Raw genomic sequence first — 143328 nt, 5'->3', positions numbered from 1 at the left:
AATCCTCTGTGCTGTTGCCACAACCCTTTGTAGTGCATCTCTGTCATGCATGGTAGTATTAGTGTACAGTAGCACACAGTGATGCCACCAGTGAGAACACTTTCTGTGGTACTGCAGTAAACGTTCATGAGGAATTGCTTCCCCATCGGTATTTCTTTAAGCACTGCAGAAAGTGCTGACACTGTTGTGCCTTTTTTAGACTGGCTACAGTGTTGTGAGACCATGCCAAGACGGTGGAGATCTGCAGGCCGAAGAACCTGTAGCAGCTGAGAGTTTCCACTGCTGTGCCATTGATGCTGATTGGTGCGTGACTCCTTCTGGGTCTCCTGGTCCACAATGAGTTATTTTGTCTTGTTGACATTCAGGGCCAGATTGTTGTCAAGGCACCATCTTGTAAGATGCTCCACCTCACTCCTGTATGTGGACTCATCATTGTTGTTGATCAGCCCAATAATAGTGGTGTCATCTGCAAACTTAATAATGTGGTTGCTGCTGTAAGTGGCTGTACAGTCGTAGGTGAACAAGTAGCATAGCCTAGGACTGAGACAGCTGCCTTGGGGAGCTCCAGTGTTTAGGATCACTGTAGAGGAGATATTGTTGCCAATTTTCACCACCTGAGGTCTGTCCGTTAGGAAATCCAGTATCAAGTTGCAGATAGAGTTGTGTAAGCCCAGATTCCTGAGTTTTGGGACCAGCTTGGTGGGAAAAATTGTGTTGAAGGCCAAGCTGTAATCAATAAACAGCATCCTACCATAGGTGCCAGGCCTGTCTAGATGGTCTAGGGCAGTGTGTAGTGCAAGAGATATGGCATCATCAACTCACCTATTTGGGTGGTAAACAAACTGAAGTGGGTTGAGGGAGTCTGGGATAGTGCAGTTTATATATGTCAATACTGGTCTTCCCAGGCACTTCATGACCACTGACGTGAGTGCCACTTGGCAGTAATCATTCAAACAAGTTACCTTTTTCTTCTTGAGTAGTGGGGCACAATTGTGGTTTTCTTAAAGCACTCTGGTACAACTGTCAGGGACAGAGAGAGGTTAGAAATGTCTGTATACACAGGAGATAGCTGGTCTGCACAGGTTTTAAGAACACGAGAGGAGACACCATCTGGGCCGGCTGCATTACGGGATTTCACTCTCTTAAAGGCTCTACACACCTCATGTTTAGAGGACTGTAACACAAAGTCCCCTGGTTCGCTGGGAGCCCTGATAGTGGGCTCAGTGTTCTGAGCCTCAAAAGGGGAGTAAAAGGTAGAGATGCATCAGCAGAGGAAATACCATGAGTGTGTGAGTGTCTGTGTTTGTGTCTGTATGCGCCCTACAATGACAGGTGTGGCATCCTGCCTTCTGCCTGTTGCTTGCCGGGATGAGTTCCAGCTCCCCTGCAACCTTAAATAGGAAGAAACAGTTCGAAACTGGATAGATGGATTGGACATTTAGTTGTAATAAAGTGCCTTAGACACTAGGTGGAGCCACAAGCCAGCTCTTCAACCCTTCCTTTCCCCTTGCTCAGCAGGAGGTTGGGAAGTGCTGTACAGTTCTGTGCATTGTCTTGGTTTCTTTACCGGGACAGCCCTGACTCTGAAGGGCTGGAGCATTCAGGCGTGTAAGGCAATGCTCAATTTCAGGGATGAGAGCAGGAGCTGTGTGCTGCTTCAGACACCTGGGGACAAAAATTGAAATTCGTTCCAGGTCAGCCAACAACTAGAACAACCAGATCGTTAAGATCCCTGCAAGAATTTAACGGCTGCGACAGTGATAAGAGGGTGAGAGTGAGCAATTAAGTTGGCAGTTAGTGTAATGAAGTAATTGAGGTCTAAGGGTGAACACCCAACAGGATCAGTCTTTTGGAAGTCTTGTCGGAACTCCATGGAATTTCTTTTCAGTCTTTTAAGCAGGACTAAGTGTCTGTTTGTCTTCATTCTAACTGAGCCCTAGGCTGCTTAATTAAATCCTTAATTTAACTAATAATTTGATGAATGAGATATTTTAAACTATTTTCCACATCTACCCTTTTTAAGTTACAGAACTTTTACAAGCAAATCAAAATCTCTGCAAGTTCACAAACTGGAAACTGTTTAGACATTCTGATCAGTAAATAGCTAAATTTTCAGTCCCAATTAAATAATCATGAGCTCAGTTGAATTATCAGGCAGCAGAAAGTGGGGTCACTAGGATCTGGGCTGGGGAGCCCCAACTTGAAGGGCAGACATCACACTGAAGTGAGTCAACACTGAAGCATGTTTCAAAACTTGTATAATGACATTTGGCAATACTGTGTTTCACTCATCCACACTCTCTGACAGAACCAGGTACACCACTACCCCTAAAAAAGATGAAAAGTTTTGTGCAAGGATCTGATTAAGCAGCCTCCCAAATACCATGTGAGGACAAATTAAACCCAATCTCCTTCTCATCTAAGAGGGTAGCACAGCCGTTTCAATGATTAGCCAGGGGATTGAAGTTTAACCCAGGGTACTTCCCTTAGCAGGGAGGATTTCTGAGCCAGGTGGTGATACTTCTCATTTTGGGGCACCTTTTGGGGTCCCTGCCCAATACCCACACACTGTGGCAAAGCTTTGGTCTAAGGAGGAGAGTGAAAAATGGAGTAGCAGGGCAACTAGGTAAGAGAGAGACAGGTATGTGGTGAAGCCATAGAAACTGGACACAGACAGGCCTGGATGCCCAGAGAGGACAGGCTGTGCTCCCACTGCCAGCAGGGAGAAGCAGAGACAGAGAACCACTTTCTGCTGCACTGTGAGAAATACTCTGGGATCTGACAAAACATTCAACTCTCAAACAACAAATCTAATCCCAGAATGCCCACTCCTGACAGAATCAGAGCAGCTCCCGATCCTACTGGGAGAGGAATCTCAATAGAGCTGCAGCCCAGTGTGGTCAAGCCAATAATGTTAATTTAATCTGGATTTTAAAGAGTGAGATAGACAGAAGGAGACAGAGAAGGGAAGCTGTGTGGAGGGACGTTAAGAGCCTCATCAAGCTCAGCTCATAGCTTGTTTATCCTTATTTATTTAAGAGATTCAGTGAGATTTGAACAGTTCAATCATTTTGTCTTGTACATAATCGATAACTTGAAAACTGAATTTCGGAGAACATTGCAGAGCTGCACACAGACTGGCCCGCCCCTTGTCCATCTGCAGGTTCTTCTTTTCCAGACGGAACCGTGCAGAGAGCAGCACCAGTTTTCATGGGGTGCCAGCTCCTGCACTGCGTTCTGTTTTGTGGAAATGAGCCCAGGACAGGGCTACGATGCCTTGGTGGGTGTGTGATATCGGAGGGGGGGAGGTGTCCAGACCGAGAGAGAACCACAAGCTGGAGGGAGAAGAGTGTGAAAAACTCCCAAACCAGTTTCTTGGTTTCTCATTAACCACCAGACCGGCAGTTTTCTCTTGCCTTTGCTGTAAACTCGGAGTTTAACTCTTTCTGTGCGCGGCACCAGTAGGGGCACAGCCCATACCCGACCACAGGTGCCATCTGCTTCCTGCCCAGCTGAGCACAACTTTTGGAAAAAGGACAGGAGCACAAATCCTTCACAATCAAGAAAGAAACGTCACTCCACCTGCAGTGTGGCGATTGTGAATTATGGCCCCAGAAGGTTGTCTTTAAGAGGAATTTGAAGGCTTCACTGCTCTACTGTTCTATTCCTAGAGCAAATAAAAACAAGAGCTATCCTTGCATGGTGGGCAGGGCTGCAGGAGTCTGTGTCACCCTCCCTGTTCAGTCTCCCCATAGTTTTCCCCTCCAGTGATCTTGGAATGTAACAGATACTTTAGGTATTTGACATGTTTTACTGACAACTCTGTAAACATCAGACATCCAAGGTAAGAAGCAACAGGAAAATCCAACAGAGCTGCTCCCACTTTGTATCCCAGCTTATGTAGGGATATTCCTTGGAGCCTGGTCTCTCAGCAGTACCTGGAATCAAAACACTTTTCTCAGCTTCTTCATTTTTGCACCCATCAAAATTTGGGCTTTCTAATTGTGTCCTTACACCTTGTTCCTGCAGATGGACAATAGGGAAGAGACAGATATGCTCCTCTGATCCCCCATTCTTCTTCTGAGGTGCAGAGAGCTCCACAGTGCCCGACAGGAGAGTGACAGATGATTGGAGGAGTGGTACTTTCTGCAGTGATGTGACTGCAGACCAGCAGGAGCCTGGGAAGATTTAAGTCTTCTCATCTTTTAGACTTCAGAGATCCCTGCCCTGACTGATTAATCCTAAACCTAAGACATCCTCTGCTAATTGTTCAAGATGTGTCTTTTCAACCTGGTGTTTTATCACAGATTGCCATCCAATTTTCTTTGTCTTGGAGTGGGATTAAAATTCCCCATGGTGTGCCAAGGTGTTGGTCATTAAAAAGGAGGTGTGAAGGCATGATAAGACTGGGGTACTGCATGTATGCTGGAGTAGGGGGGGGGGAACTAATGAAGGGCAGAGTGGTGCTGTTTTATTAAGAATAATCCTTCATATGTCTAAGAAAATCCATCCATCCAATTTCTAACCACTTTATCCAATAAAGGGTTGTGAGGGAGCTGGAACCTATCCCAGCAAGCAAAGACTGCAAGGTGGGATATACTCTGTACGGGTCACCAGTCCATCGCACGGCAAACACAGACACAAACACGCACACAACAGGGGCCAATTTTCCCAAAAGCCAATTAACCTGCCAGCGTGTCTTTGGACTGCCAGAGAAAAACCATGTGAACACACAGAGAAAATACAAAATCCACAGAGACAGCACCCCAGGTTTGGGACTGAACCCAGGGCCCCAGTGCTGCAAGGCAGCAATGCTAACCACTGCAACACTGTGCCAACCCTATTTAAGAAAATAATTAGGTAAATTGTTTAATTGACTACTCAGGTTGGACCAAAAATCAAAAGACACAGGACTCTGCAAGAAGTGAATCTACTGTCCCTGGTCTACATTTCCTCATGACTCACACTCTCTCAGGGTTATTTGGTAACAACAACCAAAATGTTAAAATGAAAATAAAAGACAATAGAAACATTAGTTTATTTCTTAAAAAATTAAATAATTATAATTTTTTTAATTGACACTTTTTTAAACACTAGGTATTACAAATAATGTGAGACCATCATTAAAGTTGAAGAATTACAATAATATGACATACTGTATATATTATCATTCAGAAAGTATAAAAATAAAGCTTTTGGTTGGTACTAGCCCAAATTCCAATATCTTTATGACAACAAAGGTAATACCTGGCTGGCAGTATTTGTACTCCTTCTTAACGTAAAACAGCCTCCGGCTTTTCCAGCCACACACTTTACTGTGAGAAATGGAAATCGTTTTGCAAACCCTGGCATCAGGACCTCTGAACTGGACAGTCTTGCACGGGCGAGTCTGTGGACAAGGGTAAATTGCCAGACTCTGCTCAGACAGTTTAACGCAAGCAGTTCCAGTGTTGCTGTCCAGCTTGTCATATGGAGGTGTTTAGGAGTGAAACTTCTTGGGGTCCAGCAGCATGCGCCCCAGGACGTGGAGCAGCCTGGCATACCAGTGGACCCCCGGATCTGGGTCTGCAGGCAGCAGACTTGGCTGTGCCCTGCTATTCTGAAGAGTCTGGTTTGAGCAGGTTTGATTCCAGCTCTTGTGTGCCTTTATGTCATCTGTGAGCTGGTAAATCCCGAAACCCAGTCCCTGGCTGAGGGAGAGCAGAGTGCCCCGAGCTGCGTATTCCCTGGGGCTGGCCCTGCTCCAGTGTGCCCTCAGGGTGCTCTGGTACGTCACGAGCCCCAGTTCCTGGGCAAAGGCCAGAAGGACTCGTAGGGGTGCAAACACCCAGTGCGCCAGGCTGTGGTCATTCAGTTCTGCATAACAGGACACCAGCACCCCATCAACAAATAGGGTGCCATGTTCTGTCAGTGGAGCATACACCCCAACATCTTCCTCCAGGGAGACAGAGAGAATCTGGGAGGGGTGTAGCTCTCCACCCTCACTCTTCACCAGCATGAACTTTCCTGGCGTGGCCTCACTGGCGAATGAGGCCTGGTACAGACTCAGGTCCAGAGTCCGCTTGGAGGACAGGAAGAGCAGGTGGGAAGGGGTGAGCCGGAGTCGGGTTTCTTCCTTGGTCTCCAAGACGATGAAGCAGGCTTTCCTACCTGCATCCCGGTCCAGAAACAAAAGGACCCGGCTAGGAACCAGTAGGCCTGCCTTGTCAACAGCCAGGACATGCATCCCTGAGGATACGGTTGACAGAGATACCTGTCCACCCCCAGCCAGGCTGACCTGCGCTGAGCCAGGAAAGCAGCCCCCCTTTTCCACAGTTACGGAGTGGTCTGAGGGGGAGAAGTGGGAGAAAGAAAGGCGAGAGAAAGCAATTCTTACTTTAGTTTCAGGAAGAAACACAATCTTCTCAAACTTCTCCCACATACCTGCAGGACCAGAGTACCAAGACTGGACATCCTGCAGACACACCGACCCCCCCAGGACCAGGACTGGACACCCCGCAGACACACTGACCCCCCAGGAGCAGAACTGGACACCCTGCAGACACACTGACCCCCCAGGACCAAGACTGGACACCCTGCAGACACACTGTCCTTGCAGGACTGGACACTCCTGAACTAAACAAAGAAAAATAGCGCAACCAGGACCCCTTAACTTCCAGTTCTGAGGTTTATCTGTCCTCAGTTGTGTTTCTCATTGTACATTGACAGTAGGCGACTCTCTGCAAAGAGGGCTGTTGCTTAAGTCTAGAACACTTTCTGGATTTGAATCATTAGCAATAGCACCGTGTAGGTCCTGATGGAGTAGTAAAAGCAGTAAAGAGATCTTTAATAATACTGTAGTCTCCATCACAACCCTGTTCTTTATAACATATCAGTCAGTAAAAACCTCTGTCTGTTTCCTCCACTCTAAAACCAGTCCCGTCTCCATGGTTACCCCAGGTCGTTACCTGACTTGACGGAGCAGTGGACGTGTGACTTGGACTCATAGTAGACCCAGTCGAAGCCGGCCTCCACCGCCAGCTGAGCCAGCGTGCCATACTTGCGTGGGTCCCGGTCAGAGGTGGTGATGTCTACGGCTCGGCCCTCGTAGTGGAGTGAGTTGGGCGGGTGGTGGCCGTCCTCGTCCCAGCCCTCTGTGACACGCAGCCTCACCCCAGGCCACTGGTTCATCACTGCGATGGCCAAGGCGTTCACACAGTCCTTGCAGCGCTGAGAGAGAGAGGTGGGCAGAGAATCAGTTCCAACAGGTCAGTCACATCACTGTTCATATAAGACTCTCTGGCTGGAGCATGACGCGCTCCGAGCGAATAACCAGTCTGTCCCGTGTGAGCTGCAGGAACAGCTGGAACAGGGCATGGCCTGATAGATTCCTCAGGGATCTGAAGTATCCACAGCCCAATCCCATCCCATTCTTGCAGCAGGACACCCTTCAGCTGGGGTTGTGAGGATGTGGTGGTGTGTGGGGACTGAACTGGACAGGTCCACTGGTTCCACTGGTTTCCAGCAGGAGTGAGATCTACTCTGGCCAGGGAAGGTGTTAAGGACTAGACAGGTTGCAAATGAGAGGAAGCCATTGTCCTTATCTTGATCATTTGGCAGTTATTAAATGAATTTAAACTTTCATGAAATTGCATCTTGAAGGGATGCCAAGTCTGGGCCTCCATCTGTTCTCCATCCTAAATTAATTGTCTTTTTGTTTTAATTGTGTCCCCATGTCCTTGTTTTCCTACTAGGTCTGAAGTACACCTCTGGTTTGACACTCTCTATACTCTATATATTTGGATCAGATTTGCTCTCAGACTGAAGTCTGTTTCATGAGAGCAACTACGCCTTCCTTGCCACAGAGAGAGTGCATGCATTTGACTAAGGAGTTCATAATCATTTGGCCAATGAATGAACACACACACACAATATAGGCTTATGTGTCTGTTTTTTCCGGTAAGGATGTGGCAAAAGACTGTGACTTTCCTCTATTTCCCAGGTAAGCATTTGAGCTGTGTCCCTGTAAAGAATTAACCAGCCTACCAGCCTGGCCTCTCAGTCTCGTCTTGTGTGCAGACAGCAGGCAGTGGCCCCTGTCGCCAACTCCTTCACTCATTAATGGAGATGGGGAGGTGGTGAGGAGCCCCGAGCCTCTACACACCAGCCAGTGAGACAACTGGCTATTTTCTTAGTCTGGGAACTTTTATTTGAGAAAAGCAGAATGTGACCTAGTGGATGTCAGATCAGCAATGGCAGCAGCATGACTTTACAGTGGAAATCAGAAGGGGGATATACGGATGTGACCCCCTGATCCCTGCTCTCATACAACAGTGCAGGTTGCATCTGGTGTTTGGTTCAGTTCAGTTTATTGTCAAATAAGCAATTCATTGCACTTATGCATATGACAATAAACTGAACTGAACTGAATAGCAGATTCAACCCACAGAGATGTCCCGCGCTGTTGATACTTGCAGGAAAGCAGGGTTCAGGGGGCACTGTTAACTAATGCTGCTGCTATTGCTGATCTGCAATCCACAAGGTCACATATAATTTTTCTCAAATAAAAGTTCTCAAACAAAAAACATAAAGCTTATTATGATTTGTGCATTAGGGCTGCACAGTGGTGCAGTGATTAGCATTGCTGCTTTGCGGCCCTGGGGCCCTGGGTTCAATTACGGACCTGGGGTGCTATCTACATGGAGTTTGCACGTTCTCTCCATTTTCACATAGGTTTCCCCCAGATGCTCCAATTTCCTCTCACAGTCCAAAGACAAAGGCCAAGACCAAAGGCTTCCTGGAAAATTGGCCCTGGTGTGAGTGTGTGTCTGTTTGTGTGTGTCCTGTGAAGGACAGGTATCCCATCCAGGGTGTACCCTGCTTTGTGCCCCTTGCTTGCTGGGATAGGCTCCAGCTCCCCCCCACCCTGAATTGTTAGAAGCAGCTAGAAAGTGGATAAATGGATTTGTGCTTTACATTGCACAGATGCCTACCAGCCTGGCCTCTCACCGTCTTCTTGTGTGCAGACAGCAGGCAGAGGCCCCTGTGTTAAATGTCTACTTTGTTAAAGTCTGTGAGGCATTAGATAGAGCAAACAGGGTTTGCATGTCTTATGTGCCTAAATGACCACAACACCCCTTCCATTTAACTTCCACATGTCCTAGATACCCACCTCTTCCCCTCCTTTTCCATCGCAGGTATCCTGTTCTCCAGTTGGTGACTTCATATTTTAACTGGGTGCTCAATGTTAGATATCAGTAACCACACCATCAGAGTGAAAAGGTGTTAAATTGAAATACAATTATACAATGTCTTGTTAATATTATGGTACACAGTAAAATACAAAATATTTTTGTAGTTGGAATTACTCCAATGTCATGAAAAACAATAGATTTTATTGACACCAAATACTTAAAACTCTCACCAAATCACCAGCTCTCTAAACTTAGCTACAAATTCTCTAAGCTGGATACACTGGTTTAAAATGTTAAATACTGGTGCAAAAACTCTAAATTGCTGGAAGAGCACCAGAAATGGCAATTGAATTAAATCTTACTTCTCCTCTTTCCCAAACAGGTGTGTTACTCCCTGACTGCTTTGTACAGTACCCGCTAACTGCACTGAGCAGGCCTGCCTCATTCATAATACTGAGCACTGCACACAGCGGATTTTAAAACACACACTGGGAAAGAACAAAATGCTTAAACACACAGAACCAGCCCAGGGGTGTGTGCCCAGGAGAAAGTAAGAACTAGTGAACTCCTGCAGTCTTCCTTAATATGGACTTGACTTGAGAACCAAAACCCTTTCCTTGATGACCACAGTGCTTTGGTGTGTACTTCCTTATATCCGCTGCTTGTGTTTAATGATGCCTAACATAAGCTTTAGCATCGTATGCTTGATTTCTATAATAACAAGAACTCCTCTTGTTTCTGCTTATCTTATGGATATGAGTTAGTGAGGTCAGGTTGTCAGCTCAATGTGACAACTGCTATGTCACAACTCAATGTGACAAAGGATACTGGTTTCACCTTGCTGCTCTTCTGCTATCTAACTGCAAATTGACTGGAAAACACATGCTGTTTCTGATGTTTTAGATCATTGTCTGCAGCAGCAGAACTCAGTACAACAGCAGCACCGACATATCTCTGTTCCTTGCACGTCAAGTACTTTATACCAACCCTGCTGTGGAGCAGTGAGAGGGGAAATACCTGACTCTAAACCCCTGGACTGAGAGAATAATATCTTTGCCCCAGACAGACAGGCAATATGATAATCCTGTCTAGATGAGGTACAAGCATGCACTACTCTCTCCACAGCAGGCACAAGTATCACAGGATGTTCTTAAAATGGAAGAAAGTAATCTGTGTGATATTCTAAGTGAGTGGCCCAAAGGTTACAGAGGATCAGAAATGACTGCCAAGCTTTTCTTTTGTTAGTTGGCGTAGTTGGGTGTAGCTCATTATTCTTAGTTGGGTGTGGTGGAAGGTTAGACCCTTGCTGACAAACTCTGCTTATAAATGTCATGTTTTCACACTGGACCTAGACATATCCCACGATTCTTTGCAACAACTTTGTGATGTAAAATTACTGGGAGTCTTTTCTCTGGTGTAGATCCAGTCAAAACAATGACCTGTACAGCACAACTGGAACAAAATACAGACAGGCACATTGGCAATTGGTTCCCATATTAGTTACACATGGTTTAAAATAGCAAGGCCATTCACAGTCCATTTTCCACAGGTGTTTTCTCACACTATGTCTTTTCTGGGGTTCTGAGTATCTGTGCAGCCAGGAAAAGTGGAGCAAACCTAAATAAAAATCAGTCCTTGCAGCAGAAAAAATATTTCTGATGTAGCTAGAAGAGGGTTTCATCTTTTCTTCACATTTTAATCTGATTTTTTGGTCTCCAAAACACAATTAAATAAGCTAAATAAAACATCTGAAGACAACAGTAACCACTGTGCAATGTCAGTGAAGAATTACTAAGTATTTCTATGCACTTTGGTGACATCAGCCAGGCATTTTCTTTTTCAGTAGGAAAGAATCCTTTATCTTCAGTTAAATTGTACCACCCCTCCCCCGAAACAATGAGTCAAAGAACAAAGTCATTGTGACTGGCTGATACATTTCCAGTGCTGTTTCGCGTTGGAATTTTGCAGGGAATTTTCAAGGTCGGTCGGAGTTGTTTTTTTAACGTGTTCGCACCCTCTCTAGGCTTCTTAATCAGTGGTTCTTTCCTCTTTTGCACGCTGGTAGCCGGGGGAAGCTCGGCGTGCTAGTGTGCCTGTTGGCAGACAGACCCATGACACCTCTTCAAGCTGTGCAGTGGAGTGAGTGTGGCACTATTTCACACACACAGTTTTTCAAACAGCCCTTAATGTGTCTGCTCAGCAAGGTACATGAGACCCTTTTTTAGCGTGGGTATCATAGAATCATTGGAAATTTAATTTGAAAGATTGACACACTGACACCTGGAGATCTACAGTCTACTGATCACCTCCTCCACACTCCTGTTCACACTGACACCTGGAGATCTACAGTCTACTGATCACCTCCTCCACACTCCTGTTCACACTGACACCTGCAAATCTAGTCTACTGATCACCTCCTCCACACTCCTGTTCACACTGACACCTGGAGATCTACAGTCTACTGATCACCTCCTCCACACTCCTGTTTACACTGACACCTGTAGATATAGGAACAGGGAACACTGTAGCAGGTGCTGTCCTTTGAGCTGGTGAAGCAGTTCTCACACCTATCCCTGATTTGCTGTGCAGTGGGGCAGCTGCTGTTGAATGAGTGCAGTAAAGTCAGTAAAGTACTCTGGGATCCTTCAAGATGAAATATGCATATTAAAGTATTAATATCATTACATCTTCCAAAAATCTCTGTGCACATCTCTCAACATACATCCAAACAGAAAGGGGCTTGAAGTTTGAGGTCTTAAATCAGTAGGAAACAGATGTTAATATGAAGTAAGCAGGACTGATATTGCAATAACGACACAACTTAGAAAACCCAACTGTCCAACTGCTCCGAAAGGCCTTAGCCTTAATGCACCATAGTATTGCCAGCCCACGATGGCTATTTTTTAAGGCTCTGTGGCTAAGGAACTGTGCCTGTGGCTGGTAGGTTGCCAGTTCATATCCCGCAGCTGGCAGAGGAATCCTACTCCGTTGGGCCCCTAAGCAAGTCCCTTAACCCCAAATGCTCCAGGGGTGCTGTATAAATGGCTGACCCTGCGCTCTGACACCCAGCTTCTCTCCATGTCTATGTGTCTCATGGAGAGCAAGTTGGGGTATGTGAAAAGACAAATTATTAATACAAGAAATTGTTTATGGCCAATAAAGTGATCTGACATCTGACAAATAAAGCAGTGCTCCCTAAAAGCACAAATGGGCTGATAGTCCATTCATTCAATGCCAGTTTATCACTGAACAGCAGTGTGCATATGTTCAACAGAGGACAATTTCTTTAAAAAAATCATGCCTTTTGGTCTTAGTTAGGCAGAAGTTGTATCGAGGAAAGAACCAGTTTGCCGTTGCCTACTATTAAAAGTTTAGTTCTGATACAGAAGTGAGTCAGATGGTACAACATCAAACCAATCCTTTGAATACTTGTTACTTTTCTTTAGTGTGTGTGCTTATTCTGCTCAGAAGCCTGCTGAGCCCTTGGCCTTGACTGCGAACAGAGCAGTCATGGCCTGGTTAATGATCCTCACACTGGCCCAGCCTGCTGTTAGCAGGGTTGTCAGTGGAAACACAAACTAAGGTGTGGCAGCTCTCTCCCTGTTCTGTGTATTGTTAACCGTATCCCACCGAAAAAAGCCCTTTTCCTGCAGCCGAGAGCTGACAGCAGAGTAAATAAGAGAGAGGAGATTGCAAGCCTGAAAGAGCGAGCCTGTGAAGCGGGGAGAGAGGGAGGGCGGGCTGGAACTGCAGCAGGGCAGGCAGTGAGAGGCAGATGGAAGGAATGTCAGGCCGGGAAGAAGGGAATGCGACAGATGAGAAAGCGAGCATGAAGGAGAGAAAACAAACAGGGGGGCATTTCTCGCACTCTCGTGGAGAGGCGTTTCATTGTCGGGACAACAATAGGGGCTTTTCCGATCGCAGAATTACTTCAGCGGGTGGGAATTTGGGCAGTCAGACCCCGCAGAGCATCCAGTGGCACAAAGAGCCCCTTTCACTGGGCACTGAGAGGGCACAGAGTCCCAGCCAGGGGCAGTGCTGAGAGCAGCACCTCTCCTGGCACTCAAAGAGCAGGAGAGTAGCACATTGTGGTGTCAAGAAACAGTCAAACTCAAACAAAGCCCACAGAGAGTTCAGGCACAGCGTTTCAGGCCCAGGGCAGCCCACAGAGAAGTTGAGAGATTTGCCCATGGTTGTCCAGTTGGTGGAGACAGAGGTCCTTTCCTTACAGTTTGTCCACCTCAAACTAGGAATGAATCATTATTAAACTATCCCCCGGCTACACAGCACAGAAGCAGGGATATATCCCTGGTTGTCACTGGAATGTTATATGTTCATATGTTATATGAATATTTATAATAGAGAGAGACACCCCCTTCACTACCCATTAAGAACAGAAAATACCCTTTCTGCAAAGTCAGGTATGGGTCTACGCCTTCAGAAGCATATTGGACATATCAGCACTGACAGGCTGAAGGAACTGAGTCTCTTTAGTCTGAAGAGAGTGTCCTGCACTGACAGGCTGGAGGAATTTAACCTTTTTAGTCTTGAACAAATAAGACGATGAGGAGACCTGATCCAAATATTCAAAATCCTCAAAGTCACAGACAACCATGAACTAGAGGACACAAGAGGACACTATGTAGAAGTGGACTTAAAAGTGAGCGCGGGAGGCACGTCTTTACTCCAAGGGTTGTGCGAATCATGGCTTTGAGGCTTGTTCCAATGACTAAAGCTGATACTCTGGCTTCCTTTGAGAAATGACTGGGTGAGATCCTGGGATCAGGTACCTAATAATTACCAAACAGGCTGGACTGGCCGTATGTCCTACTCTTGTTTTTAACACTCATTTGTAAGTGTTATTATGTTCTTATTGAGAACTGTCAGTGTCCTTTCCCATTAGTGACAGAAAAGCATCTGGATTTAACACTTGCCAACAGGCCCCGGGAGTGGGAACTGCTGTCAGACCTGGACTAAGAGAGCAGTAAATGGAGACTTGTGCTTTGATTTGTCTAAATCTTTATGGAGTTTAAAGGTCTCAAGAACGTCTTCAAGCTGACACTGAAACAGCAAGTATGTTTGCAAAGTAAAGCTGTGCCTGTCCTACAGTATCACTACAACAGCCACTTTCATTGTAAAATGGAGACCCGTCACCTCTCAGTGCTGAGGCTGTCATCTTCTCGGCAAGCTGTAACACAGACCTTTATTGGAACCTCAGACAGATTTTTCATCTTTATTGTGTTTCAGCTGTGGCCCTTAAAAAGCTGGGAACAGAATTACCAGAATCTAGAGTGTAACTTGTAGAATTAACCTGGACGGTTTGGTTTTAGAGAAGTAGCTTATTTGCAAGTTTCAAATATTGATGCTGGAGTCTCCCAAGTGGCTTAACCTGTAGAGTGCAGGTTGAGTTCTACAATCACAGGTTTGAGCCTGGCTCAAGCCACCACCCCACACTATGACTGGGATCCCCCAAGGGGGGACACACAACTAGCTCAGCCCCGCTTAGCAGAGGGTGAGACTAGTCAGCCAGGAGTGTTTTGGCTCTTGGAGACAGAGTGTCCTCTGCTCCTGGACGCTGGCAGACACGCAGTATTCTTGTTGAGGGGTGTGCCTCTCCTCCAATCAGCACACTGATCCTCCAGTAGGGGGCGGTGCTGCTTGTGCCATGTGACTCAGAGGTGGACGGGGCAGAGGAGTCTGTCTGCACTTTCTCGTCATGCCCATGTGAGATCTGAGATGTGGAAAAAACACAACTGGCTATTACAAATTGGTCTATAGGAATCTAAATGCATTTATAACCATTGTTATTGTATTTCTGCATTGTGAAACACCTAACTGCCTTCAGAATCACACAGGTTAAAAACGGTCACTGGACATGGTGAAAGATACTGGTGTGGCCCATGTTTGTGTCACTCAGTCAATATCAGAAAACACACGGTGTGTATAACTTCACTTTTCCAGTCTAACTAATTCTAATTTGGACTGTCTCTTACCAGTACAGCCCAGTATAGTTTAGTCCAGCCCATCCTTGCCTATTCTAGAGAAGCCCTGCTGAGTCCAGTTCAGCCTGTGTTTTACTGTGTAAAATTGTGGTTTATTGTTAGTTTTACTGTTCTTCCCATCAAGATAACAGAATAAAATTATACTGATAAGGTACTTCCATACCAAAGTTGAATCTGAGGTACTAACAGTGTTTGAATTGGCAGTACAAAATCCTGACGTGAATCCAGCTGGGGACCTATGGATACCATAAGGGTCCTGAGAATTATAACTGTTGTACAAGACATTCAGTACATAATTCTGCAACAGTACTCTAGTCACTCTCTGGAAAAAGATGGAAAGCAATCAATGATGATGGACATCTTATTTTTGTCATATAATTTACACTGTATATTAAATGAGTGTGTTAAAATAATCATTTTGCATTGTTTTAATGAAAAAGCATTTTTGTTCTAGAAGAGTTATAAGCTAAACAAAATATGCATTCACTGAAATAACTTCAACTGTAGCGCAGTAACTGACATGTGGAAAACCAGCGGTCTCTCGAAGACATTCCAGAACACCCGACACAAACACTCTTCCTCACCTCCTCCGTCAACCTCCTCCTGCCCTGTTTTCACAAGAACACAAGGAAGGTCACAAACAAGAGGTAAAGTCTTCCCAGTTTGTTCCTTACACTTATATACCACTTGTATATAGCACCACCAATGTGCAGCACCCACCTAGATGACGTGCCATTACTCTCAGCACACATCAGCTATCAGTTGGAAGGAGAAATAATGAAGTAATGAAGCCAATTAATAGATGGGGATTATTAGAAAAAAATGTACAAAAAATGTACCCCTGATAATGCTCCCACAAACCCAACACTACTGATGGTTACCAAAATGGTAATCCGCCGTGTAGCAATCATATATGTTGAATCTGTTGAAGTTAGGAATAATATTTAAGATCTGCTGAACTGGTCCCTTCTAACACTGGACTGAGGCGCAGAGAGCACAGAGCTGCAGCCTTCCAGACACAGCTGCACACAGCGCAGCCGAGTGGAACTACAGGAATACCTTGATTGTTTGGCAGTAGAGGTTCCTGTTAAAGATTAAGAAGAAGGCATGTGCAGCAGCTCTTTTTCTTTCCATCACACTTCACCCTGAAAACCTCCAGCAGGAGAGAAAGACCAATCCAGGTTCCTCCTCGTCAGCAAAGGGGAATGGGAAACAATAAAACCGATGCGAACGATCGCCCTGCCCCGCCTTTTGCAAACAGCGAGAAAATATGCCACAATAAAAGACATTCTCTGATTTATGGAAAAGCACCATGGGACAGCACAGTGGTTAACATTTATGCCTTGGGTTCAGTTCCTGGGGTGCTCTTTGCGTGAAGTTTGTATCTTATTCTTGTGTTCGTGTGGGTTTCCTCCTGGTGCTCTGGTTTCCTCCTACAGTCCAAAGACTGGCTTAATTGGCTTGTGGGAAAATTGGCCCTGGTGTGAGTGTGTACCCTGCGATGGACTGGTGTCCCATCCAGGGTGTACTCTACCTTGCGCCTACTGCTTGCTGGGATAGGCTCTAGCTCCCTTGCGACCCTGTACTAGATAATGCAGTTAGAAAATGGATGGATGAAAACACACCCAATAGACTGTTTTCTAATGGAAATCAATTGCAAAGAGACCCAAGACCAAACCCCCATGAGTTCTACAAAGGGAGCGCCCTCTTCAGACAAAATGAGTGCGCATGCTGGCTTACCAGAACCCAGGCACCTGGTGGCATACTGGAAATAGTGATGAGACATGAAGGCACACAGTTTGCAGGGCATATGTTGTGAACAAGGAAGTGTTTGTCTACCTGCCCTGGCTGATTAATAACCCAGCACGCAGGAGGTAAAATATCACATCCGCCGCAACAAGGCAAGAACTGAAAACCAGAGGGGCAGCCGGGAAAAAGATTTGTTCCCAAAAAGTGCAAGACACCTGATCGCCAAGGCATTGGATTTAACGACACAAGGTTTCAAAAACGAAACTTTTCCACAATTCACAGGAATTCTGTTGAAGCCCCCAGCCTGCCTTACTAAGACCGAACACAGAGCTCTCCTGGGAGAGAGTGAACCACACTCCAGGGCCAGCCAGTAGTGTGAAATCATGACTCCATTCCACTGGCTTCTGCTCAGCTGATGATCTCGATGGTGTGGGCTGGTAGCACATGTACAGGACACCTTCTCTGGGCTTTTACAGGTAATAAAGTGACCATCCACACAATGCACAAACTTATAATATGGCAGTCCAGGGAACACCTCAGATTCTAACTGTACAGCTGTACAGCTACAGGCTATACTGGGAATGGCAGGCTTTTTTACAGTCCTTTGAACCGATGAAGGAAAAAGGCAAATATTTAAATCACTTTACTGATTTATTCATGAAAACATTCTCAAAAGAAGGCTTCAAGCACAAGACATCCAGCTCATACAAACTGTAAAATCTGGGATGGATGGCACTGCTGTAAAACTGGAGTCTTATTGGTTGCCCTGTGTTTATTCCAATGGGAACTGAAGACTGGATAAGGAGAGTTAGGAGAGGTGCTTTTTCTGAGCTTAGTGGAGGATTACTGTGCTGCAATCCCTTGACAACTCATCAAACACAGGAATGACTGAAACTAAAGGTATCTGGTCTCTTCGCTCTCACTCCCTGTCTCTTGGCGTGTCAGCTGAGCGTCAGGGTGGGGGTCAAGTGGTGAAGACTGCCAGTGAAATTGGAGTGTGCTCTTCTTCTTCACTCTCTCGAAGTGACCAGCCCCTGAGAAAGCCTCCTCCTGTCCCCCTTCGCTTTCTGAAAGGACAGGGGACTACAGCAAAACCTTTGAGGTGTGCTGTTTTTGTCTCCTTTATGGGCAGTGTGTGTGTGTGTGTGTGTGTGTGTGAGGGGGGTATAACAAATCCATAATCCTTCCAAGCCTTTGTCAACTCAAAGAACTTGTTAAACAAATACATTCTTCTCCGTTCAGTGCAGATTTCTCTGCTTGATCTGGCCTGCATAAATCTGCTTTGAGAGGAGATTGAAATGCACTGACACAAACGTACTTAAATTGTCTTGGGGACCTCCCTTCCCTATACTTTCTGAAGAGACCCTGAGCCTTCAGACACCAGTTTGGCAATCAATATCCTACACCATCTCAGACACCTCTATGTAAGAGCTTGATAACCATCACACTCACAAAAACATCCATGCAATAGGCAGGCACCAGACAATGTTTTTCACGTCAGGGTGAAAAGAAACACACAAGGCTTTTTTTTTCTAGCGCAATATTTTAAAACCGGCCTTTGTTAACAAAAAACCCACCTGTCGATAATATTGACTTAACGCAGCCCTAATCAGAGCGTGTAACGCGCATTCATCAGAACATTACTCAAGGTGCGGTCCCTGAGCGCCTCCGGTATGGACCTGAGCCTACTGGAGCGGGCTCCTCGGACTCTCACCTTGGTCATGAGCCGGTCGGCGGACGTGTTCTCCTCGTCCTTGAAGATGATGTCGGGGTTGTAGTTGGCGACCAGGTCCTTGAAGCGCTCCGAGCTGCGCGTTATCTTGCCCTCGGCTCTCCCGCTGGCGCCCAGGTTGTTCTCGGAGAAGTTGGGGACCGAGTGCTTGTAGGGGATGGGGGTCAGCTTGCGCATCTTCGGGCGCCGGCCGTGACCGGGGCCCGGCCCGCAGCCCTGGGCCAGCAGCCAGCCGCAGAGCGAGAGCAGGCCGAGCCGGACCAGTCCGGGACCAACCGTCAGCGGCATTGGCGCGAGCTCCGGTGACGGGGCTGGCGGCGCGGGGACCCAGTCGCGGAGCGTCTTAGCCCACCGCACGAGCTCCCTCTCGAGCTCCCGCTGCCATTTGAATCGGAGGATCCGCCAACGGCCACTCCGAGTTACCGTCAGCGCCTCGTCCACATCAGCTCTGCACCTTGCCGTCTAATATCACCGGCGCTTTGATCAAATTCTCTGGTTAATGCCTAAAATAACGTATCTGACATCCCACCTCTGATGTTAACCAAGGTTTTAAACTCCCTGTCAGTATAAAAGAAATCCAAGCCTTGCTATAAAGCTACCTGTTTCAGTCTAGCAGTAAGTTCTTTCAAATTCCAGTTTCTTCCCTTAACGTTTACTAAACTGCATTCAGTTTTGTATCATTCATTTATTTCCGAATATGTAAGATTTTTTTAATTCATTAAATAAAATTAAGTTTATCTTAATTGGTTGATTCCTTTACAAATTTTAATCAGACCTCCGCACAAACCACTTAATAAATAGCAATCTCACCACCCTTCTCTTTCACCTGGTTCCTGATTTATTCTGCGATGAAGACATTCCCGAAACTTGAAAGACATTTTATTTCAGAGTAGCCACTCTGCCCTTTCCGCCAGCTCTGAGTCTGAAAAGCGCTAAACCCGTATAAATAAATAACGCATTATGGTCAAGCTGCCCTTCAAATAAATATAAGTCACACCCTGGCAGGAAAACTTTGTTCTGTCACTTAGTTGTTATTTTGTTAATGAAATCGGCAGGTTTCGCTTAAGCGCCCAGGATGGGTCAGACTCCGCCAGAAGAAACAGGTGTTTCAGCCTCTCGTCCAATAGTCGCTCCTCTTCTCTTACAAACGGCTACCTTTTTAACTCCCTTCCCGGTACAACAACCCAGTCCTTTCGGTCGCTTTATTTAACTGCTTTTATCTGAGGCATACTTGAAATTAAATTTTTCGTCGCGTTAATTTTATTGCCCTGCCCCATCCCACCCTTCTCTGCTCTGTGGTTAGTTCCCCATCTCTCGCTCAGCCGCGCAGATGAGGACTCTCTGCTGTCCTGGTCCCGGACCCCCGGCGCTGCTAGCTGAGCTGTCCCGGCCATTGGGTCTCAAATACTGTCCGCCGGCTGAACCTCCCTCCTGCGCGCTCCCGCGCCCGTTTACACGCCCCCTCCGCTCCATTCCGTCGCGCGTTCTCGCTTCGAGCGCGTCCACACATTCTGCGCCAGTTTAATCGCCCAGATTATCCCCAATTAACCGTATTTTTATTCTGGCTTTTCTTTTTCTTGAATTAATAATTAAACATATAATAATTATGCTTATATTATTTTAATGTAAATATATATTATTCATTATTTTAAAAACAATATTAGAAATGCTTATCTTAATTTTTTTTTTTGCTTAGAATTGTGAGTTAAATTTACTTATCGATGAATATTGATCTGATATTTTTAAGCTGTGCACAAAGTCAGGATCATTCGGGCTGCGGCAGAAACACTGTTGTGTGTTTTTTAGGATATAAACAACACGTGTGAGATAGAGTCATAGAGTGAACAGTAGTAATCCGGGGAAGGTGTTCTGCAGTATCATGAATGCCTGAACACTGGCCTTCCTTACCAAGCACAGTGACCTCAGTAAGAGTCAGATCGCCTTCCTACCCAACTGACGCACATCTGATCACATTTACACCCTACGCACACTTATAAACACACACGTCCACTAGGGAAAAGAGGACAAATATTTGCCTGCTTCAAAAAGCAATTGATTAAATTTGGCATGAAGGATTGTTTTACCAACTTCCTCAAAGTGGCTTAAGTGGTGTACAAAGTCCATGACGTAATTAAGTCAATTTACTCGGAGAACAGGTGTGCAGTGAGAATTAGAAACAAAAGGACAGAATTCTTCACTCAGGGTCGTGGGGTGAGACAGGGCTGCAGTCTGAATCCAGCTGTTCGATATCTCTATCAATCAGTTAGCAGAGGTGTGGCAACAGTCTGAGCTCTTGGCCAACACTGTTCAATATCTCTATCAATGAGTTAACAATAGTGTTGGAACAGTCTGAGCTCCTGGCCAACACTACACAACACTTCCTGTTCTACACTGATGTCCTAGTCCTGCTCTCACCCACAGACAGGCCTGGCTGCCCAGAGAGGACAGGCTGAGTGTCCACAGCCTGGCCATAGAAACTGGACACAGACAGACCTGGCTGTCCAGAGAGGACAGGCTCAGTGACCACAGCCTGGCCATAGAAACTGTACACAGACAGGCCTGGCTGCCCAGAGAGGAGAAACAGAGACAGAGACGCACTTTCTGCTGCACTGTGACAAATACTCTGGGATCTGACAAACATTCTTCCCTAAAATTCCCTATTGGACAACATAAATTAAAAGGCCAATCCCAGTTTTCCCACTCCTGCCAGAATCCAATCATCTTCCTATCCTACTGGAGGATCAAGCTCAAAAGAGCTACAACACAGTATGAGATCTCCTGTCACAGCCTGAGGGACAGAGAGTGAGCTTCTCTGTCATAATGTCATAGTCATGAATGTAAATGTTTTGCTGTTATTGCTTTGGCATGACTGTAATTTGAATTAAACAGTATCCTGAATACAAGAATACTGGCCTTCCTTACTGAACACAATGTCCTGAGTAAGAGTCAGATTGGCTTCTTACCAGATCACCGCACATCTGATCACATTTACATCCTACACACACTGATAGACAAACACTGTGCTGTGATGTGGTTGATTGTAAATTGGGGTGCTCTAGCAGTGCTGTCCTGAGGCTGGCTGGTGTCAGCGTGGCTCGGGCCAGTGAGCCTCAGGACCAGCTGGCTCTTGGCTCTGCAGGGCCTTGTGGTGGTAGGAGTTTTGGTCGCTGCTTTTTAGATGTAGCCAACACTTTTTTTTTCTCTTTTGTATATTGATTAGTAATGTGTATTGGCCTAATTCGGCCCTGCACCCGTTGTTAGGTGTTTTTCTCTGCACATGGAGGATGTTTCTACAGAACTCTGAGTGGAGAGTTTCTATGAGGTTTTTGTCCTGTTTAGTGTACCCCTGGTCTGTGAGGGGACCCCACACTTCACTGCCGTACAGGGCAATGGGCTGGATTACACTTTCAGATATTTGGAGCCAGATTCTTGTTGGTGGGTTGCGGTTGAAAAGCCCCATTTTTGTTGTGTAGAAAGCCCTGAGTGCCTTCTCCCTCAGTGCCTTCCCTGCCCCTGGAGACGATGCTGGGGGAATGGACGTCTGGTGGACCCTGCTCAGGGTGTTAGCACTGCGACCCTCACCGGGAGGAAGAGGTTGGAAAACGAGGTGAGATGTTTTTCGCTGCTGCATAGTGATCTTAAGCCATATCACTGCAGGAACGAAGGGATTTGCTGTCGCCCATTATTATGAATGCAATACAGGTGAAAAGGAAGCAATCTGCTCCAGAAATCAGCTGTGCTGACATCAGAGTTTGAAGGGGTTAAGGGTGATATATATACTTGTGCTAGAGATGCCTTTCAAATAGTAGATTTCATTGGAAACTCCTCCCTCAGTTTGGTGTTCCGGATGTCCACCATCGAAAGCCACAGCCCAGAGCAGTAAGGATTATTCCTCACAGATGAGGTCATTCTGCAAAGCACACGTCTCTGTAGTCTTGAGCAGAGCATACGTAAGGAGGTCATCTGGTACAAATGTTCAAAATCCTGCAAGGCTGCCGCACAGCCTAATCCTATATGTCTGGGCACTAAAGAAAACTAGGAGGGAGTGCGCTTTGGACTCAGAACCGAGTCTGTCCTGTACACAAGGAGAGGCGGAGGTGTGGAACAATCTCTGCAGGCATGTTGCTGATGCTGAACCCCTTGTATATCCACCTTCTCAAGGTCCAGTGAGTGGGCTGGGTCACTACACTGCATGCAGGAGAGAGCAGGGAGGCCTGAGGCTTCCTGCTGGATTAGGCTGTGAACTTTCCTAAGAAGGCAAACAGGAAAGCCACTGTCTGTCTGTCCCCACCCTGACCGACAGACAGACACCCCCAGAGATTAGTGCAGAGTAAGGGGTTGTATTGGGGCTGGCGGGTGTTTCCAGGAAGGCGCAGTAACGAGTGACCTCTGAACACTTCCTGAACTCTGACCCGTTCCTCTGATTTATAGGCCACTCCATTTTTGAAAGTTGTCAAGATTTTGGAAGCAAATTGGGAGGAAATGGCTTCTGTCCTTTTTCTATTTTGTGATTCTGTTGTCCTTCTCCTTCAGAACTGCCCTGTGTCTGGAATCTATTTCTGTTGTGTGTGTGTATTGGGGGGGGTCATCTGTTTCACCCACGGTGGTGAAGAAACAGAGACTGTATCTATGCAACTACACAACCCATATCTACACAACTACACTAGTGAGGGGCAGGAGGAGAGAGAGAGACAGTTAGGGGCAGAAGGAGAGAGAGAGAGAGACAGTGAGGGGCAGGAAGAGAGAGAGAGAGACAGTGAGGGGCAGGAGGAGAGAGAGACAGTGAGGGGCAGGATGAGAGAGAGAGAGAGAGAGAGAGAGACAGTGAGGGGCAGGAGGAGAGAGAGAGACAGTGGATGGAGATGGAGGCCAAGATGGAGTCAACAACGAGATGCTGAGACACAACAGCTCGAAGTTGCAACAAGCTCTGCTCAAACTCTTCAATCTCTTCATGACAGCCGGATGTTTCCCCGAGGCCTGGAACCAAGGACTGAGCACACCCATCTATAAGAGTGGAGATAGACTCGATCCCAACAACTACCGGGGCATCTGTGTGAACAGTAACCTGGAGAAGGTATTCTGCAGTATTCTCCAGTAATACTGGCCTTCCTTACCGAACACAATGTCCTGAGCAAGAGTCAGATTGGCTTCTTACCAGATCACCGCACATCTGATCACATTTACACCCTGCACACACTGATAGACAAACACGTCCACCAAAAAGACAAAGGAAAATTTTTTGCCTGCTTTGTTGATTTCAAAAAAGCTTTTGGCATGAAAGTTTGTTTTATAAAATACTCCAAAGTGGCATAGGGGGCAAAGTGTATGACATAATTAAATCAGTGTATTCAGAGAGCAAATGTGCAGTGAAAATTGGAAACAAAAGGACCAAATTCTTCACCCAAGGCCATGGGGTGAGACAGGGTTGCAGCCTGAGTCCAACACTGTTCAATATCTATATCAACGAATTAGCAGGAATGTTGGAACAGTCTGCAGCTCTTGGTCTCACACTACACGACACAGAAATCAAGTTCCTGCTCTATGCAGATGACCTGGTCCTGCTGTTGCCCACAGAACAGGGGCTGCAGCAGAACCTGGCACTGCTGGAGCAGTACTGTCAGACCTGGGCGCTGACAGTCAATCTGGACAAGACCAGAGTTATGGTTTTCCAGAAGAAAGCCAGACCTCTGGGAAACAGGTACATATTTACCCTCAACAACAACACACTGTAGCACACATCCAGCTACACATATCTCGGTCTCACCATCAGCTCTTCTGGGAGTTTTGACCTGGCAGTGAAGGCACTCAGGGCTTTCTAAGCAATAAGAAGGAGAATGACCATCAGAGTGTCACCCTGGTCAATACGGTTTGTACCTGGGCCAGACCATCAGAGTGTCACCCTGGTCAATACGGTTCGAACCTGAGCCTGACCATCAGAGTGTCACCCTGGTCAATACGGTTCGAACCTGAGCCGGACCATCAGAGTGTCACCCTGGTCAATACGGTTCGTACCTGAGCCGGACCATCAGAGTGTCAGGAGACATCAGTCTGTCAGTGAAGAAACCGAGAGACATGACATGCAGGGCATCAAGATGAGACTCTCAAAGATAAATCTGCCCAAATACTGGCTGTGTAATCCAAGCGACAGGCTATGTAAGAACACTAATTGGTAAAATTCAGCAGTACGCCCTGACGTCTCACACTAGCAGTGCAGGAGAGCGGAGCAGGCAGGCTGTGTCCTGGTCACCTGCCCTGACTGGCAGTGTTGTCACTCCCATTCCAGGAACACCAGTGTGGAGCAGGCCGTTGGGCCTGGGGGGGGGCTCTATCACTCGGTTCCATTCCTGAATCTTTAATTTGATTATTTATATATTTCCCCTCCCCCTCAGGATGGGAGTGCAGAGCTCTGAATAGCTCGACTTCCTGCTCAATCAGAGGTGACTCCCGCTGTGCAAACGAGACCTTTCCTGTCATGGCTCCCTCAGAGGGCTGTCAGCTGTGCAACCTGGAGCTGCGGCTGTGCCCACCCCACACACCTCATATACTGCACACCCCACACACCTCTTACTACCCACCCCACACACCTCATATACTGCACACCCCACACACCTCATACTGCACACCCCACACACCTCATATACTGCACACCCCACACACCTCATACTGCACACCCCACACACCTCATATACTGCACACCCCACACACCTCATACTGCACACCCCACACACCTCATACTGCACACCCCACACACCTCATATACTGCCCACCCCACACACCTCATATACTGCACACCCCACACACCTCATATACTGCACACCCCACACACCTCATACTGCCCACCCCACACACCTCATACTGCACACCCCACACACCTCATATACTGCCCACCCCACACACCTCATACTGCACACCCCACACACCTCATATACTGCACACCCCACACACCTCATATACTGCACACCCCACACACCTCATAATGCCTCATACTGCACACCCCACACACCTCATACTGCACACCCCACACACCTCATATACTGCACACCCCACACACCTCATACTGCACACCCCACACACCTCATACTGCCTCATACTGCACACCCCACACACCTCATACTGCACACCCCACACACCTCATATACTGCCCACCCCACACACCTCATACTGCACACCCCACACACCTCATATACTGCACACCCCACACACCTCATACTGCCTCATACTGCACACCCCACACACCTCATACTGCACACCCCACACACCTCATATACTGCACACCCCACACACCTCATACTGCACACCCCACACACCTCATACTGCCTCATACTGCACACCCCACACACCTCATACTGCACACCCCACACACCTCATATACTGCCCACCCCACACACCTCATACTGCACACCCCACACACCTCATACTGCACACCCCACACACCTCATATACTGCACACCCCACACACCTCATACTGCACACCCCACACACCTCATACTGCACACCCCACACACCTCATATACTGCACACCCCACACACCTCATACTGCACACCCCACACACCTCATACTGCACACCCCACACACCTCATATACTGCACACCCCACACACCTCATACTGCACACCCCACACACCTCATATACTGCACACCCCACACACCTCATACTGCCCACCCCACACACCTCATATACTGCACACCCCACACACCTCATACTGCCTCATACTGCACACCCCACACACCTCATATACTGCCCACCCCACACACCTCATACTGCCTCATACTGCACACCCCACACACCTCATATACTGCACACCCCACACACCTCATACTGCCCACCCCACACACCTCATACTGCCCACCCCACACACCTCATATACTGCCCACCCCACACACCTCATATACTGCACACCCCACACACCTCATACTGCACACCCCACACACCTCATATACTGCCCACCCCACACACCTCATACTGCCCACCCCACACACCTCATATACTGCACACCCCACACACCTCATACTGCACACCCCACACACCTCATATACTGCCCACCCCACACACCTCATATACTGCACACCCCACACACCTCATATACTGCACACCCCACACACCTCATACTGCCCACCCCACACACCTCATACTGCCCACCCCACACACCTCATATACTGCCCACCCCACACACCTCATATACTGCACACCCCACACACCTCATACTGCCTCATACTGCACACCCCACACACCTCATATACTGCCCACCCCACACACCTCATATACTGCACACCCCACACACCTCATACTGCCCACCCCACACACCTCATATACTGCCCACCCCACACACCTCATATACTGCACACCCCACACACCTCATACTGCACACCCCACACACCTCATATACTGCCCACCCCACACACCTCATATACTGCACACCCCACACACCTCATACTGCCCACCCCACACACCTCATATACTGCACACCCCACACACCTCATACTGCCCACCCCACACACCTCATATACTGCACACCCCACACACCTCATACTGCACACCCCACACACCTCATATACTGCACACCCCACACACCTCATACTGCACACCCCACACACCTCATATACTGCACACCCCACACACCTCATATACTGCACACCCCACACACCTCATATACTGCCCACCCCACACACCTCATACTGCACACCCCACACACCTCATACTGCCTCATACTGCACACCCCACACACCTCATATACTGCACACCCCACACACCTCATACTGCACACCCCACACACCTCATATACTGCACACCCCACACACCTCATACTGCACACCCCACACACCTCATATACTGCACACCCCACACACCTCATACTGTCTCATACTGCACACCCCACACACCTCATACTGCACACCCCACACACCTCATATACTGCACACCCCACACACCTCATACTGCACACCCCACACACCTCATACTGCACACCCCACACACCTCATATACTGCCCACCCCACACACCTCATATACTGCACACCCCACACACCTCATACTGCCCACCCCACACACCTCATATACTGCACACCCCACACACCTCATACTGCCCACCCCACACACCTCATACTGCACACCCCACACACCTCATATACTGCCCACCCCACACACCTCATACTGCACACCCCACACACCTCATATACTGCACACCCCACACACCTCATATACTGCACACCCCACACACCTCATAATGCCTCATACTGCACACCCCACACACCTCATACTGCACACCCCACACACCTCATATACTGCACACCCCACACACCTCATACTGCACACCCCACACACCTCATACTGCCTCATACTGCACACCCCACACACCTCATACTGCACACCCCACACACCTCATATACTGCCCACCCCACACACCTCATACTGCACACCCCACACACCTCATACTGCACACCCCACACACCTCATATACTGCCCACCCCACACACCTCATACTGCACACCCCACACACCTCATATACTGCACACCCCACACACCTCATACTGCCTCATACTGCACACCCCACACACCTCATACTGCACACCCCACACACCTCATATACTGCACACCCCACACACCTCATACTGCCTCATACTGCACACCCCACACACCTCATACTGCACACCCCACACACCTCATATACTGCCCACCCCACACACCTCATACTGCACACCCCACACACCTCATATACTGCACACCCCACACACCTCATACTGCACACCCCACACACCTCATACTGCACACCCCACACACCTCATACTGCACACCCCACACACCTCATATACTGCACACCCCACACACCTCATACTGCCCACCCCACACACCTCATACTGCCCACCCCACACACCTCATATACTGCCCACCCCACACACCTCATACTGCCTCATACTGCACACCCCACACACCTCATATACTGCCCACCCCACACACCTCATATACTGCACACCCCACACACCTCATACTGCCCACCCCACACACCTCATATACTGCCCACCCCACACACCTCATATACTGCACACCCCACACACCTCATACTGCACACCCCACACACCTCATATACTGCCCACCCCACACACCTCATATACTGCACACCCCACACACCTCATACTGCCCACCCCACACACCTCATACTGCACACCCCACACACCTCATATACTGCACACCCCACACACCTCATACTGCCCACCCCACACACCTCATATACTGCACACCCCACACACCTCATACTGCACACCCCACACACCTCATATACTGCACACCCCACACACCTCATACTGTCTCATACTGCACACCCCACACACCTCATACTGCACACCCCACACACCTCATATACTGCACACCCCACACACCTCATATACTGCCTACCCCACACACCTCATATACTGCACACCCCACACACCTCATACTGCACACCCCACACACCTCATATACTGCCCACCCCACACACCTCATACTGCCCACCCCACACACCTCATACTGCACACCCCACACACCTCATATACTGCACACCCCACACACCTCATACTGCCCACCCCACACACCTCATATACTGCACACCCCACACACCTCATACTGCACACCCCACACACCTCATATACTGCACACCCCACACACCTCATATACTGCCCACCCCACACACCTCATACTGCCTCATACTGCACACCCCACACACCTCATACTGCACACCCCACACACCTCATACTGCACACCCCACACACCTCATATACTGCCCACCCCACACACCTCATATACTGCCCACCCCACACACCTCATACTGTCTCATACTGCACACCCCACACACCTCATACTGCACACCCCACACACCTCATACTGCACACCCCACACACCTCATATACTGCACACCCCACACACCTCATACTGCACACCCCACACACCTCATATACTGCACACCCCACACACCTCATATACTGCACACCCCACACACCTCATACTGCACACCCCACACACCTCATACTGCACACCCCACACACCTCATACTGCCTCATACTGCACACCCCACACACCTCATATACTGCACACCCCACACACCTCATACTGCACACCCCACACACCTCATATGCTGTACACCCCACACACCTCATACTGTCTCATACTGCACACCCCACACACCTTATACTGTCTCATACTGCACACTTCATGTCTCATACTGCACACACCACACACCTCATTTTGTCTCATACTGCACACACCACACTGCACACCGCACACTACTCAACCTACACTGCACACTCACTGCTCAACACACACAACACTGCACACTCCTCACTGCACACCCCACATTGCACACTCCAGACTGCACAACTCACACTGCACAACCCACACCACACTCCGCACACAACACTGCACACCCCACATTGCAAAACCCACACCACACTACACACATCACATTGCACAACCCACAAAACACTGCACACTCCACACTGCACACACACCTCACTGAACAACCCACACCTCATACTGCACATGAAGGGGAATGACAGGGGCACCCTCTCCCTCTGCCACTAGGGGGTGCTATTGGTGAACTGAGCTGAAGTAAGGTGCTGATCCAGTCTCTCGGACCCACGGGCAGACTGGCTGTCAGCCAGAGGGGCAGGTGGTTGGCTGTAGACACTGAGTGAGGCAGACATGGGGGGTGACAGGGGGAGGGGAGGGGAGGGGATGGCTTTGAAGAGCAGAAAATGGAAGCTGCTCAGTCTCCTCTCAGTCTCCCTGTCTCTCCCCTCTCCTATCAGCTGGGTTAGGAAGCAGGCTGCTGAGCGTGGGTGTGCCTGTGTCAGCGAGGTGCACCCCCTCTCACCCCCCTCCCTCCTTCCCCCGGCGCTCCTGCCTCCTGTCCTCTGACTCCCGTGGGCGTCAGTGTCACCCTGACTCCTGCACAGCTGGCAGTCCAGCCGGGTGCCTCGCTCCACTGCGCTGCCCACGCACCGCTCGCTCTTCTGCAGCACACCAGTGATGGCATCGCCATCACCAGTGGGGGCACCCGTGTGGCCAAGCTGGGCCCCAAACCTCAAGGCCGCCTCAGGCAGGGACAGCCTGTCTGGACTGGGCAGGTCTCTGGTGTGAGAAACCACTGCCGCAAAGTGGCCACCCCTCAAGGACAGGTCCCTTTCTGAGGCTTTAATCCCCTGTGTTCCTCCAGAGAGGCTCTTTGGTGTGAAAGCCCAGAGTGCTGTCTGTGTGGAGTTTGCATGTTCGCCCTGTGTTTGCGCTGGTTTTCTTCCGGGTGCCTGGTTTTCCCCCACAGTCCAAAGATGTGCTGGCAGGTGAACTGGCTTCTGGTAAAAACTGGCCCTGGTGTGAGGAAGTGGGTTTGTGTGCCTGTGTGCCCTGATAGACTGGCGCCCCGTCCAAGGTGTTACACCCTGCTCCTGTTGCTTGCTGGGATAGACCCCAGCTCCTGCGCGACCCTGAATTGGAAGCAGCAGCTGGAAACGAACTATTGCGGAATGAGCGCATGGCGCTGGGACACCTGCCCGGCCGTCAGTGTTGCCATCGTGCCGACCGCAGCTCCCAGAGCAGACCCGACGCGCCCCTCGGCCACAGCGCTGCAAGCCCGCAAAGCCGCAGGGGGAGCTGCTCTCCCAGCAGGCCTCCCCAGCCAGGGCGACCGGCACCGCGGCAGGGTTCGGCGGGTCCGGACCCAGTAGTGATGATATCTAGGCTGTTGGGCCTCACGGGGCCCCCCACTGGCTGAACAGCGCAGGAATGGTGCAGGCCAGGCTCCTGGGCTGTGACTCATGCTGAGGAAGAGGGCACTTCTGCCTCCTGCTTTGTCTCTGTAAGTGTGGCAGCGAGTGTGCGAGAGGGGTGGAGTGCGCGTGTGTGTGTGTGTGTGTGCGCGCGCGCGCGCGACCCATTATCAGTTGATTTGACAGAGTGTCTCGCCTTTCCTGTGGGCTCGTTAACTATTTGCCAACAGTTAACAACAGGAATCATACGTCCTAATGCACTTGGCACGCGGTTCAAACGCAGAACTCTCCGGAAAAGAAATCTTTTTTCTGTCTACATTGACAATAAAGATACTGTATCTCATCCTGCTCCAGACTGAAGGCCCCTCTGAATGTCCGCTGGCCAGCTTAAAAAAAAAAAAACAACAGCCCGTCTCTTCGCAACCCTCTGCACAAGCTCAGGGCTCTTCTGCTCAATAAAAATGGGCAGAACCTGGGTCTGATACGTGGTTCTGTCCAGACGGGCCCAGCAGGCCACTCTGTTCTTCCTGGCTCTGCGAACAAGCTGAGCCTAAAATTCAGAAAATTGATCAGATCAATGAATCCAAAGGGCACCAGAAACATCCATCCGTCTGTCCATCCATTGATTTTCTAACCCCAGCAGGGAGTCTTTCCTGGTTAGCGATGGGCACAAGGCAGGATACTCCCTGGATGGGACACCAGTCCATCACAAACACACACACACTCACACTAGGGCCAGTTTTCCCAGAAGCCAATTAACCTGCCAGCATGTCTCTGGACTGAGGGAGGAAACCCACAGGGAGAACATGCAAACTCCACCCAGACAGCACCCCTGGAATTGAACCTGGGGCCCCAGCACTGCGAGGCAGCAATGCTGACCACTGGGCCACCATGCTGTCCATATAGGATGAAGTTCACTTTAAATAAAATTATTTTTTTACCTGCTGAGCAATTACTGTACTTTGCTACCTTTTTCCTTGTCCTCACAGGAATAAAGTAGAGAAACGATGAGGGGAGCTCAGTTGGTCAGCATCCCAGATTCCCCATCAGCCAAATCCTCTTTTAAAAAAGTTACTATCACATTTTAAAAACAATTCACAAGCCCACCCCTGTTTTCTTCTTTCTTCATGGAACAGGTCATTCAAACACAGATGCACAACGAACCACAGGGAAGACTCTACAGTGGGCAGACCCCCTCCATCATGTCAGAACCACATTTTATAGGTGACAGGGCCTTCTCCGGCTGTGCCCCAGAGCTCTTGAGTTGTATCCCCAGTGACATCAGGGAGTCTCCTACCCTGAGCTCATTCAGATCCAGACTCAAGACTTTCTTGCACAGAAAGTCTTTTACTCAACTGGAGTCTCTCTCTGTCTGCTCCTTGCGTCTTCGACAGCATTTCTAATCCCTTGTGTTTATTGTGCTAATTTTGTCATCTTCTATCTGTGTTAACTGTTTTTTTAACTTCACTTTTAAAGACGCTATATAAGACCTGCTCAGTGCCAAACCCCTCTCCCTGCCTTCAGCAAGCAAACCCTGTGCTCCTGCAAGCCCACTGACAGCCATGATGACTGGGGGAGCAGCAGACCAGTCACTGGGCCAGTTGTGCCCTAGGGGGACACAGCCTTGAAACCTGCCGCTCCACACTGCTCGGCCCAAGGAACGTTCCAGATCCCAGTGGGCTGCTGGGCCGGGTCCTGTCCCCCGGGCTGTGCTGGCTGGGGGGTTGCCTGTGTCTGGGCTGGCGAGCGAGTGTGCGTGCGTGCGTGTGTGTGTGTGTGTGATAGCGAGTGTGCCAGTGGGCAGGCGTGTGTCACAGGCCGCAGGAAGCCTAAACGCCCTTCGTGTTGCGGGAACACTGCTCTCACTCCCAGCACGAGTCAAAACAAAACGACGGGCCCGAGAAAACAGGGGCGAGGAATTCAGCTAATGAAATCAGAACAAACAGGAGAGAAAGAAATCCAGATCAAAACAACGTTAGAAGTGAATCGGCCCCCAGGATTCCTCGGGCCGAGACTTCAAACGAGGAGGACAGGAAATGGACTGCGAGGAGAGGAAACGGCACTGAGGAAGGGCAGAGAGAGGGGTCTCCATCACTCTCCGTGTCAGGCCGGCGGCCGGACAGCTGCGCGAGCGGGCCGGCCGGCCCGAGTTTAGTCTACTCCCGCCGTCCCGCGCCGCCGCTGACAGACGCGCGCGCTGCCGCCGCTTCCCGCCCCGCGCGAGCCGCTTTAATCAAAGGCGAGCGGCGCAAACAAACACGTCTCTCGGCTGCGCCGCCATTCCCACTTTTCCAAAACAAGAAACTAATTACAGCGCCGGCAGGAGATCGAGACACCACGCCAAAAGATTAAAAAAAACAAACAACAAAACTTCCCAGAATCACGATAACAGAAAAAAAAAACACATTTCCATTTCAGTTTCTGCCCGTTTAAAAAAAAAAGAATAACGGAGTACAGTCTCGTCGCAAACAATAGGAGCCATTCGACGCGTCTGGCCCGTTAGGTAGTTGGCGGTTAACGGATCCGGGTATCGCATCCCAACGCTCCTTGAAGGATATCAGGGCATAAGCGTCTACCAATTATTCCACACTCCCACCACTTTTTGTGTAAAGAAGCACCTCAGTTCTCAGTTGTCCTCCCTTGATTTTCTCCTTGTGTGTTCAGGACTGTGTTTCTCTCTCTCTCTTCTGGAGCCTCCACTGTCCCCTCACTCTTCCCCATCCTAACACCCCCACATCCAGCCCCAACCCCCCTCCCCCCGCACCCCAACCCGCCCTGCTGAGCCCGAGTCTCCCCCCGCCTTGTGAGTGCAACCTTCGCCTGTACCTCCATACACCCTCCCCTCGCGCCCTGGTGCACAGTGATGCCTCAGGGAGCAGGGCTGAAACCTGAAACTCACTCCCGACCCTTCTGCATGACAGCTGCTAAACTGAATTGAAAACTAGTTACAAAAATAATGGGGAATCTTGGCCTACATCAGCTGCGACGCCCGGTTCTGTCTCATCAGCGGGCTTGACCAGTCAGGCGTCTTGGACCCCGTACTCTTCCAGGAAGGACTTCTCAAGCTCACACCCCTCCGCGACAGTGAGGAGGGAGAAAATCATTTCATGAAAAACACCGGCAATCATATTTATAAAAAAACACATTAAAAAGACAATTCTAGGAAGAGAACATCCCTTTATTTTCATAAAAAACAACATTTTCGAAGTAGACTTCAATCTTTCACTTGTTATCTCACTTTTGTACTTAAAATGGTTTTCCTTTGTTTTATCTCTCCACACTCCTCCTGTTAGGCAGGCTTTTGTTAAAATAGAAATTAAAAAATGATTCCAAAACAGCATGGGTCAATCACACAGCCCCCAGTGAGTCCCTGAGCTCTAAATTTAGAAATACTGAGCATATCAAGAAACGTCACCCTTGTGATCTGGAAAAACACGGACATGGATTTTGGATATTGGTTAAATGTTTCTTGGAGGCACAGTGGTGGAGTAATGAGCATTGCTGCCTCACAGTACTGAGGCCCTGGGTTTAATTCCTGGGGTGCTGTCTGTGTGGAGTTTGTATGTTCTCTCTGTGTTCACTTGGGTTTCCTCCAGGTGCTCCTGTTTCCTCCCCCAGTCCGAAGACAGGTTAGCTGGCTTCTGGGAAAGCTGGCCCTGGTGTTAGTGTGTGTGTTTGTGTCTGTGTGTGTCCAGTGATGGACTGGTGTCATGCCCAGGGTGTACTCTGCCTTGTGCCTGCTGCTGGCCGATATAGGGTCCGGCTCTCCTGTAACCCTGAATGTGATAAGTGGTTAATGAAGGTGGTGTGATGTGAATAGAATGGCAGTGTCCCTGCTACCAAAGCATTGTCATTTTCCAAATAATAATCTGAAAGATTCTCTGCAGTGGTGAGTTCCTTGTGATGCTCAGTATAAAAGCAACTGGCTAAATCTGACCAATTTAAAACCCCTCTCCGGCTCCGTGTAGCTGGTGGCAAGAGACATGAAAGCCCAGTGCAGTGTGGAGTGACAGGAGGGGCAGGCAATAGCGACCCCTGCTGGTCAGCTCAGGAAACACAAGCTTCAGGAACCTACTTTTCTTTTTACTGCTAACACTTCAGTTTAGTGATCGAAAAACTTGGAAACACAGAACACAACTGATTCTACACAGATCGCTATCAACTGACCTCAGATAATGATTAATTTGATATTACAGAGCACAAAGAAAGAGGCAGATTGTTCTCTTTGTGTAGAGGTTCCCTGAACATGTAACTCAGTGTTACCTGCTCGCTGATCATGGATTTGTGAAGTACACAAAAATGGACTTTTTAAATATTAGGGGGAGAGGTCTGGTGATCCTCTCCGGGTTTCACTGTGCTGTCGGCCAGACTCCTTACAGCACCGCTGGTCCTGTCCAGGTTTTTCTAATCTCAGCACAGTTGGGTAAACTACATTTCTGAAGCATGGGAAGTGAAAGAAAAAACAGGAGTCGTGCTGGAGTCCATGCAGCGTAAAATCCCGGCGTGGATCAGACCGCACTGCAACAGGAGCCGGACCAGTCCCTCCAGTTGTTCCTCTGCAGGAATGGAGGGGGAGGTCACAGTTTCTAAAGATTTTTCTTCTAAAGAGACTGTAAAGGAGAAGGCTGACCTGTCGTGCGAGGGGCTGTTGCTTTTTTCATTTTGCCTTTTCCCACCCCGCAAGGCCAGAGGTATTTCCAGATCACTCTTCCCACAGACCGACAGGGAGATGGGCCCAGTTCCGATAGGCTCCAGAAAGTCTAACTGACTTGACTAGAGCCCCAGGACTGCAGCAGGTGAAAACAGCTGACAGCACAACCCCCACACTCCCCCGGCTCCGCTGTCCCACACCACACACTGCAGCCCCCGAAAATCACTTGGCAGAAGAATGGACAGAAATGGACAAAAACAGGTCACAGGGTCACAGGGTCAGAGGGTCATCAGGCGGCACTCTGTCCCTCCCACCCCAATATTGCACTTGAACTGTAATCCTACTAATGTAAACATCCAGATATCCCATAATAATCCCTCACAGTAACCAAGGGGAGTCCCACGCAGCGCTATGGCAATAATGTTACCATGCCTAAGGTGCATGACAGCCCTGGACACACCCACTATCTTCTTACAGGTTACATATACATCAACCCAAAAGTCATAATGAACACAACACATACAACTCCTTACAAATCAACACTAACAACTCATTACCTCAACATTCACATTCGCACTCAAATCTGGAAACAGACTCCATCTGCAGCTCATCTTATATAAAAATATATATAACGCATAAATACACACATAGACAGAGAGAATAATAAATATTCCAGTTCAAATTATTTTCCAAACACTGTTCACTTAGTTTTTTCTTCATTGATGCAGCCTGATCTAGAATCTTGTGTTTTTGTGGCTTGGTCCCCTATGGGCAGCATAGGAAGAGGGAGTGACAGCTCCTCGGACACACCCACCTGCCAGAGCCATCCCTCTGCTGACTCACAGTGAGCTCCATGGAGCCCAGCAGGAGAGTGACAGCTGACAGGAGTAGAGGCATGTCCCTCAGTGATGTCACTGCAAGCCTGCAGGCATCCTGCAGCTACTGATTCCCCTAGAACTGGGAGTAATCTCAGCCCTGCTCACCTGAGAAACAGGTGCCCCACGGCCCCACCCCCTGGGAAACTCCGGCCAGCTGGTGCCACGCCCTGTACAGAGCCACTCAGCAGAATCGGTTAGTAAGGTTCCAGTTGCCCCAATTACTCTAGATCTGATCCACATCAACTCCATCACACTCACCTGTTTGGAAGCCTCTCAGCCAGCTTGAAACTGTTACTCACTGGACTGAGCAGATCGTGTGCTACACTGAGCTGAATATCTGGCTAGTGACGGGAGGGGAACTAGCAGACCAGGCCTCAACAAACAGAACCAAATAAGTCTTCAAGGTGAGTGAACAGTGCTTGAAAAAATGTTTGAACCCAAGACTGCGATCACATTTCACATGGTGCCCCCACGGCCGTCATGGGGCCCCCACTAGCTCCATTGGTAGAGCATGAGACTCATAATCTCAGGGTAGAGGGTTCGTGTCCCACGTCGGGCGCCAGGTCCTCCATGTTGGAGGTTGGGCACAAGGCTAACAACCCTGTCCTGTAAAAAACGAATGTAATGGAAACAGCAACACGATGTTGCTGCCCTTACATGCCGTAAGGCATCATGGGCAAACATCCATCATCCCCACAGCCGTCTCCACTGCTATACCCCCGAAGTATCAACCCAAGTCTTCTGAATAAGCTTCTGCGTCAGGCCCTGCAGCACACATGCAGGGCCCAGGCTGCATCACACGCTGTGGTGTTTGAGCATCCCCCATTTCATGCTCAGTGTTTTAGGGATTGATTCTTCGTCTCTCTTCACAAAGAGAACAGGGGGCTCAAACAAGCCCAGTCCCCATATCCCCCAAATATCATTCCTGTTCCTTCGTCCTCTCCCTCCTTTCTCCTCCCGCCTCACTGTTCTGTTCCTTTCCGCTGAATTAAGGGCTCCGACGCAAAGATTCGAAAGCACCATTAAAAAAAAACACACACACACAAAGGTTAAAAAAATACTTCCAACAACAAAAATAGTTTTGTATGGAGAAGGTGTGGAGGGGAGTACTGCAGGACAGGAAGTGCGCGGCAGTGAACTTCCTGCCCCAGCAAGAATAGACTCCGGCGAGGCACAGGAAAGGAGGAAGTGATGTCATAGCAATGATGTCATAGTTCACAAGACCCCCACTGACCGTGTCTGGCAGCTCAGCATGAAGATCTGTCCATTTTGATATTGAAGTTCTTCCTCACACAGTGAGAGAGAGCAGGAAAGGGCAGATGAGTGTTAGGGAAGCCAGGAGTGACTCTGTGATTGTATGTTCACCTGGACACATTGAGACAGGTGAAGGTTTTAACTGCCCCTTAAACTATAAGAAATAGATGTAGAGATACAAACCACAAATCACTGCTAAGATACTGGACTGTTGCTTTGTTTACCCGGTAGAGAAAAAATATAAAACATATTTTTAGTAGAAAAGAAACAAGAAAATATTACTTATCTGACAAGTAATAAGGAGAAATAAATAGGTGAAATAACTACCTAAAAATAACATCTCGTTAACGTTACACTGAACATAAAATGAAGTTCACAGCAACACTCCGGTGCAGATCAGAAACATTGATCACTGGGAGGAGAATTAAAAGCTCATTTCTTGCACATGTGCAACAACACTCATCTCGGCAAAGGTCTTATACCTAATTAGCACACTCATTTCTTTTAGTTGAAGGGGCAGGTTCAAATCTCATCCTTCCTCTGAATACAAAGTTGTAGGGTCACTCAGGAGTGAGGTACGTCTTAGCCCCTCTCTTTCCAAGTATAAAATTCAAGTCGTTTTCCAGAGTTAGCAGCTGATGTCCCCTTTATACAAGCCTGAGAGGTAGAAGGCCACAGGTTCACAAAGTGTGATTGGTCCCAGGCAGAAGCTTCCTTGTACGTGATTGGTCAAACTTGGCAGCCTTTCAAATGCCATTGGTTGCCACTTTCTCCTGGCTCCTCCTGCTTATAGATTCATGGCAACACAGTTTCCCTTCTCTCCACTGTGGTCCCGTAGGCAGCTTCTGAATTAGAATTACATACATCCCAGGAGATCCCAAGGGTCTTTTGCACTAGGTCACCGAGGCCGCAGGAGTGATGATGTCACTGGCTGAGGCCCAGGTGAGAAGTGATGGCGTCACCATCTGAGGTTGCAGGTGAGAAGGGATGATGTCACTGGACATTTGAAAGCAGGCTAGTGGAGGCGAGCTGGGAGGAGGCAGCCCTGGCTCGTGACACAGGAAGCCGGAACCTGTGGAGACCTGGGGGTGGGAGAGGGGCCAAAGAGAGTTTAATTAGCACGAGTGAATGAGACGGTGCTCACATGACACATACTACCGCGCTAATTAGTGGTACAGGGAAACGAGGAGGGGAGAACGACTGAGGCAGGATGAGATGGAGAGATGGAGAGGGGAGGCTACAGAGTGGCTCAACTAGCAAGGCAAGGAGCTCATCTGGCGTGTTGGGTGATATCGTCAGCCAACTGTGAACTCAAGGGGGCGCTTTCAGGTTCGGGGTCATGTCACCAGTTGATTCAACACCCTACAGACACACTGAACCCCCCAGGACCAGGAGTGGACACCCTGCAGACACACTGACCCCCCAGGACCAGGACTGCACACCCTGCAGACACTCTAGTCCAAAACATGATTGTGATTGTAATCAATTTTATCCTGATTTAGGGGTGACTTCAAACAGCTTGCCTGCCCCAGGATGCAGCTGGATGGAGACCGTGGTCTGCTTTCTCGGGGGTCCCCAGTAGGGCCGGGCTGACCTCAGCGAAAGAGGAACCCCAGAGAACTTGTTGTGTGGGTAGCACACCCCTCTCTCCTGAAGGGTACAGGGGTACAGGGCCGCAGGGAGAAGCCGAGAGGGCAGTCCTGCCCGTGTTGTTTGTACTGGGTGGAGGGGAAGGTGGGAGCGGGAGCTACAGACCCCCCCAGCGGGACCACAGCTTCCCCACCCATCACTCCCGTCCACACACACACAGAGCCCTTTCCTGAAGGATTGTGCTGTTTCTATCTGAGGAAAGACCAGCCCTCTGGGAAACAGCCACAGCGCAGTCCGGTCTCCGCACACCGGACACACCGAACACACCAGACACACACAGTCAGCGCACTGCACACCGGACGCACAGACACACACAGTCCGCGCACCGCACACCGGACACACCGAACACACCAGACACACACAGTCCGGTCTCCGCACACCAGACACACAGACACACACAGTCCGGTCTCCGCACACCGGACACACACAGACACACACAGTCCGGTCTCCGCACACCGGACACACCGGACACACACAGTCCGGTCTCCGCACACCGGACACACCGAACACACACAGTCCGGTCTCCGCACACCGGACACACCGGACACACACAGTCCGGTCTCCGCACACCGGACACACCGGACACACACAGTCCGGTCTCCGCACACCGGACACACCGGACACACACAGTCCGGTCTCCACACACCAGACACACACAGTCCGGTCTCCGCACACCGGACACACCGAACACACACAGTCCGGTCTCCGCACACCGGACACACCGGACACACACAGTCCAGTCTCCGCACACCGGACACACCGAACACACCAGACACACACAGTCCGGTCTCCGCACACTGGACACACACAGTCCGGTCCCGCACACCGGACACACACAGTCCGGTCTCCGCACACCGGACACACAGACACACACAGACACACACAGTCCGGTCTCCTCACACCGGACACACACAGACACACACAGACACACACAGTCTGGTCTCCTCACACCGGACACACACAGACACACACAGTCCAGTCTCCGCACACCGGACACACAGACACAGCCTGGTCTCCTCACACTGGACACACACAGACACACACAGTCCGGTCTCCGCACACTGGACACACCAAACACACCAGACACACACAGTCCGGTCTCCGCACACCGGACACACCGAACACACCAGACACACACAGTCCGGTCTCCGCACACCGGACACACAAACACAGTCCAGTCTCCGCACACCGGACACACAGACACACACAGTCCGGTCTCCGCACACCGGACACACAGACCCACACAGACTGGTCTCCGCACACCGGACACACAGACACACACAGTCCGGTCTCCGCACACCGGACACACAGACACAGCCTGGTCTCCTCACACAGAGCAGCCTGGGACACACAGACACACACAGTCCGGTCTCCACACACCGGACACACAGACACAGCCTGGTCTCCTCACACAGAGCAGCCTGGGACACACAGACACACACAGTCCGGTCTCCACACACCGGACACACAGACACAGCCTGGTCTCCTCACACAGAGCAGCCTGGGACACACAGACACACACAGTCCGGTCTCCTCACACAGAGCAGCCTGGGACACGCAGACGCACACAGAGCATCCCAGCAGACTGACCGAAGGCACGGAGCAGCTCGTTCCGCACAGCCAGGGACACCTTGTTCATGAGGCAGGCAGAGGTGAGGCCGGCGAAGGCCATGTTGTACAGGAACACGATGTGGAAGTTCCCCAGCCAGTTATAGCGGCCGAAGTCACCCAGCAGGTCAAACCGCGTTATTCCTGAGAAAGAGAGAGAGAAAAACAGTTAGGAGGGGAGAGGAAGAGTAATAATCAGAGGCACAGCGATGTGACCGACATGAAAGATGAAAAAAGGGGAAAAGAGGCAGTTAAGTATGGAGAGAGGTGATCCATTTTAGCTCCACAAAGCAGAGAAGAAGCAGGAGCACTCTCTGCAGGCACCCAGCTCATAGAAAAAACAAAATGAAAGCTGTTACACATCTTACTGATAAGACATGTCAATGCAGAAAAACAGTCTTGAAACTCGGACTTCCCAGTGTTTTTAGCTCTGGGCAAGGTGTGTGGTGGGCCAGACATTTCATTTTTTAGAGGCTCTACATACAGCAAATCCACAAAAGGTGATTGCTGGTGCCACCTGGTGGTCGACACGAGTTTCTGCAACTTCTCCACTCAGATTCTTAGTTAGCCTGTCCCAGTCTACCACCTTGTGGCCAAAGCAGAGAATACATGCTAGTTGAGCAGAAATCTCAAAATCAGGTTCTTAGTGAAGATGAGCCCATTGCTCTGTGCAAGTTTACTCAGTCCAGCAAGCTTGACTCACACGTCAGAATGTAGCAAAAATAAACAATAAATTGAAAATGGGCAAAAACTTGGAAAGGCTATTTATGAAAAGGAATTAGGTGTTAATGATGACGCATCATTAACATCTCTTAAACACCATGGAGAAGCAGTAAAACAAGCAAACAAAACACTAGGATATATAGTTAAAAGTGTAGAATTCAAACCAATGGGTTTCATGTTAAATTTTATAAGGCATAATTTAGGCCTGATTTAGAACATTGTGAACATTTTCAGTTACCACATTATAGAAAAGATATTTCTGCTCTGAAATCAATCCAGAGAAAAGCAACCAAGTACATTTTATGGCCGAAGGGGGTGTCCTGCACTAACAAGCTGAAGGAACTGAGCCTCTTTAGTCTGAAGGGAGTGTCCTGCACTAACAAGCTAAAAGAATTGAGTCTCTTTAGTCTGAAGGGAGTGTCCTACACTGACAGGCTGAAGGAACTGAGTCTTTTTAGTCTTAAGGGAGTGTCCTGCACTGACAGGCTGAAGGAACTGGACCTTTTTTATCTTGAACAGAGAAAACTACAAGGAGACCTGACATACTGTAAGTATCCAAAATTGTCAATGAGACTGACATAGTCAACACAGCAGACTTCTGGGTCCTCAGAATCGAGTGTATAACACAGATGGCACAAGTGGAAACTAAGGGGAGATGCATGTAAAACAGAGAACAGAAGGCGCTTCTTTACGCAGAGTTTTGGAAGTGTGGAACAAGCTACTCAGAAATACAGATGAAGTTAATACCCCGATTTACTTCAAGAAACAAACCTCACCTGGGACAAGCTGGAGTAAATCTGGGCAGTGGTGTTTAAAAGGAGTTCGGATCCATAGTGCCCTACTGTCCTAAACTCATACTTATACGAAAATAACAGCCAGTAAAGACTTCAACTCTGTAACAGCTATGCAGGCAGAGTTAAGTGTGCTGCCTGCTGACCTCATTGCTGAAGCAAGGAAGACAAAGTTACACCAGGCAGACAAACACAGAGACTTTCACAGAGTTACGTGGGACAAGTGTAACTTACCCAGAGTTCTGGAGAAGACTGGCAGTGCAGAGCTTAGGACCAGCAAAGCGACACAATTGCCAATAATCTGAAGACAAAAACAGAGGGTCAACCTACAGCCCCACTGTTCCACTCCATTCATGGAGTGGTTGGGTTTTCATTCCAACCACGTTTCACAGCCCCACCGTGGGTTTATTTACTTAATTAACTGTACACTTATAACACTTCTAAACAGGCAATTTAAAGTGACTTAGAGGTAAATTGACTTTTAATGAAGTGAATGTCTTGTGTAATCAACTGTAAAAGATCTTAAGAAAAACCCTTGATATGTCTATCAGGTTAACTGTTAAATTGACTACTCAGGTTGGAACAAAAACCAGGAAAGGAAGTCCTAGAGGAATGGAGTTTGACACCCTGTGTTCTACTTCTTCATGAAAAGGAACAGACCAGCAGTGGACCATTTCCTCTGGACTCCAACACCTTGGCCATCATTTACAGGAGAGGCAGCTGGGATGGTTTAGTTTCAGGACTGCTGAACTGTTTCTCTGTGGTTATCTGCCATTGTTGGTTGCTATTACTGTATAATTAGGGCAAATGTTGCTCTCACAACCAAAGTCCCAATACAAGGATGTACAATAAAAATAACAATAATCATCTTTATCTGAATACTGGTAAGATTTCAGTTCAGGCTGGACGTGGGTTGTCATCTCGTACCTGCGTCAGTGTTGTGTCCTGAGTGCGGGGCAGCAGCCCAGTGAAGAGGGGAGAGCTGTAAAAGCCCACAACTGAGGACACCATTAGGTACCTGGCACCCCAGGGTCAAGGGTCAACACACTGACAGACACATTGACAGACAACGAGAACTTGAACACAATGAGAAACAGCGATAAACACAGGAACCTACACCCACAGAGACACACACACAGCGAGACACCCGCAGAGACACACACACGCAGCGAGACACCCACACAGACACACACACAGCGAGACACCCGCAGAGACACACACACACAGCGAGACACCCACAGAGACACACACACACAGCAAGACACCCACAGAGACACACACACAGCGAGACACCCGCAGAGACACACACACACAGCAAGACACACACACAGCGAGACACCCGCAGGGACACACACACACAGCAAGACACCCACAGAGACACACACACAGCGAGACACCCGCAGAGACACACACACACACAGCGAGACACCCGCAGAGACACACACACACAGCGAGACACCCACACAGCGAGACACCCACAGAGACACACACACACAGCAAGACACCCACAGAGACACACACACAGCGAGACACCCGCAGAGACACACACACAGCGAGACACCCGCAGAGACACACACACACAGCAAGACACCCACAGAGACACACACACAGCGAGACACCCGCAGAGACACACACACACAGCGAGACACACACACAGCGAGACACCCGCAGGGACACACACACACAGCAAGACACCCACAGAGACACACACACAGCGAGACACCCGCAGAGACACACACACACACAGCGAGACACCCGCAGAGACACACACACACAGCGAGACACCCACACAGCGAGACACCCACAGAGACACACACACACAGCAAGACACCCACAGAGACACACACACAGCGAGACACCCGCAGAGACACTCACACACACAGCGAGACACACACACAGCGAGACACCCGCAGGGACACACACACACAGCAAGACACCCACAGAGACACACACACAGCGAGACACCCGCAGAGACACACACACAGCGAGACACCCGCAGAGACACACACACACACAGCGAGACACCCGCAAAGACACACACACACACAGCGAGACACCCGCAGAGACACACACACACAGCGAGACACCCGCAGAGACAGACACACACACACACACACACACACACACACACACACAGCGAGACACCCACAGAGACACACACGCGCAGTCCGGAGGGAGAGACCTGTGTGGAAAGGGAGGGAGTGAAGGATACAGGATGAGGACGACCTGCACTGTCGCTCCAAACGAGCCGAACATGGAGAAGGAGGCGGCACCGAGCCGAGGGTCCTGAGAGAGAGAGACTCGTTAGTACGGCTGGTGCCAGTGCTGACCCTGTCCACCTGCGGTCAGTGTGTCTCACCTCCATCCCCCGGGGCATGGCCGTCTCATCGAACAGCAGCTCCAGCACATGGAAGCACACTATCAGGACACAGGCCCCCTGAAACACAGCACACAATCAGGACACAGGCCTCCTGAAACACAGCACACAATCAGGACACAGGCCCCCTGAAACACATGCTAGGCTGATTTGCCCTGTGACGCCAGCTGGACAGTGTGTACAGGGGCCTCTCACTCACCGTCAGAGCGAGCAGCAGCAGCATGGCCAGGGGGTAGCCCAGGTTCCGCTGCCATGGAGACGCTCGCCTCCGCATCTCTGGGGGTAAGAGAGGACGAGACAATTTACTTGAGTATCATCTGGTCTGTCTACAAATGCCTGTCAGTCAGGAGATCGGCCATTGATTAGCCATGTCTGTTCATCCCTTACCCAGTGCGATGCGTTTGGCCTGGATGGTGAGGAACTCCTCCTTCAGAACCTCGATGTTCAGACTGATCCAGCAGGAGGTTTTGCCTGAGAGACGGAGAGATAAAGTGACAGCAGATGATGTGAGCAGCACACACTGATGGAGGTAACAACAAAACTCAGACTGTGTCTGCCTGTCATCCCCACATCCCCTTCCCTGGACTCACGGGTCAGTTTCAGGGACAGAGACGCCTCTTCAAACACAGCACAGCTCATGGTGTCCTCCACATCCTCCAGGAGCTGGGCAGAGTGGGGAGAGAGAGGGGGGGAAAGGGGAGAGAAGGAGGTTAAGTACAAAGAAAGTCCAGAAATCAAGGACAGAGAGACGGGGACTTGTGGACGAACTCACCCGGGGCTTCACCAGCAGGCTCCCTGTGACACTGAACATGCGCGAGAGTCCGATGGGTGTGCACACTGCAGGGACACAGAGACACAGGGTTCAGACACTCCCAGCACAGCCCCTACACTGTGCACACTGCAGGGACACAGAGACACAGGGTTCAGACACTCCCAGCACAGCCCCTACACTGTGCACACTGCAGGGACACAGAGACACAGAGCCCAGACACTCCCAGCACAGCCCCTACACTGTGCACACTGCAGGGACACAGAGACACAGGGCTCAGACACTCCCAGCACAGCCCCTACACTGTGCCACTGCAGGGACACAGAGACACAGGGCTCAGACACTCCCAGCACAGCCCCTACACTGTGCCACTGCAGGGACACAGAGACACAGGGTTCAGACACTCCCAGCACAGCCCCTACACTGTGCACACTGCAGGGACACAGAGACACAGGGCTCAGACACTCCCAGCACAGCCCCTACACTGTCCACACTGCAGGAACAGAGAGACACAGGGTTCAGACACTCCCAGCACAGCCCCTACACTGTGCACACTACAGGGACACAGAGACACAGGGCTCAGACACTCCCAGCACAGCCCCTACACTGTGCACACTACAGGGACACAGAGACGCAGAGCCCAGACACTCCCAGCACAGCCCCTACACTGTGCCACTGCAGGGACACAGAGACACAGGGTTCAGATACTCCCAGCACAGCCCCTACACTGTGCCACTGCAGGGACACAGAGACACAGGGCTCAGACACTCCCAGCACAGCCCCTACACTGTGCACACTACAAGGACACAGAGCCACAGAGCCCAGACACTCCCAGCACAGCCCCTACACTGTCCACACTGCAGGGACACAGAGACACAGGGTTCAGACACTCCCAGCACAGCCCCTACACTGTGCACACTGCAGGGACACAGAGACACAGAGCCCAGACACTCCCAGCACAGCCCCTACACTGTCCACACTGCAGGGACACAGAGACACAGGGCTCAGACACTCCCAGCACAGCCCCTACACTGTGCCACTGCAGGGACACAGAGACACAGGGTTCAGACACTCCCAGCACAGCCCCTACACTGTGCCACTGCAGGGACACAGAGACACAGGGCTCAGACACTCCCAGCACAGCCCCTACACTGTGCCACTGCAGGGACACAGAGACACAGGGTTCAGACACTCCCAGCACAGCCCCTACACTGTGCCACTGCAGGGACACAGAGACACAGGGTTCAGACACTCCCAGCACAGCCCCTACACTGTGCCACTGCAGGGACACAGAGACACAGGGTTCAGACACTCCCAGCACAGCCCCTACACTGTGCACACTGCAGGGACACAGAGACACAGGGTTCAGACACTCCCAGCACAGCCCCTACACTGTCCACACTGCAGGGACACAGAGACACAGGGCTCAGACACTCCCAGCACAGCCCCTACACTGTGCCACTGCAGGGACACAGAGACACAGGGTTCAGACACTCCCAGCACAGCCCCTACACTGTGCCACTGCAGGGACACAGAGACACAGGGCTCAGACACTCCCAGCACAGCCCCTACACTGTGCCACTGCAGGGACACAGAGACACAGGGTTCAGACACTCCCAGCACAGCCCCTACACTGTGCCACTGCAGGGACACAGAGACACAGGGTTCAGACACTCCCAGCACAGCCCCTACACTGTGCCACTGCAGGGACACAGAGACACAGGGTTCAGACACTCCCAGCACAGCCCCTACACTGTGCACACTGCAGGGACACAGAGACACAGGGTTCAGACACTCCCAGCACAGCCCCTACACTGTCCACACTACAGGGACACAGAGACACAGGGCTCAGACACTCCCAGCACAGCCCCTACACTGTGCCACTGCAGGGACACAGAGACACAGGGCTCAGACACTCCCAGCACAGCCCCTACACTGTGCCACTGCAGGGACACAGAGACACAGGGCTCAGACACTCCCAGCACAGCCCCTACACTGTGCACACTGCAGGGACACAGAGACACAGGGCTCAGACACTCCCAGCACAGCCCCTACACTGTCCACACTGCAGGGACACAGAGACACAGGGTTCAGACACTCCCGGCACAGCCCCTACACTGTGCACACTACAGGGACACAGAGACACAGGGCTCAGACACTCCCAGCACAGCCCCTACACTGTGCACACTACAGGGACACAGAGACACAGAGCCCAGACACTCCCAGCACAGCCCCTACACTGTGCCACTGCAGGGACACAGAGACACAGGGTTCAGACACTCCCAGCACAGCCCCTACACTGTCCACACTACAGGGACACAGAGACACAGGGCTCAGACACTCCCAGCACAGCCCCTACACTGTGCCACTGCAGGGACACAGAGACACAGGGTTCAGACACTCCCAGCACAGCCCCTACACTGTGCCACTGCAGGGACACAGAGACACAGGGCTCAGACACTCCCAGCACAGCCCCTACACTGTGCCACTGCAGGGACACAGAGACACAGGGTTCAGACACTCCCAGCACAGCCCCTACACTGTGCCACTGCAGGGACACAGAGACACAGGGTTCAGACACTCCCAGCACAGCCCCTACACTGTGCACACTGCAGGGACACAGAGACACAGGGTTCAGACACTCCCAGCACAGCCCCTACACTGTCCACACTACAGGGACACAGAGACACAGGGCTCAGACACTCCCAGCACAGCCCCTACACTGTGCCACTGCAGGGACACAGAGACACAGGGCTCAGACACTCCCAGCACAGCCCCTACACTGTGCCACTGCAGGGACACAGAGACACAGGGCTCAGACACTCCCAGCACAGCCCCTACACTGTGCACACTGCAGGGACACAGAGACACAGGGCTCAGACACTCCCAGCACAGCCCCTACACTGTCCACACTGCAGGAACACAGAGACACAGGGTTCAGACACTCCCAGCACAGCCCCTACACTGTGCACACTACAGGGACACAGAGACACAGGGCTCAGACACTCCCAGCACAGCCCCTACACTGTGCACACTACAGGGACACAGAGACACAGAGCCCAGACACTCCCAGCACAGCCCCTACACTGTGCCACTGCAGGGACACAGAGACACAGGGTTCAGACACTCCCAGCACAGCCCCTACACTGTCCACACTACAGGGACACAGAGACACAGGGCTCAGACACTCCCAGCACAGCCCCTACACTGTGCCACTGCAGGGACACAGAGACACAGGGCTCAGACACTCCCAGCACAGCCCCTACACTGTGCCACTGCAGGGACACAGAGACACAGGGTTCAGACACTCCCAGCACAGCCCCTACACTGTGCACACTGCAGGGACACAGAGACACAGGGCTCAGACACTCCCAGCACAGCCCCTACACTGTGCACACTACAGGGACACAGAGACACAGGGCTCAGGCACTCCCAGCACAGCCCCTACACTGTGCACACTACAGGGACACAGAGACACAGAGCCCAGACACTCCCAGCACAGCCCCTACACTGTGCCACTGCAGGGACACAGAGACGCAGAGTTCAGACACTCCCAGCACAGCCCCTACACTGTCCACACTGCAGGGACACAGAGACACAGGGCTCAGACACTCCCAGCACAGCCCCTACACTGTCCACACTGCAGGGACACAGAGACACAGGGCTCAGACACTCCCAGCACAGCCCCTACACTGTGCCACTGCAGGGACACAGAGACACAGGGTTCAGACACTCCCAGCACAGCCCCTACACTGTGCACACTACAGGGACACAGAGACACAGGGCTCAGACACTCCCAGCACAGCCCCTACACTGTGCACACTGCAGGGACACAGAGACACAGGGCTCAGACACTCCCAGCACAGCCCCTACACTGTCCACACTGCAGGGACACAGAGACACAGGGTTCAGACACTTCCAGCACAGCCCCTACACTGTGCACACTACAGGGACACAGAGACACAGGGCTCATACACTCCCAGCACAGCCCCTGCACTGTCCACACTGCAGGGACACAGAGACACAGGGTTCAGACACTCCCAGCACAGCCCCTACACTGTGCACACTACAGGGACACAGAGACACAGGGCTCATACACTCCCAGCACAGCCCCTGCACTGTCCACACTGCAGGGACACAGAGACACAGGGTTCAGACACTCCCAGCACAGCCCCTACACTGTGCACACTACAGGGACACAGAGACACAGGGCTCAGACACTCCCAGCACAGCCCCTACACTGTCCACACTGCAGGGACACAGAGACACAGGGTTCAGACACTCCCAGCACAGCCCCTACACTGTGCCACTGCAGGGACACAGAGACACAGGGTTCAGACACTCCCAGCACAGCCCCTACACTGTGCACACTGCAGGGACACAGAGACACAGAGCCCAGACACTCCCAGCACAGCCCCTACACTGTGCACACTGCAGGGACACAGAGACACAGGGCTCAGACACTCCCAGCACAGCCCCTACACTGTCCACACTGCAGGGACACAGAGACACAGGGCTCAGACACTCCCAGCACAGCCCCTACACTGTGCACACTACAGGGACACAGAGACACAGGGCTCAGGCACTCCCAGCACAGCCCCTACACTGTGCACACTACAGGGACACAGAGACACAGAGCCCAGACACTCCCAGCACAGCCCCTACACTGTGCCACTGCAGGGACACAGAGACGCAGAGTTCAGACACTCCCAGCACAGCCCCTACACTGTCCACACTGCAGGGACACAGAGACACAGGGCTCAGACACTCCCAGCACAGCCCCTACACTGTCCACACTGCAGGGACACAGAGACACAGGGCTCAGACACTCCCAGCACAGCCCCTACACTGTGCACACTACAGGGACACAGAGACACAGGGCTCAGACACTCCCAGCACAGCCCCTACACTGTCCACACTGCAGGGACACAGAGACACAGGGCTCAGACACTCCCAGCACAGCCCCTACACTGTCCACACTGCAGGGACACAGAGACACAGGGTTCAGACACTTCCAGCACAGCCCCTACACTGTCCACACTGCAGGGACACAGAGACACAGGGTTCAGACACTCCCAGCACAGCCCCTACACTGTGCACACTACAGGGACACAGAGACACAGGGCTCATACACTCCCAGCACAGCCCCTGCACTGTCCACACTGCAGGGACACAGAGACACAGGGTTCAGACACTCCCAGCACAGCCCCTACACTGTGCACACTACAGGGACACAGAGACACAGGGCTCATACACTCCCAGCACAGCCCCTGCACTGTCCACACTGCAGGGACACAGAGACACAGGGTTCAGACACTCCCAGCACAGCCCCTACACTGTGCACACTACAGGGACACAGAGACACAGGGCTCAGACACTCCCAGCACAGCCCCTACACTGTCCACACTGCAGGGACACAGAGAAACAGGGTTCAGACACTCCCAGCACAGCCCCTACACTGTGCCACTGCAGGGACACAGAGACACAGGGTTCAGACACTCCCAGCACAGCCCCTACACTGTGCACACTGCAGGGACACAGAGACACAGAGCCCAGACACTCCCAGCACAGCCCCTACACTGTGCACACTGCAGGGACACAGCGACACAGGGCTCAGACACTCCCAGCACAGCCCCTACACTGTCCACACTGCAGGGACACAGAGACACAGGGCTCAGACACTCCCAGCACAGCCCCTACACTGTGCACACTACAGGGACACAGAGACACAGGGCTCAGGCACTCCCAGCACAGCCCCTACACTGTGCACACTACAGGGACACAGAGACACAGAGCCCAGACACTCCCAGCACAGCCCCTACACTGTGCCACTGCAGGGACACAGAGACGCAGAGTTCAGACACTCCCAGCACAGCCCCTACACTGTCCACACTGCAGGGACACAGAGACACAGGGCTCAGACACTCCCAGCACAGCCCCTACACTGTCCACACTGCAGGGACACAGAGACACAGGGCTCAGACACTCCCAGCACAGCCCCTACACTGTGCCACTGCAGGGACACAGAGACACAGGGTTCAGACACTCCCAGCACAGCCCCTACACTGTGCACACTACAGGGACACAGAGACACAGGGCTCAGACACTCCCAGCACAGCCCCTACACTGTGCACACTGCAGGGACACAGAGACACAGGGCTCAGACACTCCCAGCACAGCCCCTACACTGTCCACACTGCAGGGACACAGAGACACAGGGTTCAGACACTTCCAGCACAGCCCCTACACTGTGCACACTACAGGGACACAGAGACACAGGGCTCATACACTCCCAGCACAGCCCCTGCACTGTCCACACTGCAGGGACACAGAGACACAGGGTTCAGACACTCCCAGCACAGCCCCTACACTGTGCACACGACAGGGACACAGAGACACAGGGCTCATACACTCCCAGCACAGCCCCTGCACTGTCCACACTGCAGGGACACAGAGACACAGGGTTCAGACACTCCCAGCACAGCCCCTACACTGTGCACACTACAGGGACACAGAGACACAGGGCTCAGACACTCCCAGCACAGCCCCTACACTGTCCACACTGCAGGGACACAGAGACACAGGGTTCAGACACTCCCAGCACAGCCCCTACACTGTGCCACTGCAGGGACACAGAGGCACAGGGTTCAGACACTCCCAGCACAGCCCCTACACTGTGCACACTGCAGGGACACAGAGACACAGAGCCCAGACACTCCCAGCACAGCTCCTACACTGTGCACACTGCAGGGACACAGAGACACAGGGCTCAGACACTCCCAGCACAGCCCCTACACTGTCCACACTGCAGGGACACGGAGACACAGGGCTCAGACACTCCCAGCACAGCCCCTACACTGTGCCACTGCAGGGACACAGAGACACAGGGTTCAGACACTCCCAGCACAGCCCCTACACTGTGCACACTACAGGGACACAGAGACACAGAGCCCAGACACTCCCAGCACAGCCCCTACACTGTGCCACTGCAGGGACACAGAGACGCAGAGTTCAGACACTCCCAGCACAGCCCCTACACTGTCCACACTGCAGGGACACAGAGACACAGGGTTCAGACACTCCCAGCACAGCCCCTACACTGTGCACACTACAGGGACACAGAGACACAGGGCTCAGACACTCCCAGCACAGCCCCTACACTGTGCCACTGCAGGGACACAGAGACACAGGGTTCAGACACTCCCAGCACAGCCCCTACACTGTGCACACTACAGGGACACAGAGACACAGGGCTCAGACACTCCCAGCACAGCCCCTACACTGTCCACACTGCAGGAACACAGAGACACAGGGTTCAGACACTCCCAGCACAGCCCCTACACTGTGCCACTGCAGGGACACAGAGACACAGGGTTCAGACACTCCCAGCACAGCCCCTACACTGTGCACACTACAGGGACACAGAGACACAGAGCCCAGACACTCCCAGCACAGCCCCTACACTGTGCCACTGCAGGGACACAGAGACGCAGAGTTCAGACACTCCCAGCACAGCTCCTACACTGTGCACACTGCAGGGACACAGAGACACAGGGCTCAGACACTCCCAGCACAGCCCCTACACTGTGCCACTGCAGGGACACAGAGACGCAGAGTTCAGACACTCCCAGCACAGCTCCTACACTGTGCACACTGCAGGGACACAGAGACACAGGGCTCAGACACTCCCAGCACAGCCCCTACACTGTCCACACTGCAGGGACACAGAGTCACAGGGCTCAGACACTCCCAGCACAGCCCCTACACTGTGCCACTGCAGGGACACAGAGACGCAGAGTTCAGACACTCCCAGCACAGCCCCTACACTGTCCACACTGCAGGGACACAGAGACACAGGGTTCAGACACTCCCAGCACAGCCCCTACACTGTGCACACTACAGGGACACAGAGACACAGGGCTCAGACACTCCCAGCACAGCCCCTACACTGTGCCACTGCAGGGACACAGAGACACAGGGTTCAGACACTCCCAGCACAGCCCCTACACTGTGCACACTACAGGGACACAGAGACACAGGGCTCAGACACTCCCAGCACAGCCCCTACACTGTCCACACTGCAGGGACACAGAGACACAGGGTTCAGACACTCCCAGCACAGCCCCTACACTGTGCACACTACAGGGACACAGAGACACAGAGCCCAGACACTCCCAGCACAGCCCCTACACTGTGCCACTGCAGGGACACAGAGACGCAGAGTTCAGACACTCCCAGCACAGCTCCTACACTGTGCACACTGCAGGGACACAGAGACACAGGGCTCAGACACTCCCAGCACAGCCCCTACACTGTCCACACTGCAGGGACACAGAGACACAGGGCTCAGACACTCCCAGCACAGCCCCTACACTGTGCCACTGCAGGGACACAGAGACACAGGGTTCAGACACTCCCAGCACAGCCCCTACACTGTGCACACTACAGGGACACAGAGACACAGAGCCCAGACACTCCCAGCACAGCCCCTACACTGTGCCACTGCAGGGACACAGAGACGCAGAGTTCAGACACTCCCAGCACAGCCCCTACACTGTCCACACTGCAGGGACACAGAGACACAGGGTTCAGACACTCCCAGCACAGCCCCTACACTGTGCACACTACAGGGACACAGAGACACAGGGCTCAGACACTCCCAGCACAGCCCCTACACTGTGCCACTGCAGGGACACAGAGACACAGGGTTCAGACACTCCCAGCACAGCCCCTACACTGTGCACACTACAGGGACACAGAGACACAGGGCTCAGACACTCCCAGCACAGCCCCTACACTGTCCACACTGCAGGAACACAGAGACACAGGGTTCAGACACTCCCAGCACAGCCCCTACACTGTGCCACTGCAGGGACACAGAGACACAGGGTTCAGACACTCCCAGCACAGCCCCTACACTGTGCACACTACAGGGACACAGAGACACAGAGCCCAGACACTCCCAGCACAGCCCCTACACTGTGCCACTGCAGGGACACAGAGACGCAGAGTTCAGACACTCCCAGCACAGCTCCTACACTGTGCACACTGCAGGGACACAGAGACACAGGGCTCAGACACTCCCAGCACAGCCCCTACACTGTCCACACTGCAGGGACACAGAGACACAGGGCTCAGACACTCCCAGCACAGCCCCTACACTGTGCCACTGCAGGGACACAGAGACGCAGAGTTCAGACACTCCCAGCACAGCCCCTACACTGTCCACACTGCAGGGACACAGAGACACAGGGTTCAGACACTCCCAGCACAGCCCCTACACTGTGCACACTACAGGGACACAGAGACACAGGGCTCAGACACTCCCAGCACAGCCCCTACACTGTGCCACTGCAGGGACACAGAGACACAGGGTTCAGACACTCCCAGCACAGCCCCTACACTGTGCACACTACAGGGACACAGAGACACAGGGCTCAGACACTCCCAGCACAGCCCCTACACTGTCCACAGTGCAGGAACACAGAGACACAGGGTTCAGACACTCCCAGCACAGCCCCTACACTGTGCACACTACAGGGACACAGAGACACAGGGCTCAGACACTCCCAGCACAGCCCCTACACTGTCCACACAGCAGGGACACAGAGACACAGGGCTCAGACACTCCCAGCACAGCCCCTACACTGTCCACACTGCAGGAACACAGAGACACAGGGCTCAGACACTCCCAGCACAGCCCCTACACTGTCCACACTGCAGGAACACAGAGACACAGGGTTCAGACTCTCCCAGCACAGCCCCTACACTGTCCACACTACAGGGACACAGAGACACAGGGTTCAGACACTCCCAGCACAGCCCCTACACTGTGCACACTGCAGGGACACAGAGACACAGGGCTCAGACACTCCCAGCACAGCCCCTACACTGTGCCACTGCAGGGACACAGAGACACAGAGCCCAGACACTCCCAGCACAGCCCCTACACTGTGCCACTGCAGGGACACAGAGACACAGGGTTCAGACACTCCCAGCACAGCCCCTACACTGTGCACACTGCAGGGACACAGAGACACAGGGCTCAGACACTCCCAGCACAGCCCCTACACTGTGCCACTGCAGGGACACAGAGACACAGGGTTCAGACACTCCCAGCACAGCCCCTACACTGTGCACACTGCAGGGACACAGAGACACAGGGTTCAGACACTCCCAGCACAACCCCTACACTGTCCACACTACAGGGACACAGAGACACAGGGCTCAGACACTCCCAGCACAGCCCCTACACTGTGCCACTGCAGGGACACAGAGACACAGGGCTCAGACACTCCCAGCACAGCCCCTACACTGTGCCACTGCAGGGACACAGAGACACAGGGCTCAGACACTCCCAGCACAGCCCCTACACTGTGCACACTGCAGGGACACAGAGACACAGGGCTCAGACACTCCCAGCACAGCCCCTACACTGTCCACACTGCAGGAACACAGAGACACAGGGTTCAGACACTCCCAGCACAGCCCCTACACTGTGCACACTACAGGGACACAGAGACACAGGGCTCAGACACTCCCAGCACAGCCCCTACACTGTGCACACTACAGGGACACAGAGACACAGAGCCCAGACACTCCCAGCACAGCCCCTACACTGTGCCACTGCAGGGACACAGAGACACAGGGTTCAGACACTCCCAGCACAGCCCCTACACTGTCCACACTACAGGGACACAGAGACACAGGGCTCAGACACTCCCAGCACAGCCCCTACACTGTGCCACTGCAGGGACACAGAGACACAGGGCTCAGACACTCCCAGCACAGCCCCTACACTGTGCCACTGCAGGGACACAGAGACACAGGGTTCAGACACTCCCAGCACAGCCCCTACACTGTGCACACTGCAGGGACACAGAGACACAGGGCTCAGACACTCCCAGCACAGCCCCTACACTGTGCACACTACAGGGACACAGAGACACAGGGCTCAGGCACTCCCAGCACAGCCCCTACACTGTGCACACTACAGGGACACAGAGACACAGAGCCCAGACACTCCCAGCACAGCCCCTACACTGTGCCACTGCAGGGACACAGAGACGCAGAGTTCAGACACTCCCAGCACAGCCCCTACACTGTGCCACTGCAGGGACACAGAGACACAGGGCTCAGACACTCCCAGCACAGCCCCTACACTGTGCACACTACAGGGACACAGAGACACAGGGCTCAGACACTCCCAGCACAGCCCCTACACTGTCCACACTGCAGGGACACAGAGACACAGGGTTCAGACACTTCCAGCACAGCCCCTACACTGTGCACACTACAGGGACACAGAGACACAGGGCTCATACACTCCCAGCACAGCCCCTGCACTGTCCACACTGCAGGGACACAGAGACACAGGGTTCAGACACTCCCAGCACAGCCCCTACACTGTGCACACTACAGGGACACAGAGACACAGGGCTCATACACTCCCAGCACAGCCCCTGCACTGTCCACACTGCAGGGACACAGAGACACAGGGTTCAGACACTCCCAGCACAGCCCCTACACTGTGCACACTACAGGGACACAGAGACACAGGGCTCAGACACTCCCAGCACAGCCCCTACACTGTGCACACTACAGGGACACAGAGACACAGGGCTCAGACACTCCCAGCACAGCCCCTACACTGTCCACACTGCAGGGACACAGAGACACAGGGTTCAGACACTTCCAGCACAGCCCCTACACTGTGCACACTACAGGGACACAGAGACACAGGGCTCATACACTCCCAGCACAGCCCCTGCACTGTCCACACTGCAGGGACACAGAGACACAGGGTTCAGACACTCCCAGCACAGCCCCTACACTGTGCACACTACAGGGACACAGAGACACAGGGCTCATACACTCCCAGCACAGCCCCTGCACTGTCCACACTGCAGGGACACAGAGACACAGGGTTCAGACACTCCCAGCACAGCCCCTACACTGTGCACACTACAGGGACACAGAGACACAGGGCTCAGACACTCCCAGCACAGCCCCTACACTGTGCACACTACAGGGACACAGAGACACAGGGCTCAGACACTCCCAGCACAGCCCCTACACTGTCCACACTGCAGGGACACAGAGACACAGGGTTCAGACACTCCCAGCACAGCCCCTACACTGTGCCACTGCAGGGACACAGAGACACAGGGTTCAGACACTCCCAGCACAGCCCCTACACTGTGCACACTGCAGGGACACAGAGACACAGAGCCCAGACACTCCCAGCACAGCCCCTACACTGTGCACACTGCAGGGACACAGAGACACAGGGCTCAGACACTCCCAGCACAGCCCCTACACTGTCCACACTGCAGGGACACAGAGACACAGGGCTCAGACACTCCCAGCACAGCCCCTACACTGTCCACACTACAGGGACACAGAGACACAGGGTTCAGACACTCCCAGCACAGCCCCTACACTGTGCCACTGCAGGGACACAGAGACACAGGGCTCAGACACTCCCAGCACAGCCCCTACACTGTGCCACTGCAGGGACACAGAGACACAGGGTTCAGACACTCCCAGCACAGCCCCTACACTGTGCACACTGCAGGGACACAGAGACACAGGGCTCAGACACTCCCAGCACAGCCCCTACACTGTCCACACTACAGGGACACAGAGACACAGGGCTCAGACACTCCCAGCACAGCCCCTACACTGTGCCACTGCAGGGACACAGAGACACAGGGTTCAGACACTCCCAGCACAGCCCCTACACTGTGCACACTGCAGGGACACAGAGACACAGGGCTCAGACACTCCCAGCACAGCCCCTACACTGTGCACACTGCAGGGACACAGAGACACAGGGCTCAGACACTCCCAGCACAGCCCCTACACTGTGCCACTGCAGGGACACAGAGACACAGGGTTCAGACACTCCCAGCACAGCCCCTACACTGTGCCACTGCAGGGACACAGAGACACAGGGCTCAGACACTCCCAGCACAGCCCCTACACTGTGCACCCCGACACTCACAGCCCGCAGGAAGCATGATGGCACAGACACACAGTGCTTGAGGAGGTACTTACACAGCAGCAGCAGGACCCCGAGCAGAGAGATGCAGGAGTACAGGTAGGGCAGGTAGCACTCCCACAGGTCTGAGAGAGAGACAGGCAGGTCATCAGGCCGGAGGAACAGAGGTGCAGGCAGAGACTGAGGGCAGGGCCACGGGGCCACAGCTCACCGTATAGACTGTCGCGGGCCGCGCTATCGTGATCGATGAGTGCCGATGCCACCCAGAGGATCCCCAGGACCAGCAGAGTGAGGAGCAGGAGCACCACCGCCGTCTCGTACACACGCGCCATCACGCCCTGTCGTGCCAAAAACATGCCAATTACAGACGTAACACTCAAGACACCTGCTGCTTTCCACAACACGCCTGCTGCACACAGGGGTGCCAAAATGTACTCATCAGGTGTCCAACACGCAGCAACAACACTCCATCTACATGCTACTCACACGCCAACATCAGAATTATCATACACAGCGCATGTGGCTCAGACATACTAGTTACATGTTACTCAGAAAGCTACAAAAGCACAACACTTGATCATCAACACTGCAAACACTCAGGTTACAATTCATGTGTGGCCCAGTAGGGGGCGGCGTGGAGAGCACAGCGCACGAGACGGGCGAGGAAGACAGCGGTACCTTCTTGGAACCGACAAAGCCCTCGGACTCGGTGAAGAAGTAGGCGAAGGGCATGAGGAAGATCAGGGAGAGGTTGGAGAAGAGGTAGACTAGGTTCCACAGCCCTGGGATTAATAAAGAGCAAACATTAGTCAGATGAAAGTTTAAAGCTCTGCCCTAGTGATGGGAATGTATTGACTCCCCCACAGTAAAGAAACTAAGGACTAGGAAAACAGCTGGAGGTTGATGCTTAATGTAGATGTAGGCAAGTGCATTTTATTGTATGTTGGTAACAAAAACAAACTAGAGATTTAAGATGAAAATCACTGATCTTAAAGAAGCTACTTTTCTCAAAGGTTTAGGATTGACTTTACATACATCTTAGACACTCCGAGGAAGCAATAAAAAGATTATCAGAATGTCAGGAAATATAGTTAAAGGCGTAGAAGTTGAATCCAGAGATGTTATGTTAAAATTGTACAGTGCCATAAAAGACTTAATTTAGACTATTGTGTGCAATTTGGGTCACTGTGTTACAAAAAAGATATTTCAGCTCTGGGATCAGTCCAGAGAAGAACCACCAACTACACCCTGGAGCTTAAGGGAGTGTCCTACACTGACAGGCTTGAGGAACTGAGCCTCTTTAGTCTGAAGGGAGTGTCCCACACTGACAGGCTTGAGGAACTGAGCCTCTTTAGTCTGAAGGGAGTGTCCCACACTGACAGGCTGGAGGAACTAAGTCTCTTTAGTCTGAAGGAAGTGTCCTGCACTGACAGGCTGAAGGAACTGAGTCTCTTTAGTCTGAAGGGTGTGTCCTACACTGACAGATTGAAGGAACTGAAGACAAGTATCAGGTCCCCTTAAAGTATTCAAAATTCTCAAAGTCACTGACAAAGTCAATCAACAGTGAAACATGAACAGTGGTCACAAGTGGAAGTTACAAGGAAGAGCATTTAATACTTGGACACTTCAGACAATGGATTGTGGGAGAAGGGAACAAGTGACCCTATGTATGGGCTAACTTATCCGTAGCCAGATCCCATCTTAGTAACAGGGCTCAGCGCCCCTGTCTGTGGGGTGATATTTCTGCAGCTAGATCCCAGCTCAACGATAGTAACTCAAAGCCCTCTGTTTATGGCTCACTTCTTCTTAGTAACTATAAGAGTTTTAATCCTCGTGTGGATGATTAGTGCAGAGATCCCCTCTGCAGAAAAGTACATTTGGATTTCTGGATGTTTTGTTTGCCTGCCTATGCAAATAAACATGTAAAACCTTAACGGATTCGCTCTGGGCCAGACTGTGAAACTAAGAGCTGAATGGTCAGCTTGTGCCTTGTTTCTTATTCAACAGCGATAGTGGTTTTAACTGGCCAAAGCTGGGAGGATTGGGACTTCAAATGACAAAAATTAAACACCAAAAACTACATGTTGTGTTTGGATGCTTGGCTTGTTGTGCAAATTTATAGCTGCTGCTTTGTGTACAGTGGCTTATGCTTTGCATGTTGCGTAAGTGTGTAGCTGATGTGCTTGGCAGTGCAGTGTAAGTAGGAAAGTATGGAGTTGATGCACTGCAGTCCCACTGCACAGCAGCTCAGGGCAGGAGAGAGACACTGCTGCTCCAGGGGGTGAAGGGAGGACAGACTGTACAGGGGCAGAGTGGGGTTTATCCAGGACACTGGGGTGACACCCCCACTCTTACAAGCAGGGTCCTGGGATCTTCAGAGAGCAGGGAGTCAGGACCTCAGGTTAATGTGTCATCTGAAGGACAGCGCCTCCTACAGCACAGAGTCCCCCATCACCACACTGGTCACTGGTTTGGAAATTCTGGACCAGAGGGAAGTGCAACTCCTACTGGTCCAGTAGCACCACTTACAGCACAGACCTGATTTACCTGCAAAGTCTCCAGTCCCAGCCTCAACTAGCTCCCGACAGCTGACGAAATCCAACTACAAGGTGGAATTGCTGCTGCTCCCAAGAGTGGAAAAGGCGTGTGCTTGGCTTGCAGTGAGGAGAAGGCGTGTGCTTGGCGTGCGGTGTGGAGAAGGCGTGTGCTTGTCGTGTGGTGTTTCTTGAAGGTATGCAGTGTGTGTAGATGGCATGTAGTTGGTGTGTTATGTGTTTAGAAAGCACGTGTTTAGTGTCCGGTATACGTGTGTAGAATGCGGGTGGCGTGTCATGCAGTAATCTGCTCACCGTGGATGAGGGAGCCGTTGAGCCACTGCATGTAGTAGCTGTGTGGGAAGGACAGCAGAATCTCGTTGGACAGGATGGAGAGTGGGAGGAGGAGTACAGCACACACGGAGACTGCCAGGGTGAAGGTGCACAGCCACAGCCTGGGAGAGAGGGAGGAGAGGAGCGTGGAGGTACAGGAGAGAGGGAAGCGTGAGGAAAGAGTGAAAAGACAAAGGTCAGTCTCAGCTGAATGTAAACTTTGCTCTAGTAAGACACCCTAAATGACAGGCCTGTGCATGCTGTAAGAGCCTGCCTATGCAAGCTGTCACCCAGCACACGCATGTAACTTCACTTCTCGTTCACAGAGTCACACCAGACACAGCACACATGTGTAATTTCACTTCTCATTCACAGAGTCACACCTGACACAGCACACGCGTGTAATGTTACTTCTTGTTCACAGAGTCACAGCACACGTGTGTAACTTCACTTCTCGTTCACAGAGTCACACCAGACACAGCACAAGTGTGTAATGTTACTTCTTGTTCACAGAGTCACACCTGACACAGCACACGCGTGTAATGTTACTTCTTGTTCACAGAGTCACAGCACACGCGTGTAACTTCACTTCTCGTTCACAGAGTCTCTGGGCTCAGAGCTCAACACACACAGACACAGCACATACATGCAACTTCAGCTCTTGTTCACCAAGTCTCTGGGCTCAGTGACAACAGGACTTACGCAATTGTGTTGACGGTGGCATCCTCACTGTCATCTGAAACAAGCAGAGGAGAACAGAATGTTAACATGGTAAGTAAAGTCTAGGGCTTTAGCGAAAGGTTACTGATGGGGTCAGCCTGGTTGCTATAGTAGTTAACTGAAGCTGATTCTAGATTGATTGATGGCTGGACCACCATCAGGTCCACTTTGTGTTTTTCTATAACTCACAGAACATCAGAATCTAGAACAAAACAACAGAAAAATACAGCAGCAACAACACAACATCAGTGCACCTGTGCAACAGCGTCACCCGCAGGAAGGGAGATGGACAGAGTGAAGGAGAGAAACAAGCAGGTCCTAGACAGACAGTACACACTGACCAGGGAGAGAGCAAGGAGAAACTGACCCTGACAGAGTACAGGCTCAGTGCCCACAGCCTGGCCATAGAAACTGGACACAGACAGACCTGGCTGTCCAGAGAGGACAGGCTCTGTGACCACAGACTGGACATAGAAACTGGACACAGACAGACCTGGCTGTCCAGAGAGGACAGGCTCAGTGACCACAGCCTGGACATAGAAACTGGACACAGACAGACCTGGCTGCCCAGAGAGGACAGGCTCAGTGACCACAGCCTGGACATAGAAACTGGACACAGACAGACCTGGCTGCCCAGAGAGGACAAGCTCAGTGACCACAACCTGGACATAGAAACTGGACACAGACAGACCTGGCTGTCCAGAGAGGACAGGCTCAGTGGCCACAGCCTGGACAAAGGCAGACCCTGTTGTTTACAGGGGGGCCGTTCCAGTGTGTTTCACTCAGGGGGAGGGAGGAAGAGGAGCGAGGGAGGAAAGGGGTGAAAGGTTGTGCTCTGCGGTTTCCACGGCGGCGCAGGAAGCCCAGCTCTTCCTGACAGGCCCGCGCTCTCTGTCTTGGGAAGAGCTCGGAAAATCCCAGCAATGACAGGGAAGCGGCATAGGAAAAACAATAGGAAATAATAAGCTACACTGAGCTGGTTTCCAAAATCCGAGAGGATTAAAAACAGCCGCATGCCCGCTGCGGCGCGGGAGCTCGGGATTGCGGAGGAGCCGGGAACACGGACCGGGAACACGGCTCCCCGTCAGCTGCGCAGTCCTTCTGGACAGCACCCGCTCCGCACTCCTTCCTCCTGGGACGGAGATTGCGAAGCTGGCAGTGCCTTGCTTCGGAAACAGGGGGCTGAGCCGACTGCCTGCAGCCGTCAACACCCGTGTGCGTCAGACAGAGACAGGGCTGTTTCCACACTCCGTCCCAAAATACCAGCGCTGCGCTTACATAACCGCCAGCGCCAGGAATGTCCCTGTGTGATAATAATACCCTGCACTAATACACAGTGTCCCGGACTCTGATTCCTCTGGCCTCTGCACTGTTCACAGTCCAGAGTTACAAAAATAATGTTACACAGTCACTGCGCTGTGCCACACTGTTGTTCTGCTGTGCTGTGTTACACTGTCACTGCACTGTGCTACACTGTTGTTCTGCTGTGCTGTGTTGCACTGTCACTGCGCTGTGCTACACTGTCACTGTGCTGTGTTACACTGTTGTTTTGCTGTGCTGTGCTGTGCTACACTGTCACTGCGCTGTGCTACACTGTTGTTCTGCTGTGCTGTGTTGTGTTACACTGTCACTGCGCTGTGCTACACTGTCGCTGTGCTGTGTTGTGAAACACTGTCGCTGTGCTGCGTCACACTATCATTCTGCTGTGTTGGGAAACTGTCCAGGTGTCTGTTGGTTTTGATTGCTTTAAAAATGCTTTCCGGAGGGAAGCTTTTGAAATAAATGATGACCAGGGTGGGAGGGATCTGCAGCAACCCTGGTGGCCCGATTCAGCACTGTAGATTTGTACAGCACGGCGAGGGATGGAAGACTGCAGCCAGTCACTTTCTCAGCACACTTGAAAATGCGCTGCAATCGGTTTTTGGACTGTGCACAGTAGCAGAGCCAAACCAGACGATGAGAGGAGAAGTAATCACACTCTCAGTAACGGCTCTGTAGAACTGTATGAGAATAGGCTGTGCAATGCCAGGCTTCTTGAGGTGTCTCAAAAAGTACATGCGCTGCTGTGCTCTCTTTGTATTGGAAGCGATGTTGTCATCCCAGTGGAGAGTGTTTGAGATGATGGTGTCCAGGAATTTGCAGAATTTGCAGAATTCCACCACATTGACATTGACAATGACTGCACTCCCAGCCACTTGATTACCGGGGTGGGGGGTTGCTGGGGGATGCTTTCTGAAATCGATGATCATTTCTCCAGTTTTAGTGGTGTTGAGATCCAAGTTGTTGGTGGTACACCACACTGTAAGTCGATCCACTTCCTTTCTGGACCGCCGTTTGTGATGAGGCCTGTAACAGTGGGATCGTCTGCAAACCTGAGTCATCTAACCGAGGAGTGGCTGGGAGTGCAGTCATTGGTGTACAAGGAATGGAGTAGAGGAGAGAGCACACAGCCTTGGGGTGCGCCTGTGCTGATAGTTCGGCAGGCTGAAAGATCGGGGCCCACTCAAACATACTGCTTCTGATTAGTCCGGAAATCGAGAATCCATTTGCAAATGGACTGATTAACATTTGAGAGTTTGCTCAGTAGTAAATCAGGAATTATTGTGTTAAATGCTGAGCTAAAAGCCACAAACAGGATTCTAGCGTACGTGCCTCTAAGGTCCAGATGTTGCAGGACAAAGTGTAGGCCTATATTCACAGCGTCGTCCACTGACCTACTGGCCTTGTATGCAAACTGCAGGGGATCAAGGTGGGTAGCAGTAAGTCTTCAGGTAGTTGAGAATCAGACGTTCAAATGTTTTCATTATCACCGACGTTAGTGCGACGGGGTCTATAGTCATTAAGGCAGGTTATTTTGTCCTTTGTTGGAACAGGAACAATAACAGAAGATTTGAAGCAGTCTGGCACTGTGCACAGGGACAATGATTGACTGAAAATATCTGTAAAGATGGGAGCAAGTTGGCCAGCACAGTGTTTTAGTGTGGCTGGAGATACACAGTCAGGTCCTGCTGCCTTTTTACTGTTTTGCTTTTTGAATAGCCTTAACACATCCTGTTCTTTGATTTAAAGGGCATTCTCAAGACTCGTGAATGGTGTCAAGTCTTCCTGAGAGATTGAGTGAGAGTGGGTGTGGAACTGCTGTTGACTGGGGGACAATAGCTCATCTTGGAGGCGTGAAATATCTGGAAGAGTCGTGAGATGGCCATGGACACGGTCGTTGGAGATCCTTTGTGTTTCAGATCTACTGTAAAATGTGTTATCTGGTACAAACTGATCAATCTGAGGGGATTTCCTTTTGTAATTGGTAACTGGAGACCTTTCCCTTGTTGTTCCAGTTTGTGCTTGTAATTCCTTTCAGCAGATCTTATTGCAGAATCGAGCTGGTTCCTGGCCTGTTTGTCGTGGTCCCTGTCGCCACTTTTGTGAGCTGCTTGCTGTGCTTTTCGAAGGCCTTTGTGAACCATGGCTTTGCATTGTTGTATTGAGCAATAATTTCTGTGGGAATACAAACCTCTTCAAAGAATCTAATATGAATGATGTTTCAGGGGAACAAGTAATAGGTTTATTCCATGCTGAAAAAGAGAAGAAAGAAAACACAACGTTTCAGCTGTGGAGCCTTCTTCACCCGAAACGTTGTGTTCTCTTTCTTCTCTTCAGCCTGGAATAAACCTATTACTTGTTCCTTTGCAGCCTACGCGTGCTGACGCAGCTCCCCGCCTGAACTACTTCAGCCTATGATGCTATAGTGTCTGTAAGATCACCAATGTTGCCACAAGCACTGTTAAATACATCCCAGTCTGTGAAGTCCAAACAGTCTCTGAGCTCCTCAACTGCAGCAGTAGTCCAAGTGCGCACAGATTTCTTGCTGGGTTTTGTTGTTTTAACTTCCTGTTTGTATGTAGGGAGCGGCTGTCCCGTCGCGTGCTCCGAGTTCCCCAGGGGTGCTCGAGCTATAACACGGCACGCATCTTTTATTGCGCAATAACAATGATGCAATGCTTTCTCATCTCTAGTTGGACAGGTAATTAACCGTTTATATTTTCGTAGCTCCTTGGTCAGGTTAATATGGTTAAAATCACCCAATATAACAATGGGAGAGTTGGGATGGTTGTTTTCCAGCTGTGCGATTTGACCAGACAACAGCTGCTGTACATCCAAAGCATTTGCCTGAGGGGGGATACTGTGTATACACCAACCAGAATTATGGAAGAGAACTCTCTAGGAGAGTAAAATGGTTTGCAATTAATACTCAATAGTTCCAGATTAGCAGAGCAGTACTTTGACAACACAGTAATATCATTGCACCAGTTGCTATTCACATAAAATGTCTCTGTGCTGTGTCACACTGTTGCTGTGTTGTGCTCTGAAACACTGTCGCTGTGCTGTGTCACACTGTCGCTGTGCTGTGCTGTGTCACACTGCCGCTGTGCTGTGCTGTGTCACACTGCCACTGTGCTGTGTCACACTGCTGCTGTGCTGTGTCACACTGCCGCTGTGCTGTGCTGTGTCACACTGTCGCTGTGCTGTGCTGTGTCACACTGCTGCTGTGCTGTGTCACACTGTCGCTGTGCTGTGCTGTGTCACACTGCCGCTGTGCTGTGTCACACTGCCGCTGTGCTGTGCTGTGTCACACTGCCACTGTGCTGTGCTGTGTCACACTGCCACTGTGCTGTGTCACACTGCCGCTGTGCTGTGCTGTGTCACACTGTCGCTGTGCTGTGTCATACTGCTGCTGTGCTGTGCTGTGCCACACTGTCGCTGTGCTGTGCTGTGTCACACTGCCGCTGTGCTGTGCTGTGTCACACTGCCGCTGTGCTGTGTCACACTGCCGCTGTGCTGTGCTGTGTCACACTGTCGCTGTGCTGTGTTGTGTCACACTGCTGCTGTGCTGTGTCACACTGCTGCTGTGCTGTGTCACACTGTCGCTGTGCTGTGCTGTGTCACACTGTCGCTGTGCTGTGTCACACTGCTGCTGTGCTGTGCTGTGTCACACTGCTGCTGTGCTGTGTCACACTGTCGCTGTGCTGTGCTGTGTCACACTGCCGCTGTGCTGTGTCACACTGCCGCTGTGCTGTGCTGTGTCACACTGTCGCTGTGCTGTGCTGTGTCACACTGCTGCTGTGCTGTGTCACACTGTCGCTGTGCTGTGCTGTGTCACACTGTCGCTGTGCTGTGCTGTGTCACACTGTCGCTGTGCTGTGTCACACTGCCGCTGTGCTGTGCTGTGTCACACTGTCGCTGTGCTGTGTCACGCTGTCGCTGTGCTGTGTCACACTGCCGCTGTGCTGTGCTGTGTCACACTGCCGCTGTGCTGTGTCACACTGTCGCTGTGCTGTGCTGTGTCACACTGCCGCTGTGCTGTGTCACACTGTCGCTGTGCTGTGTCACACTGTCGCTGTGTTGTGCTGTGTCACACTGCCGCTGTGCTGTGTCACACTGTCGCTGTTTTGTGCTGTGTCACACTGCTGCTGTGCTGTGCTGTGCTGTGTCACACTGCCGCTCTGCTGTGTTACACTGTTGCTGTGCTGTGCTGTGTTGTGCTGTGTCACACTGCCGCTGTGCTGTGCTGTGTCACACTGCTGCTGTGCTGTGCTGTGCTGTGCTGTGTTGTGCTGTGTCACACTGCCGCTCTGCTGTGTCACACTGCCGCTGTGCTGTGCTGTGTCACACTGCCGCTGTGCTGTGCTGTGTCACACTGCCGCTGTGCTGTGCTGTGCTGTGTCACACTGCCGCTGTGCTGTGTTACACTGTTGTTGTGCTGTGTCACACTGCCGCTGTGCTGTGCTGTGTTGTGCCGTGTCACACTGTCTCTGTGCTGTGTTACACTGTTGCTGTGCTGTGGCCCCCAGGTGTTTTCACTCAGCACTTTCCCATGTGAATGTGACTGTGAGAACAGACTTGTCCCTGCAGGCCTGGCCCAGCAGAGCAAAACACTATAAATCACTGGGGTACAGCGAGAGAGGTATGTTTGTTTGGGGTTGAGGGTAAACATGTCATTGAATTCATATAAGAATTAAGGTTCGGATGTTTTTAGCCTTCATTTGTCAGTGTCGCCTGACTGGCTTTGACACTGTGCCATCAACCTGCCCAGAAGACAAGCGACTGCACATCGAGCTTGTCTGCGCAGAGACAACAGCGCCTTCACATTCCCCTGCCAGTAGGAATGCAGGCTCTACACCACTTCACCCACTGGCCTGCTGCAGGACCCAAAACAAACAGCACACACTAGCCGAGTATCTGACCAGGGTGAGAGACAGCACAAAGAGAACCAGACCCTGATGAAGTACAGGCTCAGTGACCACAGCCTGGACATAGAAACTGGACACAGACAGACCTGGCTGTCCAGAGAGGACAGGCTCGGTGACCACAGCCTGGACATAGAAACTGGACACAGACAGACCTGGCTGGAACATAAAGTGAGCCTCTCAGTTAATAACAACAATGATATCTTGCTTTTTATTTTTGCATTGTTACTAGTCATGTCATGTCAAGTAAGCAATATTTGAATTTCATTTGGAAAAAAACGAGACCCTCCCAACACCCAGCCCCGCAGTGGCCACCTGTGATGAAGTCGGCGCTCTTCTTGAAGCGAGTGATGACCAGGTAGGACAGGAAGTAGAGGCTGGAGAAGAGCAGGACGCAGATCTGCAGGCAGACAGAGGGAGAGACAGTCGGGTCAGTACAGCCTGGCCTGGGAACAGCCTGCCTAGGTCCAACCAGCTGGGAGCACAGGAGAGACACAGACAGGCCTGGCTGCTCAGAGAGGACAGGCTCAGTGACCACAGCCTGGACGTAGAAACTGGACACAGACAGACCTGGCTGCCCAGAGAGGACAGGCTCAGTGACCACAGCCTGGCCATAGAAACTGGACACAGACAGACCTGGCTGTCCAGAGAGGACAGGCTGTGCTCCCACTGCCAGCAGGGAGAAGCAGAGACTAAGATACACTTTCTGCTGCAGTGTGACAAATACTCTGGGATCTGACAAACATTCCCTATTGTGAGTTGAACCCTCTAGTAGGGGGGTGGATCTGAACATGCCATCTTGCAGGTCAATAGATCAATAGATCAATAGCCAGAGCAGGGAAACTGCAGTCTTACAGCCTCTAGGTCACCAGAGAAGAGACTGCTTCAATCATTTAGAGATCCTCGGTGATCAAGGAGTCATTGAAATTTCAATAAAAAAACCTTCAGGACGAATTGCCTTTGCAGAGTGAGCTGGAGACAGAAATGCACACAGAAAGCATTGCAGTGCAGAATCAAAGCCGGAAACCCAAGTCCTGTGGGCCATATGTGCTAACCTTCTGTGCTACTAAAACCAAAGCAACTGAACAAAACCTTGTGTTAAATATCCCAGGTGGACTTTGGTTGATGTAGCTTTCGGAAAGGCGAGTCTCTGTTAAGGAAGCAGCAGAGACCACTGGCTAACAGTATTCCAGGAAGAAGGAACTGGCTCTCTCCACAGGCTTTCCGCATATTTTCCTGCTTTTCCAAGCAAACGTCTACAGAGGCAATAGTCAGGGGCTGCAGAACAGTCATCACTGGCCTTTTCCTGTCCACACTGTGTGCCATAGGGAGCCTTGTGCATGCTGCGTCCTTGGTATATACAGATCTGCCCCCGGGCAAGCTGGCACACTAACTGAGCTGGCACAGACAGAGCGAGTGTGAGCGGCCCAATGCACTAACTGCCCATGGGCAAGGTGGCACACTGACCGAGATGGCACAAACAGAGCCACACAGAGAAACTGTGAGCATCCTGTACAACAATATCTTAGCGGCGCGAGTCTGGGCCTGGCAGGGGGCCCAGTGAGGTCTGAGAGGAGCAGAAGAGGATTAGAGTCTAGAGTACTGCCTGGGGTATTAACTGACTCAACAAAGGGTCCTCTGTCCTGGCTGGACTGCTTGTCCCAACCCTGCGCCCTAGTCCAGGTCACCAGCAGGAGAGTGGCCTACAGGAGCCTACACCACACCAGTGCAGGAAGCAGCCACTCTTTAATCTGCTGTCCACTACAGGACAGTACTGTCCACTACAGGACAGCAGATTAAAGAGCAGACACAGTACCGTCCACTACAGGACAGTGGATTAAAGAGCAGGTACAGTACTGTCCACTACAGGACAGTGGATTAAAGAGCAGGTACAGTACTGTCCACTACAGGACAGCGGATTAAAGAGCAGGCACAGTACCGTCCACTACAGGACAGTGGATTAAAGAGCAGGTACAGTACTGTCCACTACAGGACAGTGGATTAAAGAGCAGGTACAGTACTGTCCACTACAGGACAGCGGATTGAAGAGCAGGTACAGTATTGTCCACTACAGGACAGCAGATTAATGAGCAGGTACAGTACTGTCCACTACAGGACAGCGGATTGAAGAGCAGGTACAGTGCCATCCATTACAGGACAGCAGAAGTAAGGCCTAGAGTCACAGCATCAAGAACAACCAGCCCAGCAGGTTCCTCACTGCACACACAGGCTCCTCCTTGGTCTAAGATCACACACAACATATTAACATCTTTTACTGTGTCTCTCCCAGAACCACCCCGATCTCAGACCCCCGGTCTTCGTCCTGATGTCGGGCTTTTTTAAACCACGCCTTGACATGATGTACCTTGAAAGGTGTTACGTAAAATAAAGGAGATTATCATTAATAGCACCGAGCACAGCCACGTGAGCTGTCCAGGTGCAACAGAAAATCGTCTGCATACGCAAATATTCCAACACACATTAAAATAACCTCTCGGAGGCTGGGCCACCAGCAAACTGTTCACTGTGTCCAATTACAGTATTGATCTCCCTCCTGTGCCAAGAGAAGACGGAGGCTGTGTTTTAATTATCGTCTTTGTGAATACACAGCACCCTGCCCTCCAGGCACCCTGCACCCTCGAAGACTGACAAGCCCAGAGAGGAACAGACTCTGCGCCCCACTGCACCCCACCCGTTTCACACAGAGAGGGCGATGGAGAGAGAGGGAGGCAGGTGCACACAAACAGAAAACTCACTGAACCGGTCCATAAACCCAGAACCGCTCCGCTCCTGGGAAAAGAAGAAAACAGGAAAAATTCCAAACTGACAAAAACTGTCCGTCCAAATTCCAGTCATGCTATAGAAGCTGTGAAAACATTCTCCGTGTGCAGCGAAAAACACAGAATAATGTGTGCAGGGCTGAATTAGGCCAGTACCCACTGCTAAGAAATATACAGAAGAGAGCAATACAATATCAGTTACAACTAAAAAGCAGTGACCCAAACTCTTACCTGTGCTGATAGGCATTTAGCAGTAATGGACTAATTTCCCCATTATGGGTTATCCAGCGTTTCAATATTTTCACAAGACCACATAGAGTGCAGTTCGTGCTTGGGGAAAGTCCAGGAATAGCATTTGTAGATTTAAAACCCAGCTGAGCCAAGAGCTGAGGACAAAGAAGATTCCCCAGCTGGTCCTGAAGCTCACTGACACCAACCAGCACCAGGACAGCTCAGCCAAACAACACGAGTCAGAGTCAACCACGGTACAGACACAGACAGACCTGGCCGTCCACACAGCACAGGCTCAGTGACCACAGCCTGGACATAGAGAGACAATGGCTATCCAGAGAGGACAGGCTCAGTGCCCACAGCCTGGACATAGAAACTGGACACAGACAGACCTGGCTGTCCACACAGCACAGGCTCAGTGCCCACAGCCTGGACATAGAAACTGGACACAGACAGACCTGGCTGCCCAGAGAGGACAGGCTCAGTGCCCACAGCCTGGACATAGAAACTGGACACAGACAGACCTGGCTGCACAGAGAGGACAGGCTCAGTGACCACAGCCTGGACATAGAAACTGGACACAGACAGACCTGGCTGTCCACACAGCACAGGCTCAGTGACCACAGCCTGGACATAGAAACTGGACACAGACAGACCTGGCTGCACAGAGAGGACAGGCTCAGTGACCACAGCCTGGACATAGAAACTGGACACAGACAGACCTGGCTGTCCAGAGAGGACAGGCTGTGCTCCTACTTCCAGGAGGGAGAAGCAGAGACAGAGATGCACTTTCTGCTGCACTGTGACAAATACTCTGGGATTAGAGAAACATTCTTCTCTAAATAACAAATCTAATCTCAGAATTCCCACTCCTGGCAGAATCAGAACTGTTTCTAATCCTGCTGGGGGAGAAAACTCAACTGAGCTGCAGCCCAGGATGAGATCTCCTGTCACAGCCTGAGGGACAGAGACTAAGTCTCTCAAATAAATAATATTTTTTGGTGGTAAATGTCTTTATTGTAATTAATAAGCCATGTCAATAAAGCCCTTTGGTTTTAAATTCAAATGTCATTGGAAGAGGAAGGAAGAGACGGGCAGGAAGAGAGAGACAGTCTGTGTTACACATGGTTACTACACCAGGCTGCGTTCATGTCCATTTAGGTGTCACACGCGATTGCAGAAGTGCTTTGGTAATAACAGTCAAGTCAGGAAAGAGACTTGGACTCAATTTGTCCCAGATAGTGAGAGGGAGTGAGAAAGAGTGAAGTACTAGTGTGCAGCAGGTCCAAAGGTCTGAGCTCAGTGCTGCGTTGTACAGTAGTGCTGTGCTGAAGTCCACAGACGACTGAGCATCTCCACGTCACTCACTGCCACTGCACTGTCAGCACAGTCCAGACCAGTATAACACACCACAGACCACACCAGTATAACACACTACAGATCAGCATAACACACTACACAACACAGACCAGATCAGTATAACACACTACAGACCACACCACTATAAACCACTACAGATCAGTATACCACACTACAGACCACAGACCAGACCAGTATAACACACTACAGATCAGTATAACACACTACACACCACAAACCAGACCAGTAAAACACACTACAGACCAGACCAGTATAACACACAACACACCACAGACCAGATCAGTGTAACACACTACAGACCAGTATAACACACTACAGACCACACCACTATAAACCACTACAGATCAGTATACCACACTACAGACCACAGATCAGACCAGTATAACACACTACAGATCCATATAACACACTACACACCACAGACCAGATCAGTATTACACACTACAGACCACAGACCAGACCAGTATAACACACTACAGATCAGTATAACACACTACACACCACAGACCAGACCAGTATAACACACTACAGACCAGACCAGTATAACACACTACAGACCAGAATAACACACAACACACCACAGACCAGATCAGTATAACACACTACAGACCAGATCAGTATAACACACTACAGACCAGTATAACACACTACACACCACAGACCAGTATAACCCACTACAGGTTAGTGGAACATGCGATAGACCAGACCAGTATAACTCACTACAGACCAGACCAGCATAACCCACTACAGATTAGTGGAACACACTACAGACCAGTACAACACAGCCATGAACAAAATGACACAACAGAGACTGGTGCAACACACTACAGGCCAGTTCAGTGCAACACAGCTCAAACCATCATAACTCACTACAGACAGGGGCTCTTACCACTCCCCCAAGGCTGAGCACGACCTCTTTATTGGCTGTGGGGGAGGGGGGCTACTGCAAGCTGTTTGCCCCTGTTAAGTAAAAAAGCCTGGCTCGGCCACATATAGACCAGAGCAGTACAGCCCAGTCCAGAACAGCACCATCCGGACCAGAACAGTACAGAAGAATACTGTACAAAACAGCACAGTACAGCCCAGTCTAGAAGAGCTCAGTACAGCCCAGTCCAGTACAGCCCAGATCAGACCAGTACAGTACAGAAGAATACTCTACAAAACAGCACAGTACAGCCCAGTCTAGAAGAGCTCAGTACAGACCAGTCCAGAACAGCACCATCCGGACCAGTACAGTACAGCAGAATACTGTACAAAACAGCACAGTACAGCCCAGTCTAGAAGAGTTCAGTACAGCCCAGTCCAGTACAGCCCAGATCAGACCAGTACAGTACAGAAGAATACTCTACAAAACAGCACAGTACAGCCCAGTCCAGAAGACCTCAGTACAGCCCAGTCCAGAACAGCACCATCCGGACCAGTACAGTACAGAAGAATACTCTACAAAACAGCACAGTACAGCCCAGTCCAGAAGACCTCAGTACAGCCCAGTCCAGAACAGCACCATCCGGACCAGTACAGTACAGAAGAATACTCTACAAAACAGCACAGTACAGCCCAGTCTAGAAGAGCTCAGTACAGCCCAGTCCAGAACAGCACCATCCGGACCAGTACAGTACAGAAGAATACTCTACAAAACAGCACAGTACAGCCCAGTCTAGAAGAGCTCAGTACAGACCAGTCCAGAACAGCACCATCCGGACCAGTACAGTACAGCAGAATACTGCACAAAACAGCACAGTACAGCCCAGTCTAGAAGAGCTCAGTACAGACCAGTCCAGAACAGCACCATCCGGACCAGTACAGTACAGCAGAATACTGCACAAAACAGCACAGTACAGCCCAGTCCAGAAGAGCTCAGTACAGCCCAGTCCAGAACAGCACCATCCGGACCAGTACAGTACAGAAGAATACTCTACAAAACAGCACAGTACAGCCCAGTCTAGAAGAGCTCAGTACAGCCCAGTCCAGAACAGCACCATCCGGACCAGTACAGTACAGAAGAATACTCTACAAAACAGCACAGTACAGCCCAGTCTAGAAGAGCTCAGTACAGACCAGTCCAGAACAGCACCATCCGGACCAGTACAGTACAGCAGAATACTGTACAAAACAGCACAGTACAGCCCAGTCCAGAAGAGCTCAGTACAGCCCAGTCCAGTACAGCCCAGATCAGACCAGTACAGTACAGAAGAATACTCTACAAAACAGCACAGTACAGCCCAGTCCAGAACAGCACTATCCGGACCAGTACAGTACAGAAGAATACTCTACAAAACAGCACAGTACAGCCCAGTCTAGAAGACCTCAGTACAGCCCAGTCCAGTACAGCCCAGATCAGACCAGTACATTTTATGCCTCTCAGTCCCTCCATTCTCTCACGCTCCCCACCTTTATTCACACAGTCATGCAAACAACTACCTCAGCTGTAATCAGCAGAAATAGCCCCAATGCGCGCTGTGCACGCCGGCAGAACACGGAGTCTTCGCTCTGCTCGGTCCGACGAGGGGCTCCAGGGACAGACCTGGACTGTCACCTACAGATTCACCCGGCCGCCCTGCGCGCTTCGCGACACCTCCGAACGTCCTGCTCTCTCCCAGTTCGGACCCGCAGCTGTCAGAACCGCAGAACCGCTGTCGGAACCGTGCCCGTGTCTCCCCTGGCGGAGTTTACTCCCCAGCCGCGATCGTGGTGTACAGGGGCGTTTTCTTTTCACAAAACGACACCCTGACCTTAAAAACAGGACGGAGCGTTGTCCTCTGCGGTCTGCACCCCGCTGACCCCGTTTCAACCGGACGCCCGTCGCCCCCAAACTGAGACCACGTCACTCTCGCGCTCCGCTCACCCCATCTCAGCGCAGCGCCAGGGATACCGCACTTCGCTGCGGCTGTGCGGATTCCCCAAACATGCCATTTCCCTGTGCTGGAACAGCAAGATGAAAAGGTTGCTAGCACTCACGGTGATTTCTCGGACTCGGTTGTGGAACAGCTGCTCTCTAACAGTCACGTCGTCAGCTTCCATTCTCCGCAATAACCATGTCGTGAGAGTCGCTCAGCACACTGGAAAAAAAAACACGCGGCGGTTTTTTCGTCTTCGGCTTCTCCTACGAGGCTTGCATTTCTCTAAATACATCCGCAGAGACTCCCAGCGGCGCAGCCAGCCCCCGCGTACCCTAACAACCAGCTCCGACTCCGAGCGCACACGCTCTTGGGGAAATAGGGAGTCCGAGTCAGAGCACGATCCTGCTGCCGGCGGGCCGCCCATTGGGGGCGTGGCTCCGCCTCGAGTGGGAGGTGTCATCTGGGCGAAGGCGGGGCTTCACTGTGTCGGGAAACATCAGAGAGTAGGTGGATCTGCTTCCATACAGGGACGCCTCCAGGGTGATATGGGCGGTGACGAGAACGCTGGAACTCCCATTAAGGGGAGGGGCGAAGTGTCTTCCTTTGATAAATTGAATTTATCAAATTGTAGTCCCGCAGCGGATTGGCCGAGAACAGCCCAGGCTACAAGTCATTGGCCCGCCGAGGCGGAAGGCACCTCCAGGAAGAACGTGATTGGTTTAATGATAACTGTCATCATAGCAGTACGGAGTCGACGTGGTGGTTACAGAAAGCGCTGCGAACGAGACGAGTCAATTTTGTTTAAAATGTTAGGTTTTACCATTTTTTATGTCCAAAAATTATATAGCGCCAAAGCAACAAAGAACGCTGTGAAAAAAACTGCATATAAATCAGATTTACAAAAAGTATTATTAAACAAAATACAAAACAATAACATGGACTAAAACAATGCAAATGATAATAATAATAAATAATATCGATATATTAATCCCCGTCATGGCTTACCCCACAGCACTAAACAATATCTTGGTGTTGTGGTACAGGTATTCTGACACAGGTGATACAGGTGTTGTGGTACAGCTGTCTTGGTACAGTATTCTGATACAGGTGTTGTGGTACAGGTATTCTGACACGTGTTCTGGTACAGGTGTTCTGGTACAGGTGTTGTGGTAAAGGTGTTGTGGTACAGGTATTCTGACACGTGTTCTGGTACAGGTGTTGTGGTAAAGGTGTTGTGGTACAGGTATTCTGACACGTGTTCTGGTACAGGTGTTGTGGTAAAGGTGTTGTGGTACAGGTATTCTGACACAAGTGTTCTGGTACAGGTGTCGTGGTACAGGTGTCGTGGTACAGCTGTCTTGTACAGTATTCTGACACAGGTGTTGTGATGCAGGTATTCTGATACCTGTACCAGAGACCGAATAGTTATGTCGGAAAACCAGTACAGGTATTCTGATATAGTTATTAAGGTCAGGATATTCAGGTACAGGACACCCCCTCCGGTAAAGGGGTTCTACAATGTGGTGTATTTACTTCACAGATTTACATCTATTTACTGTAATTTTTGATCGGCAGTCACCAGTCAGGGCATTGTCCAGGTTATAGGAAATGTGAACCCTAGTTGTTAGAATCACACAGCGCTCTTACATGCGTTTTGCGTCAGCTAAACACATCGATAATTCCGCACATCGTGATTCAAGGCTCCAAATGTCAGGCGACAAGCAGCACGCTAGGAGAGTTTGTGTCCGAGCCGCAATTACTACAACGAGCTGGTGTCAAAGTCCACTGAATGCGATACACGGAGTAAGGGAGAGACGGAAGAGCTGTCAGGTGAGGATAAATGGTCAATTTACTTCGTCGCGTTGAATAAAAAACGACAATCGACAAAGCTCCTTCGTGGCGGTGGTCCGGACTGCTCAGGAACACGGGTTTAATCGCGGGGGCGCAGATCTCGCAGTCTTTCCACTCGGACCGCGGCGCGGGTTTCAGCCTTGAGCCTGAAGTACTCACGAAATACACGCTTCATTCAGGCTGTGCTAGGGCATGGGTCTAAACGTGATCGCGATCCCCGAGTGTTGATAGAAACCCTCAGACAATCCCCGACCCCCGGTTCCAAAGCGCGGGGCTCGTCGTGTCCGTTCGCTACCCGTCTGTACAGAACCGCTCTTGAACAGAAGTTCAAAAGCCAAGTTCCCTTAAAGAGGTAAACACACTTCGCGTCACCTCAGCTCACACAATCAACACGGTTGCTCGGGACCAAATGTGATATTTCTAATTCGTTTTTAAGTCACTGATCAGGAAGACGTAAGTGTCTGGCGGGGGCGTTAAGGTCAGAGGTGAGTCGTCCGTCGTTAGAGGAACCAGTGCCTGGTCTGCCTCTAGAGCGTCAGCGCGTTTCGTAGAGGGCTGAGATTTGAGCATTATCACACTGCTCCTCCGCCCTGCACAGATCCCAAAGAAACTCTCAGTCTCTGACAATCACCTCACAGATGGGCTATAGGAGCTGAATATTGTCAGTCGTGACCGGGTGCTCTTGCCAGGAAAATTTGATTTTATGATTCAAAATCCTCACATGTAAGTTAATATTTTCTTCCCAACATACATTACATGACCTCTTCTTCCATTATGGAACCAAATTTCATTAGTATAGAATACTGGGTATTAGTATAGAATACTATGAGGGCACTTGATGCATTAATTAAATGTCCCCACAGGTTACTTATAAAAGTCAGCTTAGATGACTACAAGGAAACAAGGAACTGTGGACCTAATTGGAAATCTAGGACTGGGAACAGCTGGCAGTGCTTTACACAAAGGGTGGTGGGAGCGTGGAACAAGCTGCCCATCCATGTTATTGAAGGCAATATCCTGGACAGGATCAAGCCGTGGCCAGATGAGATCCTCACATTAATAAGATCATGGGAAACGAATGAGCTGGAGGGCGTCCTCTTGTTAGTAACCTTTCTCCTGTTCTTTTGTTAGCTTTGAATTCCGAGAATAAACCATCAGAATGAAAGAAACGAGGGAAACCTGAGATCGCATTATTGCTGCCAGTGACCAGGTATAACTGCACAGCCCTGTAGCCTCTGCTCCTGGGCGCCCCCATGGGTAAGGGAGTGGCAGTGACATACGCACTTTGGGCTGTGGGCGGGCCCCTTGGACTGCACCACCTCTACCTGAGGCGGGACAGCCACGCCCTCCTCTGGCTGCTCACCTGCGGGGGATTTGGAGTGGGCTGGGCTCGGGAGATCTTCAGAATCCCCGCCTACGTGGAGGAGGCCAATCAGGGATCTGCGGGGGGGAGGGGGCAGAGGCGCAGAGCCCCGCCCCCTCCAGTGAGCCCCACCCGCTTTGCCGGGCAGGTGTGCGTGGGGATTTACTTTGGCGTGGTGGCTCTGATCGGGCTCAGCTCTCTCAGCTTCTTCTACCTGCTGGTGCTGCCGCTCTGCGTGGGCGCCGGGGTGCACCTGGTGTCCTGCGCGGGACACGAGACCTCCGACCTGCGCAAGACCCTGACGGCCTGCCTCCTCACCTCGCCCATCTTCTACGGCCGCGCCATCTCCACCCTTCCCATCAGCCTGGCGGCCAGTGTCACCGCTGCACAGAACCGGCGCTACAAGCAGCCCACGCCCCCCAAGCCGCTAGGTGAGACCAGTATGAGCTCCCTCTCCCTGTGTGAGTCTTCTGTCCCTCCCAGTTTGCCTCTCCAGCTCTCTCTTGGTCCCTGTGTGACTGTGTGTTGTAGATCAGCATGGTGCTGTCTCTGGATTTCTCTTTTATCAGTCCATCTTTCTCTGGGTAAGACATTTCCAACACAACTGCTACTGCAACTACTAATAGAAAAAACTGGTACTGCGGTGCAGAACTGAGGGCCGTCCCTGGGGTAGGGGGTAGCACTGCCAGTGCAGTGTAGCAGGAAGTGCACCTCTGTCTCCTATCTCCAGCGCTTTGATCCTAGAGTCACCCAGTTTCTATGTCCAGGCTGTGGTCACTGAGCCTGTCCTCTCTGGGCAGCCAGGTCTGCCTGTGTCCAGTTTCTATGTCCAGGCTGTGGTCACTGAGCCTGTCCTCTCTGGGCAGCCAGGTCTGTCTGTGTCCAGTTTCTATGTCCAGGCTGTGGTCACTGAGCCTGTCCTCTCTGGGCAGCCAGGTCTGTCTGTGTCCAGTTTCTATGTCCAGGCTGTGGTCAGTGAGCCTGTCCTCTCTGGGCAGCCAGGTCTGTCTGTGTCCAGTTTCTATGTCCAAGCTGTGGTCACTGAGCCTGTCCTCTCTGGACAGCCAGGTCTGCCTGTGTCCAGTTTCTATGTCCAGGTTGTGGTCATTGAGCCCGTCCTCTCTGGGCAGCCAGGCCTGTCTGTGTCCAGGCTGTGATCACTGCACATTGTCAGGATTTGATTCTCCTTACTGTCTCTCACCCTGGTCAGATACTTGGTCAGTGTGTATTGTTTACAGTCCCTGTGTCTCCCTTTCTCTCTGTTGGTTTAATCCAGGTCTTTTTCAGTTCTGTTCAGGTCAAAGATGCTCTGCTGCCCTGACTCACAGTAACAGTATTGCCAGAGCAGATATAGAGAAAATGAACAATATCCATAATTTCAGACACATGAACTGTCCTGCAAATCGAAAAAGAGAAAAAAAGAACATTATTCCACATGTACAGATTAGTATGCTGGTGAGGAAGAAGAGGGCTCTTTCTTTCTCTGTCCTCCCCCTGCAGGTGTCCGACTGTATCACTTAGGCCTGGCCTGGCTGGCCTTCACTGCTCCCCTGGGCTACTGCGTCTTCTACAACACCACTGCCACCCTCTCCTACCTGGTGGAGTGTGTCGCTGCCCTGCTGGACTGGCTGTGGTTCTTCCCCCAGCTGCAGAGGCTGCTGGGATTTTTCCTGCTGCTGCCCTACAGGGTGCTGTGCCTCCTGACTGGGGGCGGGGAGTTGGGAGGGCTGGGTGAGGACTGGGAGATCGTGCTGGAGAAGATGCTCTGGCAGCACTGGGAGAGAGAGCGCAAGTCCCGAGAGGTGAGTGTGCACGTGTGTGTGTATGAGTGTGTGTTTGTGTGCATGCGTGTGTGCATGTGTTCACCTGTGCATGTTTTTGCATATGTGTGTGCATGCGTGTGCATTTGTGTGCGTGCATGTGTTCACGTATGCATGTTTTTGCATATGTGTGTGCATACATGCATGTTTCTGCAGATGTGTGCACGTGTTTGTGCATGTGCATGTGTATGAGCATGAGAGTGCATATGTGTGTGCATGTGCACATGTGTTCAGTCCTTACTTCCGTCAACGCAGATCGCAGTGTCTCTGTGCCTCGGGGTGTGCTTATCTGTTTCTGTCTGTCCATGAAGAGGCATGGTATTTTCAGTTTACTCCCACTCTCCGTCAGTTTTACTGTGATTTCCCCATGACATCACTGTCAAAAGAGCCCAGGAAAGCTTAAAAACGAGAGGAGGCTGTTTGGCCCATCTTGCTCGTTTGTTTATTGTTTCAAAGGCCTATTGATCCAAGGACCAGATGTTCCACAGCTTGAAGAATTCCTGGGAATTGTCTTCAACTACATGGCTGGGCAGCTTGTTCCACACTCCCGCCTAGCTTTGTGTACAGAAGCTGCTCCTGTTCTCAGTTTTGCATGCTCTTCCATGGTCAGCTACTACACTTTTCTGTGCTTTACTCGTTCCTCTGCTTTTGCCACTATCTCACAGGGAATGATCCGGTTTTAAGCAGTCCAGACCCCAGTAAATGTTGCATCCCTGTACGTGTCAGGTGCTGTCGGTGAGCAGCGACGCGTCTCTAGATGAGATCACCCAGAGCTACAGGGAGCTGGTGAAACTCTGGCACCCTGACCACAACCCACAGAGACCTGAAGAGGCGGCCGAAAGGTTCCTGCAGATCCAAGAGGCGTACAAGACACTGCTGAGCCTGCACAAGACACAGCGTGGTGAATAACTAACCAGGAGGACACCCGAAACACAGCAGCACCGGGACACAGACATGACACACGCCTGTCTAGTGTTCACACCCTCCTGAACCCGAGTGGCTGCCACAGTACGAAATTCTCAGTTGTTGCTGCCATCTTGTGGCAGGCAGTAACATTACAAAGAATAAATTGAGGCAAAGTGAAAAGAGAGAAATGAATAAGCAGCATAGTAGAATATGATTTAATTATATTTTACTTAGGGCAACCGCTTCTACCCCTTCTGTGTTTCCTGCATTTAGTTATTCCCAATGCACCCTTCCTTGAAAAGAAATATAGACCTACTATGTTAAAATAGTACACAGCCAATCCAGTGCAAGTGTCCTGTCTTCTCCAACTGCTTCCCAATATTGTAAATTTCAGGTGCCTACCAAAGCATCTTTGTGAGGCCCTGCATGATGCAAAAGTCCCAGCTATGCCAGATCCTGTTGTGCCTTGTGTTGTGTTGGGTCTCACACTTGGCCTCTCCAGTCCAGGTCCCTATTTTCACACAGGGTGTCTCTGTAAGGCCTAGCTGCATATTAGAGTTATTTTTAAAAAGGACAAGAAGAACTAATAATGAAAAAAATATTTGTAGAAAGGAATTTGGTTAAAGTGACCTATGCAGCATGTACTGTATATTGCTACTATGTAAAATAACACATAGCAATCTCTCCCAACGTGTATTCCCTTACACAGATAATCTGAAACTGTAATGGATTAATTTTAACACTAGCTATAACACTAAAAGACACATGTTACTGTTCACCTGTAACTTGACTGCTCTACTGTACAGAGACTGTAGCTCCCATTGTAACAGGACTGTTCTACTGTACTGAGACTGTAGCTCCCATTGTAATGGGACTGTTCTACTGTACTAGAACTGTAGCTCTTATTTTAATAAGACTTACAAAGGTGCTCTCTTTGACCTTTTGAATTTATTGCTGTTGTAATTCTTTTTAAAGTGCTTTGAGATGGACTTTACTGTGGAAAGTGTCCATTTTAATAAAATCAATTAATAAACATTTGCATTTCCCATATTAATATGAAATCAATTTATAGTCACAGGGCAGATCCTGTTGTGATGTGACAAATGCACTGGAAAGCCTACAGTGTAGCTGAAGAATAGGAGCTGTATGTGGAGATGGGCTCTTGGCTGTCAGCTGCCCTTGTCTTTCAGGCTGGTTCTCCTCATTCAGCGTGTTGTGCTCTGCGTTTCGGGCTCCTGTGTGCTTTGCAAAGGAAACTAAGAAAAGAGACGAGAAGCAGCTTTCCTGGAAGCGCCTGGCCAACCCAAGGGCTGACATTTCACTGAGCACTTCCTGATCGAAACCGAGAGGTCGGCTCAGCACGGTGAGGATACGAGAGAGCGACCGGAGCTCTGGTTTCCTAGAAGAGCAATCGAGATTGCTAGAGATCTCGGTTTACTACCGTGTAATCTCTCAATGGACCGAGGGGGGACTTTGTTTTTTTGGTTCTGTTTTTGGAGTGTTGTTTCACTTGTCAAGAAACAGATCACCCGCTTCCTGGCGTCACTGCACAGGCTGCCTGCAGGGTTTTGATTCGCACTCAAGACTGTTTTTCAGCGGCAGCTCATCTGGCGCAGATTGGGCCCCCCATGTTGCTGTATGTGTGTCCCAGTGTGTGTGAGCGATAGTCTGTTTCACCTTCATTTCGCACTTAAAACAACAGACTGCTTCATGACGTTCTCTCCGAGAAATGTCTTCCTGTGTGAGTCTTGGCTTGAAGAAAATCGCACTGTCTCTTATACAGACACATACATGTGTTTGCCTGTGTCATGTTCTATATCAGAAGAAATGACTTGCAATTTGTTTCTATTAAGAGGAATGTACAAGATACATTTATATTTGTCAATCCATATTTATCTGTATTACAAGAAGCGTCTTTCGGTGTTATGGTATCTTTCCAAGTGCATGCAACATTTACTGACAGTTCCTACAAAGGTACCACAGCAGGAGTGCCAGACTGATGAAGTCTAATGAGGGTGGCCCAGCTGTCTCTGGCTGCGAACTTTGTCTTTGTATATGCAGAAGGCAGGGTTAAAAGTTTCCTTAGAGGGGTTGACACACCCATCATTGTGAAATGAAAGATATTAATTAATATTCACTCATATTATCTACTTCTGTATGTGTCTTATTAGTTCATCTGCTTTTTTAGCGGTTCAGTGGTGAGCGGTTTTGCACTGCTGCCTCACAGCTCTTGTGTCCCAGGTTCGGTTCTGGGCTGTTGCACCCTCCGTATGGAGTTTGCATGTGTTTCCCTGTGTTTTTTTGGTTTTCTCCCAAGGATATCCTGGTTGGGCTTTGTGGTGGTGCAGCACAGCACTGGGGCCCTGGATTCCATTCCTAGGGTATTATCTGTGTGGAGGTTGTATATTCTCACTTGTTTATGTGGGTTTCCTCCCACAAAAACAACATGCTGCTGGGTTAATTGGCTTCTGGGAAAACTGGCCCTGGAGTGAGAGTGTGTCTGTTTCTGTGTGTCCTGTGATGGACTGGCGTCCTGCCCCGAGTGTACCCTGCCTTGCACCTGTTGTTTGCTGGGATAGGCTCCGGCTCCCACGTGACGCTGATTTGGATACAGAGGTGCAAAAATGAAAGGATAGATGGATATTCTGGTTAAATCACCAGTATTACAAAGAAAGCACATCAGAAAACATACCTTCTGTCCCAGCTAAAAAAATGTGCTGTCTCTCAGCCAGTTCTCATGCAGTTTTACAGCGCTGTTATTGAGCGCATTCTGACTGCTTCTGTAACTGTCAATGCTCCTGCCTGCTCGGAAGGTCAACATCAAACATGACAAACATGCTCTTCCGAGGCGAACATTGGCTGTCATCTGCCCTGTATTGGAGATTTGCACAATTCCAGAGCAAAGTAATGGGCAGGAAAGATTGCTGATGACCCCTCCTACCCTGGTTACCACATATTTCATAATCTCCTCTCAAGAAAATGCTCACAGTCTATTAAAAACAGAACCACCCAGTATTTGAACAGCTTATTTTTGCTTCCCCTGATTTCCTACTTATATGTGCACTGTCTTAATGATGTTTGTGTATGGTTTATGTAGAATATTTTTCTAGCACCAAGTACATGAGAGTAAGGTCCTTGCACATACTTGGAGAATAAAGGGGATTGTCATCTGATCTGAACTGGTGCCTCTATGCTCTGTGCTTGTGTTTACTGTTTGATGCAGTGGTGTATCATCTGGGATGAAGTCTCGCCCCCGCTTTATTGGACTTATTGGACCCTTAACATAATGTAATCGCCTTTTGGTAATGGGTTTTTTAATTTAGATTCTCGATGTGCTCGGTGTTCCCTCGATCGACTCGCTCCGCGCTCGATGGCTCGTGCCTGTATCCCGGTGTCGGACCGGAAGTTGTTCGGGATTCCAGGTAAAAGCTACCGGAGATGCTGCCGTCGCCAGAGAAAACAAGCGGAAAGGCTGAGGTATAAATCCAAGTATCGGGGCCGATCGCCTGTCGCGACAGGTAAAGCAGTCGACAAGGGCTCAGGAAGAGGGAGCGAGGTGTGGGAGGAGGGGACAGTGGGGTTCCCAGGGCTGTCATCACAGGGCTGTCGCATCGGTCGGGGCGGTGGGTGCCATAGCAACGGCGCATAAGAAACATTATTTGTCTTCAGACAGACCTCGAGAATTGGTGCCCTGCCACTGTCGGCACGCCACAGATACGATAGCGGCCCCCCGAGATCGCTTGTAGTACTTTGTCGGTCGTGTGTCTGGCTGGCGGGGTGTAGGGGCTCCTCCGGGCGCCTGGCTGTCTCTGAAGTGTGTGTTGTCGCCGGGCGCTGGGCAGACTGCTCGCCCGGGCTGCAGGAGCTGAGCCGGGCAGCTCGACCAGTGTGCGGTCTGCAGTGTGCTTGTGTCTGCAGATCAAATGGTGTCTGGTCTCAGCGGAGCTTTTTTTTTGGCGTTGTGTTCAAGGTAGCAAGTTGGGTCGTTGAATTCCGAGACGGGTCAGGATGAATAAATTAGCGACACAGGAGTAGCTGCTGAGGGTCTGGTTCTGAGTGTCAGGAGGCGAGGTTCAGCCGGTCAGTGGCGTTCAGACTGGCGGTGCTGGAGAGCGCTCCGTGAGCCCTGTTCATTTCTGTTTGGATGACGTAAAATACCCTCCTCCCACTCCACACACACACACTTTCGCAGAGTTCCTGGAGAATGAGGTCCGTACAGGGGTCATGGCGTGACAGTGCCTGTCAGGGGAGCAGGTCAGTCCTCGGGTCACTGTGTGTGTCTGTGTGTCTGTGTGTCTGTGTGTCTGTGTGTGTGGAACTGTCCGTGGGCTGGACAGTCGATCCGTGCGTCACTTTGTGAGTTGAGTGTCAGAGTGTGGAGACAGTCATTGTGTCACCTGGCGAATCAGTCCTTGTGCATATCTCTTGGAGAGATGATAAATTGACAGTTATTGGTCACTGATGGAGTGATATGTCTCCCAAGCATGAATCCAGTGTTTATAGGATCTTTGGATAATGTACAAGATGCAGGATTTACCCCCTCTATTACCACATCCCATGCAGCGCCCCAGAATATGACTTGGACAGGGGGAACTCTGATCAGTGTGGGTTTTGTGTCTGGAGATGACATAGTTTTGCCGCTGGTGTGAAGAGCAGGTTTCTCACTGCTGAGCTCCTCACGGGGGGTGCAAAGACTGTGAAGTGTACATGAAGGTGGGTTGGAAATGAATTCACCGGCGAGCTGTGAGTGTGAGTGGCTGTGGTTTTTCGGTTGAATTTTCCACGCTGGCGGCTGTAAGGGCTGGATTGCAGTGCTCCTTGCTGTGAGTCTCAGGGCTTTTTAAAGAGAATTTCTACAAAGTTTCCATGAGCTAGCAGAGCTGTCTGAATGGAGACTGACTCATTAGAGGGACAGGAGTTTCCCTGATTGGATTAATCAGTCTGTCTCTCCTTCTGCTCTACCTCTTTTTCTATCTCTTTATGTAACATACACCTGTGTTTCTCTTTATTATTGTTCACACCAGTCTCTCATGTCTTGACTTTTACATACCTGTCTCCCCCTCTCCCCCTCGCTGTGATCGCCTGTCTCCCCCTCTCCCCCTCGCTGTGATTGCCTGTCTCTCTCTGTCCCTCTCTCTGTGATCGCCTGTCTCCCCCTCGCTGTGATTGCCTGTCTCTCTCTGTCCCTCTCTCTGTGATCGCCTGTCTCTCTCTCTGTCCCTCTCTCTTAATCGCCTGTCTCCCTCTCACCCCCTCGCTGTGATCGCCTGTTTCCCTCTCTCCTCTCACTGTGTGCGCCTGTCTCCCTCTTGCTGTGCTCCCCTGTCTCCCTCTGTCCCTCTCGCTGTGTGCGCCTGTCTCTCTCTCTGTCCCTCTCTCTGTGATTGCCTGTCTCCCTCTGTCCCTCTCGCTGTGTGCGCCTGTCTCTCCCTCTGTCCCTCTCTCTGTGATCGCCTGTCTCTCTCTCTCTCTCTCCCTCTCGCTGTGATCGCCTGTCTCTCTCTCTCTCCCTCTCGCTGTGATCGCCTGTCTCTCTCTCTCTCTGGCTGTGATCGCCTGTCTCTCTCTCTCTCTCTCTCTCTCTCTCCCTCTCACTGTGATCGCCTGTCTCTCTCTCTCTCCCTCTCGCTGTGATCGCCTGTCTCTCTCTCCCTCTCGCTGTGATCGCCTGTCTCTCTCTCTGTCCCTCTCTCTGTGATCGCCTGTCTCTCTCTCTGTCCCTCTCTCTGTGATTGCCTGTCTCTCTCTCTCTCCCTCTCGCTGTGATTGCCTGTCTCTCTCTCTCTCCCTCTCGCTGTGATCGCCTGTCTCTCTCTCTCTCCCTCTCGCTGTGATCGCCTGTCTCTCTCTCCCTCTCGCTGTGATCGCCTGTCTCTCTCTCTCTGTCCCTCTCGCTGTGATCGCCTGTCTCTCTCTCTCTCTCTGTCCCTCTCGCTGTGATCGCCTGTCTCTCTCTCCCTCTCGCTGTGTGCACCTGTCTCTCTCCTGCAGTGGAAACAGCTTCTCACTCACTCTTTCTCTGGGCCTTTTGCACTCTTCCTCCTCCTCCTCCTCCTCCTCCTCTCTCTGTCCTACTTTACTCATTTGCCCTCCCATCTCTCTGTTTTTTACTCAGCCTCTCTCTGTCCTGCCCTCAGCTTGAGGTATTTCTCACCCACTCACACCTGTTGTGTCGTTTCCTGGGTGTGTGTTAGAGGAGGGTGGGAGTGCGGAGGGGGGTAGGCAGCAGGGCAGGAGCCCTATAAGTGCGGGCGCAGAGGTGATGTGAGAGTACTGGGGATTGGAGCCCTCTCGGAGAGTGAAGATTCTGTCCTGCCGGTCACAGGCTCGCCCGCTGTCCGTGATTGACCAGGTCAGTACTCAGGCTGTGAGCAGTGTTACTCGGTTGGACACCCTGCTTGTCTTGGGACAGTTTCATTCTGTGTTTCGCTGTGGAATCTTGGAACCTTTTGGGGGGGACAGGGACCAGTTAGTCTGTGGCTGGGACAGCACCCTTCCCTTGTTAGCGCCGGGGATGTGAGGGGGTGCAGTTAGGCGAGAGAGTGGGGAGATCCCGTACGATGATGGTTTGGAACTCTGCAAAAACAAAGCACGAGCATTGAATCTCCAAATCCAGCCGCGGGATTTCTGGGAAATCAGGATGTGCCTGCCTCCTGTTGATTTAAAACCAGGAGGGCAGCGTGACGGGCACCGCGGACAGGGGCGCTGGTCTGGCGCTGGCACACGCGGTTGGGATGGTTGACTCGCGTCCTCGCTGGACAGGTTTGCACCTGGGGCCAGATCTGCTCCGTGGTGTCCAGGACCAGTGGGTCAGCTAGCCCAGTCCCCACAGGGGACGTCCAGCCTAGGCGGGGGCTCAGGCAGATCTCGGCTCAGGACCACCGAGAGGGATTCTGTCCGGAGCACAGCTGGGCTTCTCCCAGCGAGCTCTTTGTCTCGTGTCGATACATTAGGAGCTATGCAGGCATGACGATGTGAGGGGCTTGACATTTGTTTTCAGCTTTTTAGGTGCTTTTTTTCATTTCTGACCATCCATGTGGCACATCAGAATCACCAACTCGAAACGACAAATTTAGCTAAAGCTTGGCCGCCGGCCACCGGCTCTGCGGTGTGTGCGGCGAGTTTGGTCAGGCCGTGCGGAGCGAGCCCCGGTCTGTGTCCGAGGAGGGGGAGAGAGGAGCGCAGTCTGGGACCCCCTCCCTGTCTCTGACGCTGTGTCTCTGTCCCCAGCCCGCCTGAGTGAGGATGGAGTCTGAGGACTGTAACGGCCGCTCCTATGTGTCAGGTAAACCCTCTCTTTCTCCGGCTCCCTCTCTCTCTCTTCCCTTCTCTTTCCTCAGCGTCTTGTCTCTCGCCACTCGCTCCCCTGTCTCTTCCATCTCTTCCTTTCTTTCTCACTCTTTCCTCCCACTGTATTATGCACAGCATCATTCCTGGGAGACGGGCTCACTCCTGTTCAAATTCAAAGAGCTTTAGTGGTGTGACCGACAAATTACAGTGTTGCCAAAGCAGATACAAGCAAGACCACATTTACACACATTTCATATGACATACGAGACATAAACCCTTATTGAGAGACAGGTTCACTGTCTGTGTGATTTGTGTGGTGGTGTGATTTGTGTTGTTCATGTAATGCCGTCCGGGGGTTGGTGGGTGCCCGCTGGGTGATGGGACTCTTCTTTGGCTTTATCCGTGGCTCAGTAGGGCCTTTTCACAGTTATTTAATTGATCTCTTCTGTATGTTGATTAGCAATTGATATTGGCCTAATTCATCTGGGCTGCATACATAGTTTGGTGTTTCTCTGTGCACATGGAGGATATTTTTACAGAACTCTGTGTGCACGGCTTCCATGGAGTGTTTGTGCAATGTAGTGTCGATACTCCACGATGAGCTGATCTTCAGACCAAAACATGGCTAATTGTGGGTTCCAGTGTGTTGTTAAGTGTGATGTGGTACCTGTTTCCATGAGATCAGTTCAATTCAAGATGCTTTATTGGCATGACCAGAGAATAAATCAGTGTTGCCAAAGTCATACAAATACAATTAACATGAAATCTACAGACTTTTACAATATAGGCGCATCACAATAAATTTTCATACAAAAATATGGAGCATTATTGGGAGACAGACTCACTGTTCCTCAGGCTGTGACAGGAGATCACTTACTGGGCTGCCAGTTTAACTGAGATCTCTCTGTCTTCTGGATGACCATGACTCTGGTCTTGTCCAGATAGGCTGTCAGTGCCCAGGTGTGACAGTACTGCTCCAGCAGTGCCAGGCTCTGCTGCAGCCCCTGTTCTGGGTCCAGATGGGCTGTCAGTGCCCAGGTGTGACAGTGCTGCTCCAGCAGTGCCAGGCTCTGCTGCAGCCCCTGTTCTGGGTCCAGATGGGCTGTCAGTGCCCAGGTGTGACAGTACTGCTCCAGCAGTGCCAGGCTCTGCTGCAGCCCCTGTTCTGGGTCCAGATGGGCTGTCAGTGTCAGGGTGTGACAGTACTGCTCCAGCAGTGCCAGGCTCTGCTGCAGCCCCTGTTCTGGGTCCAGATGGGCTGTCAGTGCCCAGGTGTGACAGTACTGCTCCAGCAGTGCCAGGCTCTGCTGCAGCCCCTGTTCTGGGTCCAGATGGGTTGTCAGTGCCCAGGTGTGACAGTACTGCTCCAGCAGTGCCAGGCTCTGCTGCAGCCCCTGTTCTGGGTCCAGATGGGTTGTCAGTGCCCAGGTGTGACAGTACTGCTCCAGCAGTGCCAGGCTCTGCTGCAGCCCCTGTTATGGTAGTGACAGTGTAGAGCAGGAGGTTTATCTCTATGTCATGTAGTATGTGAACAGGTGTCACTGTGCACTTGTTTTTTGATTGAATTACATTTTAGCCTTCATGTCTGCAGCACTTTGTATAGCAGTCCTTCATTCCAAATAGAGTCTAGTGCTTTTCTTAAATAAAACAGGCAAATATTTTTCTTTTTTGGTGGTCATTTTGTTTATAAACATTGCTAAGGCAATAAGAAGCACCAGTACATTTACAAACATTTACAACAATAATACAGTCTTTTTATTTGGTTGTCTCACTGTCTTTTCCTCAGGCCATTTCAGGAGATCACATACTCTGTTGAGGAGTAGGAATTATTCTGCCAGGAGTAGGAATTCTGAGATTAGATTTGTTATTTTAGAGAAGAATGTTTCTCTAATCCCTGAGTATTTGTCACAGTGCAGCAGAAGGTGCATCTCTGTCTCTGCATCTCCCTGCTGGAAGTGGGAGCACAGCCTGTCCTCTCTGGGCAGCCAGGTCTGTCTGTGTCCAGTTTCTATGTCCAGGCTGTGGTCACTGAGCCTGTCCTCTCTGTGCAGCCAGGTCTGTCTGTGTCCAGTTTCTATGTCCAGGCTGTGGTCAATGAGCCTGTCCTCTCTGTGCAGCCAGGTCTGTCTGTGTCCAGTTTCTATGTCCAGGCTGTGGTCACTCAGCCTGTGCTCTCTGGACAGACAGGTCTGATGGTGTCGCCCAGTTTCTGTGTCCAACAGTAATGTTGTTCTGTTCACCACCAGTTTTCATGGTGTTTCCTGTAATCGGGTGCATGAGAGCTCTGATGTCTGTGTGCGGTGACAAACTCTGTGTCCTCACAAAGGGAAATGAGGAAATGTGGGCAATGTGTGTGTTTTCAAGCCCGCTGTGGAGTGTGAGTGTGTGTTCACAGGGCTCTAGCAATGTGTGTGTTGTAGACTGTGCGCTCACAGGGCTGTAGCAGTGCGTGTATGTGTATTCACAGTGCTGTAGCACTGTGTGTTGTAGGGTGTGTGTGTATTCACAGGGCTCTTGCTGTGTTCCAGGCAGTGGAGACTCGTCGCTGGAGAGGGAGTTCACGGGGAGTCTTGGAGGGCCGACTGTTAGCACCCCCAACAGCCAGCACTCCTCCCCCAGCCGCTCACTGAGCGGTGAGTACACACTGGCCTGCTGTTACACACCACTGCACACCCACACTCTGTCACACACTGTCATGCTGTAACACTCTGACTGTTATACACTACACCCACACTCTGTCACACACTGTCATGCTGTAACACTCTGACTGTTATACACTACACCCACACTCTGTCACACACTGTGACGCTGTAGCACCCTGACTGTTATACACTACACCCACAGTCTGTCTCACACTGTCACACTGTAACACCCTGACGGTTCTACACTACACCCACACACTGTCACGCTGTAGCACCCTGACTGTTATACACTACACCTACACTCTGTCTCCTCACACTGTCACACACTGTAGCACCCTGACAGTTCTACACTACACCCACACACTGTCACGCTGTAGCACCCTGACTGTTATACACTACACCTACACTCTGTCTCCTCACACTGTCACACACTGTAGCACCCTGACAGTTCTACACTACACCCACACACTGTCACGCTGTAGCACCCTGACTGTTAAACACTACACACTGTTACGCTGTAGCACCCTGGCTGTTATACACTACACCTACACTCTGTCTCCTCACACTGTCACACACTGTAGCACCCTGACAGTTCTACACTACACCCACACACTGTCACGCTGTAGCACCCTGACTGTTATACACTACACCTACACTGTCTCACACTGTCACGCTGTAGCACCCTGACTGGTATACACTACACCCACACTCTGTCTCACACTATCACACTGTAGCACCCTGACTTTTATACACTAAACCAACACTGTCTCACATTGTCACACTGTACCACCCTGAAAATTACATACAGACATATTGTCACACTGACACACTGGCACACACTAACATTACACATTGGTGCACTGTTACTGACACACAATTGCACACTTCTCATCTCACTCACTGAATATTACACACTGTTAACACATAGACTATCAGACTGTTGCACTATAGCACACTATTTTAATAATGGTAGATTGTTGGACAATATTACATAATAACCATTATGCATTGACTGTATAATGCACACTTCTATACTCTAGAGGACTGTTCCACACTGGGTGTTACACTCTGATGCACTCTTGCACAGCGACTTTTTCACACTGGTGGCGCATTACACCATATTAGATTCTGAAGCACTATTACGTGCTGACAGTTACCATTGCACTCCGACATGCACAAGAAACACCCTGTCACTTTCACTGTATATTCTGTTCACTGTTACCTACTACTATAGCCTAAATATCTGCACAGATACTGACACGGACATGATGCAGTCACTGTTACTTTCATAGTGCAACACACTGATGCCTGGACTAATGTACACTGTTACTGATACACACATTGACATGTTGACATGGTGCTACACACTTACTCACACATTGTCATCCCTGGCATTGCCACACACACTGCTACACCCACGGACACAAACTGGCACACACTCTCAGTTGGCCTGCCTGTAGTGCTGTACAGTACCACTGCACTGCCAGCCTGCCTCCTGATTAGCAGGAAAATTAAAAAATCTCTCTCTCCCTCCCTCCCTCTCTCTCTCCGTGGCTCCAGCGAACTCCATCAAGGTGGAGCTGTACAGCGATGAGGAAGTGGGGCGGCTGCGGGCTGGAGAGGACAGGGGCGGCGACCGGGAGGAGGCAGGGGCGGACAGGCTGGAGGAGGGGGGTGGCGGTGGAGGGGGCAGTGGTGGGGGTGGGGGTGGGGGCAGCTACTGTGATCTGGCCAGCCCCGAGCCCGTCTCCCCAGGGGGCATCCGACTACCCAACGGCAAACTGAAGTGCGACGTCTGTGGGATGATCTGCATCGGCCCCAACGTCCTGATGGTGCACAAGCGCAGCCACACGGGTGAGAGGTGGGAGTGGGGTGTAGAGACAGGGCAGAGGGGGAGGGTGGGGCGTAGAGATAGGGTGTATGTGGAGGGGGGCAGAGAGGTAGGGTTGGGCATAGAGACCGGGCGTATGGGACAGAGGGGTAGGTTTGGGCGTATGGGGATGGAGGGGCACGGTGGAGGGTGGCAGAGGGGTAGGGTGGGGTGTATGGGGACAGAGGGGCACAGTGGAGGGGGCCAGAGGGGTAGGGTGGGACGTAGAGATGGGGCGTATGGGACAGAGGGGTAGGGTGGGGTGTATGGGGATGGAGGGGCACGGTGGAGAGAGGCAGAGGGGTAGGCTGGGGCACAGAGACATGGGGGAGGGGGCAGAGGGGTAGGGTGGAACACAGAGACAGGGCGGAGGGGGCAGAGGGGTAGGGTGGGTCCCAGAGACAGGGCAGTGGGGGACAGGGGGGCAGGGCGGGGCCCAGAGACAGGGCAGAGGGGGACAGGGGGGCAGGGTGTGGCCCAGAGACAGGGCAGTGGGGGACAGGGGGGTAGGGTGGAACACAGAGACAGGGCGGAGGGGGCAGAGGGGTGGAAAGGCATGACAGAGGGGCAAGGGCATGGGATGGGGTTGGATCAGGGGGTGGAGGGGTGTGGCAGCAGTGGAGGCAGAGTGGTGGGGGCGAGGTGGATGGGCAGAGCAGTGAGTAACATTGTCTGTTGTGTGTGTGCGTCAGTGTGTAACTGTGTGTGTGCATGTTGCCAGGTGAGAGGCCGTTCCAGTGTAACCAGTGTGGCGCCTCCTTCACCCAGAAAGGGAACCTGTTAAGACACATCAAGCTGCACTCTGGGGAGAAGCCTTTCAAGTGCCCCTTCTGCAGCTACGCCTGCCGCCGCAGAGACGCGCTCACCGGACACCTCCGCACCCACGCTGGTGAGAGGGGTGGATCAGAGGAGAGGGGGTACCAGAAGGACAGGAGAGGAGCAGGACAGAGGGCTAGAGAGGGAGAGATTCGGGACACAGGCAGAGGATCAGAGAGGGAGGTAGGGATGGAGAGAATGAGGGTGGTGGAGGAGAGAGGGCTGTTTGCAGCCAATGGGAGCAAGGCAAGATAGCGAGCCAGAGACAGGTCTGTGGCTAGGAGGGGCCGTGTCAAGAGTACAGTACATGGAGTACAGAACACACCGCACGCTACACAATGACATTTAAAAAGGCAGAATAACAGGAAATCCTGTTGATGTTTTGAAGTCGTGAAGATGTCTTCATTAGACATTAATATACATGTGTGAGACGTTCGCGCCGGTTTACGGAGGGAGGGCTGGCCGTTCTGCCATGCAGTGGAGTTCCGAAGAATCTGGTTTTTCTGAAATGGCGTTTTCCGGTTATGAAATCACCGCGTTTTCCTCTCCTTTTTTGGCGTGTTTTTCCCCGCTGCGCGGTACTGATGAATGTTGGGGCGCAGTGCGTGGGCCCAGGGCTGATGGCCGTGCGTCACAGATGAATGAACGTGGCAGAGTTTTCGGGAAATCGCTGTGTCACGCTGTGAGCGGAGGTGACCGTTTTCTTTGAATTCCATCATTTTTACAAAAGTGTGGTGCAGAACTGGAAATCCCTGCTAATGGGGAAGCCACACATTCAGTTTTGCAAGCCTTCCTTGAGCCAGACTCTTGGGATTATAGGCAGTCCTGGTCCTGGGGGGTCAGTGTGTCTGCAGGGTGTCCATTCCTGGTCCTGGGGGGTCAATGTGTCTGCAGGGTGTCCAGTCCTGGTCCTGGAGGGGTCAGTGTGTCTGCAGGGTGTCCAGGCCTGGTCCTGGGGGGTCAGTGTGTCTGTGGGGTGTCCAGTCCTGGTCCTGGTCCTGGTCCTGGTCCTGGTCCTGGTCCTGGTCCTGGTCCTGGGGGGGTCAGTGTGTCTGTAGGGTGTCCTGTCCTGGTCCTGGTTCTGGGGGGGTCAGTGTGTCTGTAGGGTGTCCAGTCCTGGTCCTGCACTGCAGGGTCAGGCTCCCAAGGATCAGGATTCATGTTTTGGGGATTTTTTTTATTCAGGTGTTTGTCTTTCCTTCTTGAAAGAGAGGTCTAGTCTCACCCCTTGGGTCAGTGCAGCACGAACAAGAAGCTCAGACCTCTGCTGTCCAACCCGTGTCCCCTGGAGCACCCAGTGGACACCTCCCACCTGAGCTGCCAGACTTCAAAAGGACTGGAATCTTGTGGTGCTGTCAAGTCTCAGGCTGTTATTCTTTTAAGAATAGTTTGTGCAACCTTGGGCTGAGTTAAGGGTATCAGACTCCTCCCAGTCAGGGAAGAGGGCATGTCTGCTGTTCAGTCAACTCTACCCCACCATCTTCTCACACTCCATCTCCCTTTGTCCCTCCCTCTCTCTCTCTCAGTGTCCTCTCCCACAGTGGGGAAGCCCTTTAAGTGCAGTTACTGTGGTCGGAGCTACAAGCAGCAGAGCACACTGGAAGAGCACAGGGAGCGCTGCCACAGCTACCTGCAGAGCCTGGAGACGCACCCTGCACAGAGCGGCCAGGGTAACACACTGACACACCAACCCTTCACGCACAGAGCGGCCAGGGTAACACACTGGCACAGCACACTCCCTGAACAGAGCGGCCAGGGTAACACACTGACACAACACACTCCCTGCACAGAGCGGCCAGGGTAACACACTGACACAACAGCCCCCCTGCACAGAGCGGCCAGGGTAACACACTGACACAGCACACTCCCTGCACAGAGCGACCAGGGTAACACACTGACACAACAGCCCCCCTGCACAGAGCGGCCAGGGTAACACACTGACACACCAACCCTTCCTGCACAGAGCGGCCAGGGTAACACACTGACACAGCACACTCCCTGCACAGAGCGACCAGGGTAACACACTGACACATCACCCCCCCTGCACAGAGCGGCCAGGGTAACACACTGACACACCAACCCTTCCTGCACAGAGCGGCCAGGGTAACACACTGACACAACAGCCCCCCTGCACAGAGCGGCCAGGGTAGCACACTGACACAACACCCCCCCTGCACAGAGCGGCCAGGGTAACACACTGACACACCAACCCTTCCTGCACAGAGCGGCCAGGGTAACACACTGACACAACACACCCCTTGGACAGAGCGACCAGGGTAACACACTGACACACCAACCCTTCCTGCACAAAGTGGCCAGGGTAACACACTGACACAACACACTCCCTGCACAGAGCGACCAGGGTAACACACTGACACAACACACTCCCTGCACAGAGCGACCAGGGTAACACACTGACACAACACACTCCCTGCACAGAGCGGCCAGGGTAACACACTGACACACCAACCCTTCCTGCACAGAGCGGCCAGGGTAACACACTGACACACCAACCCTTCCTGCACAGAGCGACCGGGGTAACACACTGACACACCAACCCTTCCTGCACAGAGCGGCCAGGGTAACACACTGACACAACACCCCCCCTGCAAAGAGCGACCGGGGTAACACACTGACACAACACACCCCCTGCACAGAGCAGCCAGGGTAACACACTGACACAACACACTCCCTGCACAGAGTGGCCAGGGTAACACACTGACACAACACACTCCCTGCACAGAGCGACCGGGGTAACACACTGACACAACACACTCCCTGCACAGAGCGGCCAGGGTAACACACTGACACAACACACCCCCTGCACAGAGCGGCCAGGGTAACACACTGACACAGCACACTCCCTGCACAGAGCGGCCAGGGTAACACACTGACACATCACCCCCCCTGCACAGAGCGGCCAGGGTAACACACTGACACACCAACCCTTCCTGCACAGAGCGGCCAGGGTAACACACTGACACAACACACCCCTTGCACAGAGCGACCAGGGTAACACACTGACACACCAACCCTTCCTGCACAAAGTGGCCAGGGTAACACACTGACACAACACACTCCCTGCACAGAGCGACCAGGGTAACACACTGACACAACACACTCCCTGCACAGAGCGGCCAGGGTAACACACTGACACACCAACCCTTCCTGCACAGAGCGGCCAGGGTAACACACTGACACACCAACCCTTCCTGCACAGAGCGACCGGGGTAACACACTGACACACCAACCCTTCCTGCACAGAGCGGCCAGGGTAACACACTGACACAACACCCCCCCTGCAAAGAGCGACCGGGGTAACACACTGACACAACACACCCCCTGCACAGAGCAGCCAGGGTAACACACTGACACAACACACTCCCTGCACAGAGTGGCCAGGGTAACACACTGACACAACACACTCCCTGCACAGAGCGACCGGGGTAACACACTGACACAACACACTCCCTGCACAGAGCGGCCAGGGTAACACACTGACACAACACACCCCCTGCACAGAGCGGCCAGGGTAACACACTGACACAACACACTCCCTGCACAGAGCAGCCAGGGTAACACACTGACACAACACACTCCCTGCACTATGAGCTGTGAGTGCACAGTTGCCAGCGTGCGCGCACTGACCGGTGTGTCTGCGCCGTGCAGGGGAGGAGTTGCGGGACCTGGAGCTGATGCCGGACTCTCTCCTGCACCCCTCCACCGAGCGGCTGACCTTCATTGACCGCCTGACCAACAGCATCGCCAAGCGCAAGAGGTCGACACCACAGAAATTTGTGGGTGAGATGTGCTTTCCCTCTCTTCTGTCCTCTCCCTCCCTCCTTCTGCTGTCTCCTCCATTTAAGCTCCAGTGTTAAAACCCACACGAACACAGAGGGCACATACAAACTCCACGCAGAATTGAACCCAGGGCCCCAGCGCTGCAAGGCAGCAATGCTGACCACCGCACACACCCGCAGCCCAGCGTCGTGCAGCTAGAATGCACAATGGAAAAGGCACACAATGCTGGACTATACAGGGTATTGAAGTGAGGCATGTTGAAATGCTCTAGTAAGCCCTCTTTTAGAATACTGAGTGCAGTTGTAGTCTCCACGTTACAGAAAATATACCGCTGCTCTGGAATCTATCCAGAGAAGAGCAACCAGAGACATTTTTGGGACTTAGGGGCATGCCCTTCTTCCTATTGTGGAAGCACATTTTACACCCAGAAGAGGAGGTACTTCCTTAACCAAAGAGTGGCGGGAGTGTGGAACAAGCTACCCAGTCATAGTGTTGAAGCCAATACTTTGGCTTCTTCCAAGAGACAGTGGGAGATCCTGGGTGAGATCCTGAGTGATCAACTTTTTTTATCAATTAGCTATCCATTGATCAATTAGCTGCGGGCTACGAAACGGGCTGGTCAGATCTCAGGAGGAAGGTGATGAGGGTCTGTCTGTGCTCCGCAGGAGAGAAGCACATGCGGCTCAGCGTCTCCGACATGCCCTTTGACCTCAACGCCAGCTTTGAGAAGGAGGGGGACCTGCTGGGCTCGCAGCACATGGGGACGGATGGCTTCGTGGGGGGAGGTGGGGGATACCTGGGGGTGGGGGGCCAGGAGCCCCTGAGACCTCTGCGGCTGCCCCCCCCCCACCCCACCTGCCTGTCGGAGCTGACCCCCGTCATCAGCTCCGTCTACACCCAGCTGGCGCCGCTCGGGCCGCGCCTGGACTGCACGGGCAGTGTGGCGCTGGCGCCGGCGGGGCGGGAGGCCGGCGAGGGGCACGAAGACCTGCCCCTGGCCCGCAGCCACGGGGCGTCGCCTAGCAACGGCTGCCACGACTCCACGGACACGGAGAGCACGCCGGAGGAGCAGTACCCCACCACGACGGCTGCCGCCATCGCCAACAGCGTGGGCGGCCACCAGCCGCCGCTGCCCACGCTCCTGCGCGCCCGGCCTGACAGGCACAGCCCCAGCCACGCCAAAGAGAGGGAGCGAGAGAGCGAGAGGGAGAGGGAGGAGGGCGCCGCGCTCCCCCAGGCCCCGGCCCCCGCCTCAGGCCCCGGCAGCCCCCCAGCGCGGGAGGCGGTGCGCGTGGTGGACGCGGAGGGCCGGCCGGTGCGCTGCTTCCGCTGCGAGCACTGCCGCATCCTCTTCCTGGACCACGTCATGTTCACCATCCACATGGGCTGCCACGGCTTCCGGCAGCCCTTCGAGTGCAACATCTGCGGCCACCGCAGCCAGGACCGCTACGAGTTCTCCTCCCACATCGTCCGCGGCGAGCACAAGGTGGGCTGAATGGGGCGGGGCTGGTGGGCGGGGCAGGTGGGTGGAGCATGGCTGGTGGGCGGGGCGCGTGGGTGTGGCGCGGCTGGTGGGCGGGGCGCATGGGTGGGGCGCGGCTGGTGGGCGGGGCTCCAGGCGGTTTTTGGAAAAGGCTGAAGTCTGTTGAACACGGTGGGGGGGAGGGGGCCTCAACTTCTTTTCTCGAAGGCCACAAGCAGGTCCTCCACATGAGGTCTTAATTACTTAACTGAATGTGTTAATTGCTTATTCCAACCAATTAACCCATTTCCCCAGGTCTTAAGCTGTTGATAGACCCCCCCCTCCCCCCCGTGCTGTGTGGCCTGTCACACTGGAGTTGGGGGACCCCTGGTTTTCGAGCAGGGATCAGGGGGGGCGCCTGGACTGGGTCTGGGTTTGGTCTGCACCAGGGGACACAACCTGACCACACCAGCGGTTCGTTCTGATTTTCTCCTTGAAGAAGACACAGGCGGTACAGACTTTGCGAGCAGCGCAGCTCTGGCACTGATTTAAGAAGAAGGGGCTTTTGTGGTGTTGTGCTTACCATCAACATTTCACTCTTATCGCAGTTTCTGATCCCTGGGGGTCTGCGTGATTCTTCAGCTGTACGAGCTGAGGTTTGATCAGGGCAGAGGGATCAGTTCACTGGGGGAGCAAATTAGTCACAAGCATGGTTGTGACTGCAGAGGGTGCAGCACTGGTATTCCTCCCCACGTGGCTTCAGTCAGCTGAGAGATGTCTTGACTGGAACTGGAAGAGGGAAACCTGCTGCAACCCAGGCAGGACACAGGAATGCTGAGCCCTGTGAGCTGCCTGCTTGATTGGCTGCTTTGTTGTTAAACCACACACTGCCAGAGGTGGCTGTAAAATGACATCACAGCTGGTCATGTGAGGCAGCATGGCAGACCTGGAATTAGGCACAGGGGTCCGTCTGGAGGACGTGCTGTCCAGTGTAGGACTTAGGGGTCCGTCTGGTGTAGGATTCAGGGGTCAGTCTGGAGGACGTGCTGTCCGGTGTAGGACTCGGGGGTCTGTCTGGTGTAGGATTCAGGGGTCAGTCTGCAGGACGTGCTGTCCGGTGTAGGATTCAGGGGTCCGTCTGGAGGATGTGCCGTCCGGTGTAGGATTCAGGGGTCCGTCTGGAGGACGTGCCGTCCGGTGTAGGATTCAGGGGTCCGTCTGGAGGACGTGCCGTCCGGTGTAGGATTCAGGGGTCCGTCTGGAGGACGTGCCGTCCGGTGTAGGACTCAGGGGTCAGTCTGGAGGACGTGCCGTCCGGTGTAGGACTCAGGGGTCAGTCTGCAGGATGTGCCGTCCGGTGTAGGACTCAGGGGTCAGTCTGCAGGACGTGCTGTCCGGTGTAGGATTCTGGGGTCAGTCTGGAGGACGTGCTGTCCGGTTTAGGATTCAGGGGTCAGTCTGCAGGACGTGCTGTCCGGTTTAGGATTCAGGGGTCAGTCTGCAGGACGTGCTGTCCGGTTTAGGATTCAGGGGTCAGTCTGCAGGACGTGCCGTCTGGTGTAGGATTCAGGGGTCAGTCTGCAGGACGTGCCGTCTGGTGTAGGATTCAGGGGTCAGTCTGCAGGGCGTGTTGTCTGGTGTAGGATTCAGGGGTCCGTCTGGAAGAGGTGCTGTCCGGTGGTTTTTGGGTCATCATTATGACTAAAGCCAAGATGACCCTGTCACAGTAGGGGTTCTCTCTGTACCTGCAGCTTTACTGATGTTCCCCCTAGGAGCCTCCTCCCTGTAAGTTGAGTCTGTGATCCGTCTGCCCCTCTCTGTAAAGCACGCACATACAGGCAATTGCATGTGCACGCGCACATATGAGCACACAAAACACATTTATACAAACACAAATGTATACTGTGACTCACAATCCCACACACACAGCAGCTCCAGGAAAAATCGCTTCCAAACAGCTCAACACCTGTGTCCTGGCACCGTCACTATGGACCACAAGCCGATGACCAGCTGTGATATCATTGTACAGCCACCTCTGCCAGTATCGAAGAGCAGCAGAGTGCTGCTCTGGCACACAAGTGCAGAAGAGCACCAGCAGCACTGTCAAATCAGATTGTATTGAAACAGCAAGAAGATACACTCCAGGTGACAGGTGACAAGCAGGCCTGTGGCTTTATTCGTCAGTAGTCCAGTAGTGCAGGCCTGATCAGGAGTACAGTAGTCCAGACCCTGATCAGTATGCAGGCCGAGTTCAGAAATACAGTAGCTGAGACCCCTATCAGTGCAGGCACCGATCTCGAGTACAGCAGTGCGGGCCCCGATCTCGAGTCCAGCAGTGCGGGCCCATCTCTAAGATATTTTCAAAGGAGAAGTTCAGGCTTTTTACTTTTGGGGGTGCTTCTGTACAGCCATGCGTGTGTTTTGGGAGAAAGGGAGGGTCAGGAGCTGTGTTGGTATTTCTCATCTTCTTGTTGCACTGACTTCTGAAAAACAAGGGGAGGAATCTGGCCCATACAGGTGCAGGCAGTTCCCCAGTTCCCCTCTGACCCACCTTCTCCCTTGTTCTGACCGTGGGGTGGCGTCTCCTGGCCTCAGATGGTGCAGGCCCTGGAGCTCCACCCGAGAGGTAGCGCCATACTGATTCCAGTAATGGGATTGTGTCTGTGAAAGCATCCTTGTTTTGGTTAGTGTTCTTTTTCATTGACACCTCAGCAAACCTCGGTTCCAAGCTCCCCCCCCCCCCAAGTCTCAGTCTCTGGGGATCGACAGGATAAGAGCGGCGCAGCTCTTAAACCGAGAATAAAGACGCTTCTTTTATTTTTAGATTCCAGGTCAGAGGTCACCCTCCCTTGCCTGCTGCCATTTTGTTTTCTGTTTTTTTTCTACCCGTAAGATTTCTGCTTGGGGTTATCTGCAAAATTTGACCACGTGTTGGATGGGGCATGAAATGAGATAACTTAAAATTATTGGCAGGAAGTGTTGCAAGGAGGAAGCATTTCACTGACGCGCCACAATTAGGTTACATCCCCAAGCAAATCCCCCAGTACTTTACTCGTCCAGATGGCCAGCTGTGCCACTCTCCCTGCCACAGGAGTGCCCCCAGAGAGGAAGAGCTGGAGACGGGCTTGCTGTACTGATATTCTGACCGAACCCCATGGTGAAACGGGAATGTGTCCTTCGCTGGTGCAGGCCTAAGAGGGGAATAGGAGTGAAGAAGCAGGAGAGTCCTGAATGACAACAGATGACCAAAAACTCCATGCAGCCTTCCCTTGCAGTTTTATTTAATTAAAAAACTGTTTTTATTTAATTATGAAACGGGACGAAAGGGTGACGTGTAGTTCCCACTTTTTAAGAATTGCTCTCGGTAGCGTTTTAATGCGGAGTCAAGTGGTGAGGGGGGCGACGGAGTCCCTGACGGTATCGAGGTCGTGTTGTGTCGGTAGCCTGGTGTACGTGAGGGTGCGTGTGGGGGTGTTGGTGATTCTGGGTGGGAGGGCCAGGAGGTGGAAAACCCCCTTTTGGCTTTTGTCCAAATCAGAAGGAGGGTATGTGGTGTGGGGTTGGGCTACAATGTGTTTGTGCGGTTTAAAGCTCAATTTCCGCGTCTGCTTCAATTACAATGAAGATGGAAATGCACTATGGTGAACGGAGATCTGGAGAGACGCGTCACGGGAGCCCGGACTAAGAGTGTTCGTTTGTGTACTGGGGGCGCAGGGTTAAGGGGATATTGGGGCTCAGCTTTCATTTTAGCAGTGGGCACCCCTTTACACCCTGCCCCCCAGTCCCCACCCTGGACTCCACTTTGTCTACGCAAGGCGGAATTTTATACAAATGCAAAAACCCTTAAAGACACAGAAGGGGGGAATGTGGGCTGAAATCATGGGGGAAGCTGACTTTTAACTCCAGCTTTTCATATTTTGTAAAAACTGAAATACTCTTTACCTCAGAATTTTGTATATATATATATTACATGTATGTTTGGATACCAACAGTATACAGAGTGAACAAGCTTATTTTGTGGGTCCCTGAGGCCGTGCCCTCCCAGCAGTGGGTGACCAGACGGCTGTGTGTTCTCCCAGACGGGACAGTTTGATCAGAGTGACATTAAGCTGCGTCTTAGGCCATTCCACCTGTGTGAACTGCTCACTACTCCTGTTCCAGTGACCACCAGTCAGTGTTGCAGGAGAGTCAGGCTGCCAATTTACTTTCATACACCATTTCTTCCTCGGATGTCACCCTGTTATGCCTGCAGCAAACGAACCAAAATGCACAAATAACGTCCAGTGAAAGTGGACTGGATGACCTTTTTCTTTACTGCTGCTTGATTGCAGGGTAATTAAGCTAGAGTTCTTGATTGAGCAGAGGTGCAGCAGCTTCTTTGTTAAGGTCGATGTTGAAACCAGGGTCCCAGCGAACCCAGAGCCATGTGGTCCCCCTAGTGCAGGCCTGCTGTCACTGCAGGCGGCGTCATTCATGTGGGGGGAAAGCTCACTGCCTCTTGCCTTGCCATGAAGTTTGAGGAAGACCCAGTGACAGAAGCGCTTCTGAAAGTGCCCTTTTCTGTGATGCAGCAGTTTCTGCCCCCGGCCTGCCTGCCTGTCCTGGGTAGGCGGCCTGAGTCTGGGGGCTGCTGGCAGTTCTCTCTGGGCCCCCCAGCCTCCCCCACCTCTCTCTTTTCTCAAGCTACTGAACCAAAACCTCCAAACTGAATCTTGGCCTGGAAGTGCACTCCTGTCCCAAAGGCTCAACCCGGAAACTGCCTCACGTTCAGAGCCAGTTCTGGCTTTCTGTGTGAAGGGGTTGGGGTGGGTTTCTAGAGAGAAATATTTATTTTTGTCTTGGGGTCTGGGATTTTGAAGAGAGGACTGGGAGTCGACTGTAAGATCCCCCCCAACCCTTGTTTGTTTTTGGTTTTTTTAAAACAAAGTTTTAAAGTCAGACTAAAGAAATAAAGAGACATTTGTTGTATAAAGCAGTTTCTTTCCACTGTGTCAGAGCGATCATGTCCCCTGGGAGTTGGAACCCAGTGCTGTCTGAGATCCCAAGATCCTTTATTTGAAGAATTATTTTAGTCATTTTTCAGATTTAACCCAATTTAGAGACACTGAAGAATCTGCAGGAGTCTGGTCTCACAGAGTGGGACATTGGGGTATACACACCTATTGAGACAAACACTGGCACACACACACAAACAGAGACAAACAGGCACACTGACACAGACTGGCACACGTACACAAACAGTGAGACAAACAGGCACACTGACACAGACTGGCACACACATACAAACAGGCACACTGACACAGACTGGCACACACACACAGTGAGACAAACAGGCACACTGACACAGACTGGCACACACATACAAACAGGCACACTGACACAGACTGGCACACGTACACAAACAGTGAGGCAAACAGGCACACTGACACAGACTGGCACACACATACAAACAGGCACACTGACACAGACTGGCACACGTACACACACAGTGAGACAAACAGGCACACTGACACAGACTGGCACACACATACAAACAGGCACACTGACACAGACTGGCACACGTACACAAACAGTGAGGCAAACAGGCACACTGACACAGACTGGCACACACATACAAACAGGCACACTGACACAGACTGGCACACACACACAGTGAGACAAACAGGCACACTGACACAGACTGGCACACACACACAGTGAGACAAACAGACAGACTGACACAGGCTGGCACACACCCAAACGGCACTGAGGAGACAGGAACCCGAGACTTTTCCATTCTCAGCTGGGTTTTGAACACTGGTGCTGGAGAGGTCCAGGCTTCCTCCCATTCTGGCTCCGAGTTGCTTGAGCCAGCCACCTCAAACCCTGGTCCTGCAGGGCCCTGGTGCAGCAGGCTCAATCGGTGTCATTGGATCTTCTGCATCGAAAAACTTGCAGTCAGTTAAGCAGGTGATTAAATCCAGAAGCTCAGAAATCTTCAGCCCCAAAGATCCGAGTTCCTGCATCCGAACAAATCACTTGCTCAGCTGAGCGGTGACTGACACGAGTGTGTGATCTTGAGAGTCTGAGATGTAGGGTGATCTGTAAGACCGCCTGGATCGGGGCACTCCGGGACCAGGCTGGAGCACCCAGCTTGATTTGACCAAATTGGTGAGCTTTGGTCCGTGGTTAAGAAGTGCCCACAAACCCTCTACAAAGAGGCCCAGAGTTCCCCAGGGCAACAGGAGAGCCCTCGTTAAAATGGTACCAGCACTGGGCAGCACCTGAGCCCAATTTGTATTTTTTCTTTTCTTGCAAAGCGGCTCTTCAAAGAGTCGCGAACAAAGTGTCTCTTGTCTCCTGCTGTCCCGGACGACCCCTTGTACAGAAGATGCTCTACTTTATTTTGTTACTAATGTATAAAAACTCCAGAAGTGCAATATGTCTTTCCTCCTGGCTTTCCTTTCTCTGTCTTCGGTTGCTTCCACCCTGTTTGAAGAATCTTTCTGTTTTTATCAGTTTGTATCTCATTGTGGATCGCTAAGTGTCTTCCCTTTCAGAACTTTTATTGGTTTTTATTTTTTTTTGTTTCCTGTGAATGGTATGGATCGCTTTAAATAATAAAAATGAAAAAAAAATATTAAAAACTACTGCAGAGCCTTTGTATATGTATCATACTGTAATTAGATATATTTGTGTAATGGAGATAAACTACTGTAAGTTTTGTACTGTATTGGCGGAAGGTCTATTATAAATAAATACAAGGAACTTTAATTCTAGCCGTCTGCTGCTTTTATGTCGAAACACTTCAGAGGGTTCGAGGTAAATATTATCTGTTATCCAATCACCTGACTTCTGTGATTGGCTGGATGCTTGCGGGGTTGCGATGATGTTTTTGAGAAACACTGGTCTTCCAATCGGCTGTGACTCTCCTGTCGGGCGCTGGGGTGCTCTGTGTGTGTTGAACAGGAGTCACTCTAACAGGTGTGCGTGTCAGAGGAACCTGCCTATGTGTCTCAGTCTGTCCTGAGTAGGTGCAGGTGTGACCACTTGAGAGCCTAGTCTTGAAATTCAGTGGGGATTTTCCCAGCTCTGGGAGCTGGGAGACACATCACTGTGTCTGCTGCTTTTCATTCCAGCTGAGCTCTACCTTTCCAGTGCTAACTGATTACTGAGCTGCTCTGCTTGCATGTTTAGATTTGTATTTAGCTTATTTCTTCAGCCACTCATTAAGTGTGGGAAATACCCCAAGGACCATTTCTACGACTGCAGGGCATAGAACTTGACACAGCCTCTCCTCAACATGGTGGCTGGTCATTTCTGGCTAAACAGCTTTTACTAGTTGATGAGCAGCAGATCCAGGTGGTGCACTGCCTCAGACAAAACTGTGGGAGTGACACTTGATCAGACACACCCACATTGAGAGTGTCAGTTTAACCGTTACGTGCAAATGAGTGCTCTTTCCTTCTGCGAAGGTCTGGTTGGCTGCATTTCAGGCAGCACAACTGGATGGGAGCAATCACAAATCTCATCCGACGTTTTAAGAGCTGAAAGCAAAGGTACTAATATGCCCTCAAATAAAAACTGAAATCGCTTAGCCTGCAGGTAAAGAACCAACTGGAACAAAAAAACAGAAGACACGATGTCCATCCGGGACCAGGGCTATAAACCGGAATCTGTCCTTCTATCACTCACAGCCTGATGTCCTAGAGGTCTGATCTTCAGTCCTGGTGCAGGAGGGATACCTTGTCTTGTAGTGTTTATTAACCCCTGGTCTCCTAATCCATCATTGGAATTATACTAGAGCAAGGGTAGAAAAGGCTAAATTCAAAAGAGATGGAAGACCAAGACCAAACTGGCACCACACGGGCGAGGACGTTAAAAGCACGATTTGAGAATCCACTGTCACACTCACCCCTCCGAGGCAGTAAGGCCTCTCCTCTGGTACTCTGGCTGTACCTTCCGCAGGATCAGGGCTGGCTACCTTCACTGCCACAGCCAGGCCCACCGCGGCTGACTGAAGCCAAGAGCACCAGCAGCGGCTGTTCTGAAGACCCCTTGCTGGGCCAAACCCAGACAGGAACAGTGCGGTCCAGTCCAGGCAGGCCTCTGAGGCTGTGTAGAAGGATGGTGCTCGCTGGAGGGGCACGACTGTGGGGTTGTAGCGAGGGGGACACCGTACCTCCAACCTTCCTGTGACTGTGATCTCCGCCATGCTCCCGCCACCTGAGGCTGGCAGTCCTCTTACCCAAGCACACTGCACGTGGACACGCATCCTTGTGGCATGTTGTTTGCAGTTGTGAAAATCCAAATTTAAACCTGGGCAATCCAGCCCCAGTCCTTCAAGGATGCCGTCTACATGATTACCAGCACCCTATAGAGCAGCCCTGGGGTGTCCCCCTGATTCTTGCTTCTAGCTGAGCTTTAGAACTCAAGCTTTCAGGCTTTTGGCGGCTTGTGTCAGGCCTGAGTTTCCAAAATGCCCAACTTCAGAGGTGGCACTTTTGACAATTTCAGCCCATAGGTAGGAAAGACTAAAACATGGGTTTATTTTACTTTTATGGATCCAGGTGGTCAGACTTCAGATAACTTCTGAATCATAAATCACTTCAAGGTTGACAAAAGCAAATTTAGGTCAGCGTCTAATGAGTTTAGAGAATTTAGACATAGGCCACAGATAGAACAATGAAATTAGCCTGCAATTAAGAGCTCTGCTGCAGCAAAACCTAGAAAACATGGGGATCTCCAGGAGCAGGGAAGGGATCCACTGCTGCATAGCAAAAGCACCCAAAGAGCTGGGAGAAGCAGATCAATTGGCCAAGTTAAGCCAAGAAGCTAATTTATGTAATTAAAAGTCAACTTGGAATGAAAAAGCCCTCCATTGGACAAACTCCGATTGGACAGCTTTGACAAGGACTGCCCCCTACAGACTGACAACACTTTTTCAACACAAAAGACCTCAGAACAGCACTCAATTCAGTATCACATAGAACTCTTCTCCCTTTAACAGGGGTCTAGACTCTAGTGTGTTCTGCTGGTCTATGCAATGAATGTTGCTGAACTGCAGGAGAACTAGACCTCAAGCCCACTTGGGAGTGCGGAACCACAGTCGACAGCAGCAGCAGCTCCTATTAAACCCATCATGACCTGGTTAGAAAAAAAGCACCAGAGGCAGTTCAGACTTTTGGAGTCTTTATTTTAATGTAGAAATTTACAGGATCTTCATGCTCATCCACATCACATGGGCTTGGGAGGAGCTCTCGGGGCACCACCCTGTAGAGGGAAAATAAATCCCATTAAGACGTACCAGACCACAGTTTCCATTCTCATTTTTAACATACCAACTTTTCATACATTTCCCTAAACCTCCTAAGCAACCCACATGTGTACCCACTGATACAGCAGAGTATTTCCCTGAGGCTGCATGTGGACACTACCTCACTCACAGGTCCAGCTGCAGAGCCCAACTAGGATACAACCCACACCTCCCAGGCAGGAGATCACCCCACAGGGGCGCATGAGCTTGCAGGTGACAGGCCAGTACGCAGGCGTGTCAGCAGGTGGCGTCTCTGGAGATCGCCCCTCAGTGACAGGCCAGTACGCAGGCGTGTCAGCGGGTGGCATTTCTCTGGAGATCGCCCCTCAGTGACAGGCCAGTACGCAGGCGTGTCAGCAGGTGGCATCTCTGGAGATCGCCCCTCAGTGACAGGCCAGTACGCAGGCTTGTCGGCGGGTGGTGTCTCTGGAGATCGCCCCTCAGTGACAGGCCAGTACGCAGGCGTGTCAGCGGGTGGCATTTCTCTGGAGATCACCCCTCAGTGACAGGCCAGTACGCAGGGGTGTCAGCGGGTGGCGTTTCTCTGGAGATCGCCCCTCAGTGACAGGCCAGTATGCAGGCGTGTCAGCGGGTGGCGTTTCTCTGGAGATCGCCCCTCAGTGACAGGCCAGTACGCAGGCGTGTCAGCGGGTGGCATCTCTGGAGATCGCCCCTCAGTGACAGGCCAGTATGCAGGCGTGTCAGCGGGTGGCATTTCTCTGGAGATCGCCCCTCAGTGACAGGCCAGTACGCAGGCGTGTCAGCGGGTGGCGTTTCTCTGGAGATCGCCCCTCAGTGACAGGCCAGTACGCAGGCGTGTCAGCGGGTGGCGTTTCTCTGGAGATCGCCCCTCAGTGACAGGCCAGTACGCAGGCGTGTCAGCGGGTGGCGTTTCTCTGGAGATCGCCCCTCAGTGACAGGCCAGTACGCAGGCGTGTCAGCGGGTGGCGTTTCTCTGGAGATCGCCCCTCAGTGACAGGCCAGTACGCAGGCGTGTCACCGGGTGGCGTTTCTCTGGAGATCGCCCCTCAGTGACAGGCCAGTACGCAGGCGTGTCAGCGGGTGGCGTTTCTCTGGAGATCGCCCCTCAGTGACAGGCCAGTACGCAGGCGTGTCACCGGGTGGCATTTCTCTGGAGATCGCCCCTCAGTGACAGGCCAGTACGCAGGCGTGTCAGCGGGTGGCGTTTCTCTGGAGATCGCCCCTCAGTGACAGGCCAGTACGCAGGGGTGTCAGCGGGTGGCGTTTCTCTGGAGATCGCCCCTCAGTGGCAGGCGTGTCAGCGGGTGGTGTTTCCCTGGCGGCGGGACACTCACGCCGGGCCTGAAGCGGGGCGGCGGGGTGCGGTCCTTCCTGGCCTCTCGGGAGCGGTTCCTCACCACCTTGCTGTGGATGGCGCAGCTCACGCAGTAATGCAGCTTGACGTACAGCTTGGGCAGGACGTAGGCTGCGAGAGAGAGGAGAGGGCAGCGGTTACACAGCTCCGCTGCTGGCACTAAGCGGGCAGAAGGCTGCCCTTTTATTAGACTTAAGATTCAACTGCTATGTGTGGGAGCTGTGGCGACAATAACACGGCCTTGCTCTACAGAGCTGCTGCCTCAAGCAGGTTTTATTTCAAATGGAGTCCGAGCACACCAGACCAAGACTTGCATAAAGCCAAACCTCCCCAATAATCTCCCATAGTGAAAAATCAGAGACCAGGAAACATTACTTTCCTCACTTTATCCTTAGATCAGTACAACCCCAAGGAAATCAGTGTGAACTCGGGGAGTCTCTCCCCCACCGGAGTTATTTAGATTTAACTTCGAGCAACCAGGCGACCAGCTTATTTTAGGGATCCAGGCACATCACTGCAGAGCTCTTACAATCAATTCTGAAAACCATCACCTGCCCCCAAGCGCCTCCTGCACTGCAGAGGACACCACTGGAAAAGGATTAGCCTATTCCGGCCTCAGAGGAGCGAGCGAAGGCCAGGACACAGACCGTTTCAAGGCTCAACTGCCCCCTACTCCTCTACAGCATGAGGAACAGGCCTCTTGTTACACTCTTCAAGCAGACTACAGGGAGTCCTTTAAGGATCTGCTCGTCTGGATTTCTGGATCAATAAGCTACTGACAAGCTAATGAGTGAGGCAGGCTGAATACTCTCCTGATTCTACATAACCCTTTCAGCTAAACAGATCAAGAACAACAATGTGACCTGTCTTTCCTGACCTTCACTGTATAACATGCTAGTCTGGAGTTCTCAGCCCCTGCCAAGCGCACTCAGCCCTGTAGAGAGGCACTGCAATCTTAAGAACTGAATTAAAAAGCACCCTCGTAGAAAAACCAAGAGCACTGCATAAAGCCTAAAACCCATAAGACCTACAAGGAAAAAGCCACATTAATTTACCACTTCATGCAATTCAGGGTTTGGGGGAAGCCAGAGCCTTTCCCGGCAAGCAACAGGTGAAAGGTAGTGTACACCCTGGATGGGATGCCAGTGCATCACAGGGCAGGCACACTCACTCACACCAGGAACAAGACAATTAATCTTCCAGCCTGTCTTTGGACTGTGGGAGGAAACCAGAGCACCTGGAAAAAACCCACACAAACCTGGGGAGAACATACAGACTCCACACAGATAGCAGTAAAAAGCCAAACTGAAACATCCAAGCTCCAACGTCAACATGTTGGATGAGGACACCCATCTCGGGGCAGAACAAGTCTGCTTACCTCACACCGATTGGACTGCAGAAGCCTTATATACCACTCACAGAGCCCTGGAACCCTGCCACGTGAGCACATCCCCTCGGACCCCTCCCGTTATGACTCCCGATGCCATTCCAGCATTTTATCTGCCGTCGTCTTCCCAGGAAAAACTGTCCTCATGCAGAATCAAATGCTACAGATTCCAAACTGGGCGACAGACCTGAAATGCTCAGAGTGTCCGGGAGGACTGAGCAGCCTGCTAAACCCGCACCAGACCCCAACGGCCGACCACGGTACTCCCGGCTCCCCCGCTGCCCACGCCACAGGGCCCGCGGGGCCAGCTGCCGGACCCCAGCCCAGGCACTCACAGTCGAAGACGCTGGCCTCGGAGATGTCCCTGACGGCCGCCGCCTCCACGATGTTCCTGATGACGAACTTCTTGATGGCCTTGTCCTTGGGCACGCAGCGGGCGCAGTTGGTGCAGCGGATGGGCTGGACGTGCCCGCGGCCCTTCTTGGCACGGCCGTTGTTCCTTCGCTTCTTGGTCTGCCGGGGAAAGAAGAGGAGGCTCATCTCACTCGGGGCAGAGGAATGCTCCAACACGAGCCCCTGATGCAGCCAGCTCACCAATCAACTCGATTCCTATATAGTGCCTTTCAGTACAGAGCACTCTCTAGGGAACTTGACACAAATTGCACAATAGTTCAAGCAGGTAGCCGCGCCAGCAGGCGCAGGCTGCCAAGGAACAGGTAGGGGTTTATTCAGGGCTGAAAAGAGAAGAAAGACAACGGGACACCCGAAGAAGGCTCCACAGTCGAAACGTTGTTTTTCTGTTCTTTTCACCATGGAATAAACCTCTACTTTGTTCCTTTGTTAATTACTGAAAAATTAAAAAAACGGGTAAGGAATGAAAGTCCACGGAAAACAGGGTTTTCAAGTCTCGTCTTAAACATCAACAGAGGCTACACCTTCCTACAGGGGGCCTCACAGACCGGCCGAGGACAGCTGGAGAAGGATCTCGGGCCCTGCCAGGCGACCTCCTCTTCAGTGCGCCCGAATACACTACGCTGGCTCTCCCACAGAGCGGCAGGCAAAGGCACAATGAGTAGCATTTCCACTTCGCGGCGGCTTAATGAACAAAGATCGGACTCGCTAAGCCGAGGTCATATTTAACACCGCAAAGACGGGCTAACGCTGGAAGTCGTAGTCAAGCGACTACAATCTGCCCAGATCTTCCTGCCCGATTTTACACCGCAGCTTGACACCCGGATTCAAACCGAAGAGACGCAGACGGAATACCCTCTCGTTAACTGCGACAAACTGGTCTCATTAGTGGCCTATCCGTAAGACAAACCAGGCACTTCTCGATCACTTTCCGCTACATGGCAATTGTTAAATTCCCTCAGGTTCACAAAACGGGTCAACACACGTATCGCGCTCTCCGATGTTCAAAGAGAAAAGATAATTTTTCTCCGCCTCTCTCCTACACGCGGCCCAGAAGCCATCCTCCACGCGCCTGCCCTTCCTTCCGCCTTGACTGCAACGCATTTTGTGCTAAAACTTCTTCTACCTCAAACTCAGCATCGGACGCCGTTTATACTTTGGACTGTTGCGAGAAGACGGGAAATACAAGAGTATTTTGTGATTTTTAACCATTTTTCACCCTACAGAGGGCCCAGACGCGCCGCTCTGCCTCACTCACCATCTTGAACAGGAGGCTAGAAAGAGGACCGGCTTCCGCAGCTCCACTGAATTTATACTCCTCCTCCGCAAGGCCTATTCCTCAGTTTTTCGGGACCCCAAGAGCTCCAGATGTGTTTATTTTTTTCCGAAACGTGTGCAAAATACGTCCCACATATATACACATGAGAGAACAGTATTATGGTTAATTATCAGTGATACACGTTTATGAAGAAGCGGACTGTTTTGTCTCGGATGGATCCCAAGAGCGGACCTTTGAACGCGAGTGGTGTGTTCCTATCCCACAGTGCACCACGATCAGGTCCTCACCATAGATATCTAAATATTTTGAGTATTGGAAGGTTTTGTTTGAGAGCTCTTTCATAATAAAAAATAAAGTCCAGTAATGTTTTTCTTATCTTTTTCCTATCTTCAGTTATAAAAAAATCACATTATGGACCATATACGGTACACTAATACGTAAGGATAGTTCAAGTAACACATGAAGAAGGCTCCACAGCTGTAAAATTGTTTTTCTTTTCAGTATGGAATAAACCTTTACTTGTTCCTATTTAAGGATAGTTCTACCAATGTAACAATTTACGCGAGTTACAAACGCGCTTTAATTGCCAGGAGTAACTGTATAATATGATGCTGTACAGTATACAGAGGTGAACAACAGTAATATTCAGTAAACACGTTTACACAGAACACAGAGCTCCAAAACAGTACAGTACAGTACAGTACGACACATGCGTGCGGTACAGGGGTCTGAAACACAGTACAGTACAGTACGACACGAGCGGGCGGTACAGGGGTCTGAAACACAGTACAGTACGACACGAGCGGGGGGTACAGGGGTCTGAAACAGTACAGTACGACACAAGCGTGCGGTACAGGGGTCTGAAACAGTACAGTACGACACATGCGTGCGGTACAGGGGTCTGAAACACAGTACAGTACAGTACGACACGAGCGGGCGGTACAGGGGTCTGAAACACAGTACAGTACAGTACGACACGAGCGGGCTGTACAGGGGTCTGAAACAGTACAGTACAGTACGACACAAGCGTGCGGTACAGGGGTCTGAAACAGTACAGTACGACACGGGCGGGCGGTACAGGGGTCTGAAACAGTACAGTACGACACGAGCGGGCGGTACAGGGGTCTGAAACACAGTACAGTACAGTACGACACAAGCGTGCGGTACAGGGGTCTGAAACAGTACAGTACAGTACGACACAAGCGTGCGGTACAGGGGTCTGAAACAGTACAGTACAGTACGACACGAGCGGGCTGTACAGGGGTCTGAAACACAGTACAGTACAGTACGACACGAGCGGGCTGTACAGGGGTCTGAAACAGTACAGTACAGTACGACACAAGCGTGCGGTACAGGGGTCTGAAACAGTACAGTACGACACGGGCGGGCGGTACAGGGGTCTGAAACACAGTACAGTACAGTACGACACGAGCGGGCTGTACAGGGGTCTGAAACACAGTACAGTACAGTACGACACGGGCGGGCGGTACAGGGGTCTGAAACAGTACAGTACGACACGAGCGGGCGGTACAGGGGTCTGAAACACAGTACAGTACAGTACGACACAAGCGGGCGGTACAGGGGTCTGAAACAGTACAGTACGACACGAGCGGGCGGTACAGGGGTCTGAAACACAGTACAGTACAGTACGACACAAGCGTGCGGTACAGGGGTCTGAAACAGTACAGTACGACACGAGCGGGCTGTACAGGGGTCTGAAACACAGTACAGTACAGTACAACACGAGCGTGCGGTACAGGGGTCTGAAACACAGTACAGTACAGTACAGTACAACACGAGCGTGCGGTATAGGGGTCTGAAACACAGTACAGTACGACACGGGCGGGCGGTACAGGGGTCTGAAACAGTACAGTACGACACGAGCGGGCGGTACAGGGGTCTGAAACACAGTACAGTACAGTACGACACGGGCGGGCGGTACAGGGGTCTGAAACAGTACAGTACGACACGGGCGGGCGGTACAGGGGTCTGAAACAGTACAGTACGACACGAGCGGGTGGTACAGGGGTCTGAAACACAGTACAGTACAGTACGACACAAGCGTGCGGTACAGGGGTCTGAAACAGTACAGTACGACACGGGCGGGCGGTACAGGGGTCTGAAACAGTACAGTACGACACGAGCGGGCGGTACAGGGGTCTGAAACACAGTACAGTACAGTACGACACAAGCGTGCGGTACAGGGGTCTGAAACAGTACAGTACGACACGAGCGGGCGGTACAGGGGTCTGAAACAGTACAGTACGACACGAGCGGGCGGTACAGGGGTCTGAAACACAGTACAGTACAGTACAACACGAGCGTGCGGTACAGGGGTCTGAAACACAGTACAGTACAGTACGACACGAGCGGGCGGTACAGGGGTCTGAAACAGTACAGTACGACACGAGCGGGCGGTACAGGGGTCTGAAACACAGTACAGTACAGTACGACACGGGCGGGCTGTACAGGGGTCTGAAACAGTACAGTACGACACGAGCGGGCGGTACAGGGGTCTGAAACACAGTACAGTACAGTACAACACGAGCGTGCGGTACAGGGGTCTGAAACACAGTACAGTACAGTACGACACGAGCGGGCTGTACAGGGGTCTGAAACACAGTACAGTACAGTACAACACGAGCGTGCGGTACAGGGGTCTGAAACACAGTACAGTACAGTACAGTACAGTACAACACGAGCGTGCGGTATAGGGGTCTGAAACACAGTACAGTACGACACGAGCGGGCGGTACAGGGGTCTGAAACACAGTACAGTATGGGAGTGAGAAACGCATGACAATGCAATACAGTGCAGTAGCCCCCACCCAGGTGTGCTCTGAATCGGGGAGCTGTATGAATTCGTTTACCGAGTCGCGGTTCTTGGAGAAGCAGTTTTCCCTTATTCCCAAGCATTCAGACAGGTGAGCGGATATCTGGCTGCAGCTGTCCCGGCTCGCAGAGAACACAATCAGCTACAGCAACAACTCAAACCGTGCCTCGCTATTATTTATAAAAAACCTCTTTATACATTGAGAACTACATAGAATGTGATAAGTTTAATTGAGTACAACAAAATCGAATTATTAAAATGGGACAATCTCCCTGCCGCGTCTCCCTTCTCAAGACCCGGACTGTGGTGTCGTTGCAGTACCACCTTCGCGCGTTAGGTGGCGCCAAACAAATTGGGAACACCAGACGTCGCGCGCAGGCCGTTGCTAGGAGACGAGTGTAAACTGAAGGCAGCAGACCGGTCAGTTCCCTGGGCTCGGCTCTCCGGACATTCAGGTAAAAACACTCGCCTGCACATATTACGGCTACAGTACACACAAGGTTCAGAACACTACTAAATAGACCTGTCACAGACATCTTTTACTGCGGGCGTATAGCGCTGGTTATCGACCGTGCACCGACGGTAGGGTCTCATCTGTGGAAATGTTTGGCAAATAGATATGCAATTCTGTACCATGCGTCCTAGTTACAGAAACGAACCGAATGTAATTAATATCTTTTTTTATATCAATGTTCAATTGCTTCTTCAAACATACATGCACGTACTTAAACATGCAGCGGCCGACAGCTGCTCGAAGCGCTGGAGCTCGTAAAGCAGCGCAGTCATTTCTGGATCTCGGACGGGGAGCGAGGTGAGGCCCTGACCGGCCGGGCAGAGCGGAGAGACAGAGCTGTGGCAGAGGGCAGAGGTGCCCGGTGAGCAGCGAGATGCCGAAGAAGGGCGGGAAGAAGGCCGGGAAGCTGGCAGCCATGAGCGAGGAGGAGCGGCTGCTGTTCCTGCAGCAGAAGGCCCTGGCGGAGGAGGAGCTCAGCAAGAGGAAGGAGGACATGCTGACCCAGTTCCTCAAGGTGGGGGTGTTAGCACTGTCCCCCCCTGAGCCCAGCACAGAGCACAGCCCTGAGCTAACTACAGCACTGAGCCCAGCACAGAGCACAGCCCTGAGCTAACTACAGCACTGAGCACAGCACAGAACACAGCCCTGAGCTAACTACAGCACAGAGTACAGTCCCCCTGAGCCCAGCACAGAGCACAGCCCTGAGCTAACTACAGCACAGAGTACAGTCCCCCTGAGCCCAGCACAGAGCACAGCCCTGAGCTAACTACAGCACTGAGCCCAGCACAGAGCACAGCCCTGAGCTAACTACAGCACTGAGCCCAGCACAGAGCACAGCCCTGAGCTAACTACAGCACAGAGTACAGTCCCCCTGAGCCCAGCACAGAGCACAGCCCTGAGCTAACTACAGCACAGAATACAGTCCCCCTGAGCACAGCACAGAGCACAACACTGAGCACAGCCCGAGCTAACTACAGCACTGAGCACAGTCCTGAGCACAGCACAGAGCATAACACTGAGCACAGTCCCCTTGAGCATAAGACTGAGAACAGGTCTGAGCTAAGTCGTCCTGAACACAGCACAGAGCACAGTCCTCCTAAGCCCTTGTCTCTTTCAGTCTCTCTCTCCCCTCTCCTAATTGATCCCTGTCTTTGTCTCTCTTAATCTCTCTGTCCCCCTATCCCAGCTGATCCCTGTGCTTGTTCTCCTCGGTCTCTCTGTCCCCCTATCCCAGCTGATCCCAGTCCTTGTTCTCCTCGGTCTCTCTGTCCCCCTATCCCAGCTGATCCCAGTCCTTGTTCTCCTCTGTCTCTCTGTCCCCCTTTCCCAGCTGATCCCTGTCCTTGTTCTCCTCGGTCTCTCTGTCCCCCTATCCCAGCTGATCCCTGTCCTTGTTCTCCTCGGTCTCTCTGTCCCCCTCTCCCAGCTGATCCCTGTCCTTCTCTGTCCCCTCTGCCCCCAGGACAAGCTGCAGAAGGAGGAGCGCAGCACTGCAGTGAACCTGGCCAAGCTGACGGTCCAGTGGCGGGCGGTGCTGCGCCGGGCTCGGGCAGAGGAGCTGCGCCGGGACATTGCTGTGCTCAGCCAGACCTTCGAGAGGGTGCTGGACCGCAAGGACAGCGTCATCAAGGTGGGCTGTCCCGGGGCTCAGAGCCACTACCATTGGGTCAGTTAGTACTTTTGACTGGGAGCTCAGGGAGTCATGGAGAGGGACTGGCCATCATGTCTGCTCTTCTGCTGACTCTCTGTGTGAACCCCCTCGTGCTCCATCTTTCGGATGAGACCTCAGAGCAAGGTCCTGCTGTCGGTGGTATCTGCAGCAGTATCCGAGCTGAGGCCAGTGTTACAGCTCTGAGAGGATCTGTGCGGACAGCAGTGTCAGCTCAGAGCCTGCTAACGAAAGCCGCTGTGCCCGGCAGTCCCTGGTGAGCGACCTGAACGAGGCAGAGGAGCAGTCCGCCAAGGCCCTGCGCTCCCAGCTGCAGTGTGTGGACCGGCTGCTGCAGCTGCAGCGGGGGCGGCTGCAGGCACTCCAGCAGCACTGGGACAGCGAGCTGGAGGCTCTGAGCGCAGAGTTCAACACCGAGAGGTAGCTCTCTCCTCTCCGTCTGCTTCTCCTTTCCCTCTCCTTCACCTCTCCTCTTGTCCCTCCTTCTCTGTCTTCCTTTTCCTCTCCTTTTCTCCCTCTGTCCTCTTCCTTTCTCCATTTGTCTTTCTCCTTCTTGGTCTTCTTCCTCTGTCTCCTTCTCTCAATTCCCTCCGTCTTCTCTCTCTGTCTCCTCCTCTCTCCTCCCTCTGTCTCTTTATCTCACTACCCCCGCTGTCTCCTCCGTCTGCCTCCTCTCTCCTCCCTCGCTGTCTCCTCCGTCTGCCTCCTCTCTCCTCCCTCGCTGTCTCCTCCGTCTGCCTCCTCTCTCCTCCCTTGCTGTCTCCTCTGTCTAGCTCCTCTCTCCTCCCTTGCTGTCTCCTCTGTCTAGCTCCTCTCTCCTCCCTCGCGCTCTCCTCTGTCTAGCTCCTCTCTCCTCCCTCGCGCTCTCCTCTGTCTAGCTCCTCTCTCCTCCCTCGCGCTCTCCTCCCTCTGTTTCCTCCCTGTCTCTTTCTCTCTTCCCCTTGCTTTCTCCTCCACGTATCTCCTCTGTTTGTCTCCCCCCTCGCTGTCTCCTCTGTCTGCCTCCTCTCTCCTCCCTCTGTCTCCTCCCTGTCTCTTTCTCTCACTCCCTTGCTGTCTCCTCCACCTGTCTCCCTCTCTCTCAGCCCTCCCTGTCTCCTCCCTCAGTCAGTCCTGACGGTGTGTGGTGTGTGTATGAGCAGGGAGCTGATCATGGCCCAGCACCAGCAGGAGTGCTCCTACCTGGAGGATGTGATGTTCTCCATGGAGCAGAACTACGCTGAGCTGGACAGCGATGCGCGGCAGGACTATCAGAGCACGCGTGACGAGATCAAGAACAAGGTGACTGGCTGGGCTGTACTGGGTGTACTGGGATCGTGCAGTGGATACGGTGGCAGTGGGGCAGGAGCCAAGTCTCCTCAGCCCAGGCTGTTTCTGCATCCTCCAGTATAAATCCTCTAGTGGGAAACCAGCCTCATGAACGGTTTCCTCCTAATAACACAAGCTGTTTATTTCTGTCTGTCTCTTTATTTCTTCAAACACTTGCAGCACGTGCCAAGTTTCAGGTTACAGAGCCAAATGAAACTGAAACCTAGCTGTGCCTAGCCATGCTTTCTCCAGCTGTACAACAGCCATTGGAGCCCTCTTTTCAAAGTTTTTTAGGTCCTCGTTAAAAAACTTTCATCTAAAGAAAGTATGTCTCTTGTCCTGCCCCCTGATTGTTACCTTTATTGGTAAGCACTTTCTGCAGTTATTGCGTCAAAGGTATATGCAGCTCAGTACTAACTGTATACTAACTATACACTCTGAAAGGTGCAGTGCAGTATATGACATGCACGTGTCCCCATACTTACTTGAAATCTATGGTATCTTTAGCTGTCAGTGTTATAGTTCTTAGTGAAACCCTCTGAAGATGCTTTGTTGAACATAACATGTTTTGTTTTCTAATAAGATCACATGTACACCTAGAATGACCAAAACAGAAAAAAACATATATTGTACTTCTCTCATATCATCTCAACACATACAAATTTCTTGACTGTGCTCTTTGGGCATGTATATTTCAGCTAGAACCCTGCACTGTGGGTGGAATTCAGTAGACAAAAACAATTGACTCCAGTTATGTGCTGCAAAAATCACCATTACATATTTGGGAAATTATTTATGTTTTTGTCTTCTTTATGAATCTGGTGCACACTGGTTCAGACACTCCTGAATCCTGGCTGTAAGGTTCATGACAATTTTTTTTTTAGTATCCTAGAGAAATTTGTAGTCTGTAGTCTGGAGGTTCTGTCTGCCAGTATCCTGTTTGTCTGTATCTAGGGGAATCTGTCAGTATTTTAGAGGAATCTATCTGTCAGTATACTGTCTGTCTGTATCCTGGATGAATCTGTCTGTCAGTATCCTGTCTGTTTCCTGAGTGAATCTGTCTATCAGTATCCTGGGGAAATCTGTCTGTCAGTATCTTGTCTGTCTGTATCCTGGGGGAATCTGCCTGTCAGTATCCTGTCTGTCTGTATCATGGGGGAATCTGTCCTGTTTATCCAGTCTGTGTAGCCTGGGGGTCCTGTGTGTCTGGCAGTATTTGCAGTTTCTGCAGTTAGCAGGAGACTGGCAGTCCTGGAGTGGGAGTGTGTGTGTGGGGGGGGTATTGCAGAAAGGACCCAGAGAGGGATTACGGAAATAAGCTCTTCTTTCATCTGCCTGGATTGGACTGTAGGCCTAGCACTGATCTCCATCTTCGCTGCAGTGCCTATTTCACCTGGTGTATTTCTCCTTCTCTCTCTCCCGCTGGCAGAACATTGAGGAGAAGCATGCCCTGCGCATTCAGCTAGAGGGTGCCGTGGAGGAACTGTGGCGTCAGTTCCAGCAGGCCCTGCGCAACTACAACGAGGCCACAGAAGACCGGCGAATCGCCTTCGAGGCTCTGCGTGCCCGAGACCAGCGCAGTGCCCAGGAGATCGACGCTCAGATGAAGAGGCTGCAGAAGATGCAGGTGGGTGGGGAGCTGTGTATATGGCACTTCATGCAGGAAAGCATTAGAACTGTCTACCGGTTCCTTTCTGCAACTTGAAGGTCTGAATTGGAACTTTCTACCCGCATGTTTCACAGATGTGAAGCAACTGAAACAAAGTCTTGTGCATCTGGGTTTGTCTGTCTGTGCCTGTGTTTCCCAGGACTCGATTTCAGCCCTGCGCTCACGCCTTGCATCCAGCCAGCGCGAGAGTGAGGAGGCGGGGCGTGCCCTGCGGGCTGCGCGGGAGGAGGTCCAGTGCCAGGCCCGTCAGCTCAAGGCCCAGCTGAGCCGTGCCCGCGCACGTGAGAGGAGCCAGTTGGCCACGCTCACCGTGCACAGTGCTGCTGCCACCAAGAAACTGCAGCACATCATTCACAAGGTAGGGGCAGAAAGCTCAGACCTGTTATACACAGAAACCAATTCAGGGCTGTTCTACACAGAGCACGCACTGCACAGAACAGCACATGGCTCTTATACACAGAGCATACACTGCACAGAACAGTACAGGGCTCTTATACACAGAGCACACACTGCACAAAACAGTACAGGGCTCTTATACACAGAGCACAGACTGCACAGAAAAGTACAGGGCTCTTATACACAGAGAACACACTGCACAGAACAGTACAGGGCTCTTATACACAGAGCACACACTGCACAGAACAGTACAGGGCTCTTATACACAGAGCATACACTGTACAGAACAGTACAGGATCTTATACACAGAAAACAGACTGCACAGAACAGTATAGGGCTCTTATACACAGAGCACGCACTGCACGGAACAGTACAGGGCTCTTATACACAGAGAACAGACTGCACAGAACAGTACAGGGCTCTTATACACAGAGCATACACTGCACAGAACAGTACAGGGCTCTTATACACAGAGCACAGACTGCACAGAACAGTACAGGTCTCTTATACACAGAGCACACACTGGACAGAACAGTACAGGGCTCTTATACACAGGGCACACACTGCACAGAACAGTACAGGGCTCTTATACACAGAGCACACACTGCACAGAACAGTACAGGGCTCTTATACACAGGGCACACACTGCACGGAACAGTACAGGGCTCTTATACACAGAGAACAGACTGCACAGAACAGTACAGAGCTCTTATACACAGAGCACACACTGCACAGAACAGTACAGGGCTCTTATACACAGAGCACACACTGCACAGAACAGTGCAGGGCTCTTATACACAGAGCACACACTGCACAGAACAGTACAGGGCTCTTATATACAGAGCACACACTGCACAGAACAGTACAGGGCTCTTATACACAGAGAACAGACTGCACAGAATAGTACAGGGCTCTTATACACAGAGAACAGACTGCACAGAACAGGGCTCTAAGATTTCAAGACATATTTCGCAGTACAGTAGGTTTAAAACAACACAAGCTCTGGGTGCACTAGTCCTGTACACTAGATCACCACTCAACCCTGACACCTTTCCTCTGCACAGCCTCTGACGATGCCCCTTTGTCTGTCCATTGTGTATCTTTTTCTGCTGTGTCCTGGCATTATGTAGCTGGGAGACGACAAGTGTGCCAGTTCTGTGTGGCACAGTCACACACTTCCTCTCTCTGAGCTTGACAGTAACTCTGTGATCAGATAAAAGATTATTATTTCCTTCTGTATCCCTCCTTGTATCAGATGTTGTGTGTGGACACAAACCCCCTCTCTCTCTGTCTCTCCCCAGTCTGTGGCTCTGTAGCTTCAGTCTGTCAGTATCAGTGTGGTTAATAATCCCATCACTTTCTGTCTCTCCTTCTACCTTCTCCCTCAGGGGGAGCGACTGCTCAGACTGACAGAGATGTGCAGGAAGCTGGAGACAGAGCAGGAGAAGGTGCTGCCGTTCTACCCCTCCTCCCTGAGCGCTGAGGAGCAGAGCCAGGAGAGAGCTGCTGCTATGGAGCCCCCTTCCGAGCAGCTGGCACAGGTAACTCTCACCTTACAGGTCACACATTCGCTCAGCTCACAGGGAGATCACTCACTGACAGGTCACAGTCTCTCAGCTCACAGGGAGATCACTCACTGACAGGTCACACATTCGCTCAGCTCACAGGGAGATCACTCACTGACAGGTCACAGTCTCTCAGCTCACAGGGAGATCACTCACTGACAGGTCACACATTCGCTCAGCTCACAGGGAGATCACTCACTGACCCCATTATCTTCTCCCCAGGCCATGCTGGATTACTCGGATCTAGAGGGCTTCTGGCAGCGCTATAACAAGGTTCTGCTGGACCGGCTGGCCCTGGAGCGCGAGCGGGCGGCCCTGGCAGGGGAGAATGGGCAGCTGCGTGCCCTGCTGAAACAGTACCTGGATGGCATCTCCGTCAGCGACGAGATCCTGCGCCAGCACAACCCGCTGCTCATCGTCAGTCGCCACGGCCCGGTGCCCCCAGCCGCCCCGCCGGTCTGCGAGCCCCGCGTCGCCCGGCCGGCCCACACCGTCATCGAGGCTGCGCACATCGTGCAGCGCACCCTGTAGGGCGCAGACAGAGGCGCGTGTGCCTGCCCTCCGCCCAGGCCACAGGTGAGGCCCTGCAAATGTACTGTTGGATCCAGACAAATGACCGACTTGGCTGTCGGCCTACTCCTTCAAAATGTCAATCAAGCCCTAACGAGTCAAACACTGCTGTTGCCGTCCTCTGCCCAAATTCAGCGAGACGGGTCTGACCCAAGCTTCATAAAACACATTAGTTCTGTAGACCTTCAACAGGGTTAATCAACAGGGTTGCTAGCTTCAGTGTTTTGAATGCTGTGTATAGCACCCTCGAACACAACAAACACTTGACAGGAAAACTAAGGGAACGTTTGTTTAGGTATGCAACTGGCTGCTGGTGTTTAATTAATCAATAAAATCCTGTAATCATAAGTAACCAAAACCAGTATCATTGCTGGTTAAGATAATCACATGAAGCGAACATTACTGTAAAAGAATGAATTTTTTGAAGAATGTCTCCACTGTTAGGCACTTTGTTTCTTATTCCATGAATAAGAATAAGAAACTGTTTATTGAAAGTGAATATTCAGTTGTTCACTTTAATTGTGCAGAATTAACACCTGAATAAGTATGATTCAAACTGAAACTAGATTAATGTTAATTCACAGCTCACTGTCGCCAATGATCCACATTTTGTTACCGATTTGGAGGCAGAGACAGTGGAGTTGTTGCATTACAGTATAGCTGAAGTCTTGTGACACACCTCTCCTGCAGTGTTGCTCAGGTTTCAGGGTGGCCAAACACAAAGAGGGCAGAAGCCAGCTCACAGGGAGATCACTCACTGACAGGTCACACATTCGCTCAGCTCACAGGGAGGTCACTCACCGACAGGTCACACAGTCTCTCAGCTCACAGGGAGATCACTCACCGACAGGTAACACAGTCGCTCAGCTCACAGGGAGATCACTCACCGACAGGTCACACATTCGCTCAGCTCACAGGGAGATCACTCACCGACGGGTAACACATTCACTCAGCTCATAGGGAGATCACTCGCTGATGGCTAACACATTCGCTCAGCTCACAGGGAGGTCACTCACCGACAGGTCACACAGTCTCTCAGCTCACAGGGAGATCACTCACCGACAGGTAACACATTCACTCAGGTGTTTGGGAGATCACTCACTAACACATTCGGGAGATGTTTGTGACTTCAGCACTGGAGGCATGTGGCCCAACCACAGCCAGGCTCTTCTCAGACAGGACAAGAGAGGCACTTCAGGACTAGTCAGCAGTTGGTGTGCCAATAGTATTACTACTGGCATGTGGCTTGAGTGACAATTTGAGACTTTGGACTAAGAGCCAGGTTAGACATGTCTGAATACAACTTTGCATTTTGCAGGGCCTTATTCTGGGTCACACATCTTCGGTCTTGGAGGATATGACACTGTAAGGTCTATTCAAATTGCCCACAGCTGAAGGAACTTAAATATGTGAAAAATGTACATTAACTAGTTATCAATCAAACTGTAAAACTGAAGGTACCACAGCCCTCAACAGCAGCTGTGCACCACTGCTGTTGTATCTCCCTGGTTTCCTGTTGGCAAAAATCATAATTTAGTGATTGTCGCTCCTGGTGCAAACCAAGGTTATTGGTCCTTTTAGAATCATTTAGAAAAAATATTGTATTGCAGGGATGTCCATTGTATCAGCAGTATTTGGGAGGGAAAATTGTGTTCCCCTGTTGATGAACGTGCCCCCCCACATAACCACCCGACTTTCCATCCAGTGACAAGGGACTGTTTTCTGTACCCCCATTCCTGAAAGCCTGCACACTCAATAAAGACACAAATGCTGTTTAAAATTAATAATGCTATGCCTGCATGTTTTATTTCTTTTTTATTTTGCCCTTCTTGTCTTTCATCTTCTTCTTGGAGGGCTGCTGGGCACTGGCCTTCCTGTAGAGGTACAGCCCAATGAGCCCGAACAGCGTGGGCACCAGCGCCAGGGACAGCAGGGGCAGCACGTCGTTCACCAGCTTCTGCCAGGGCGTCTGCCTGGCCAGAGACACCACCTCCACATCGAACTGCAGGGCCGCATCACCTGGGCACAGGGCAGCGTGGGTTAGCAGGCGTCACCGTTAGCCTCACTCAGGCAGGAGCGGGCACTGCTGTCAGACGATAGGCAGCAGGCTCAGGTGGCAGCTGAGCAAGTTCACAGGCATGCATGAGCACACACTCAGGAACAAGGGCACTTGCTATGATCACTGCCGCAACTTTTCACTGACCCCGTTTCAAAGCATTGCTGACGGTCCAGAAGCTGGAAAGGAAATGTTGGTGTAGGGCACTGACTGTCTGGTGAACACTGGCAAACTCTGGCAGACAGGCAAAGCAAATAGCAAACCGACTGGCAGGGGTGGCACGCAGCCTCAATGCCTCACTGATTACGGAATGGGACTCACGGACTGGCAGGTGTGCCAGAGGCTGTGACCCCATGCCCAAGGTAGAGGTCAGTACAGCTGGGTCTCAATGCAAGACGGTTGCAGTCTGCCCCCCCAACCCCATCAGGCAGCCCCCCCCTCTGCTTGACAGAGGATTTACCTGGGATGGTGGGAGGGAAGCCACGTTTTCCGTAGGCCAGATGAGCCGGAATTACAGCTTTGAGCTTCTGTCTGGAAGGGCAAACACACACTGAGCCCTGCGAGAAAACCTCTGAAGGCACTTTCAACACTACACTGAAATCAACAACATAGCTTTTTGACAAGCAGACACTTGGTGCACTTACAATCATCAGACAATTAAGAATTTCTAATAATACCCGACTCTTCCCAGAGACCACAAGAGTGCATCTCCTCGACCCAACTCATTAATACACAAATGTGCTGGAAACTTTCCTATGCAAATACGCTACTTGGGTGGAGTATTTTGTGCAACACTGCAATCATTTCACCGACTAATTTATCAGTGAGACACTGATGGTTTTGGGAGGAGACAAAGCAAACTCCAAAGGTCCACAGACACTCACCCAGCGCAGACTCCCAGCAGGCTCTGCTCCAGACCTGCATGAGGAAGACCAATCAGAAAAGCAGTTAATGAGGGGGGGGGGGGGCATTCCTCACTGCACTTCTTAAACAAAACACTGGGATCCCTTGGCACCTGTGCTTGAAAGAGGAGCTTTGAGTTTTGATGCTCCAGTATAGGGCATCCCAATCTATTCCAGTGCAGGATTTGTGCACAACCAGTTCTAATTAAATCAAAGACGCAATTCTAGCTCTCAGTCCAGAGCCATGCTGGTAGGTTAACTGGCTTCTGGGAAAATTGGCCCTGGTGTGCGAGAGTGTGCGTGAGTCTTGTGATCGACTGGTGCTCTGTGCTAGCAGTGTGCTGGGAGAGACTCTGGCTCTCCCATGACCCTGAACTGGATAAAGTGGTTAGGAAATGGATGAATGGGTGGACTAAAGAAAGCGGTTACCTGGGAGCCGAAGTCTAACATGTCACGGAGATGTCACCCAGGTGGGGAATGGTATAGCTGAGGTCATGTGGGATTGTCAGTAACATGCGTCCCCTTTTCTGAACTGTATTAGCTCATCACTAGCAGCCCTTGGCTACTTTCCCTATGTCTGAAACGAGGAACCACCCGCGGACAGCCATGTCTCGAGAGAGGCTGCGGGTTCTGTCCATCCTGAAGGAGATCAGATCAGATCAGCCCTGGATTAGTGCGGTTCGACTGCAGCGCAGACTGCATCCAGGATGGCCAGGGAGAAGGCTGCACGATGTGGCTCGGGCAGGGGGCCCCACGATCAGCGAACTCTGGTTTACATGGCTGGTGGAGCTGGTGTGGCCCGTGTAATCGTATATGCTGAACGCAGCAGTTCATTTTTATCGGTGCCTACGATCGAGGGCTCCGAACCTAATCGGACCTGCGATTCCGACCCTTCGCTCGCTCGCTCGCTCACCTGGAATGACGGTCTTCTTTCCCAGCTCCACCACCAGCGGCTCCCGGGACAGAGAGCTGTCAAACAACTTGCCGTCCATCAGTCTCCCCTGGGCGTCCCGACGGCAGTGAGGGGCACAGAGAAGAGCAGAGAGCGCAGGGTCATACGGACGGGTACCGTGCCCCCTCCCCCTGCGCCAGTCTTGCCCGCTCGGCCCGCAGCGGGCTCGTGCGTCGGGACCGATCTCGTCTGGACGCGGCTGTGCCCGCACCAGCTCGTAATTCCGGCGGCTCCGTGTTATTCCAGAGGCATTTCCCCACCCAGGTACACCGCTCTGCCAAACCACTGGGGAACGGGGTTGGTCCTTAGGTGTGACCCATCCTCTCTGGAGGGGTAATTGGAGTCACCCCACACACATGGTTCAATCCCTTAGGACTGTAAATTAGTAGCAAACCAGGCCTTGTTGTGAAGCAAATGTCACAGGAGACAGCTGGTGCATGCACCGCTGAAAGCAATATCAGACCTGGCTAATGTGTCACTTCAAACAGCCACCTAGGAGCTACCCCAGTGATTTGTGTTTAGAGCACAACATCAACAGAGCGATTCGGTCAGCCAGCAGCTCCTGACACGAGCACCTGTGGACAGGTAGCACGGCCTGCTGCCGTCATCGTCACTGGCCCCTTCACTATTCTAGCAGGGGGTTAGAGACCGTATGGAGCAAAAGTGCAACAGCCTTAAATTGTTACAGTTACCACTGTGCCAAGACAGCACTAATCCCCCAGGCATCTCTGGACTCCGGGATAATCGGGGAATTTGGATTGGACTTGTTTTCCGCCATTTAAGCTCTTCCAGAACACCAGCTTCCACCTTGAGTTCCCAACACCTTTTGCTGAGAAACCAGGGTGCTAGCCGGGAGCTGTGAATCGTTACACTGCTGGGAGAAACCATGTTAAATCCACTCTACTGACATTAGCCCAATAGTTCGCACAGAACTGCATGTTTTTTTTCTAAAGCTCCCGTGCCTGGGGTTTAATGCGGCCGCGGTGGTCTAACGTGCGAGGCTGGGCGAGTGAGAGCCCCCCCGGACAGATCCAGATTTGCCACTGGTCCTCCGTGGCGGGGGGGGGACAGTCTGGGGCCGTCCGTGCGTGGCGCCGTGTCCGCGCGGGCAGGGCGGCCGGCGTGTGCCGCGAGTGCTGACGTGTTGCTCCACCTCTGCACCCGGGCAGCCTGCCTGCGCGAGCCCCACAGCGCCGGGGATTCTCCACGCCGCACGGCTACGGCTCCCCCCACCCGCCCGAGTCAGAAACGTTAACACACGACCCGGCTGCGAACTTCCAGAGCGCAGCTGGCCAGCGGTCCCTGCGCGTCTGACAGGCGGGCGGGCGGGACGTGGACATGAACCGGCAGCTCAGACCGAAATCACAGGTCTTCCCGACGGCATGCGAGCGAGACTGCCGCTGCCGCTCGCTCTTACGGTGTAGTGGATGTGCAGGGTATCCCCCATCCCGGCCACCTCCGTGCACTCTTCGGGTCTCGCCTTGGGGGAGGAGAGACAACAAACACGCGTTAGACATGAGCCCCAGTACAGCTCGTGAGCAGAGAAAGCCTCTGACCCAGACAGAACACAGACCACTCAAGTGCAAAGCTGAGGGCACATTCAGCTCGCCATCAGCAGGAACTGCCGTCGCTTCCTCTTCTGCGAGAGCAGAAGAGCTGCCCGGCTCGCTGGCGCCCCTCGCCCCCGCTCGCAGCCCCGACACGCGTCTCACCAGCGTCTCCACCAGGAGCTCGTCCAGGGCCGGCTGCTCGTCGCGCTGCTCCCCCGAGGCTGCCGTGCAGACAGCGGCGAGCCAGACCAGGACTGTCCCAGCCTCGACTCTCATTCTCCGAGATCAGGCAGTCGGGCTGACAATAAGTTATATATAAATAAAAAAGTTTTTTTTTTAAAAAATCAGCCAGAGACGGGCAACGCCGGACTCCCGTCGCCGAAGTTTAAGATGATGTGTTACTCCCCTAGTGCGGTGATAAGACCGGGGAGCTGGTAAATGGGAACCAGAGAGGAAAAAACGCCCCGAACACCTGGATGTCTCCGGAGTCCCCGCCTCGACGTTCCGCCAACATCCCAGAAGCCCCTCCCGATTCGGCCACGCTGGGAGCCGGGCTGCACGTCGCGCTCGGTCCGCCAGAGGGCGCGGCCCCGCACCACGTGGCTCCGGCAGGCAGGGCTGAGCGTTGTACTGTACATCAGTAGAAACCACAGGTAATTTTTTCAGATATCACAATTAGAAGTACAGGCAGACTTGATGTAAAATCCGTACTTTATAAATTGGAATACGTTATAAGTAATTTATGCTTTTTTAATAGAGGACCTCTTATACTTGATTGCTACTTATAGTTAACTTTGGGATTCATTTAAAATTGTTTGATTTAACGTTAGTACATATTTGTATAACCAAAACACCACACTTTATTTGTGAAATATTAAACAGCCTTCTCATTCATCTCTGTGAGAGCGAGGCTCAGACCAGTTTACTGTGCGGAATGAGACACGCAGACCTCCCGCCAGACAACCAGCAATTTCTCTGGGGACGACCGGTTACTGCTGGATACTCCGCACCTGAATTTACTAAAAGGTGTGCTGGCATAGTAGTCAACGTCTTGTCTATCGCAAATCTGATTCTTTCAAGTTAAGTCTTCAGATCTGCACTCGCCGTCCTGGCTGGGCGGAACCGAACCCGTCCAGCACCCCCTTTACGTGTAGTTACACATAGGAACAAGTTAAGGTTTATTATATCCTGAAAAGAAACAAAACACAGCGAAGCGTCTTTTCTTCTCTTTTCAGCCTGGAATAAACCTCTACTTGTTCCTCTGCAGCCTACGCCTGCTGACGCAGCTCCCTGCTTGAATTTATATTCAGGGTACTGTCAGAGAGAAGTTGGTTCCGTTATTGCGTACCGTTTTGTTGTGACTCGCAGCCACTCAGTGCTAATAGACTCAGAATCTATCGGAAACCTAAAGTTTTGGAAGGTACGTGCCTGAAAGTTAGTTGACGAGTCAAACGTGTTTTGCCTCAAGAGTGGACGGAAATCTTGCTGTTACGGCCCCTCCACCGCTGCGAGGCACGCCGAGTCCACCAGAGGGCGGTAGAGCTTTAATTATCACCACGGAGCATCTTGTAGGACTCCCTGTCCAGCATCTCTGTGAGCGGAAGAGCGGTCCTTAGTATCTGCCCACTCACACCCATGCACCACTGATGTCAGACCTCACTGACTGTACCGAAAGCACTGTTCATTACAGCAGTGTTCCAGGTAGCCAGCAGTTTTATCACCCTGCAACTTGTAACTGGCAGCCCACTGAAGCTCAGCAGGTGTGAGCCTGGCCAGTACCTGGATCGGAGACTCCTGGAAAAACTAAGGTTGCTGCTAGAAAAGGTGTTAGTGGGACCAGTAAGGGACACTCACCCTGTGGTCTGTGTGTCCTAATGCCCCAGTATAGTGACAGGGACACTATCCTGTAAAAAAGGTTTGCAGACAGTCTGAGAGTTACTGTGTCTGTCAGAATGTCACAGTATCTGTAGATTAGTCAGTGTGTCACAGTTTATGTGGGTTAGTCACATGTGGGTGTCTGGGCTAGTCAGAGTGTCACAGACTCTGGGTTTGTCAGTGTGTCACAGTGTCTGTGGGTCAGTCACTGTGTCATAGTGTCTGTGGGTTAGTCAGTGTGTCACAGTGTGGGTTAGTGTGTCACAGACGCTGGGTTAGTCAGTGTGTCACAGTGTCTGTGAGTTAGTGTGTCACAGTGTCTGTGGGTTAGTGTGTCACAGACGCTGGGTTAGTCAGTGTGTCACAGTGTGGGTTAGTGTGTCACAGACGCTGGGTTAGTCAGTGTGTCACAGTGTCTATGGTTAGTCAGTGTGTCACAGTGTCTGTGGGTTAGTCAGTATGTCACAGTGTGGGTTAGTGTGTCACAGACGCTGGGTTAGTCAGTGTGTCACAGTGTCTGTGAGTTAGTCAGTGTGTCACAGTGTGGGTTAGTGTGTCACAGAGGCTGGGTTAGTCAGTGTGTCACAGTGTCTATGGTTAGTCAGTGTGTCACAGTGTCTATGGTTAGTCAGTGTGTCACAGTGTGGGTTAGTGTGTCACAGACGCTGGGTTAGTCAGTTTGTCACAGTGTCTGTGGGATAGTGTGTCACAGTGTCTGTGAGTTAGTGTGTCACAGTGTCTATAGGCTAGTGTGTCACAGTGTCTGTGGGTTAGTCAGTGTGTCACAGTGTCTATGGGCTAGTGTGTCACAGTGTCTGTGGGTTAGTCAGTGTGTTACAGTGTCTGTGAGTTAGTCAGTGTATCACAGTGTCTATGGGCTAGTGTGTCACTGTGTCTGTGAGTTAGTCAGTGTGTCACAGTGTCTATGGGCTAGTGTGTCGCCTGTGTCCTCAGGTTCTGAAGGAGTCTGTCAGGGCCTGAGCAGGGTCTGGAGGCTTGTCTGGGGGGCACCAGCAGAGTGGCTGCTTCAAACAGCAGCGCCGGGCTGGGGAGGCTGGAGCAGCGACAGATGTGGCGAGAGTTTTAGAACACCAATCCCACCCACCAGCCATTTCCCAGAACAAAAGAAATAAACTAAAACAAAAGAAAGACAAAATGCAGCAGTAAAGAAACGACAAAGAAACAAGACCCCAAAACATAAATCCTCCTAGAAGTCTTTGAAGGCTCATCCTCCCCCGCACCCCCCCGCCTCAGCGCCAGTGGTCTCTCCCGTGCCAACAGGACGCATTCAGAAGGCCATGGGGGTCGGCCCATGAAGATGGCAGATGGGGGTGTGTTGGGATTGATTGGAAGGAGAGAGGCGAGTGTGTAACAGTTCTGTTGATGTGGTTTTTTGTCTCCCTGTGCTTTTGCTTGCAGACGACTCTTCGGTGGAGCTCTTCGGCGACAGGGAGATTAAATCCTGTTTTCTGAGGAATGTGAAATTACAGAGGCCGTGAGACCTCTGTGAGCTCCACCAGGCCCTTTGCGAAGTGACGTGATGCAGGAGTGTCTGACTGCCCTTTCATCAGCCCTTAACCTCCTTGACTGGCCAGCTGAGCCAGTGCTGAGCAGGTGCTCTTGGGGAAGGGATGGGGTTAGAGCTGGGGTAGGGATAGGGTTAGAAATGGGGTAGGATTGGGGATAGAGCTGGGGTAGGGATAGGGTTAGAAATGGGGTAGGATTGGGGATAGAGCTGGGGTAGGGATAGGGTTAGAAATGGGGTAGGATTGGGGATAGAGCTGGGGTAGGGATAGGGTTAGAAATGGGGTAGGGTTGGAGTTAGAGCTGGGGTAGGGTTGGGGTTACAACTGGTGTAGGGTTGGGGTTAGAGCTGCAGTAGGGTTGGGGTTAGAGCTGGGGTAGGGAAGGGGTTAGCTTTAGTTTTATGTTTTGGGTTTGGAGTAAAGGCTCAGATTGTGGTTGTGGTCAGAGCTGGGGTTTGTATGAGGGCTAGATATAGTCTTAGGGTAGGGTTTGTGGTAGGGGTACTGTTAAAGTTAGTGTTGCTGTTATTTTTAAGGTGAAAGAGTGGCTTGGTTTGAGAGTAGGCAAAGGGGTCAGTGGGTCCTCCTGTTGTACAGAAACAAGCAGGTGAAGGACTGAAGGGTTCTGATGGGCAGCTTGTAGTGTACATTCCCTCCTGTCATACCTCAGGTGAACAGCAAGGGGCCCCACTCAAAACCACATCACGCTCAACAGCACCTCACCTGGTAAAACCCAGCTCTTCGCAACTGACCTCAGATTCAGGGAGTTCTTTTACAGACATATCTTGATGCCAGTCTTGCCGAGCGTCCAGTTTTTCAATATGCAAGTCTAGCGAGGAACAGCATTGCGACAGTTGGTGATGGAGATATTTCTGAAATTTTGTTCCGATTTGATTTGAAGCCAGATGCTGTGAAGTCAGAGCCGTGACTATCCTGAGGCAAAACCCGCAGAGTCCTAAACTGCTCCTACGTACCACTGCCGCCTCTCTTTCCTTCCCCTAAGTGAGGCCCTCCTCTAAGTAATTACAACCTCCTCTTCCTGCTAACGAGGCAGGGCAATCAGAGCTGTGTAGAGAGCGGTTAAGGCTGAGACACTCCGGCCACACTGTTGCACCCAGGACCGGAGACGCCGTGAGAAAGAGAGCAGTAGCCCAGCGCACAGCACTAACACAACTGTCCGAGTGTTCTTCTCTGTGAGCCAGATCACTTGTGTCAGTGGCCAGTAGGCGGAGCTGTTGCCCAGTTAGGGGGGACCTGAGCTCAATCAGTTGTGGCTGCTGCAGAGTGCACACTAATGGGCTCTCCAAGACTGGGGAATGATTATCTCGTGTAAATGAATAAGCTCACACTAAGTAGAGGTTAAATATTTTCTTCAGAAAGGATGTTGGATGCACGATGAGAAGAAGAAGAGACCCAATCAGTGAATGAATCAATGGACTGTGTATCGCCTCTGAAAGTCCTGACTGAGAGGTGATCAGGGGTCCTGACAGAGCGTGTGTGTGTGTGGGGGGGGGGCTGGCAAGGAGGCAAGTGGAGGAGCATCTGTATGTAAGTGTGGGTCCTGTCGTCAGCTGTTCTCAGTGTTCCAGCAGCTAGGAACACTGGAGTCACTGGAGTCCACACACACTTAAAGCAGGGGGCAGTGTTGTACACACACAGACAGACAGGGGGCAGAGGAGTGCATACACTGACAGACAGGGCAGTGTTATACACACACAGACAGACAGGGGGCAGAGGAGTGCATACACTGACAGACAGGGCAGTGTTGTACACACACAGACAGACGGGGCAGAGGAGTGCATACACTGACAGACAGGGGGCAGAGGAGTGCATACACTGACAGACAGGGCAGTGTTGTACACACACAGACAGACAGGGGACAGAGGAGTGCATACACTGACAGACAGGGCAGTGTAGTACACACAGACAAACAAGGGGCAGTGAAGTACACATACTGATAGGCAGCAATGTTGTACACACACTGACAGACAGGAGGCAATTGATTACACACACTGACAGTCTTACAGTCTGACAGACTAACATGCCTTAGTGTTGGGACACTAGTGTGTCCTCCTGTATCTTCATATATACATTCCTAACTAATTATCATGTAGAATATCCTCTTTAAATTTGGTGGCTTTGCTGTCTACTGACATATCCTGCTCTGTACAATGTGCAGTAGTGAAGATGTTAATATACCTGATCAGGTGATGGCCAGATCAATTATCTGCAGGCTGGGGGACTCTGGGACAGGAGGAATAGCTGTGTGTTCCACTCAGCCATTCTCCCTCGAACTCCAGTGAGTAAACATTTTTTCGGCTGTATGTCAGTCCTTGACTGTGTGCCCACTGTCGCTGTAAAATAGCAGCAAATAATTAAAACCAAAAGCTGGATTGTTAAAAAAACTTTTTTAAGCATCTTTTTTTCAGCGTTTGATAGCGCTCAGACAATGTGTCATTAATTTAAAAATCTTCTTCCAGCTGCTGTTTCCTATTCCCAGCTCCAGTGACACTGAGGCTGAGAACAGGTCACACTGACAGCATGCAGGATTTCAGACTGCAAACACGGACAGGCAGAGAGATACAGACAGACATGCAGGTACACAGACAGGCAGAGAGATACAGACAGACATGCAGGTACACAGACAGGCAGAGAAATACAGACAGACAGACATGCAGGTACACAGACTGGCAGAGAGATACAGACAGACAGATATGCATGTACACAGACAGGCAGAGAAATACAGACAGACATGCAGGTACACAGACAGGCAGAGAGATACAGACAGACAGACAGGTACACAGACAGGTAGAGAGATACAGACAGATACACAGGTACACAGACAAGCAGAGAGAGACAGAGCTATACAGACAGGCAGAGAGACAGGCACAGACAGAGACTTAACGATGGAGAGACACAGATAGACAGGCTCAGAGACAGAGAAACACAAAGGCAGACAGAAAGACACGCAGACACACCGGCAGACCAACAGCCAGGATGAAGTCCAAGCAGTCATTCGTCCCACCCATCTCTTGGTTTTTAGTAGGTTATTGCTCTGATTTTCTCCTTCTTCAGAATCTTAAGAGAAGCCAGACACTTTCCACAGCACGGCTCTGCTCCTGGTGTCCTCTGGTAGGTACTTCCTGAAGACACCTGCTGGTCTGATGTGGCCGGTTCCTTCAAGGATCGAGTCCCTCTTGTAGTCTTCTCTGTTCAAGTGTTAAAAGTCCAGCACAAGGAGAGACACAGTGGCCCTCACCTGGTCCCCTTGCTGACATGCCCAGAGCAGACAGGCTGCAGTGTGGGACTGGACCGGAGAGCAGGTATGTATGACACTGCAGGGTCACTTCCCCTTAACCTTGTTACGGAGCTGAGTGTTGTCAGCTGCACTGTGAGACATCCTGACACTTATTTGACACTTCAGGGGAAAACTGAGGGAAATTTCCCAGATGGGGTTTTTCTAGTGCCTGGCTGCTGATCGCTCCCTGGCCATGGGAATCGCAGCGATCTTGTGACAGCATGTGATTTCCTGAACATCTCTGCCGGGAAACGACTATGTTCTAGGCAAACAATGGGCAGAAAATCGCTCTGCTCCTGCGGCGGTCCCAGGAGAGTCGGGGATGATGTTGTCTGGGCGATGAGCTGCGATGAGGTTGCGGGTTGCGGCGGCGAGCCTGGGGGGTCGTTAATTGTCTTGAGGTTGCCCCACCACCACCACTTCCCCCCTCCCCAGGCCAGCTCACTCTGACCCCACTGTAGCTCGGCAGAGCCACAGATAGCACAGCCATTACTCACATCACGCCCCCTTCCCAACGCATTCCCAACATTGATTCATCAGCATTCCAATAACTGTCTGGGAAAGCCCGGAGAGTGGGGAGCAACATGAGCAGTAGGACCAGTAATAAGAGTGATGCCTGTCTGTCCAGTACCTGTAGTATCAGTAGTAGTAGCAATTGTATTTGTCCCAGCGGTACAGTGTTGGCACCAGGGTTAGGGTCAGGGTCGGTGTTGACACTATGGTCACAGTGTTGGCACTAGGGTTTGGGTCAGTATTGGCAGCACTAGGGTCAGTATTAGCATTAGGGTCAGGGTCAGTGTTGGCACTAGGGTCAGAAGCAGTGTTGGCACTATGGTCAGTGTTGGCACTAGGGTTTGGGTCAGTATTGGCAGCACTAGGGTCAGTGTTGGCACTAGGGTCAGGGTCAATGTTGGCAGCAGTAGGGTCAATGTTGGCACTAGGGTCAGGGTCAGTATTGGCAGCACTAGGGTCAATGTTGGCGCTAGGGTCAGAGTCAATGTTGGCACTAGGGTCAATGTTGGCACTAGGGTCAGAGTCAATGTTGGCACTAGGGTCAGGGTCAGTATTGGCAGTACTAGGGTCAATGTTGGCACTAGGGTCAGGGTCAGTATTGGCAGTACTAGGGTCAGTGTTGGCACTTGGGTAAGAGTCAATGTTGGCATTAGGGTCAGAGTCAATGTTGGCACTAGGGTCAGGGTCATTATTGGCAGTACTAGGGTCAATGTTGGCACTAGGGTCAGGGTCAGTATTGGCAGTACTAGGGTCAATGTTGGCACTAGGGTCAGGGTCAGTATTGGCAGTACTAGGGTCAGTGTTGGCACTAGGGTCAGAGTCAGTATTGGCAGTACTAGGGTCAATGTTGGCACTAGGGTCAGGGTCAGTATTGGCAGCACTAGGGTCAGTGTTGGCACTAGGGTCAGGGTCAGTATTGGCAGCACTAGGGTCAGTGTTGGCACTAGGGTCAGGGTCAGTATTGGCAGTACTAGGGTCAGTGTTGGCAGTACTAGGGTCAGTGTTGGCACTAGGGTCAGAGGCAGTGTTGGCACTATGGTCAGTGTTGGCACTAGGGTCAGGGTCAGTATTGGCAGCACTATGGTCAGTGTTGGCACTAGGGTCAGGGTCAGTATTGGCAGCACTAGGGTCAATGTTGGCACTAGGGTCAGGGTCAGTATTGGCAGCACTAGGGTCAGTGTTGGCACTAGTGTCAGGGTCAGTATTGGCAGCATTAGGGTCAGTGTTGGCACTAGGGTCAGGGTCAGTGTTGGCAGCACTAGGGTCAGTGTTGGCACTAGTGTCAGGGTCAGTATTGGCAGCATTAGGGTCAGTGTTGGCACTAGTGTCAGGGTCAGTATTGGCAGCACTAGGGTCAGTGTTGGCACTAGGGTCAGGGTCAGTATTGGCAGCACTAGGGTCAGTGTTGGCACTAGGGTCAGGGTCAGTGTTGGCACTAGGGTCAGGGTCAGTATTGGCAGCACTAGGGTCAGTGTTGGCACTAGGGTCAGAGGCAGTGTTGGCACTAGGGTCAGAGTCAGGCTGGGGTTTGGGCCATGGATAAGAAATGCTGCAGTGTATTGATCCATTGATATATTTTTGCCAGGTCCCGAGGAGTGCTGATAGCTGTGTGTTTTTTGATTGGAGACGTTTGCTCTGTTTTCCTTCTTTTGGATTATTCTCTTTATCTGTTCCTCTGTCTGTTTCACTCGTTTTCTCGCCATCTCTCTCTTTTTCCATTTTAGTCTCACTCTCACAGTTCTTCCTTTCTATCTCTTCCTCTTCCTCCACCTGCCCCACTCTTTCTGTCTCACTCTCCTATTCCACCTCCCTCTCTCTCCCTCTGTCACTCTCTCACTCTCTTTTCGTCACCAGTGGCTTGATTAGGTCCAGGCGGCCCGCTCTCTGCTGCTGCCGAGGGACCGTTGCACAACATCCAGCACAGTTTGAAAAACGTACAGTTCAGGAGGGGATCGTACTGTCCCAGACAGCCCCTAGAATCTCTGTCTCTTGCATGTCTGTTATATATCAGCAGTACCTGTGTGTGGGTGTGTGGGAATTAGTTTGTCCGTCCATCTGCAGGCCAGGTGTAGCCAAGAGCTCATTATTTTCAGCGGATCTCTGTTTGTTCTCCTCTCTGTCTCTCTCTGATAGTAAAGGAGGAGGGGAATACTGGAGGCGGGGGGGGGGGTCCCTACTTGGGTCCAGCCAGTCTCCCATCTGCTTGAGGTCGCTGCCCTGGGGCTCGGCTCTCCCGGCCTCTGTCTGCCTCCCTGCCTCCCAGCTGTCCCCCCGGCAACAGGACTGGCACATCGTCCGGCCTCACCCAGGACACACACAGACGCACACAGGCATTTCAGCACGCACAAAGAGACACATCACCTCTCTCGTTTGATCTGTTAAGGATTTCAAGCCTGCACCTTGTCCAGTCAAAATATCCCCAAGAGGATCATTTTGGACCTGGGGAGAGTGTTGGATATCTCCCAATTATTCAATTAACAATTCGATAAATTAAGGCGATTTAACGAAATGCAGAAAGCAGGGTCCCTGCAGGGCCTGTTTTGGCTCTGCCTCCTCCACCCTGTGTGAATTTTGGAGGTTTTTGAACGGATCGCGGGAGGTGGGGGGGGGGGGTCCCAGAATTTTGAGACAATCCCTGGATCACAGCAAAGAGCTCTTTAACACAGCATGTGGTGTCTGGTACGCGATCCTAGATTTATCATTCCCACCCCAACAACAAAATATAGAATAGGCCTGTTTTTCCAATCTTTCTTCGCTTGCTGTGTTTTGTCGTGGGTACGGCCTGCGCCCTGTGCCCTGTGCTCGTCAGGGACAGATGGGTCATTGAAGCGCAGACATCAGCGCTCAGATGATTCCAGTTATTACTGCTGGCGTTTCCCTCCCCTGTATGTCCTGATTTGTTTACTGGAAGCAGATTGCATTACCCTCCTGACTGAAATGGCTGTCAGGATTCCCCACAGAGGGATCTAGCTCTCTCTTTCAAAGTGTTGTGTGTGATAAAGGACAGGAGTTTGAAAATTAGTCTGGAATCTGTTTTTTTTATTTTCCTCATTTGGTAAATATGTATCTGATTGTGTCATTTAATGCATTGCTGAATGTCATTATTGCCGAGTCTGTTATTGTTCAACATAATTGGTTATTAAAGGTTATTTTAAAACCTTGGCTTTGCATCCATCTCCTTCTGTTTCTGTGTCTCTCTGTCAGTGTTAGCACTAGTCTGTCTCTATCTGTCTCTCTGTCCATCTCTGTCTGTCTCTGTGTCTCTCTGTCAGTGTTAGCACTAGTCTGTCTCTATCTGTCTCTGTGTCTTTCTCTCTCAGTGTTAGCACTAGCCTGTCTCTGTCTGTCTCTCTGTCCATCTCTGTCTGTCTCTGTGTCTCTCTGTCAGCGTTAGCACTAGTCTGTCTCTGTCTGTTTCTCTGTCCATCTCTGTCTGTCTCTGTGTCTCTCTGTCAGTGTTAGCACTAGTCTGTCTCTATCTGTCTCTCTGTCCATCTCTGTCTCTATGTCTCTGTTAGTGTTAGCACTAGTCTTTCTCTATCTGTCTCTCTGTCCATCCCTGTCTGTCTCTGTGTGTCTCTCTTTCAGTGTTAGTACTAGTCTGTATCTATCTCTCTGTCAGTGATAGCACTAGTCTGTCTCTATCTGTCTCTCTGTCCATCTCTGTCTGTCTCTGTGTCTCTCTGTCAGTGTTAGCACTAGTCTGTCTCTATCTATCTCTCTGTCCATCTCTGTCTCTGTGTCTCTCTTAGTGTTAGCACTAGTCTGTCTCTATCTGTCTCTCTGTCCATCCCTGTCTGTCTCTGTGTCTCTCTGTCAGTGTTAGCACTGGTCTGTCTCTCTGTGTCTCTCTGTGGCTGTCGGTGTTAGCACTGGTCTGTCTCAATGTGTGTCTCACTCTGTATCTCTGTGCCTGTCTGTGTCTATCTTTGTGTCTGTTCATTCCTATTCCTCGCCCTCTGCATCTCTTTTTCCCAGGATCCCAGTCCTCCAGCACTTCTTCCCTCTCTCTCTGGCGTCTGGCCCACAGGCTCTCCCATAATGCCGTGCGGTGACTCAGGGCCGCTCTCCGCATTCCTCCGAGTCCCCGGCACTGGCCGCGATTCCGCGCGCCCACCACAACCCGGCGAGCTGGAACTGCGAGCGGAATTTCAAATCCAGAAAAACACTTCCCCAATTTTGCAGGAATTTTAATAGGAACCCTGGACCAATCTTTGTATATCATCTCCCCACAAGCTCTAATTTTCCTGTTTACTCTTTCTGGCAGATGGTGTCAACTGGTGTGGGAAGAGTACAAGGTTCCTGGCCTCCTGAGAAAAGGAAAAGAAAGCTGTCTAAATTCCTACATGCACTGAACGTGCACACTGAGACCCACATCGATGAGTGCCGTCCGCACACAGAGATCATATATAAGGGACAAAATACCAAGCACAAAAGGGAGCAGGCCCATCTGAGTCTTCAGTCCTGGTGCTGGGACAGCTGCCGGCTGGTCCCGAGCTCTCCACCATTTCCACAGCTCACGGCACAGAACCAGACAGGGGTCCTGGCACTGCTGGCTTGGATGAAGGTGACCTTCCGATGGAGGATGTGACCCCTGGCAGACTGAGGCTCGGCAGGCTCCTGGGCATGAATGTGGAGGTCTCCTGCTCCGCTGGGTACCTGGGGGAGTGAGTGTGCTCACTGCTGACCTCTCTACATACAGCCCACCTTCAGGGGAGACCACAGCTGCAGCACAATGCAGTCCATTCCACAAGGTGTCTCTCAGACTGCTGCACTTATTAACACAGCTCAGAGTGTCAAGTGTTCGCAGTCAGTAGTATCTCACGGTTTTTCATGTTGGTGGGAACTGGGAACCCACTGCACTCTTTGAATTTACACATTAGCCAGGTCTGCTGTTGCCTTCAGCAGTGCCCAACAGTCAGGTGCATCAGCAACCAGGCAGCCTGTGAGGTCACTCAGATCAGTCTCCTTTGTTATGGGACAGCACACTGAGAAAGGAAGGCTTGGTTTGCTACTGCTTTACAGGCCACCTGAATCCTGGAGAGACATGCTTCATGTTAGAAAATGCCTAGTACTTTGGACAGAGTTGCTCCCATGGAACATATTATTATCTAACATTTTGCCAGGGCTGTGTATGTGTAAGAACAGGGTTCTGTTGAAGTTATTTGGTCTTTGTACACAGCGGTATCTTGACAATGGTTGCACTTTAGAGCAGTAAAAGGTGGTGCACAAGTTGACAGGGCCATGGAGAGGACAGAGGACATTGAGCTTCATGGCACTGTGTCCTGTGTCCAGCCATCAGGGGCAGGAAGGCACATCACCCTGTGCATTGGTGCTCTTTCAGCCATGACCTGACGTTGGGCCCGGCAGGTGTCACATACCCAGGCCGGGCCCATACTGGCGCTCTTCCATTCACAGCTGCTGGGCACCACTGCAGCAGAGCTCGAGGAGAGGGGTCAGGGCCTGTGGGCAGAGATCCCTGGAGACTCTCTCTGTCAGGCTTCTTCTTTCTACTCCGCCGCCTCTTCTCCAGAGTGGTGCTGAGGAGGCACAGGCCATGAGAGACAGAGGGAGAGGGACAGGAGGGACGGGGGGACAGGAGAGAGGGAGAGGGATAGGGACAGGGACAGAGAGGGAGACGGAGGGAAAGGGACAGAGGGACAGGGACAGAGAGGGAGACGGAGGGACAGAGGGACAGGAGAGAGGGAGAGGGACAGAGGGACAGGAGAGAGAAACAGGAGGGAGGGAGACAGAAGGACGGGAGAGATAGACACATGGACAGCAGAGAGGGACAGGAGGGACAGCAGAGAGAGACACAGGGACAGGAGAGAGGGAGAGGGAGAGGGACAGGAGAGAGAGACAGAGGGAGAGGGACAGAGGGACAGGGACAGAGAGGGAGACAGAGGGACAGAGAGACCGAGGCAGAGAAGGGAGAGAAAGCGAGAGGCTGGGGGGACAGGCGAGGGAGAGGGAGGGAGGGAGCACTCACCCCATTCACAGGCGACAGCTCCCATTGTTGGGCTGCAGTGAAGTCAGTGATAATTTGCTCAATTAGTGACAAAGGCAGTGTAATAAATACCGACTTAGTGTCTCCTACCCCACTGGGGCTCCCCGGGCGCTTTCAGAAGAGGCAGCGCGGCTCTGCGGAGTGACGGCCGATTCATTAAACTGACAAAATGCCACACAACCGGGCGTGAAGCCGCGGGTTAGACCCCTGCAGCTCGCCCGCTTTGTTCTAATTGTCTGGTCGGAGTCATTTGTGTATTTTGTTTTGTTGTGCTCCACAACTCTCCCCCTCTCTCGCCGCAGAAGAAACACCCAGGCGTTAATGCCCCCACCTAACAGTAAGTAGGTGATCGCCAGGTCCGAAAAAATGTTTTGGGGGGGAGTTGGGGGGGGGGGGGGGGTGCCAGGGGGTTGAGGGGATTAGGAGAAGTCAGCCTCCCCC

General features: G+C 51.7%; 7 protein-coding genes across 8 annotated transcripts; 3 read left to right on the top strand and 4 right to left on the bottom strand.

Annotated features, from left to right (window-relative positions):
* Positions 1–5036: 5036 nt before the first annotated feature.
* dhh (desert hedgehog signaling molecule) lies at positions 5037–19512 on the bottom strand. Its single transcript, XM_088911596.1, has 3 exons — positions 18639–19512; positions 6948–7209; positions 5037–6327 (listed from the first exon to the last, which is right to left on the bottom strand). Exons 1-3 carry the CDS (start codon positions 18942–18944, stop codon positions 5480–5482), a joined length of 1416 nt encoding a protein of 471 aa, XP_088767722.1. The 5' UTR covers positions 18945–19512; the 3' UTR covers positions 5037–5479.
* A 15039-nt stretch (positions 19513–34551) lies between these two features.
* Positions 34552–76493, bottom strand: lmbr1l (limb development membrane protein 1-like). The gene is made up of 17 exons (XM_088924821.1): positions 76275–76493; positions 69241–69325; positions 62663–62696; positions 61943–62082; positions 59772–59875; positions 59305–59431; positions 59150–59218; positions 46094–46158; positions 45912–45984; positions 45709–45792; positions 45521–45597; positions 45304–45381; positions 45157–45230; positions 43872–43962; positions 43179–43245; positions 41413–41574; positions 34552–39254 (listed from the first exon to the last, which is right to left on the bottom strand). The coding sequence occupies exons 1-17, from the start codon at positions 76335–76337 to the stop codon at positions 39166–39168; spliced, it is 1482 nt and encodes a 493-aa protein (XP_088780947.1). The 5' UTR covers positions 76338–76493; the 3' UTR covers positions 34552–39165.
* Positions 76494–77862: 1369 nt separating this feature from the next.
* On the top strand, positions 77863–83137 carry dnajc22 (DnaJ heat shock protein family (Hsp40) member C22). Of its 2 annotated transcripts, none has more exons than XM_088916065.1 (4): positions 77863–77986; positions 79139–79801; positions 80871–81172; positions 81917–83137. In XM_088916065.1, exons 2-4 carry the CDS (start codon positions 79261–79263, stop codon positions 82097–82099), a joined length of 1026 nt encoding a protein of 341 aa, XP_088772191.1. In that variant the 5' UTR covers positions 77863–77986; positions 79139–79260; the 3' UTR covers positions 82100–83137. The 2 variants fall into 2 exon arrangements, with proteins under 2 accessions (XP_088772191.1, XP_088772183.1); XM_088916057.1 differs by having other exon boundaries at positions 77950–77986; positions 78871–79801.
* Positions 83138–85524: 2387 nt separating this feature from the next.
* Positions 85525–100010, top strand: ikzf4 (IKAROS family zinc finger 4). Its single transcript, XM_088915239.1, has 8 exons — positions 85525–85614; positions 89327–89381; positions 91915–92019; positions 93589–93882; positions 94620–94787; positions 96241–96384; positions 98384–98515; positions 99181–100010. The coding sequence occupies exons 2-8, from the start codon at positions 89342–89344 to the stop codon at positions 100008–100010; spliced, it is 1713 nt and encodes a 570-aa protein (XP_088771365.1). The 5' UTR covers positions 85525–85614; positions 89327–89341.
* A 9125-nt stretch (positions 100011–109135) lies between these two features.
* On the bottom strand, positions 109136–113930 carry rps26 (ribosomal protein S26). Its single transcript, XM_088912317.1, has 4 exons — positions 113665–113930; positions 112331–112508; positions 110589–110719; positions 109136–109229 (listed from the first exon to the last, which is right to left on the bottom strand). The coding sequence occupies exons 1-4, from the start codon at positions 113665–113667 to the stop codon at positions 109194–109196; spliced, it is 348 nt and encodes a 115-aa protein (XP_088768443.1). The 5' UTR covers positions 113668–113930; the 3' UTR covers positions 109136–109193.
* A 3316-nt stretch (positions 113931–117246) lies between these two features.
* On the top strand, positions 117247–125983 carry drc2 (dynein regulatory complex subunit 2). The gene is made up of 8 exons (XM_088912305.1): positions 117247–117545; positions 118494–118661; positions 118951–119120; positions 119843–119981; positions 121438–121635; positions 121817–122035; positions 123462–123614; positions 123861–125983. Exons 1-8 carry the CDS (start codon positions 117405–117407, stop codon positions 124167–124169), a joined length of 1497 nt encoding a protein of 498 aa, XP_088768431.1. The 5' UTR covers positions 117247–117404; the 3' UTR covers positions 124170–125983.
* Positions 125982–130129, bottom strand: fkbp11 (FKBP prolyl isomerase 11). Its single transcript, XM_088912295.1, has 6 exons — positions 129831–130129; positions 129536–129598; positions 128080–128167; positions 127149–127182; positions 126725–126795; positions 125982–126227 (listed from the first exon to the last, which is right to left on the bottom strand). Exons 1-6 carry the CDS (start codon positions 129942–129944, stop codon positions 126013–126015), a joined length of 585 nt encoding a protein of 194 aa, XP_088768421.1. The 5' UTR covers positions 129945–130129; the 3' UTR covers positions 125982–126012.
* Between the last annotated feature and the right edge of the window lie 13199 nt (positions 130130–143328).

This window comes from Atractosteus spatula, chromosome 1, assembly GCF_055471065.1.
Source record: "Atractosteus spatula isolate fAtrSpa1 chromosome 1, fAtrSpa1.hap1, whole genome shotgun sequence".
In the NCBI taxonomy this organism is placed as follows: Eukaryota; Metazoa; Chordata; class Actinopteri; order Semionotiformes; family Lepisosteidae; genus Atractosteus; species Atractosteus spatula.
Note: the sequence above shows the minus strand (reverse complement) of the source record. Positions and strands in the feature narration are given on the sequence as shown.

Excerpts from the sequence above, each read along its gene's own strand:
- dhh (XM_088911596.1), bottom strand. The coding sequence starts at position 18,944 with ATGCCGCTGACGGTTGGTCCCGGACTGGTCCGGCTCGGCCTGCTCTCG. Across the intron at positions 7,210-18,638 it reads CCGACCGGCTCATGACCAAG|CGCTGCAAGGACTGTGTGAA; the intron begins GTGAGAGTCCGA and ends TCTCTCTCTCAG. Across the intron at positions 6,328-6,947 it reads CCACTGCTCCGTCAAGTCAG|ACCACTCCGTAACTGTGGAA; the intron begins GTAACGACCTGG and ends TCTCCCCCTCAG.
- lmbr1l (XM_088924821.1), bottom strand. The coding sequence starts at position 76,337 with ATGGAAGCTGACGACGTGACTGTTAGAGAGCAGCTGTTCCACAACCGA. Across the intron at positions 62,083-62,662 it reads GCCACCGTCAACACAATTGC|GCTGTGGCTGTGCACCTTCA; the intron begins GTAAGTCCTGTT and ends CCTCTCTCCCAG. Across the intron at positions 46,159-59,149 it reads CGGGGTCCTGCTGCTGCTGT|TGTGCACACCCATCGGACTC; the intron begins GTAAGTACCTCC and ends GTGTCCCTGCAG.
- dnajc22 (XM_088916065.1), top strand. The coding sequence starts at position 79,261 with ATGGGTAAGGGAGTGGCAGTGACATACGCACTTTGGGCTGTGGGCGGG. Across the intron at positions 79,802-80,870 it reads CACGCCCCCCAAGCCGCTAG|GTGTCCGACTGTATCACTTA; the intron begins GTGAGACCAGTA and ends CTCCCCCTGCAG. Across the intron at positions 81,173-81,916 it reads GAGAGCGCAAGTCCCGAGAG|GTGCTGTCGGTGAGCAGCGA; the intron begins GTGAGTGTGCAC and ends TGTACGTGTCAG.
- ikzf4 (XM_088915239.1), top strand. The coding sequence starts at position 89,342 with ATGGAGTCTGAGGACTGTAACGGCCGCTCCTATGTGTCAG. Across the intron at positions 89,382-91,914 it reads CGGCCGCTCCTATGTGTCAG|GCAGTGGAGACTCGTCGCTG; the intron begins GTAAACCCTCTC and ends GCTGTGTTCCAG. Across the intron at positions 92,020-93,588 it reads CCCCAGCCGCTCACTGAGCG|CGAACTCCATCAAGGTGGAG; the intron begins GTGAGTACACAC and ends CCGTGGCTCCAG.
- rps26 (XM_088912317.1), bottom strand. Across the intron at positions 110,720-112,330 it reads CGAGGCCAGCGTCTTCGACT|CCTACGTCCTGCCCAAGCTG; the intron begins GTGAGTGCCTGG and ends TCTCTCTCGCAG. Across the intron at positions 109,230-110,588 it reads CGCCCCGCTTCAGGCCCGGC|GGTGGTGCCCCGAGAGCTCC; the intron begins GTGAGTGTCCCG and ends TTCCCTCTACAG.
- drc2 (XM_088912305.1), top strand. The coding sequence starts at position 117,405 with ATGCCGAAGAAGGGCGGGAAGAAGGCCGGGAAGCTGGCAGCCATGAGC. Across the intron at positions 118,662-118,950 it reads GCAAGGACAGCGTCATCAAG|TCCCTGGTGAGCGACCTGAA; the intron begins GTGGGCTGTCCC and ends TGTGCCCGGCAG. Across the intron at positions 123,615-123,860 it reads CTTCCGAGCAGCTGGCACAG|GCCATGCTGGATTACTCGGA; the intron begins GTAACTCTCACC and ends TCTTCTCCCCAG.
- fkbp11 (XM_088912295.1), bottom strand. The coding sequence starts at position 129,944 with ATGAGAGTCGAGGCTGGGACAGTCCTGGTCTGGCTCGCCGCTGTCTGC. Across the intron at positions 128,168-129,535 it reads CCCTGCACATCCACTACACC|GGGAGACTGATGGACGGCAA; the intron begins GTAAGAGCGAGC and ends CGGGACGCCCAG. Across the intron at positions 127,183-128,079 it reads AAAGAAGACCGTCATTCCAG|GTCTGGAGCAGAGCCTGCTG; the intron begins GTGAGCGAGCGA and ends TTCCTCATGCAG.